The sequence below is a fragment of the Dendrobates tinctorius genome, unplaced genomic scaffold (assembly GCF_039654945.1).
Source record: "Dendrobates tinctorius isolate UK_male_01 unplaced genomic scaffold, ASM3965494v1 ptg000008l, whole genome shotgun sequence".
Taxonomy (NCBI): domain Eukaryota; kingdom Metazoa; phylum Chordata; class Amphibia; order Anura; family Dendrobatidae; genus Dendrobates; species Dendrobates tinctorius.
The window spans coordinates 42336519-42451330 of NW_027361676.1; the positions used below are offsets into that span (position 1 = coordinate 42336519).

The following is a 114812-nucleotide window of genomic DNA, read 5'->3' on the forward strand; positions in this document are numbered from 1 at the left end:
GGTCGGAGGGGGAGGGGGGCAGGGGTGTCAGGTCATACTTACCCATCCTGGCACGGTCTCTGCAGCCCCCAGCTTCTCCGCGATCTCCCTTCCTTCAGCGGTCACATGGTACCGCTCATTACACTCATGAATATGCGCATATTCATGAGTGTAATGAGCGGTACCACGTGACCGCTGAAGGCAGGAAGGGAGAACGCGGAGAAGCTGGGGGCTGCAGAGACCGTGCCAGGACAGGTAAGTATAGCGATACTCACCTGTCCAGGGTCCATTGCTGCTTGCTGCTGTCTGGCACGTCATCTGTCAGTGATGTTCAGACAGCAGAGGGCACGGTGACGTGGTTAGTGCGCGCCGCACCCCATGCAGTCTGAATGTCACTGACAGATGATGTGCCAGACAGCAGCAAGCAGCGATGGACCGGGGGACAGGTGAATATCTCAGGAGCCAGCAGTGACACCGGCACCTGGCTCCAGCGACGGAGAGGTGAGTATGTCATTTTTTTATTTTTAAATGCAGCAGCGGCAGCACATGGGGGTATAATCTATGGAGCATCTTATGGGGGCAGCATTTAGGGGCATAATCTATGGAGCATCTTATGGGGCACCATATAGGGGCATAATCTATGCAGCATTTTATAGGGGCAGCATAAGGGGGAATAAACTATGGAGCATCTTATGGGTGCAGCATTTGGGGGAATAATCTATGGAGCATCTTATAGGGGCAGTATATGGGGGCATAATCTATGGAGCATCTTATGGGGGCAGCATATAGGGGCATAATCTATGGAGCATCTTATGGGGCAACATATATTGGCATAATCTATGCATTTTATAGGGGCAGCATAAGGGGGAATAATCTATGGAGCACCTTATGGGGGCAGCATATGGGGGCATAATCTATGGAGCATCTTATGGGGGCAGCATATAGGGGCATAATCTATGGAGCATCTTATGGGGCAGCATAATGGGGAATAATCTATGGAGCATCTTATGGGGGCAGCATATGGGGGAATAATCTATGGAGCATCTTATGGGGGCAGCATATGGGGGAATAATCTATGGAGCATCTTATAGGGGCAGTATATGGGGGCATAATCTATGGAGCATCTTATGGGGGCAGCATATTGGGGCATAATCTATGGAGCATCTTATAAGGGCAGCATATGGGGGCATAATCTATGGAGCATCTTATGGGGCAGCATATGGGGGCATAATCTATGGAGCCTATTCTATGGAGCATCTTATGGGGCATAATCTACGGAACATCTTATGGGGCCATAACCTTTATGGAGCAGCATATGGGGCATATTATTCTATGGAGCATCTTATGGGGCCATTATTAACCTTTTTGCAGCATTATATAGGGTGTATTTTGTATGGGGCATCTTATGGGGCTATCATGAACTGTATGGAGCATTATGTGGGGCTCCTGATTCAATATGGATATTCAAAAACATTTAACCTACTGATGTCTCAATTAATTTTACTTTTCTTGGTATCTATTTTTGTTTTTTAAATTTACCAGCAGCTGCTGCATTTTCCACCCTAGGCTTATGCTCGAGTCAATAAGTTTTCCCAGTTTTTTGCAGCAAAATTAGGGGGGTCGGCTTATACTAGGGTCGGCTTATACTTGAGTATATACGGTATATATACTGTAAATATATATATATATATATATATATATATATATGCTGTGCTACACAATATTCACATCTATAATGTGTATTTAATCATTTTTTCTGATGATATACATTAATTCCTAAAAAAAAAAAATGAGCCTGAAAATATGCAGGCCAGCGATAACTGCTCCTGCGCAGATGCCGGCTACGCCATCTTGCTAGAGAAAAAAAAACTTCAAAAAACAGTTACATATACAGTGGGGAAAAAAAGTATTTAGTCAGTCAGCAATAGTGCAAGTTCCACCACTTAAAAAGATGAGAGGCGTCTGTAATTTATATCATAGGTAGACCTCAACTATGGGAGACAAACTGAGAAAAAAAAATCCAGAAAATCACATTGTCTGTTTTGTTTTCATTTTATTTGCATATTATGGTGGAAAATAAGTATTTGGTCAGAAACAAAATTTCATCTCAATACTTTGTGATATATCCTTTGTTGGCACTGACAGAGGTCAAACGTTTTCTGTAAGTCTTCACAAGGTTGCCACACACTGTTGTTGGTATGTTGGCCCATTCCTCCATGCAGATCTCCTCTAGAGCAGTGATGTTTTTGGCTTTTCGCTTGGCAACACGGACTTTCAACTCCCTCCAAAGGTTTTCTATAGGGTTGAGATCTGAAGACTGGCTAGGCCACTCCAGGACCTTGAAATGCTTCTTACGAAGCCACTCCTTCGTTGCCCTGGCGGTGTGCTTTGGATCATTGTCATGTTGAAAGACCCAGCCATGTTTCATCTTCAATGCCCTTGCTGATGGAAGGAGGTTTGCACTCAAAATCTCACGATACATGGCCCCATTCATTCTTTCATGTACCCGGATCAGTCGTCCTGGCCCCTTTGCAGAGAAACAGCCCCAAAGCATGATGTTTCCACCACCATGCTTTACAGTAGGTATGGTGTTTGATGGATGCAACTCAGTATTCTTTTTCCTCCAAACACGACAAGTTGTGTTTCTACCAAACAGTTCCAGTTTGGTTTCATCAGACCATAGGACATTCTCCCAAAACTCCTCTGGATCATCCAAATGCTCTCTAGCAAACTTGAGACGGGCCCGGACATGTACAGGCTTAAGCAGTGGGACACGTCTGGCACTGCAGGATCTGAGTCCATGGTGGCGTAGTGTGTTACTTATGGTAGGCCTTGTTACATTGGTCCCAGCTCTCTGCAGTTCATTCACTAGGTCCCCCCGCGTGGTTCTGGGATTTTTGCTCACCGTTTTTGTGATCATTCTGACCCCACGGGGTGGGATTTTGTGTGGAGCACCAGATCGAGGGAGATTATCAGTGGTCTTGTATGTCTTCCATTTTCTAATTATTGCTCCCACAGTTGATTTCTTCACTCCAAGCTGGTTGGCTATTGCAGATTCAGTCTTCCCAGCCTGGTGCAGGGCTACAATTTTGTTTCTGGTGTCCTTTGACAGCTCTTTGGTCTTCACCATAGTGGAGTTTGGAGTCAGACTGTTTGAGGGTGTGCACAGGTGTCTTTTTATACTGATAACAAGTTTAAACAGGTGCCATTACTACAGGTAATGAGTGGAGGAAAGAGGAGACTCTTAAAGAAGAAGTTACAGGTCTGTGAGAGCCAGAAATCTTGATTGCTTGTTTCTGACCAAATACTTATTTTCCACCATAATATGCAAATAAAATGAAAACAAAACAGACAATGTGATTTTCTTGATTTTTTTTTCTCAGTTTGTCTCCCATAGTTGAGGTCTACCTATGATGTAAATTACAGACGCCTCTCATCTTTTTAAGTGGTGGAACTTGCACTATTGCTGACTGACTAAATACTTTTTTTCCCCACTGTATACAGGTACAGGTTAACATTACTTTAACTTATTTATATGCGATATCTGATGGGTGGTATACCTTGTGTAGTACGGGTAGACCTGCGTAATACTGGTGTAGTGTGTAATGTACTGGATACACTACTGGTGGTTCTGCATGGCACAGGGATACTAGATTGTCTGTGGACTCTTCGACTCACCAGGGGCACAACAGGTTCACCACTGGCAGGGCGAGGGTTCTCTGGCTCCACTGCTGGTGTGGCGTCTGCTGCCTGATTTTCCTGATCTTCATGATTTTCTTGAGTCACTTCTTCCTGTGCTACTAGTTGGGGAAATGTCAACACTGGCACCACTATTGCATCATTTACTTTAGTCCAATTTGCAGGGAATTCTCCAAGTATGGTGCTGACCTTTTCTTCTTCTATGGGTGGGTTGTTATCTTGTTCTTCCATTCTTTCTCTTAACTGGTCAGGACATGATAATTTCAAATGATCCCTCGATACGGCCGCTGAGGTTTCGCCTCCATCTTTACTAATAAGGCACACCTTGGTATTGTCAAAGTTTGAGGGTAGAATGGTATAGGGCTCAGCTTCCCATTGATCATCCAATTTATGTAGTCTTCTTTTCCTCTTGAGGACTTGTTCTCTTGGTGACAAGGGAACTGCAGGTGCATGCTGATTGTAGTGCCTTTCTTGCTTTTGTCTTGCCTGAGCTAAACTCTTTTCCACACATTCTTGTACTCTTCTGTACTGTTGCTGCCTCTCTGTATCCCAGTCAGCATCTGGTGATGTTACTTCAGGTGTCAGGACTCCCATGTCCAAATCAATAGGCAGTTTCCCAGGCCTTGCTCTCATTAGGTAGGCTGGAGTACAGTTGGTGGAATTCACAGGAATGTGGTTGTAGAGGTCCACCAGATCTGGCAACTTTTCTGGCCACAGATTCCTCTCCTCCAAAGGCAAGGTCTTCAGTAGGTCAATCACTACCTGGTTCATCTTCTCACACATGCCATTGGTCTGTGGGTGATATGGTGTTGTCCGGATCTTCTTACAACCATACAAGTTACAGAATTCCTGGAACACTTCTGCCTCAAAGGCGGGACCTTGATCTGTAAGCACCTGCTCAGGATATCCATGTGGTCTACAGAAGTGCTGTTGGAATGCTCTGGCTGCTGTCATGGCTGTTTGATCTTTAACAGGCACAACTACCAGGAATCTTGAGTAGTGGTCCACAATGGTAAGAGCATAGATGTAGCCTGACCGGCTTGGAACCAGCTTCACATGGTCCAGGGCTACCAACTCAAGTGGCTGTTTGGTGATGATTGGCTGTAGAGGAGCTCTCTGGCTGTCTCGATCCTTTATGCGCAGGTTACATTGTCCACACTCCCGGCACCACCTCTCAATGGCTTTCCTCATACCAGCCCAGTATAACCTCTCCCGGAGCAATGCTTCCAACTTCTTCCATCCGAAGTGTCCCGCTCCATTGTGGTATGCTTCCAGGACCATTGATGCCTCTCTCTTTGGGACTATCACCTGCCAAACCAGCTCATGAGTGCGGGCATTGATACTCCTCCGACACAGCTTACCTTCATAAATGAACAGCCGACCTCTTTCCTTCCACAACTGCTGGGTTTCTTCAGGAGCATTCGACTCTGGGCGTGAGTCAGCTTGTGACAGTAGCTCCTTCACCAGGCGGACTGCGGGGTCATTATCCTGAGTTTCTGCCCAGTCATGATGGGGCAATGGATTTAGGGTGACCTCTTTCAGGCCAGACCGTCTGTTTCTCACTCTTTGAGCACGCTGGGCCGCAAGTCGCCGGTGGAAGGGAGGTAACTATTTCTTCAAGAGCCTCAGGGTCTTCTCCTGCATATGGCAGATTAAGCATCCTGGACAGCGCCTCAGCATTCTTGTACAAGGCACAGTACTTGATGGTAAAATCATAGTTAGACAGCTGAGCCATCCATCGCTACTCCAGTGCACCAAGTTTTGCAGAGTCCAAGTGAGTCAACGGATTGTGGTCCGTGAAGATGGTGAAGCTAGGTAATCCTTGAATCTTTCAGTCACAGCCCAGACCATGGCATGGCCAGTGTACAACACGAAGGGTTTGTCATAATCTGGGTAGGCCAGAACCTCATCTCCTGTGAGAGCCATTTTCAATCGAGTGAAGGACCTTTCCAACTCCTCAGTCCATTCAAATGTGGAATTCTTCTGTTTGGCTTTCTTGGACTGCCCCACCAGAAGATTTTGCATAGGAGTGGCTATTTCAGTGAAGCCTTTGATGAACCTTCGGTAGTAGCCTACCAACCCGAGGAATTGGCATACTTCATGGAGGTTGCTGGGCTTTGGCCAGTCCCGGATGACTGTGACTTTGTCAGGATATGGTGCCACACCTTCTGCACTCACTACATGACCGAGGTACTGTACCTTGGGCTTCAGGAGGTGACATTTGGAAGGCTTCACCTTCAGGCCAAAGTTGGACAAAGCTTCAAACACCTCAGTCAGGTGCTCCAGATGGTCTTCATAAGTCTTGGAGAAAACAATGACATCATCAAGGTACAACAGGACTGTCTCAAAGTTCATGTGTCCCAGGCAGCACTCCATCAGCCATTGAAATGTTCCTGGGGCAGTGTAAAGCCCGAATGGCATATAGTTGAACTCACAGAGACCCAGTGGAGTGATAAATGCTGTTTTCTCCTTGTCTGCCTCTGCCACGGGAACTTGCCAATACCCACTAGTGAGATCTAAGGTGGAAAAGTAGTTAGCAGTTTTAAGTGCAGCTAATGATTCCTCAATTCTAGGTAATGGGTAGGCATCTTTATGTGTAATGCTGTTAATTTTCCTGTAATCAACACACATTCTCATGGTACCATCCTTTTTCTTTGCAACAACTATTGGAGCTGCCCAGTGGCTACAACTGTCTCTGATAACCCCTGCTTCCTTCATCTCTCTCAACATACCTTTGGCACATTGGTATTGTGTTGGGGGTATAGGCCGGTACCTTTCTTTAATGGGTGGATGATCTCCAGTGGGGATATGATGTGGAACCCCTTTTGCCTGCCCAAAATCTAGTGGGTGCTTACTGAATACCCGCTCATATTCTTGTGTCACTCTGTAAGCCCCATTTTTCTGGTATGAAGGTGTAGAGTCAGTCCCCACCTGCAGTTGCTGGCACTACTCCTCCATCTGCTTTACAGAGCCATTGTCCTCCACCTGGCCGGATGAGACCAAGGGCCCTGCTGCCTGCAATGAGTTGTTATTAACAGTGAGCAGCTTAGCAACTGTGGCATACCGAGGTATGGTGGCCTCCTCCTCCCCACAATTCAAAAGGCGTACAGGTACTCTCCCTTTACGTACATCAACCACCCCTCTGGCTGTCAGGACAGTGGGCCTGCTATCAGAATATACCGGCTCTACCAATGCCTGGTAATCCTTCCCTCGGAGGCCTATGGCTGCTCGACACCAAATCAACATTTCACATCTGGGGGGTATTGCAATGGGGAAAGCATCACTCACTCTGACACTGCCAATTTCTCCGCCAGAGAGTTCTACCTGTTGTCTTTGCATCAGGGCCTTGATCTCCTTCTGCAGGACTCGTTGTTCACTGGAACCAGCAGTCTCAGCCACCTGTTGTAACAAGACAATAACCTCGGAAAGACAATTTTCAATTACATTGGTACCAAGAGTCATCATGGGATTACATTCACGTCGATCAATATCCACAACTATCAGACCTTGAGATTTTAGTTCTACCCGACACACTTTAACAGTAATCTCTTTTCATCCAATCTGTGGCAAAGACTGACCATTACTGGCAACTACTGTCAGTTCATCAGTTGGGCCACGGGTAAGTTCAGAATCAGCCCAATACCTCTTGTAAAGAATGTACGGTAGTGGTCACCTGGGAGCCAGTGTCCAGCAAAGCGTTCATGGGGATACCATCAATTACCACAGAAAGGATTGGCCTCCCTCCAACATACTTGGCTCTCCAGTTCCTTGGGCCTTGTAGTTCTACTCCTGGGGGTTGGCCCTCTGCCCCAGGGGTTGCTCGTTTAAAGGACAAAATCTTGCAAGATGACCTGCCTTGTAGCAGCGACGACAGATGGGACGTCCGTCCTGGTCATAGCGGTCATTGTTCCTCCCTCGGAGTGGCGGGGTCCTCCTCTTCCGGAGCCACGGGACTTCTTCTGGACTGGAAACAAGCTGGATCTTCTCCTAGGAGGACACCTGCAGGGACTGCACAGTTTTAGTGAGTGCAGCCATACCTTTGGTCAGCTCCTGGGCCTGAAGACGCAACTCCTCAGTTGGATCTTTATCAAGAGTCTGTGCATCAGCCTCCACAGGGATGGAAGGAAAAGATGTTGCTTCCTGATGGTAGGTGATCGCTGGGCGCCTAGGGGGCGCTGGACGGCTGTCAGTTGATTCCTGCAGGACCCGAATAGCCCTGTCCTTAAAATCAGCAAAGTCCAAATCAGGGTTTTGCAGGGTTATAATGCGCAACTGTCCTCTGTGGGTACTGGGGAGGAGTCCTTCAATGAACTGCTCCTTTAACAGTTTATCTTCCTCCTTCACACTGTCAGGATCAACTTGCTTAACTGCTCGCAGCGCCTCCTGCAGGTTAAGAGCATAGTCCCTTATACTGTCCTGCGTTCTCTGCTTACATCCAAAGAATCGCATCTTGATTTCAGCTGCAGTTCTGGTGTCAAAGGTACTTCTCAGCTTGGCTAGAATCTTTTTAACAGTCTCTTTGTCAGTGTCCTGCCAGGCTTTCTCCTCTCTCTGTGCTGCATCCGTTAGCTGTCTAATAAGGATGTTCACTTTCTGGCTTTCAGACAGAGGGTATACTTTAAACAAACTGCACAGTCTCTCTTTAAATTCACTCAGGGTAGTATGTGACTCACCCGAGTACTGCGGTAGCCAGGCTGCTCCCGGAAGGTAGGGCATAGACAGCGGCATTATGGGGACCACTGCGGCGGGCGCTACTCCTTGCGGCGCTGAGGGGTTGGCAGCGGCGTCCGCCGCTGCATTGCTGCTTGGCACGGACATTCTCTTCCCCCCCTAGTTAACGTTAGCCAGGGCCGGGGGTTGTGCGAGCTCACCGGCGGCCGCTTCGCAGGCCCGATGCTCCAGGCTGTAGGCCTCAGCTCCTCCCACTTCTCGCGCACGTTTTCCTCTTCCCGCGCGGGACTTCACTGTTTCACGCCCTTCGGCAGGCTCCTCCCACGAAGGCCTGCCCCTTTTCTTCCCGTGCGTGCGCCAACAAGCGGGGCAATGGCGCCAATTTTTCACACAGTCTTTTACACAAACACAGTCTATGGCGCACAGGACCCGGGGGTACCGGGCCCCGTAAATGTGTTCGTGACACCAAGTTGGCTCGCCCTCCCAGGGCTGTGGGGTACTCGGTACCGGGCCGGTGTCAGCGGGATGTGTCACAGCAGCGGTGACCCGGTCCGTGGCCCTGGGCGCGCAAGTATTAAGGGAGATTGAATGGTGATTTGTAGTTAATGGAATAGTTCGTGACGCCACCTGTGGTGTTCGGCAAGTGAGATGTTAAGTCGACGATGCATGCAGATCCACTGGGACTGATGGTATGGTGCAACAAAGATGTAAAAGCTCCCCACAGGTGAAACTGTAGTCCCAGGGCAGTGTAGATGTGGTTGGCACAGGGATGTAGTAGTGCCGGAAGGGTAGGAAGCAGACAAAGACACAGTGGGGTGCAATTTCTGTACCTTTACTTGATAAATGCAGTCCAGGGTCCTGATTACAGATGGTACCGGAGCAGGCTAGCCTGGAAGCAGTTCGGGGATGCTCTCTCAGCAGATGGGCTGTGCAGTCTCCTTCCTAGCGCTTATTAGAATGAAGTACTCCCAGTACTGAGTTACGCTGGAGTTCTTCCTGGCAGATGTTCTCAAGAACCTTACTTGCACGGCAGACAGCTGTAGCCTATCTCGGGGACTCCTCTCTCCTGAGTCCCGGCTCACTATCCAAGCTGCTGTTGTGCCCTCAAGTCTTAGATGGGAGTAGGGCATTTACAGCCTCCTACTCCTCTGGTGTCTGTTGCAGGACCGTTAGTATCCGTACAACCGTGGAGATCAGGCTCCAGTTCATGCGCTCTCACTGGAGATGAGCATTTCCTCTCTGCTCAATCTCCACGCTTCTTCACACGTCTGCACAAGTGTCCCTCCTCACACTAACTGACCACTCCTTCCTCTTGGCCCTCAGAGAGCACTTCAATTCCGGTTCAGAGTCCCCCCTCCTGGCCTGGAGTGGAACTGTGTTGCATGTATAGGTTAACTGCGAGAGAGACCCTTCACTGCTTCCAAGCCTGGCATTACCCTCCCTGGAGGAAGGCAAAGCCACTGTGGCGGCCATACTCCTGGGGGCGCCACATTACCATGAGAATGTGTGTTGATTACCGAAAAATTAACAGAATTACACATAAGGATGCCTACCCATTACCCAGAATTGAGGAGTCATTAGCCGCACTTAAAACTGCTAACTATTTTTCCACCTTAGATCTCACTAGTGGGTATTGGCAGGTTTCCGTGGCAGAGGCAGACAAGGAGAAAACAGCGTTTACTACACCAATGGGTCTCTGCGAGTTGAACTATATGCCGTTCGGGCTCTGCACCGCCCCAGGGACATTTCAATGGCTAATGGAGTGCTGTCTTGGACACAAGAACTTTGAGACAGTCCTGTTGTACCTTGATGATGTCATTGTTTTCTCCAAGACTTATGAAGACCATCTCAAGCACCTGGCTGAGGTGTTTGAAGCCTTGTCCAACTTTGGCCTGAAATTGAAGCCATCCAACTACCACCTCCTGAAGCCCAAGGTACAGTACCTCGGTCATGTAGTGAGTGCCGAAGGTGTGGCACCGGATCCTGACAAAGCCACAGTCATCCGGGACTGGCAGAAGCCCAGCAACCTCCATGAGGTACGTCAATTGCTTGGGTTGGTAGGCTACTACCGAAGGTTCATCAAAGGCTTCACTGAGATAGCCACGCCGATGCAAAATCTTCTGGTGGGCCAGCCCAAGAAAGCCAGGAAGAAGAGTCCTACATTTGAATGGAATGAGGAACTGTGGAGAGGACCTTCACGCGATTGAAAATGGCTCTCACATGAGATGAAGTTTTGGCCTACCCAGATTATGACCAACCATTTGTTCTGTATACTGATGCCAGCAATGTGGGACTGGGAGCAGTACTGTCACAGGTACAGAATGGCAAAGAAAGAGTGATCTCCTACGCCAGCAGGAAGCTTCGTCCCACTGAAAGGAACCCTGACAACTACAGTTCCTTCAAACTGGAATTCCTCGCCATAGTCTGGGCTGTGACTGAACGATTCAAGCATTACCTATCTTCAGCCAAGTTTACCATCTTCACGGACAACAACCCGTTGACTCACTTGGAAACTGCCAAACTAGGTGCACTGGAGCAGCGATGGATAGCCCGGCTATCTAACTATGAATTCACCATCAAGTACCGAGCGGGGCACAAGAATGCCAATGCTGATGCGCTGTCCAGAATGCCCAATCTGCCAGATGCAGGAGAAGACCCTGAGGCACTGGAAGAAATAGAGTTACCTGCCTTCCACTGGCCAATTGCGGCCCAACGTGCCCAAGGAGTGAGAAACAGACGGTCTATCGTGAAAGAGGCCACCCAAAATCCATTGCCTCATCATGACTGGGCAGAAACACAGGATAGCGACCCCACAGTCCGCCTGGTAAGGGAGCTACTGTCACAAGCTGACTCACGCCCAGGCCCAGATGCTCCTGAAGAAACCCAGCAGTTGTGGAAGGAAAGAGGCAGGCTGTTCATTTATGAAGGAAAGCTGTGTCGGAGGAGTATCAATGCCCGCACTCATGAGTTGGTCTGGCAGGTGGTAGTCCCAAAGAGGGAGGCATCGATGGTCTTGGAGGCGTACCACAATGGAGCGGGACACTTCGGATGGAAGAAGTTGGAGGCCTTGCTCCAAGATAGATTCTACTGGGCTGGTATGAGGAAAGCCATTGAAAATTGGTGCCGGGAGTGTGGACAATGTAGCCTGCGCAGGAAGGACCGTGACAGCCAGCCAGCGAGCTCCTTTGCAGCCAATAATAACCAAACGACCCTTTGAGATGGTCGCCCTGGACCATGTGAAACTGGTCCCAAGCCGTTCAGGCTACGTTTATGCTCTTACCATCGTTGACCACTACTCGAGATTCCTGGTAGTCGTGCCTGTCAAGGATCAAACAGCCAGGACAGCAGCCAGAGCATTCCAGCAGCACTTTTGTCGACCACACGGCTATCCCGAGCGAGTGCTTACAGATCACGGTCCAGCTTTTGAGGCAGAAGTGTTCCAGGAATTCTGTAACTTGTATGGTTGCAAGAAGATCAGGACAACACCGTACCATCCACAGACCAATGGCATGTGTGAAAAGATGAATCAAGTGGTGATCGATCTACTGAAGACCTTGCCTTTGGAAGAGAGGAATTTGTGGCCAGAAAAGTTGCCAGATCTGGTAGACCTCTACAATCACATTCCTGTGAATTCCACCAACTACACTCCAGCCTACCTAATGAGAGCGAGGCCTGGCAAGCTGCCTATTGATTTGGATATGGGAGTCCTTACACCTGAGGTGACATCACCAGATGCTGACTGGGATACAGAGCGGCAGCAGCAATATCGAAGAGTACAAGAGTGCGTAGAAAAGTGTCTAGCTCAGGCGAGATAAAAACAGGAAAAGAACTACAATCAACATGCACCTGCAGCTCCCTTGTCCTCCAGGAGAACAAGTCCTAAAGAGGAAAAGAAGGATGCATAAATTGGATGACCAATGGGAAGCTGAATCCTACACCGTCCTACCATCAAACTTTGACAACACCAAAGTGTGCGTTATCAGTAAGGATGGAGGAGAAACCTCATCAGCGGTATCGAGGGATCATCTGAAACTGTGCCCTGACCAACTAAAGGACAGAATGGAAGAGCAAAACAACCTTCAGCCCATAGAGGAAGAAGAAGAAAAGGTCAACACTGTACTCGGAGAATTCCCTGCAAATTGGACTAGAGCGAATCAAGCCATAGTGGTGCCAGTTTTGACCTTTCTCCAACTGGTAGTGCAAGAAGAAGTGACTCAAGACCACCCTGAAAACCAGCAAGGACAGGCAGCGGATGCCACACCAGCAGTGGAACAAGAGAATTCTCACCCTGCCAGTGGTGAATCTGTCATGCCCACAGTGAGTAGAAGTGGTCCTAGGAAATCTAGTATCCCTGTGCTATGCAGAACCACCAGTAGTGTAGCCAGTACAACACACCCTACACCAGTAGTAGTTAACACAAGGCATCCAGAAAGGTCCCCAACAACACCAGTGCTACGTAGGTCTGTCTGTAGTACCCAAGGTATACCACCCCTAAGGTTTCGTATATAAATAACTAATGTAAATGGTAAAATGTAAATATGCAACTTTCCAAGTTTATGTGCCTACAGAGACTCTGTAAGAATCTTTTTGAACAATCTCAGGTTTGTTTTTGATGGACAATTGGGCCACAGGACTATATGTGGTCAAAACTCTACTTGTACATAGTTTACCAACTGCTCAGGAAATGGACCATGGACATTGACGCATGGACTAATCGTCATCAGGACTATTTTTGAGCTTTGGTTTTTGTAATTGTTCATTTTTTTGAAATCTTGTAACAGTTACGATTGTTCATCTGTTAATATGTTTTGCATGTTTTCTTCAGTCCGGGAGTACTGAATTGCACTAGGGGGGACTGTGGTGCCCCCAGGAGTGCGGTCGCCACAGTGGTATTACCTTCCTCCTAGGGAGTGTGATGTCATGCTTGGAAGCAATAAAGGGTCTCTCTGTCAGTTAAACACAACACACAGCACAGTTCCCACTCCAGGCCAGCAGAGGGAGCTCTGAACCAAAACTGGGGGAGAAGCTGCTCTCTGGGGGCCAGGAAGGGGAAATTAGTTAGTTCGTGTGAGGAGGGAAACGTGTGTGGATGTGAGGAGACGAGCTGGAGGATTGAGCAGAGTTCAGGCTCACGTCTAGCTGTAGTGCATTGTCTGGAGTCCGGTCTCCAAGGTTGTACGCATACTGATGTTCCTGCAGCAGAAACCGGAGGAAGAGGAAGCTGTAAATGCTCTGTTCCCACATAAGACTCGGAGGCACAACAGCAACGTTTGAGCCAGAAGAAGGAGGCTACAGCTGTCTGCCATACGAGGGAGTTGTAAAAGAGAACAAGCAAGTGGAACTTCAGTGTAACACAGTATTGCAAGTACCTCAGAAAGCGCTAGAAAGGAGACTACACAACCCATCTGCATAGAGAGATTCCTAAGTTGCTTCCAAGCTGGCCAGCCTCTGTTCCATCTGTAATCTGGACCTTGGACTGCACTTACAAAGCACAGTAAAGGTAACGGAAACTGCACCCTGTTGTGTCATCATTGCATTCTTCCTGCAAACCCTCCAGCACTGCTACATCTCTGTGCCAGACACTACACCCTCTTTCTCAACACCTATTACCACTGCCCTGGGACCACAGCTCCACCTGTGGGGAGCAATTACATCTTGCTGTCTTATACCATCTGTCCCAGAGGATCTGCCTGCAGTGTCGGCTTAACCCCTTCATTGCCGATCACCACAGGTGGCGTCACGTATCATCCACTTATAAACTTTAACCAGCCACTCTTAACCCCTTTTACATGGACGCCCAGGGCCACGGACCGGGTCACCACTACTGTGACACTTCCCTCTGAAATTCAGGCCCGGTACCGAGTACCCCACTGCCCTAACGGGCGACCCAAGTCTGTTTCAAGCAGTATTCGGTGTAGCCTTTCCTTTCCCTTTGATGTCTATGTGCTGCTTGTTTGTCTCACTGGCATTTTGCTACTCCATGTTTATGCCTGTGAGAATTCTGTGTGATTGTGCTTCTGTTTTTTTTCTATTTCGCTTGTATTTTTGCATGCCCTACCTCCCTAGGAAGGGGGAGAAACAAATAGATTAACGTTATTTAGGAGCATGGTAATGAACGAGATCCAGGCATCCCTACCATCAGGGGTAATCCTGGGCACAGTGACTGTGCTTCTGTTTTTCCTGGCTGTTATGACAACCCTCATCAGCACCATGTGATCTTGTCACGTGTTAAATGAAGTTGTCAGAGATTGACAGCAGGATTTAATAGTTAACAGCTGCGGGTGGACCACTTCTCCACCTGTGGTTGTTACAGGCAAATGATGACTGATTTAAAAATGATACGGGCCTCACAAGCTGGGTAAGGGAGGCAGCATATGATGCACCAGTACATCATATGTCGGTAAGGGATTAAGGACCCGGCAAGTCCGATTTCGGGCTGGCAATCCTTTTGATCTCCCTGAGAGAAGTCACCAGCAAAAGATTTTTGACAGTGATACTCTCATCGAGAACAGAAGAGCGCTTGCCCGAGGAAGCAATTCTGTTCATAGTGAGTAGTCGTAATGTGTATGGAACTAACACGTTCCACTTCATCACTGATTGAAATTATACAGTACTATACAGGATGTGACTGGCGGTGTTCTCAGCTTTCTAGTTAGACTGTTCACTGTCTAGTCATCTATAAAACACCGTCAGTTCTCTTTTGTAATTCTTCTTTATCCACAGATGAGTAAAGTGCACAAACTCAACAAGTAAAAAACCCAAGACACATCTTAGGAGGCATTTGACTTAGCTTTGATTGCATTCTTATCCTTTAACTCATCTCTCACAGCAGTACTAGAAACGTCATGGTATTCTGCGTGTAACTGGCAGAAGAAAGTCACTGAGCATTATAGGATCTTTAATGATTTATATAGAAAATCTAAAGGGAAAGGCTCAGATATGGCAGCCCTATTTGTGCATTCAGACTGTTATTTTCTCTTCATGGGTGGTTCTTACACCTATATAATTTTACCTTTAATCTAAGGAGAGCAAAATTCATTATTTATTGTGTATGTATAATATAATACACAAAGTGCAGTATATAAAACAGCTGAGGAAATTGTGTCAAAATCTGCCCATACGCTCGGCCTGTTTCACACTTCCGCTTTTTCAAATCCGTCAAAATCCGTTGTTTTCCGCAAAAAAACGGATCCGCCATTTTTTGCAGGATCCGTTTTTTTTGTCCCATAGACTTCCATTACGGTTACCGCGGATCCGTCAAAAAAACGGATCCGTTTTTTAAAAAACGGATCCGTTGGCATCCGTTTCCGTCAAAAAAACGGAAACGGATCCGTTTGGCGGACACAAAAACGGAAGTGTGAAACGGGAATGCTGACTTCTCCATACCCAAGCACGTTGGGTTCTGCAAAGTGTGTGTAACGCCGGTGTGTTTGTACTTTGCTTCCCCGGCGTTACTTTGCATGTCTGCATTAACCCTTTGCTCCTCTCCTCCTAATTAGCAAGGATACTGTTGTCTGTTACCGTTATGGATGCTGCTCAGTTCCCTGCCCTGCAGCGTAGCCGTACATGCGTGCGTGGCTCCGCTGCTTTGCAAGACCACCCGCTGGTGCGGTCCCTGGCTGCTGCTGTGGAAAGCTATCCATGGGTAAAGGTCCTCTGCATTATGTATGGCTTACCACGTGTGTTCAGGCTTGCAGCTCTCGCCAGGTGTCCTCTGCAATGCTGATTTCTGTTTGGCCTTGCTTAGGGCGCGCGCGGCCACACCTCCCCTGTTTTTATGAGGAATGGTGTGTGCTACAATTGCTGCTCCAGCCTATCGCTGTGCGGCAGCTGCTATATAAAAGTTCCCTGCCCTGTGGGGCGTTGCCAGAGCTTCGCATTGAGTTCCTGAACCTAGCCATGTGAGTTTGTGTGTTCAGCTCCTGCTCTGATTGTGATCATTTCTGGGGGAGCTGTTGCTCCTCGTCCCTGTGTGAACTGTATCTTGATTGTCCGCCTGCTCTGGGGGCAGAAATACCCAGACCGCCCTTCCTGGAGGCTGCATATCTAGGCCCGTCCATGTTGTGTCTTGTTTCCTGAATCCCTGATCCTGGATCTGTTCCTGCACCTGACCCTGTCTGAATTGTGTCTTGTTTGTCCGCCTGCTCTGGGGGCAGAAATACCCTGACTGCCCTTCCTGGAGGCTGCATATCCAGGACTGTATGTTGTGTCTTGTTTCCTGGATTCTGGACCTGCTCCTTTACCTGACCCTGTCTGAACTATGTCCTCTGTGTGATGTTTCTGAGGTCCTTCCTTGTCCTGAACCCTGTGCCCAGTGACTGACTCTTTGCTACCTGACTTGCTGTGATTTAACCTGGGTTCATCTTGGAAGTAGGAGTTCAGTGTGTCCGCTGAGTTTCTGCCACTCTGTGCTCAGCTGGGGTTTCGGTGCAATTCCCTGCCAGTTCCAGTCCAACCCGGCAGGGTTTGCACCAGACCGCTTGGGTTCCTTTCTAGGTCGCTGCCTGATGTCTGGAGCCTCATGACCGTGGCCTCTCGTCCGGAGCCTGATGACCACGGCCTGATATCCGGTGTCTGACGACCTCTTCCAGATGTGCTGTGTCTTATGTCCTCTGCCAGATGTCCGGATCCTATGCTTCCCTGCCCGACGTCCGGAGCCTGCCGATCGCTGCCAGTGGTCCGGAGCTGATGTCAGCAGCCCGATGTCCGGAGCCTATCGATCGCTGCCAGATGTCCTGAGTCCGATGCCAGTGTGCTGGTGCTCTGGGATCCGTGTTCCTGGTGTCCGTGTTCCTGGTGTCCTGATGTCCAGTCTGTGTTTCTGATGCCCTGCCTGTGTCCCGATGTTCCACCAATTCCCTGAGGTCCACCCAGCGATGACGTCCTTCTGGGATCGGTGTCTGATGTTCTCCTGCTGAGCCAGTGCTACGCCTGAGGCCTGAGAGAGAGGCTGCCCTATTATGCCCGTGCCAGAGTATCCTGGACTGCATCAACCCGTGATAACTCCTGCCATCGTCTGACGTCTGTCCTAGGTATGTCTGATGTTCTCCTGCTGAGCCAGTGCTATGCCTGAGGCCTGAGAGATAGGCCATCCTGATATGACCGTGCCCAATGACCCTGGACTGCATCAACACGTGATGACCCCTGCCATCGTCTGTAGTCTGTATGAGGTCTGTGTCTGATGTTCTCCTGCTGAGCCTGTGCTACGCCTGAGGAAGAGGCCGCCCTAGTATGCCGGTTACAGACAATCCTGGACTGCATCAACCCGTGATGTCCTCCTGCCTTCGTCTGTTATCCTGAGACGTGTACCCTTCCCTGATGTGCGGAATCGGGAGCCTGGCATTATATTCTGTTTATGTACTTTGTTTTGACGTAGAGTAAACTTTATGTCTATACCTGAAGTTGTGCTGTGTCGTGCTGCCACAGACCCTGGTCGCTACTCTTCCCCAGTCCGGGTAGGCCCGGGTCCCCCCCTGTGGTCCAGTGGGTCCACATTCCATCCCCACCTGGGACGCTCTCCCTACGTCGGCGTGGTCGTCGACGTGGCGGCTCGAACGCGGGCACAGTCGTGACAGTGTGCATGCGTTCCGAGTGAGAAGAGGGGAGTAAGCTATTGGCAAACATCCCTGGTGGCCGCAGCTTATCTACCAGGAGAACAAGACGGACCTGATATTGAAATTCAACATGCATCCACACTGCTGTATAGAATAATGCACCTCTCCCAGTGAATCCCATGAAATGTTACATTACATTTTTAGTTCTCATATAACTGGTGAATATCGTAGTAAAGAATTGTAGCTTTTCGCAGGACAGGCAGGCTTGGTCAGCCAAATATTGTCCCTGTTAGTATCAGAAAGTCAGATCCAGTGACTCTTGTCCATGGATAGAAAATTAAGTGAAAATATTGTTTGCATTTTCTTCTGGAAACTTATATATAATTTACACTTATAGGATAATACAAGACTTTGCACTTTGTGTTTGAAATTACTAAAAAGTAATGGACAGTATTTTAGCCCACAAAACACATCAATTACTGATTTACTGCAAATCCACAACTGATTCGGCTATGTGATTCTTTTTTTTTCTTTTGACACAATTTGTATAGCTGAGAGTCTGCGGAGCATGGATACTGCAGTAATGCCAATTGTATGAGAGCACAAGGGAAGTATTGACTGGATCCCCATGAGGGTTCTTAAAATTCAAGCATTTGCCCTGGAAACTGATTGTTATTCAGTACTTGATTCTGCAGTGGTTGTGCCAAGCCTACTTGTGGCAGCTATGCAAAGAATACGCTGTCAGCATGTCTTGTTGGCACTAAATAACAATAGTCACAGAATACAGCGCTTTTGAACATTAGTGTGAAATAAATATTTATATCAGCTAAATGGCGGCAGGACCAATAAGAGGAGAAATCATTGGCTTTGCTCTAGTGTAATACTCTATACAGAAAGATGTATTGGGACCACTACAGGAGCTTCTGTGACTTCCCATTCTAAATCCATAAGCATTAAAGGGACCCTGTCCCCAGCAAAAACACTGCTAACCCGCAAATATGGGGTTAATCTGCAGGTTAATAGCAGGCCCGATGTCTGCACATAGTCAAACGCTGCAGGAACAAAATTAACTTTTTCTCCCCATCAGCATTTGGTTTCAGTCACAGGAGCAGCAACGGCATAGCTTCAGTCACCACCGTAACTGCGACCCCCTGCACGGATTGACCCTGGCTCTGCATTAGGGCTGGCTGTGAGTCAGGGCAAGGGGCACAGTAATTACAGATGCAGCTCCGTATTCTTAGAGCGTTGACTGCCCATGTGACTGAAATCAAATGCTGCCGGGGAGAATAAAGATGATTTTCTCCCCGCAGCGTTTGGCTTAGTGTGGGTACCGGGAAGGTTAGTAACGCTCCTAACCTGCAGATTAATTCCATATCTGCAGGTTAATAGCATTTTTCATGGTGACAGGTTTCCTTTAATTTAGAGCTGGCGGTCTCTTTGCAACTGTAACAGATTGAACTTTTCTGGGAAGGCTTTTACAAGATATTTGCCCATTCTTCCAGAAGAGCACTTGCTGGTCAGACACTGATGTTGGATGGGAAAGCCTGGCTCACTATATGCCTTCTAGTTCATACTAAAAGTTCTTGATGGGCAGTGGCGTAACTAGAGTCTGATGGGCCCCCTCCCATCCTGAATAACTGTGTGTGTGTATATATATATTTATGCCCCCTACATCCTGGTATATATGTTTCTCATCCTGCCCCCATCGTGGTATGTATATCGCCCATTCTAGTATATGTCCCTTGTCCTGGGCCCCATTCTGTTATCTATAATCACCCATCCTGGTATATGTAGCCCATTCTGCCACTGTTCTTTAACGTATAGAAAAAAATAAACCATTACACTCACCAGGGGCGTACATAAAAGTCGTGGGGCCCCATAGCAGAAGTATAATGCACTCCCCATAGTCCTCCATATAATATAACGCACAGAACCACCAACGGACATGACAGGTTTGATAATTTAAGACAGTTTAGTAAATAATGCCCAGTCCAAAGTCATCCATGTAGTATCCTCTTATAAAGCCAGCAACTAAATTCAGCATGCATCGGGAGCACATGACGTCACTGCCATGTACCCTCTGCTCACGTGCACACAGACGTCAGCTGCTGGCCTCCGATTGGCCGGCAGCGTGTATGCTGTGCACAGTCCCGATGGGTCTGAGGTGCAATGCACTTCATCTGGATGTAATTATCATTGTGCTTGGTGATCTAAGGTTGCATGGAAACCCATGACATGATGCTCTCAGAGGTCAGTAATGGCATAGGTTTGTGCTGGGGACTTTTATACACTACTCACCTCAGCACTGGATGTGCCCCCACCAGGGCCGGACTGGGACTAAAATTCAGCCCTGGCATTTGAAGTTACACAGGCCCACTAGTCACATGGTGACTATATAATATCTTTGTACACTTGTAGTTTACAAGAAGTGAGAGGAGATTAACACGACTATATAACATGTAGTCAGAGCTGTGACCAGTATTTCAGCTCAGTCCTATTTATTGCTTTTAGGTACAGTACTCCTCCCAAATCTCTGTCCCCTTTTGTATGCACGGTGACAGAATTCCTGGCAGAACTGCTATCCATTGGGCAACCAGACCCCCTGGTCACAGCCTCCCCTATCAAACCTGCCAACTTTTGAAGAAGGGAAAGATGGACAAAGACTGCGCGCGCCGCTACAAATTTTGGCCACGCCCAGCCACACCCATTTTGCAACTAGTCACACCCATGTCCACACCTAATCGCACCCATTTAGCACTGCTGATCACACTGACTGGTACTGAGGGCACAGTGGCTGGCATTATGGGCACACTGACTGGCACTAAGGAAGAGAGAAAACAGAGAGAGAGAAAAAAGAAAACAGAGAGAAAGAAAGAACAGAAAGAGAAAGAAGAAAGAACAGAGAGAGAAAGAAAGGGAAAAGAAAGAAAGAACAGTGAGAGACAGAGAAAGAACAGTGAGAGACAGAGAAAGAACAGAGAGAGAAAGAGGGGAAAGAAAGAAAAAAGAACAGAGAGAGACAGAGAAAGAACAGAAAGAGAAAGAAACAAGAAAAGAAAGAAAGAACAGAGAGTAAGGCTGTGTGCCAACGATACGTTTCCGCAGCGTTTGTGCCGGATCAGACGCTGCAGAAATGCTTAAAAGATGCATCAAATTAATTAGCATGCGTTTTTGGCTTTTTGTGCGTTTTTAACCGCTCAGGAATCGCTTAGCGGCTAAAAACGCAGCATGCTCATTAATTAATTCCCGCATTGCTCAGTGTTTTTAGCCATCCCCAATGTTCCCAGAAATCGCGTGTCAAAAAACGCGTCAAAAACCGCGCAAGAAACGCGCGGAAAAAGACGCGCGTTTTCTGGGAAAGGGGATCATTTTCCTGAGCATTTAAAAGCACTAGCATGGGCACATAGCCTTAGAGAGGAAAGAAAAAGAAATAGGGGAAAGAAAGAACAGAGAGAAAGAAAAAAGAAAGAACAGTGAGAGAAAGAAAGAACAGTGAGAGAAAGAAAGAACAGAGAGAGAAAGAAAGAACAGAGAGAGAAAGAAAGAACAGAGAGAGAAAGAAAGAACAGAGGGAGAAAGAAAGAACAGAGAGAGAAAGAAAGAACAGAGAGAGAAAGAAAATGAGGGAAAGGCAGAACAGAGAATGAGAAAGAAAGAACAGAGAAAGAAAGAAAAAGAGAGAAAGAAATAAAGAAAGATTATATAAAGTTACTATAGCAGCCCGGTTCCCATTGTAGTGCCCACCTGAGCCTCCCGGTGCAGGACATATCATGATCCGCTCACATGGCCGGCATCCCCGATTCCAAGGTGATCCTGCTGTCTGCGCTGTCGGAGGAGGACACGGTGATGGATCTGAAGCATTCCTGGTTCCGTCACAATCTCCTCAAGAAATTATCTCATTTCCGGTCAGCTTCCAGCACATCACTTCAGGTGGAACGTCATGTGTGTTTTAAAATGCTCCTCGGGGCTCCGCCGTGTACTCCTGTGTCCATGGGAAAAACCCGCTTTGTACACACTTGGCTCCGCTCTGTACATCCTGTACACATATGGCTCCACTCCGTCCACCTCGTACACGCGCGGCTCCGCTCCTCCACCTCGTACACGTGCGGCTCCGCTCCGTCCACCTCGTACACGCGCGGCTCCGCTCCGTCCACACTGTAAACCCCTCCCGACCCCACACGTACTTACCTCAAGCAGCACCATGACAACAGCAAAGCAGAGTCTTGCAGACACCAATAGGCAAGGCTGAGCGCACAGGACCTGTGATGAGGTCACAGGAGGGGCGGAGTCAGGGGGTCACATGATCAGGGGTCTGTACAAAGGCTCCTGATCATGTGACCCCTGACTCCTCCCCTCCTGTGACCTCATCAGAGGTCCTGCGAACAGAGAGAGCAAGCAAGCGATACTGTGAGGGGGGCATGGCGGCTTATCTCCCTGCAGTGCAGGAGGAACTTGGAAACTATCACCGCCGTGCCCGCAGAGGGCCGGTGGCAGGAGCAAGAGTGGCTGCAGCAGCTGGCAAGCGGCCAGATGATCGGCCCTCGTGACAGCGGCCCAGCGGGAAAATGCCCGGTTGGTTATATTACCAATCCGGGCCTGGCCCCCACCCCTCTTAGGTTTATGTGGCCTGCTACGGTGGCTGAGTTGCTGCTGTTCCCAAATACTTCCACTTTTCAATAATACCACTCATAGATGATTTGAGAATACTTAGGTGGTAAGAAACAACAAATGACTTGTTAGGCTACATTTCCACAATGAGTATTTTTGACGTGTTTTTGATGTTTCTGATTTTCTGCAGCTTTTCTGCATCCATTAGGTAAATTGGGTTATTTGCGTCTTTTTTTCATTGCATTTTGAGTGTTTTCTTTTACATCCAGTTTTGATGTTGTAGTTTGTCTCTTTTTGGTATGTCATGTTTTAAATAAAAATGCTTTGTATTTGATACCGCCTGGTAGTTGGCTTTGACAAACTTAATTGATAAAATGAATGTAATCCGCATATCACTGTAAGTGCAATTCCGCAGTAAAAAAATAACTTTTTTACCTACATATTTTGTCTCTAATTCATTTCTTTGTGGAAAATTCAGTCTTAAACTCAGTGTACCTGCAAGAGAAATTGAAATGTTGTGGATTTCAAAAGGCACCGAGGGTCAGTATACGCGAAGTTAAAAAAATAAAACATCAGATTTCTATAAATCCCATTCACTTTGCTGGAACTAACACGCTGCATTATTCTTCCCCGGTGAAAATAAGCAGTGTCAAAAACTCACACAAAAACTCACGGTGGGAATTTATCCTTACAACATTAATCAGCAGCGTACATAGAAATCATGGTGACCCATAGCAGAAGTTCTAATTGGGCTCCACCCACCCCCCCAAAAAAAAATTTGGTGGGGGTCACAGAAGAGTGCATCTCACAACTTTGCAGCCTTTACAAAGTAATTTTCCTCCTACTGAAACCCTAGAATCTCCTTTCATTGCACCCATAAAGTATGATTCCAACAAAAATGCCCCCCAAACACTGTATGATACCCCCACAGTGATTCCCCCCACAGCATCATTCACACGCCAGTATGATGACCCTATAGTACCTCACCCTAACACCCCTGGCAAAGAATGGTGACCCCAATACAGTATGATCCCCCATCTGTAACCTCCACACAGTTGTCCATGCAGTACTGTCATGGCCTTATATACAGTATAATGGCCACCACTAGCCCTCCAATTAGTATGATGGACCCCAGACAAAACCTTCAGATTGTACAATTGCTTGCATACAGTATAATGCCCCCCCGTAACCCTGCATAAGCTATAATGGCCCCTCATAGTGCTCCAAATATAATAAACCAAATAAGCTTCCAAATATTATAATGGCTCCCACATAGCCCTCCTTATAGCATAGCGGGACCCATAGTCCTCAGTATAGTATACTGTACCCCATAATCCTCCATATAGTATACTGTATCCCATATTCCTCCATATAGTACAATAAATTCAACATAGTCCCCATACAGTATAATGCACTACCCATAGTCCTCCATATAGGATAATGCACCCCATAGTCCTCCATACAGTATACTGCACTCCCCATAGTCCTTCATACAATAAAATGCACCCCAACGTTGTCCAAATGACATAATGCACCCCATAGTCCTCCATGCAGTATAATGCACTCACCATAGTCTCAATACAGTATACTGCACTCCTCATAGTCCTCCATTCAGAATAATGCGCTCCCCATAGTCCTTCATAGAGTATAATGTAATGCCCTCCCAAAGTCATCCAGTCAGTATAATGCACTCCCTATAGTCATCCAGAGGTGGTGACTGGAAAAAAAAAAGTGTTACATTTCCATAATGATTCAATATTACTATATTAAATTGGTGTATAGATGATTATAGAATATTTTGATATAGATTTATATATGAAATAATTAATTGTGTTTTGTGTACTCCGATTAGTTGATAATGGTATTAAATAGATTCTGACACGACACTATGATACTGCTATGACTAAGGGTGGAACTTTATGCTGGAAACGTGTCTGAGATGTGTCTGTGATCCCACCAGAAATCTTTTAATGGATGCTCAAAGAATTTTTCTATTTCATAAGTGGTTGAACCCACTTTTCCTTCCCATATTTCTCAGTAGTGACGTCATCACGTCTGCTGCACTGAGACGTCAGACGCAGAGGAAGAACGATAGGAGAGGAAGCATCACCTCTTGTACTTGAAATGAAAGGTGGAGCGGCCCCCTGGCTCACGGGTCCCATAGCAGCAGCATGACCTGCCGCTATTGGTGGTACACCACTGGCATTAACATTTTACAGCACCACTCTCGAATTCCATCAACCTTTAGAAAGAGCTATTCCTGTACAAGTGGTGATAGAGGCACACTGCATGGCTAGGGGCTGGATTTTATAGATTTGTGGTAGTACTAGTGAAGCTTGAATTCAATGGTTAAGACATGTGTACAAATACTATTTCGGTATAGGGACAATGAGGAAAAGATAGGAAGCAGCAAGCTGAAATGGGTGAACAAAATCTCTTGAAACCTTTGCCAAATTATCTAAAATTATCAGCTAGTCTAGGACTTTTAGTTCCCCTAAAATACGATCCTACGCTCATGGTGTGAATATGCAATCGCAATACTGTTATATGTTATTAAACTTACTTGTGCTCCCACACATCCTTTATTTACATCACAGTTAACGTAGGAAAACTTTAAATTGGGTGTATGCCCTGTGGCAAAAACATAAAATGGCGCATACTGTATAGCAACTTGTGTTACAGTTTTTATGAAGGAGAGAGACAATAATTGTCAGGAGCTACTTACTACTCACATTTCTAATCATGCATCTTTCCCAATCCATATAAAACAGTCCAGCTCACCGATCAGGACATCACGAGGCTCGGAGCACGGTACCGGCGTGTCTTGGCGTATAGAATTCCAATGAAGAGAAAATCCAGCTCAACGAAGTGAAAAAACAATTCTTTATTCACTCAGATTTTTGCAAAAATAGTGGATAAAATTCAGCATAGTACAGACAAAAAGTTGCTTTATCAACGCGTTTCAGGTGTCACAGCACCCTTAGTCATGACTAAAGGTGCTGTGACACCTGAAACGCGTTAACGCATCTTTTTGTCCGTACTATGCTGAATTTTATCCTGTATTTTTGCAAAAATCTGAGTGAAGAATTGTTTTTTTTTTCACTTCATCGTTGAGCTGGATTTTCTCTTCATTGATCTTCCCCAACTCCCAGAATTGTTTGCACACTCTCAAAATGCCACACATCAATCTTGACAGAAGAGATGAAACAAAGAGGTATTGCTCCAGTGCTTAGCACAGAATGCAGATAGATTAAGCAATGGTTACATTTTTTCTGAGCTAAGAACTTACCAGCATGTATTTACTAACTGTTGGCAGTGGATTAATCTCTATACTGTCCACAAGTGTATATCTATTACATATAACAACGATAACACAGCTTACAACTGGTATTTCTTATAGCTTAGGATCTTAACATCTTGTCTGTCAGCTTACAAAGTGAAAATAAAATGTGCTTTAGCTATTTACACAGTGAACAGGAACTTCCTATTTTTTTTTTACAGTGCTTTAAAGGCAATATAATACTATTGCTGGAGACAGACACTCATGGGCTATTAAACAGTAGTAACTAGTAGTTATTGCAATATAGAGAATGATAAGCATTATTCCAACCCTACCTGACTGATCTGCACTGCAACAATCTCTCCCAGCTTAGATCGGTCACAGACAGCTCCTGTTGATGATTGTCAGAGCGGCTGGTCAGTTGTTAATCAGCATCGAGACAGCAGTAACGGCCCACTGACAGAGAAGGTGGGAAGAAAGAACTGCTCTGTTGACATGAGGTGATAGAAAGCAGAAGAATCGCAGCCTGAGCCATGAGAAATCATTGCAGGGCAGAACAGGCAGATAGTTAGCAACTACCTACAGGCAAGTTCTTAGTCCCACAGTTTTTGACCACATCACAACCGCATCATCTGGCTTTACACATATAGAGGCTACCATTTTATAGGTAAATCTATGAAACTGGCACATGTGTAAAAGCAATTTTGTGCAAATGTTATTCTTGTGAGAGACCTTAGTGGCACACTGGTAACTCATATGGTTAAAAGGCACCACCCTATCACTGTGTTCACCACTCTGCACCTCCAAGTTTTGAGCAGTCTCACCGAGTTGCCTCTTGCAGCATTCACAGTACTGCTGCATCCTCCTGTTGTGGGACAGTCTGCACCTGGCTATAGGGAGTTGTGGCCAGACTGTAGGAATTTAACCCACTGTGTCCTGCAGTTTTGCTTCCCTAGCCTATCCCGTGCCAGCAGGGGATATATTAGGCAGCTCCAGTCTCCACACCTTGCCTGAAACTTAGGTTCATGGCTGCAGTTCCTTCCGCGTACCCAGTCAAAGTGCATTACTGTTTTTTTCTCTCCCGCTTCTGACCCGGCTTCTTTATTTTATTTGACCTCTTTGTTCCTGACCCCTGCTTCGTATTTTGATCCTGTTCTGTCCTGACCTCGGACTGCCTGACCACGTCTCTGCATGCCGTGCCTCTGAACCTTCAGTCAGCTATTTGAAATCCGGGGATTGTCCAGATAAGGCCAGACCAGGACCCAGACCTGACTGTTCAGGCACTTGCCCGTAGAAAACTATAGAAACAAAATTCCCAGCCGAAAAAGGGGGAGTCACACCCCTGTTTGTGCAAAGTGAGAAAAACTAAAGCAAAACCAAAGAAATGAGCTAGAATATATGTTGGTAGAAGCACTGTGTAGGTGTACATTCACTCTGCGGCCATTTAACAGACAGAACCTAAGATAAGAACAATATGAGCCAATACTGCAGTAAGTAAATAAATAAATGGTAATAGTAACTGTAAATAACATAGGGTACGCTTTGATCAAAAAAGTATGTACAATACAAAATAATATTGTGGTACCATGTTAGCCAGAAAAATAGATGTAAATACTTATGTCCCCAAAAAAAATTTTGAGAAAAGTATTCAAGGAGTGATAGCCAATAAAGGATACTCCTTGAATACTTTTCTCAAAAAATTTTTTGGGGACATAAGTATTTACATCAAAAAAGCCATACTAGCGCGACCAGGTGTACCCAATCAGGACAACTTATGTTCACCTTCTCTAGAACATCTATAACTCCTTTGTCTAGACCTCTGCTAGGCCCTGTGTAAGCCTGCAAAAATAGACTTTTTTTCCCTAATGTGTTGTGGATGTTGTGGGATCTACAGCAAAATCTTCAAATGGAATTTGTACATCTTGATTCTAGCACTGCCAAGTTGGTCACTGCTACAGTCAATAATGAACCATCGCAGTCAGAAGCCAATCTGACCAGAAGAGGGAAAACGGAGACTGGTAAGAAATCCTGGCAGCACAGGAAGAGATAAAAAAAAGAAAGAAAAAAGAAGGATCATGATGAGCAGCTTTAGAAAACAAATTAGGCATGTACAATTCCATTAAAAGTTCAAAAGATATTTTTAGAAAAAAAAATAAAAATCCATGACATGGGTTGTAAGCTTGTGTCAAAAAAAAGAAAAGCAAAAGAAGACAAATACCCCTTCCTCCAGCCTTTATTATGAAAGGACAATAAAAAAAATTAAAAAGTACTCATGTACTATCACCACAATCACATAGACTCTTAAGATACATTTAACATGTAATATTGTATATTGTGAATGCCAGGAATGTTGTTTTTTTTATCATCACCTTGCAAAAATTGGATTAAAAATTAAAAAAAGTGTTATGAAGAAAAATAAGTAAAAATCCTGCACAGATGGAGCAATACATGTAAAATAATGAACTAAAGTGTGCTCCCTCTTCTAACAACTGGCTGTTCTAGCACCATGTCCCTGTTGATGTCACAACCTGTGAACGTCATTTGATATCTGCAGTCAATCACTAGCTTCAGCTCATAAAAGGTGTACCCACCCTGTATAGACACTTAAAAGAACTGTTCCCAGTTTTGAGGTAGAATGACTTATCTTATATTACATAGATTTTCTTTCTAGAAATGTTTATGTCATTTTTATTCATTCTGATCTGGAATACTGCAACTTGCCACTTTGTTTCCCTCTGACTAAACTCTTTCTCCAAACTATATTGAATGCAGTAGACAGCCTCAAACTTATGTCCAGCTGCTACAACGAAGACTCCAATCTGTGCCATTTATTGCACTGGTTGCCCATCCGTTAGACTACAGTATAAACTGATCGCTCTCACCTACAACACTTTCCACATCCCTCTCATCTCTGTCCACCACCATACCATACTCTCAGTTCTTCTAATGATCAAAGATTTAAGTCATCCATAATCCGAATTTTCCACTTCTGTCTCCAAGACTACTCTTGTGCTGCACCAATTCTGTCGAATGCTCTACCCAAGACAATAAGATTAATTTCGAGTAGCCACAGTTATAAGTGTACCCTTAAAACACACCTTTTTAGACAAGCCTATCACCTTATCTCACTAATCTAACTGTCAGTTTTCCCTTCCTAAATTTTGCTTAGAATCTGATCCCTCCTTTCATCTGTTCCCACACCCTCCAAGCAGTTTTTTACCTTTTGTGTCTCCCCTATTTTCTTATAGCTCATATGAAGGGCCCTCACTCCTTTATAATTGTGTGTTACTCTAATGTCTGATATTTGTACGAGTACCTTCTGAATTGTAAAGTTCTGCGGAAAATGTTAGAATATTATTAGCACTATAATAATAATTCTAAGAGTCTAAAGTCTTTGTCTACTTCCTAAATGGGTCTGAAGGACTTGAGGACAGGTTTAGTGAGTGCATCAGCTGGACCGGGGAGGGACATCTAATAATATTCATCATTCAAATATATTTTAATAAATATATTTCTATATTTTGCTCAATACACAACACAAAATATATTTTTTATACCATTCCTCAATGATTTGTGCGAAACCAGTTTTAGAAGCCAGACTAACTGAAAGCACTTCATCACTATCGTCAATCCACTTTTCTTCCAGAACTTGCAAGTAAAGGCTTGTAATCTCAGCTGTTGCAGAATGCCGCTATTGTTCAGATAGAGATTGAACTCCATTATAAAGATTGCCACCAGTGTACCCGAGAAGACATTGCAGAGACGGGCTCGGAGAACAGGAGCTGACAAATGATGCTTGCTCCCTTCCGGTGCTAATTATAGCTCTATATTTTGAGCAGACAGCTGCTGTATAGTCCGTGGAGTATGAAGGTGAAATGCATCCCATCACTGCAATAGATGGTAGAGATACAAGTTCCTGCAGGAAGCTAGAAAGACTCAACTGATGCAGTGTAAAATCAGCTCATCATGTACACAACAAATATGGTGCTTGTGAAACACTCTTTTATGGGAACTACCTAGAGGAAAAAAGTGTATATATAGGATCTTCTTCATTTGTCATAGTGAAGCTATTCTGGAATAGGGTGTCTGATATTCGAGGGGAGCCCTATTCGAGTCAGATGAAGGCAGCGAACCCTCTTCTCGATCATTTTGACAGCTTTAGTACATTAATGAAACCTACCAACAATTCGGTTTGTTCTAACAAATATTTTATTCTCAATAAAATATCAAATCTGGAACTTTGATGTTTTGTGTATTGTATTGTGCTGTTCATCTGCTATTCCTGTTGGATATTTTAGGTATTTAATTCAAAATTGTCTATTACCGGTTAGGGGTGTATCACATCAAAGTCTGACACTGTTCAATCAGTGCAAGACTGTATGGAAACAACCCTTTAATAAATGGAATGGTTAGGCCTCATGCAGACATCCGTGGATCACAGTCCGATCACAGGACTGACACGGGGCTCCTGACTCAAGCATGACAGCTTTATAGGAGACCCGCAGCCATTCCATTCATTGTGGTCCTTGACTGGACAGAAATCTATGGAAGTCTGAATGAGCCCAAAAGCCCAGTTATCAATTTATTCATAAGGCATTCTTTATGTTAACTCGCAGAGTATCAACAGTTAGTTTGCTTTAATCAATATCTACATTTATTCTGGTACAAATAATTTTTAAATGAAAAAGGTTTAATATTTCCTTATATAATGAGTAGCGCTGAGCAAAAGGATGTGCGGAATCCTGCACCAGAGGCCACGTCGGTTGTCTGTGTCCGCCCAACCACAGCACTTCAAACCTTGTACTTGTTGGCATCCTCTTCTGTTTATTAAGACCATGGCAGTGTTTCCATCGTGGACAGGAGACACATGCATGGCGTCAAGGTTAACCTACCAATCAGAAGAGGCCATGGGAATACTGGCAGATGAGGTTTGCAGCACTCTAGTCTGGCAGCCACAGAATAACTAGTGTCCATTGAACCAGGGTCCTGCAAACATTTTTTTGCTTAACTCCGTTGCAGAACTCCCCCCCCCACAAAAGTTACATTACTTCTAACTTGAACCGATTAATCTCAAGCAGTTTTGGAATAAAAGAAACAAGAGACGTTATTACAGCTGCTTTAATGTGGGCTGATTTGTAGACCGTTTTACAGCTTTTATACGTTGTTTTGTGACAATGAAAAGAACAAAAGGTTCCACAAATACATAATACCACATCTGCTACTGCACAGATGTCGTGGCAATCTGGTCAGTCAAAATACAAGGTGTCTGCAGGCACAGAAGAATAATGGCAGCGCCATTCTGTCAGTTACAAAAGCAGTTGTGCGCGAGAGTGAGCCATTGGTACATATCGAGATGACCAACATCCCGGGACAAGGGTCTGTTTATGAAAATAGATATATAAGCATGGCCTGCCATGAGATTGTTAATTTTAGAATTTCGTTTGAAACTTTTGTACAGTTACATGTTAACATTGGCTTAAAAGCTTTGCATCTGCCTTCCACAAAAAAAAATCATTTAGTGCACCATCTTTATGGGCAAACCTATTTATGGAGAATAATTCCCCATAGGGACTTTCGATTGAGCCACCTGTAACTTAATCTCTATTAACTACTAGGAGACTTTCTGCCTTCTTGGACAGCTGAGCCGAGATACAAGTGTGGAGACAATCACACGAATAGAACAATATTCTTATATAGTAGAAACTTCTGGTCTGGGCAATTTTCCTAGGTCTCATCATCTGGTGGTCTAAGATTACATACCCTCCAGCTCTACTGATTCTAGAGCTAAAGTACAGCATTGACTCAACTGTATTAAAGATCTGTCCAAAAAGAAAGAAATAGGAGCCTCTCCGATCAGAAAGACAGGACTTTTGTTAAAAAGAGGAATTCTGCTTGGTTAGGCTGCATTCACAGGTCAATTTTTCATGATCTGTGTAAGGACCATGATTTCTAGACCAGCGGTGGGTTTCCTGGCATGAACTCAGAGCCTTTTATTTGCCTGGGAGGCTGTTGAGATCAGGTCAGGAGACCCACGACTTTTCTGTGCATCGTGGTCTGAGACATGGAAGTCTGAAATTGGCCACAGCTGCAATTCCCAGGGTAATATAGAACAGATTTAGTGATTTAAGAGTCTCAGTCATAAAAGCCATCATTTATATCCGAGCATCAAAATTTTAAAACAAAACCAGAGTTTTGTATTCTAAGCCCAAGTGCCTAGATAATGGTGCCACCATTGCTGTGCCAATACTAGAGCCATCACAGTAAAAAACAAATCAACATATTATCCAAAATATCGTGCCATATCACTGTCATTTCAATACACTTAAGCTCCTCTAATGGCAAATTCAATAACTAATAAGAACACAAAAGTAATGTTTTCAACCTGAAAAATTCCTCCAAAATACCAACTTCTCATATTTCTAACTTGAAGTCCACTGCCTTCAGGTGCAGTGACGCTAAAACAAAGTAGGGGCAGGTCTTTGTCACTCTACTTCTGTTCTCGTTTATAAAAAAGGTATAAGAGGCATAACAGAGGGGGCTCTCAGGTCAGTGCACACGGGCATTGGACAATGGTGGTTGCAATGCATCTGGATAAGTCAGAAAAATAAAGTTCCTGCACCTATATTCCAGGCAGAAAGATGATGAAAGCAGGAAAAGCAACTTTAAATTGTTTTGTGAGATGTGAGCAGCAAAATTCATTATTATTTGCTAAAATGTTTAGTGTAGCATTGGTAGCTTTAAAAAAAAAGCCCCAAGTTAGTTTTCAAAGGCTCCGATATAAAGCCTAATGTCTAGGCTAGGTTCACACCATTGTTTTGATATATAGTTGAAGCATTCTTACAGAAAAAAAAAAAAAAGTTACTGCTACAACAGGATTCTAATCTCATTGCATTTTATTACCATTGACACCTACTGTAAAAAAGGTATGGTTCTGGATACGGTTTTTTTATAAAACCACAAAGTGTACTGTACTGGAGTGGTACTTTTTGTGCCATAAAAAAAAAAAAAAAAAAACACATATGCTTCAATTGTATGGCAAAAAGCAAAGAGAAATTTATGTAAAGAAAAAACAAAGCTGTGTCCCCAGAAAATAAGACGTTCCCATATATAAAGAGCTTCTGGCCGATGAACAAATTGCTCTCTATAAATAAAGATGGCAGATCCTGTCTGACAGCAAACTGGTCTGTAGCTGGCCAGCTGTGTACACTTCCCAGGGTGTGTCGAGGAATATATCCACCAACGCTCACAGTATTGTAGATTAAATTAGGAAGGAACTATGTAATCCCTGGTCTTTGGTATTTTCTACCTCTTTCATGAGCTCAGCTCACAGTGTTTCCTTATTACAGGTTTCAGCCAATAGAGAAAAGAGCTCACTTGGTTTTTGGCAAAAATACGATCACTTAACCTGACCCTTTTAAGCCACTAATCTGTTTCGAAGGACACAGTATATTAATCTTACACTTTAAGACACAGCAGCAGGATTGTCTAGTGACAAGGCCCATGGGCTTTCTAGTGTCCCAGAAACACATCCATGGCTAGTTCCGTTATTAGTCCAAAGGTGAGATACCATTAAGCACACTTATGTTGCCTCGTTTTCTACCTTCTGCCTTAGTAAAGTGATTCCAATCTGAAACAATATTCACAAATGTACCATGACAGTTCAATTGGCAGAGAGATGTCGAGAATTAAACATATAAATGACCAGCAAGACAATAAATACATATTCTATATATTCGATTCTACTGTAAAAGTTTCGGCTATGTTGTAGATAAGGATATGCTATAAATGTGAGCGTGAAAATCCAGTGGTATCAACAGAACAGACTCAAATGCCATACAGCTCTACTCAGTGAGCAAAATGGGCAAATTTCACCCGAAATGGATTCTGGATAATGGGATGAAATGGTGGTCTCTTCTAGTAAGGCAATAATTCTTTACATCTGGTCTATAAGGTGCTCTGTGTGTCCGTTAGTGATATGCATAGAATTCCTAGCTAGACATGGCTTTCGTATATTACGCATGCAGTAGTGTGATCAGCTGGAGGGGCACTTGGTTCGGAAGTGTCTGTACAGCTTTTCGATGTAGTGTCTTCTTTCACACATGACTGTATGCTGTCCTGAGAGTCTGTATCGAGACACGGTCTCTTTGCCAGCGGATGCACAGAGACAGTAATAGCAATTTGCTGAGGATTTTCATGGAGAGAGGAGGCATCTGACTCCAATGTAGGAGAATCGCTCCGTTGTAAAGCATTAGGAATGGTAAACACCTCGTCCACATCACAAAGTTCTTGGCCAACAGCTGCGTGTCTTACGAATGCGTGTCCTTGTTCCTCCAAACCGACTACTTCCATGATCTCTTCCATTATAGTCCTGCAATTCATGATAAGTGGTGGCAAGGGCACGCTTCTGGCCAGTTCCTCAATATATCGGGCAAATTCCATGGTTTTAAACTGCGTAACTTTGGCGAGCTCGAGGGTCTTCGCTGAAGTGATAATAGGTATTCTCTTTGCAATCTCAAAAGCTTTTTGCAATTTTTCTGGCCCTTCTGTCCTAAAGAAATCATTAATGGCTTTCTCAGTCTTCTTCAGGTGGCTGCTCATCATGCACAGTCGTGTTATGTTCAACACCATCACAATAGTAAAAGCAACCAGACAGACTATCATGTAGTAGATGCCCATGTCCCCAGAGGTAAAAATCACCCGCAGCGTTACTGTATTATTCACAGTGCCATGGGAGTTGGTGGCGACACATGTGTACTTTCCTCGATCTTCAAATGACACACTAGTGATGTTTAGTAGTCCGCTATCAAGAATCCACAATTTTCCTTCTGAAATAAAGAGAAACACATGATGAGTGAAACCAAATAAGTGTTTTCTTCTCTCAGAGAAATCAATCAATGGCTTTATACAGGATTTGTACGAAAATTGTGAAGGTCTGTGCAGCATTAGAATTTATTCACCTTCTTGCCAAGAGACAAAAAAAAAAAAAAAAAGCTGTTCTCTTTCACCAGATACAGGCTGTTGAGAATAGATGAAGCACTGACCATCTGTGATCACCGAGTGGGCACCAAGCAATCCCCATGACTACAAGCACCGGTTATGTCTGTTCTGCTATTATATAGAATGATAAAGGAACCTTTTATTAAAAGGAGATGCTGGGGAGTCCAAGAATTGGATGAAAATTCAGAGGAAAACTAGCGGAGCAGCACTCATCACTGGCAATTTCAGTGAAATGCACTTTATTTTGGTTACAGGTTTGCAGACGGAGACATCGCTGAAATAAGCTCATTGCTGAGCACCACAAGACATGGCCATTATCTGGATATATCTTGTTTGATCTGTTTTTCCTTGTAACTGGGTGTGGAGGTAGTGCCACCTTTTTTTTTTGCTTTGCTCCTAGTCAAAGTCATGGGTAGAGATGGGAGAAATATACAGAATCCAACTCATCAAAATAAAAAAAAAAAAAAGATTGAAGATTGCATAATTTATTAAATGCTCTGAGGTTAAATGAATTCGGAGATTCTGGTGAATTCCATGTACACAAGGGACAAGGCCAATGATCAATATTGGATGCTTCTACGGGCCCTCAGGCGGCACTCACAGGCAGGATTCAGGAATACTTCCAGAAATCATTGTCTCTACACAAAGTTTGCTTGCAATCCACAGATGCAGGTTAAAGCTCTATCACGCAAAAAAGAAGCCATACATCAACACAATCCAAAAACTTTTCTCTGAGCCAAAGCTCATTTCAAATGGACTGAAGCTAAATGGAAAAATGTTCCTTGCCTATGGCATGGGCAGCTTGCACATCTTGAAATACCCCTTCAGACAATGTACGTTTCAGGGAAGGCCCTGTATATTTCAGCAAGATAATGCTAAAAAACACACTGCTTCCATCACAAGATCAGGATTTCACAGGAGAAGAGTTCGGGTGATGAATTGTCCACCTGCAGCCCAGACCTTTCACCAATAGAAAACACTTGGCGCCTTACGGCAGCGAGAATCCAACTTTACACAATAATGAGACAACATCTCCCAAAACTCCAGCAATTGGTCTCTTTACTATTGTAAAAAGAAGAGGAGAGGCTACTCAATGGCAGACTTGGCCACGTCTCAACTTTTTGAGATGTATTGCTGCAGTCAATTTCTAAATGGTTGATTTTTATTTAAATGTAACGAAAAAATGTGTAACGTTCCCTTTCTTAACTTTGTTCTATGTTCTGAATAAAATAAGGCTACAAGAGATTTCCAATTCAATGAAAGTTATCTTCGTTAGCGTTACGTTTTAAACAACGTTCAACTTTTTTTTTTTAGAATTGGGATTGCAGATCTTATTGTGGTTTATTGAGGCAAAAAACCTGACATTACATTATATTAAACATCTAGTAGGCTACGTTCACATGCTGCATTTTCTTTCACGAAAAACAGTATTTTACTGTCCCATCACAGTGAATGAGATTTCTGAAGTCCTATGTATATGCTACTTATTTTGTTCCTTGCAGATTTGAAGCAGTGTTGTGAAGGATATGGGGGATTTTAACCCCTTTACCCCCCAAGGGTGGTTTGCATGTTAATGACCAGGCCAATTTTTACAATTCTGACCACTGTCCCTTTATGAGGTAATAACTCTGGAACGCTTCAATGAATCCCAGTGATTGAGAATATTTTCTCGTGACATATTGTACTTCATGTTAGTGGTAAAACTTATTTGATATGACTTGCGTTTCTTTGTGAAAAAAATGGAAATTTGGCAAAAATGCCGCAATTTTCTAATTTTGAGTTTGCACGCCTTTAAATCACAGAGATATGTCACACAAAATACTTACTAAGTAACATTTCCCACATGTCTACTTTACATCAGCACAATTTTGGAACCAAAATTTTTGTTTGTTAGGAAGCTAGAAGGGTTAGAAGTTGACCAGCGATTTCTCATTATTACAATCACCATTTTTTTTTTTTCAGGGACCACATCACATTTAAAGTCACTTTGAGGGGTCTATATGATAGAAAATACCCAAAAGTGACACCATTCTAAAAACTGCACCCCTCAAGGTGCTCAAAACCATATTCAAGAAGTTTATTAACCCTTCAGGTGCTTCATATGAAGTTTTGGAATGTGGGGAAAAAAAAAAAAATGAACATTTAACTTTAACACAAAATATTATTTCAGAGCCAATTTTTTTATTTTCCCAAGGATAACAAGAGAAATTGTAGTCCTAAAGTTGTGTGTGCAATTTGTCCTGAGTATGCCGATACTGCATATGTGAGTGTAAACTACTGTTTGGGAGCATGGCAGAGCTTGGAAGGGAAGGAGCGCAGTTTGACTTTTCTATGCAAAATTGGCTGTAATTGAGATCGGACACCATGTCGTGTTTGGAGAGCCCCTGATGTGCCTAAACAGTGGAAACTCTACCCACAAGTGACCCCATTTTGGAAACTAGACCCCCCCCCAAGGAAATTATCTAGATATGTGAACCCCAAGGTGCTTCACAGAAATTTATAAGGTTGAGCCGTAAAAATAAAATCACATTTTCCGCACAAAAAAATAATGTTATTTAAGCTCCAAATTTTGCATTTTCATAAGGGTATCAAGAGAAACTGCACCATAAAATTTGTTGTGCAATTTCTCTTGAGTATGCGGATACCTCATATATAGGGAAATGCTACTTTTGAGGCACAGTGCACAGCTCAGAAGGGAAGAGACGCCATGTTGGAGTTCACATGTTGCTGGAATGGTTTGAGGGTGCCATGTCACATTGGCAGAGCCCCTGAGGTGCCAGAACAGAAACCCCCATATGTGAACTAATTTTACAAACTATACTCCAATGAATTCATCTAAGGGTGCAGTGATCATATTGAAACCACATGTGCATCACAGAATTTTATACCACTGAGCAGTGAAGAAAGAATAAATTACATTCTTGCATTTTTTATATGCTGCTTTAGCCCCAATTTTTTAATTTTTCAAAGGGCTAACAGGACTTTTTTTTTTATTTTTTATTTTTTTACAACAAAATGAGGTCCATTTTTCCTGAGTGCGCCAATACCCTACATGTAATTGGGAAATATTTTTCGGGCACAGTGCAAAGCTCAGAAGGCAAGGCATGCCAGATTTTACTGTTATGTTTTGCAGGTGCTATTACTCACTGGGAAAGCCCATGAAGTGCCATAACAGCAGAACCCTCCATAAGTAACCGCATTTTACGAACTACACTCCCCAATGAATTCATCTAGGCGTGCAGTTATCATATTGACACCATGGGTGTGTCACAGAATTGTATACCATTGGGCAGTGAAGACAAAAGAACTACATTTTTACCATCAAAATTTTGTTTTAGCCAAAGATTTTACATATTCACACAAGAAGTGGGTAAAAATGGCCCCAAAATTTGTCCCACAATTCTACTGAACGTGGCAATACCCCATATGTGGATGTACAGTACTACTTAGCCATACGGAGAGACTCGGGAGGAAAGGAGCACTATTTGCCTCCTGGAGTGCAGATTTTCCTAGAACAGTTTGAGGACTCCATACACAGAGTCATTAATTGCTAGAAGAGTAGAATCCCCCCTCAAGTGATTTCATTTGGGAAACTATACCCCTTGGGAAATTTATCTACAGGTGTAGTGACTATTTTGACTTCATGTGTATTTTCCATAAACAAGCAGCAATGAATGTTGTCGAGTGAAAAATGCAAACTGCCGTTGTAGTGAGCAGCACGCTCAAGTGACCAGTACGTTGTAGTAACCAATATGTTATGCCCAACCCGTGCTTCCAGAGCCATGCACCCGTAAGTTAGGTGGGCTCTCATCTCATCAGAAATGCCAAACGTGGACGCAATGTGTGGTTTCGGTATACTGTGGGGCTCAGAAGGGTGGAGGGCATTTGGATTTTAGAGTGGAGAATTTGCTAAATTTCTTTTGGCGGATGAGGAGCCATTTCGTTTCTCCAGAGCCTTTGTGCTACTAGTAACATGGAAGCCCCCTATATTTCCGTAAACAGATGGCAGACCTAAGTGAGGGCTTGCTTTTTTCATAGACTGAGTTGAAGCTTTTATTGGGAACATTATGCATAATGTTTGGGATCAGATTTATACAGCGCTCTACACTAAGCACTTACTTTGAGGTTTCCATCTAAATCTTTGAGTGACGTGATTCAGATGAACTGCTCACTGTGCTAGCGGGGATCTCACCGAGGTCACGGCAGTTCAGTCCTGCTGGAAACACAGGAGTTCATTCCCCAGTGGTTCTCAGCCTGGAAAGTCACATCTTGGCACTGTCCAGGTTGAAAACTATTTCTCCCCCAGACACGGCGTGGGACAGAACGACGGAGAGGTGAGGGCTATTGCTTTCTTTTAGGTTTGGTTTATTACAGGAGAACGAGGGCTTTCTGTGGAATAGGCGTTAGGCGAATATAACTTTTATTTTTAAATAAAAATGGAAAACTTTTGTTTTATTTCTAATAAAAAGACTTTATTCTGGCTCTGCCTTTATTTACCATACAATATACAGTATATTATTAGTAATGGATAGGTGTCTTATAGACGCCTCTCCATTACTAAGCCATGGGCTTGATGTTACCTGAAAATACAAAGGTGACAAACCGCACAAATATGAACCCCACTTGCCACCGCTACAGGGTAAGTGGGAAGAGCCGGGCAAAGCACCAGCATTGGCACATCTAATAGATGTGCCTTTTCTGGGTGGCTGCAGACTGCTATTTTTAGGCTGGGGGAGGTCAATATCCATGCCCCCTTACCAGCCTGAGTATACCAGCCCCCAGCTGTGAGCTTTAGCAAGGCTGGTTAACAAAAATGGAGGGACTCCTCTCTACTTGATAACCAATCTTGCTGAAGCTGACAGCTGAGGGTTGCAGCCCCCAGCTGTGAGTTTTGCCTGGCTGGTTACAGAAAATACAGGGGAACCCACACTGTTTTTTCATTCATTTATTTATAGTGTAGGCAACACCTGATGAATACCCCCCATCAGCTGCTCCTGCTGTCACTTATTAGCAGCAGCACAGGTAGGCTGATTGGAGTAATAGTCCCATCAGCCGCCGCTGCTCTTATCAATTAAATCTAATTCTAATCATTCTGCCCTGCTAGCGCCGATCGCAGGCAGAGCAGGGGAGCATGATGAGAGCAGTGTTCAGCAACCAGTACCGGGGAACAGCGCTTACTGTAACGTTGCTTGATTGCCACCCGTCTGTGTGGTACTGATGCGGCATACGGGCGACAGACAGATGGCACTTGTGTGCCGCAAGTACTACACACGGACACTGACATCTCCGGTACAGTTTTTTTTTTTCGGTACTGGAAATATCAGGATATGTGAAAGAGGCCTTATAGCGAGTTTTTATGTTTTGCTGCTGTCACACACTAATAGACTCCTTTTAATGCAAAAAATAGTTTTTGCAACCCCATATTTTGAGAGCTATCATTTTTCATACTTTGGCCCACAGAGTCACGTGAGGGCTTGTCTTTTGCGGGATGAGTTGACTTTTTTTATTGGTACCATTTTCGGGAACATGACTTTTTTCATCGCTTTCTAGTCCGATTTTTTGGAGCTATAACTTTATTTTTCCGCTAATGGAGCTGTATGGAGGCTTGTTTTTTTGTGGGACAAGATGACGTTTTCAGTGGTACCATTTTTTTTTTATATATCTGTCTTTTTGATCGCATTTTATTCCACTTTTTGTTCGACGGTATGATGATAAAACATTGCTTTTTGCCTCGTTTTTTATGGTGTTTACTGAAGGGGTAAACTAGTGGGACAGTTTTATAGGTCGGGTCTTGTGGACGCCGCAATACCAAATGTACTTTTATGGTTTACATATTTTTTTAAAATATTTAATTTTGAGATACAATATCTTGATTTTATTTTTTTATTTTTACAATTATTTAAAAAAAATTTTTAAACATTTTTACTTTGTCCCAATATGGGGCTATCATTTTTTTCAGGTTAGTCACTTCTATAGCATGGAGATGAAGCAGCTTCCCCATGCTATAGAAACTGTCAGCTCTGCACTGACAAAGACTTGCTGATCATGCACTGCGAATGATCAGCAAATTTCCTAGCTCTAATGATTCAGATGTCATCATGCCGCGTCACGCCTTGGAGTCTCCGATCCAAAGGCAAAGGGTCTGTCAGCCCTCTACCGGCTTCCTGAATACTGTGATTGTGTTCGATGGCAGCATTTCGGGGATTAAAGTTCTGGGAGCGGTCTATGCCCACTCCTGGCACCTAGTGCCGGGTGTCAGCTGTCAGAATCAGTTGATACCCATCGGCAATCGCCCACACAAACCCCGTGTGCATGGCCAACCGCTCAAACTTAATATTCCATCCATGGTCAAATAGGCCTATGTCACATGGATGGAATATTACATCCGATGTCAGAAAGAGCAGATTACAATCCTCCTTCAGCATGTGTAGCTATACAAGGACACCTGGCTCAGCAGGTAGTCCAGCCACACCAGCTGGTATCCAAGCTCTTACAAGATGATCTCCTGTGTAGCCCTTGCAGTATAACTGCCTTGTCCAGTCAGATAGGATTTTATTAGGAGATTTAAGAAGAATAAGGAATTAACGTATATCCTATCCACATACCAGTTATATTTTCGAGATTTCAGAAACTGGCCGAACAACTTCCAGGGGCTTGATCCGTTCTAGCACTCCAGTGTGGGGAGATATTCAGAACAACTAGTGGAACAACTAGTGGAAGCTAGGCAGCAATGCCATGTTTGGTCTCCATGCATAAAGGGGCCAGATCCGCCACCCTATGACCTTCCATTGGGAAATTATGATCCTTCATAGGTTTTGGGAGTTTTAGCTTCTAAACACCCAGGGGAGAGCGACACAGCCCCTCCTGGGGGCAGAGAAGGGTGTGAACCACCAAAGGGATAAATGTACTTGCACTGTCTGTCATGCTTGCTGATCACTTCGAAAGGGGAGGGTATCACATCGAGTAACGTGCTGGGAGAAACTGGAACTAGCTGGCAGCCCACGCCCCCACGTGGCCCAGCACACATGGTCAAACATCAAACCGATAATTGACACGAATCATATGCTTATATCTTTTGTATTTCACCTGCATTTGCATATCTGACAATTGTATATGTATAGCCATTGTGTATATAGTGTATTGACTATATTGACTAGTGCACCGTTAAGGTGATTATATAATATAACCTTGGGCTGCTCTTTTATCTAGATCCGCGAATCCACACGTTTGTGTTCCTGGTTTTTAACTTTACATGCTACAGGGGATGGCTTCTGGCCAGATATAATCCAGTTAACAGACTGGTCTTATATCTAATGAGGAACAGGTGGTAGTTCTACCGACCTGAACAGGTGCTGTTTCACTGGTGCTAGTGAAAGGGGCCTCCAAGCGACTGCGTGGGCCACATCCTCTCACTCTGAGGACCCGCTTGGACAGTGGTGTGTGTAAAACTGTGCCAAGCTGACCTTACATGTCCCCAGGAGGTGTGGAACATTGATGCAAGCAAGGAGACCGTTCCAAGTGATCACTCCGACATAATAGTGATGTCAGGCGGGGTAGGTTCGTCACAAGTGTCATATCTGCAGTATGTCAATTCTTTCAGCAATTTTCACCCATTCTAATGACTGCAAAAAGTGCACACACAAAAAAATAAATAAATATGGAAAAAAGCGCATATTTCATGTAGTGTTTTTCCTGCCAGCACATTAGAATTTGCTGCAGATTTTCTGCTGCAAAGCCTAAATGTGTGCACATACCCGTAGCGGAATACAATGCCTTTTTAATGTGATTTTATTTTTATAATCATTAAACCTTCTCATTTTCTTAGATGGCGCCTCACTAATACAGGGTCACGTGTACACACTGACAACATGCTGGTAGACTGCATCTGATGTACTTGGATCTGAAAACAGGACCAGTACTCCAATTTCCTGAGCTAGAATAGGATCTGAATAACAGGAAATCACCCAGCGGTGGACGAACAGGTTGTGCTAAAGTTTAGTCTAGGTAACAGTGGGGTACTGTGGAGGCTACAGACCCGATTTTAGCTTGTGCTGATGACATACTATGGAAATAAAAACGCTTTTATGGGCATAGAAATGTAAGTGACTAAGTGCATTAACGGCAACTTCCGACCATTTCAGGTAACAGATATTGTTGAAGAACAGTTCGCACTTAATTTTCCCAGACTTTTTAACCCCTTCACGACATGCACCATACATACTGTGCATGTTGTGTCTATCCCCTTGGTGTGGGCTCCAGCGCTGAGCCCACATCTCTCCTGGGACTGGAGAGATTATTTAATCTGTCCAATTACTTTTGGTCCCTTTAAAAACAGGGTGGCACATGTTAAGGAGCTGAAACTCCTAAACCCTTCATCCAATTTTAATGTGGATACCCTCAAATGAAAGCTGAAAGCCTGAACTTCAACTGCATCTGAATTGTTTTGTTTAAAATTCATTGTGGTAATGTCTAGAACCAAAATTAGAAAAATGTTGTCTGTCCAAATATATATGGACCCAACTGTATTAGCGTTGCAGACCCCTGTTGTTGTCATTGCCGGATTGCTATGAGTGCCGCTCAGCATTACTGCTACACACAGATGATCTTATCATGGAGTTTCTAGTCTTCCATGGAGACTATTGAAGCAAGTGAAAAGTAAAAAAAAAAAAAAGTTTTTAAAAATATTAAAAAATAGTTCAAATCACTCCTGATTCACCCCATTCAAAATAAAACAATTAAAACAAAATTCATATATTTATAATCGCTGTGTTCAGAATCACCCAATCAAGATATAACAAGAATTAATCCGATCAGTAAACGGTGTAGCGAAAAAAAAAAAAAAAGAATTACTTTTTTTGGTTGCTGCAACATTGCATTAAAATGCAATAACGGGTGATCAAAAGATTGAATCTGCACCAAAATGGTATCACTAAAACGTCAGCCCAGCACGCAAAAAATAAGCCCTCACCCAACCCAGGATCACGAAAAATGGAGATGCTACGGGTATCGGAAAATGGCGCAATTTTTTCTTCAACAAACTTTTGACTTTTTTTCACCATTTAAAGAACCTAGACATGTTTGAGGTTTCTGAACTCGTAATGACCTGGAGAATCATAATGGCACGTCACTTTTAGCATTTGGTGAACATGGTTAAAAAAAGAAGAAAAGAAAAAAAAACAACAAACAGTTGTGGGATTGCACGTTTTTGCAATTTCACCGCACTTGGATTTTGTCCTCCCATCTTCCGGTAAACGTTATGGTAAAACCAACGGTGTCGTTCAAAAATACAACTCGTCCTGCAAAAAACAAGCCCTCACGTAGCCAAATTGACAAAAAAATAAAAAGTTATGGTTTGGGAAGGAGGGGAGCTAAAGGGCCTGTCACACTAAGCGATATCGCTAGCAATATCGCTGTAACATCAATGGTTTTTGTGACATTATAGCAATATTGCTAGCGATATCGCTGTGTGTGATACTTACCTCCGACCGCTCCCCCGCTGGTTATCGCTGATCGCGCGAGAACGTCCTGGATTGTTTCTAGTCGTCAGCTTCCTGCTGCGCTTCCTGCTTTGACGACGAGCGACGCATGGACGCGGGCGGGAGGCCGTCAGGATCGCCTCGTCTGACAGCTAAGTAACGACCCCCGTCCCCAGCGATGTCGCTGGTGAGATCTGCCTGTGTGGCAGCTCACTAGCGACCACTTAGCGATGCACCAGCGATCCTGACCGCGTCATATCGCTGGTACATCGATAAGTGTGACAGTACCTTAAAGACAAAGCAAAAACAAAAATAGGCTGCGGCGTGAAGGGGTTAAAACAGCATTTCCATCATGTAGGATCTTGCAGCCAAAATAAAGATCCATGTTTTAGTTTTACACTTCTGTGAGAGAAAAAACGGCATTTTTCCTGATACTACGCAATTTTTTATATTTGCTCTTGTTTATTTTCAACCATAACCACGTCAAGAAAGCAATTGTAACCGAAATCTTCAGGTATGCGGATGTGAGGAAAAAAACCCAAAAAGGACAGCTTGGTACTACAGTAGGTTAGCTGGCTGAAAAGTTTTATTGCTCTCAGTACACAGCTTCACATGCCCGTCATTCATGGTCTAATTATGGACCGCGATGTATGGACTTGCCACGTGTCTTCTGACCTGAACTCAGCAGCCTTCCAGGCATATATTAAGTTGTTGGAGTTTGGGTCAGGAGACGAACGGCCCGTACTTGGACCATGAACGATGGACATTTCAAATCATCCTTAGGGCTCATACTCACATGCAAGAAACTCGGACGAGTCTTGCACGTCAATACTCGGCACTGCCGCGGCACTCTGGAGCGGAGTGTGGCTCCATGTATTTCTAAGCAGCTGATCGCTCCGCTCTCGAGTGTCGGCGGCAGTGCCGGGTATTGACGTGTAACACCCGTCCAAGTTTCTCGCATGTGAGTATGAGCCCTGAGAGAAACTTAAGTATAGATGGGGGTGGCTGTTAGCAAGTTGTAGCAGCTGTGTGTACCTGGGGGTGAGCGCTCAAGTATATTTGCATATACATTATATAGTTTCTATCATGACTGGTAGAAATTGGCCAATCATGTGACATCTTGTACAAGCCAGCTTTTCTTTTGTTTTTTTAAACCCAACTCCCCAATTAATATTAATATATATATATATATATATATATATATATATATATATATATATATATATAAATGAATAGAACACATGGAAATATTTCCATATCAGAGAAAACTGTTTCTTTCTCCTCCTGGACTCATCTTTTATCTCAAATAATGGGAAACTCTTTATTCACTAAAGACAGATTTTCATATTACTAATATAATACCACATGGGGGGGGGGGGTTAAAATTATTAAGATTATTTGTATGAAAATCCTGCAATGCATTGATCGAAGGAGCCTTCTTCTGGCTGATCATCATCATCATTTTATGTCTAGTCCGGCCTTGGCCATCAGATGGTCGTGAGAGTTCATGCGGTAATCAACCAAAACAGCTGAAGCCAACCAATGGCCAGGAGTTGCAAAGTAAAGTTTCAGATGAGCCTAGTAAACAGCATATGGACACCACACAGACCAATATGTTAGTTCATATGAGCATTTGCATGTGGTTTGCATGAAAAAAATAAAATTAAAAAAAATAAAAAATATATATATTAAAAATCACAGTTTGCACTTTTTGAAATTTGTTTTTTGGATCAGATCTATTATAAGTCAGTGGGTGCGCATTTTTCACAGATCCACTGCAAATCTTACAATATTGAACTGTATTTGGCCTATTATATTTTATAATTTTTAAAGTAAACTAAAAAAACGGACATAAGAATGACAGGAAGGATAAAAAATACTCTTTCTGGATGAAAAACAGGATTTTTTTTTTTAGTTAAACCTGGCCTAAGGTTGCTAATATTCCATGTAACATGAATATACTCAAGTAAGATAATTGCCTGGAGACACCAGACAGAAATGTAAGAATGATAATTACACATAAGTGGGTTCTTTGATATCAGATTCAGCTTTTGTGTAATGGAAGGGACTATTTTGACTCCAGAATAGAACACGCAAGATCTATCTAATGATCCCTCTGTAGGAGGAAAAGCTTTGAAGGGACTCCCATTTAGGCCGGGATCACACATGCGAGAAACACGGCCGAGTCTCGCATGTTAATACCGGGCACTGCCGCCGGCACTCAGGAGCAGAGCGTGCGGCTCCATGGATTGCTATGCGGCAGCACGCTCCAATCCGAGTGCCGAGGATCGCATGTGTGATCCTGGCCTTAGGCATAGAGGGGACCTAATAAAGGAACTCCTAAACGGAAATTAAAAATTTGCTTAAGCGGATATAGGCACAAATGTAGATTGGTTACAGAAACCTATATGATGGTCCCTCCATGGTTTTGGCCACTTTTTGAAGTTATTCATTTAAAAAAAAAAAAAAAAAAAATCGTTTAGCAAAATCTCAAATATTTTTAATTTGAGCGCTGACTGTAGAAAAACAGCACTTGGACCATTGTTACTTAGTGGGGTTGTTCACATGAGGTTTTTTTTTTTTTTTTTTTCAACGAACTGAATGTTTGTGCGAAACAAAAAAAAAAAAAAAATAAAAAAAATAAATTGCAGCATGTACTAGTTTCTTCTGTGTTTTGGAGGAGACTCTCGCCTGTTCAAGTCTACAGTTGTGTAAAAAAAATAAAATAAAATTTGGCCTCATATGGCATCAACGTAGAGTATAACATTTTTATAGATACATTGCAGTTTTTTTAAACATGGGAAAGAAGGCTGCCTTACAAACACTGGAATCTGCCAGAAAACGCTACAAGAAGGTCTTCACTTTTAATACATACCAAATATGAAATAAATTAACATTTTGGATCACAAACCCATTAATCCATCATATTTTTACATTTTGCACATTCTACACAATTTCAATTTACCATTCTTCTCTTGTAGTAGGTGTCCATTAGAATGATACCACTGGAAGTGGGGATCTGGGTGGCCTTCAATATTGCAGTGGATGACCACACTGTTGCCCTCTTTCACAATGATGTGATCAACCGTAGATGTGATCACAGGTAACGACTCCAGCACTGCTTCAGAACCATTGGCAGTGAGATTATAGGTTCCCATTGAGTGTAGTGCTGAAGTAAGGGAAAACAGGAAGAACACAAGTAATGATGGCCGCCAGGAAAAGTTGGAGATGCTCATAGTTTCTGTGAATGAGCGTTTGAGGCCAGAACATAGAGGCCCCATCAGGATGTGAAGCCTGCAAAACAAAAAAAATGAAGCATTATAGGATAAAAATGTAATAAAATTATACTGATAAATACGGTAACTCCAGCTATACATGACAAAATCCAGAGACGAATAAAAGAAGCACCCTGGAATGAAGACATACAGCTATCCCCAGCACAGGGATCGGGGGCATAACTTGGACTCTGCCCACTTATGAAATAACATTTTTTTCCTTGTCACACAGCCTACATAGCCCATACAGGTCAAGCAATATCAGAAGAATATGGTAGGTCATGGTTTTTAGAAGGTTAAAAAGAACTTTTATTCCTATACAGAATATCATTTCATGGGGATTTAATAATTAGGTCTCAGGGATGCAAACATTTATAATGTGAGGATCAAGTATCTCTGCAACCTTTCATTTATAATACTGGAGGTATATGGTACTGTATGGCTAATAATTATTAAATATGGAATAACCGGTAGCAGATGAATACGGTAATTACATGCACAATATTGAGGTGTTACCTCCAACTGCAAGAACCACTATAATTTACAAGAAAAAAAAAAAAAAGCTGATAACCAATTACCATATATACTCAAATATAAGCCATTGTTGATCCCGGGGCCCTTGCCGCATCTCGCTGGTGCTGGCTTCCGGCAGCACTTCCTGTGCTGAGCGATCATGTGGCACCGCTCATTAAGGTAGTGAATATTCCCTCCACTCCTATGGGAGTGGAGACACGTGCATATTCATTATCTTAATGAGCTGTGCCACGTGATCGCTCAGCACAGGAAGTGCTGCCGGAAGCCGGAACCAATAAGATGCCGCAAGGGCCCCGGGATCAACGAGATGCAGGGCACGCTGGAGGGCGAGTATGATGTCTTTTGGAAGCCAGCGGCTGTGGCTGCAGCTGTCACTGTGCGCACTCTAAGAGAAATTAATATTCATTTCTCTTTAGCAGTGACAAAGGCTCCTGTTCTGTCACCCGCTGCTCCACCTCTCCTCCTCCCCCGCTGGGACAATTGACTCGTGTATAAGCAGAGTGGGGCGTTTTCAGCACAAAAAAAGTGCTGAAAAACTCTGCTTATACACGAGTATATACGGTATGTATCAAAATATAGAATTAAACTGAGATAAAGAAGCACTCCTCCCATCAATGTTTTTATCCTCCAAATATATTGCAGTCATCATATTATATAGTACTGTGTACTTACAATTACTCCTTTTGCCCTTCTACCCAGACAAGCTGAATCTTTCTAAGCGCCATGTAGAAACAGGAAGTCTACTTTCCCTGCATGTGTCATCATTGGAACTGCAATACTACTGACTGCAATCTTCCTGGTAATCCTTCTCAACACCCTCTTCAAGTCTTGAGCCAGCTGCTCCGCTCCTCCCCCTTCAAGGACTTCGCAATTATGTAGAATTGTAGTTCTAATGATGACTCATGCAGCAAAAAAGATACTTCCTATTTCTGGAGCGCCCGCCAGGGCAGTGGGGATACTCGGTACTGGGCTGCTTCTTAAAGGGATGTCACGAAACAATCACTGACCTCAGTGAGACCAGTCAAAGAAAACACTGCGGCAGCAGGCAAAGGCGCTCAGTGAAATCCTAGGTGCATTGCTCCCTGGGAAATACGAATATGCAGATAAAGTCCGTGGAGCCTCATTTAAGAGTCTCAAACACGGGACTAGCCAGATCTTCCTCCAGGGAAGGACCCAGCCAAGGAGTGGCTCCTTTCCGAAAGGAGCCACTCCTTGGCTGGGTCCTTCCCTGAAGGAAGATTTGGCTAGTCCGGTGTTTGAGACTCTTAAATGAGGCTCCACAGACTTTATTTGCATATTCTTAAAGGGATGTGTCACAGCGGCAATGACCCGGTCCGTGGCCCTGGGCGTCCAATAAAAGGGGATATTTACAGGGGAAAAATAAAGAGTTTGTAAAGTGTTTGTGACGCCACCTGTGGTGTCTCAGAGGTGACCAGCGCTGCAGTGTAGATGCTCTGGGACTGATGGTGGGATGCAGCAGAGTTGGAATAGCTCTCCACAGCTACTGATATAGTTGAAACAGTTTGGGATTAGTCTTACTCTCCTTAGCAATATGCTTCTCCTTTCCTTTTAGGCAACTTTAATTAGTTTTTTTTAGATAAAGTATTTTTCTCCCTATAGTTTTTTTTTTTTTTAGAGCTTCAACGGTGCCAACCTGCTTTAGCAGTTTAAATGATTTCTTTTTACTATTAATTGCCCCTCTTCTTTGTTTAGCCACATTGGGTTTTTCCTATTTCTTGTCCTTTTATTCCCACAAGGTATAAACCGCTTACAGTGCCCATTTATTATCTGCATTCTTATTTGAGGACATTGTGCCAGTTAAGTCAGTATCAGTAAAGTCCTATCAGTTTAATTAAACACAGCTGGACTCCAATGAAGGAGTAGAACCATCTCAAGGAGGATCACAACGAAATGGATAGCATGTAACTTAACTATGAGTGTCTGAGCAAAGGGTCTGAATACTTATGACCATGTGATATTTCAGTTTTTCTTTTTAATTAAATTTACAAAAATTTCTACATTTCTGTTTTATTTTTCAGTCAAAATGGAGTGCAGAGTGTACAATAATGAGAAAATGAACTTTTGAATTTACCAAATGGCTGCAATGAAACAGAGTGTAAAATGTAAAGGGGTCTGAATACTTTCCATCCCCACTGTATTATTACTATTTACTTACTGCAGGGTATTTGCTAATTTTATTTTAGTCCCAGATTATGTCTGTTAAGTGTCCACCTATAACATTACACTTCTACCAACATGTGTTCTTGCTCATTTCTTTGGTCTTACTATTAGAAAACTGACATAACAGCGTTGTGACCAAAATCTCATCTACACCTATCGTCTGCACATAAATTGAGATGCAAGGAAATTTACAAATGTGCGGAATGTCAATTACTCTTTGCAGAATATAATGTTGGTAAAATCCGCGCCAAAAACTAACAAGTCACATAAAGTGGATTTTGGTAGAAATTTATTTTGCAGTGAAATATGTAGCAGCTTTGCCCCAAAAATATCAGCTGCCTAAATTGGCTGTGTACATTCACTATTTGAGGCCTTTTATGCATAAAAGCAAAGTTAACCAAATTGATCATTTTTTGTATGGGGGTCTCCCAGCTTTCCCCAACAGATGATGTTTGGGGTAAAAAAGATTGAATGAACTTAAACGCTTGAGCCGGTTTGCATTTATTTTGGAAAGGATATAACAGGCTGCCAGAGGCGTCTAGCTGCTGGTCACAACCCTCTCCAACTTCAAAACATTACATATCAGCATTAATACAGGTTTCAACTAATTTTTATATGTCTAATAATATGTCCAATGGCCCCAACCTATAATATATACACATTACCAAAACATAGTAACTATACAGCTACACACAAGACCATTGTTTTTTGCCATGTGTGTTCACAAACTCCCAACGGTACCAAGCAAAATATGAAAAGACTCAAAGGGCTTCAAATATTTATCATCTCTGTCAGTCTCTATAGAAAAACAGTGTGGGACAAAGACGCCCATAAATAATGAACAGTAACACTACTTTACACTAGATAAACCGGTAACCAGACTCTACCGAAGTGCAGGTCACACAAATCTGTCTCTCCATTGTGGTTATGAACAGAGCGCGTAAAACCACCAAGAAGAATTATTACCATTTACAGCAGAAAAGAATATTTTACATCTAAACTGGGGCCAAGTAATACTGTGGAAAAGTCTGCTGAGGAAGCAAAGCCAAAAATACATAAAAATAAACAGCATGATGATCCAAAATACCACTCTGACCATGGAGAGAGGAAAAAGAATGGAGACATGCCAGGAGAGATGTGCTGAATACCAACAGAGGGTGTTGGATACAGATCTACGATTTACTTTCCAGATTATATACGAAACCTCAAAAAATATTTTTATCCATCTGCTGCCTTTTAATTCTTTAAATCGGACCTGTTTTCTAGTAAATGTTCTGTTTCAGATGCAGTTTCTACTGCACACAACCGCTGTGTGTGATGTGGTAGATCAGCTCACTCGGCTACACATGGAGGTAGACACAGGAACGCTGAGTCTTTAAATTTCTCACTGGTTTATTACAGCACGGCATAAACCAATGTAAAGTTCATCAAAGCAAACACAGCCTTTCTGGCATAACTGGAAAACAAACGAAAATGTATAGCACAGTCTATATATCTGCGGGGGGTATGCCCGCTCAGGGTTAGCAAAACCACGGTTCAGTTTAGCACAAACACAGGCAACTCTCTGCAGATGGCCTCTCCAGATACACTGAACACCTAATGGCCCAAAAGGCTGGCTATTTATGTCCCAGACCACACCCTGGGGTGGAGATATGGTGAACAACCTCCTACCCACTCTATGGTTGTTCAAAAAAAACACAAAAACCTAGCCCTTAATATGGCCAATTAACCCCTCTCAAGACAACGTGCTGGAGCAAGTGTTTAGGTTTCAAATCACTGAAGCTAATAGCCTCAGTGAAACACATCTCCCCTCCAGTACTCTGCTAGTGACTGTCACAGTGAACATAGCCTTTTCACAAGGTAAAAGGTGTGTGAGGGCAACACCCAGTTATTAATTTATTGGTACAGTTGGGAAATACTGGTACAGATGTAGTATCTGTAAATATAACAGGCACGTTATATTGAAAGCGCTATGCACATTAACATTTAGCACATTTTATAGCTAGGTATGGATTTGATGTTTCTCTAGTGCTTGTTATACCTACATTTACTATACCAGACATGTGAGGAGCGATGACTGGTCCTCAGTAAAGGGGGTTTTACACATAGTGTTATCGCTAGCGATATCGCTATAACGTCACCGATTTTGTGACGTTATAGCGATATCGCTATGTGTGATACTTACCTCCGACCGGCTCCCCCGCTGTCCATCGCTGATTGTGCGAGAATGTGCGGCTCCATTTCTCGTCGTCCGCTTCCTGCTGGCGCCGACGAGTGATGCGTGGAGGCAGGAGTCAGGATCGCTGTGTGTGAAAGGTGAGTATCGTGCGCTGCGTCGCTGCTGCATCGCTGTGAAGTCTGCCTGTGTGACAGCTCACTAGCGATCATTTAGCGATGCACTAGCGATCCTGACCGGGTCGGATCGCTGGTGCATCGCTAAATGTAAAGGGGCCTTAAGTCTGGCAAGTCAAGTCAGAGACTTTTCACATGAGCAAAAAAAAAAAAAAAAAAAATGAATGTCATCAGTGCTTTGTATCAGATTTTACCATCAGAGTAATCAGCGCTTTTCATGTATCTTCTTTATTTTTTTTCTTTATTTTTTTTTTATATAGCGCTAACATATTCCGCAGCGCTTTACAGTTTGCACACATCATCACTGTCCCTGATGGGGCTCACAATCTAAGTTCCCTATCAGTATGTCTTTAGAATGTATGAAAAAACAAACAAACAAAAAAAAAAAAAAAAAAATAGCCTACTCCTGTCCATTACAACATTAATTATGGACAGCACATGGACTATACACTGATGCAATCTATGTCCTGTTGTGATTCTCACATGCTGAGCCTTGTATGGGCAATTTAAAGCTGTGACCCAGGCCAACAATGAATGAGTCTCCGTAACTTTTTGTGGACATGGTCAGAAAACAACTCACACATGCGAGTAGCAAAGCAATAACAATGGGCACGTGTTCTTTGACAAACAGGAAAAATGGATGCCTAAGTGGACAGATTATTTTTTCTCACTGCACTTGGCTCTCTAGCTCTCCTACTAGGACTCATACAGGGGTTTATTTTTTGCATACAAGAAAAAAAAAAAGGATATTCTCAATGTACTGGATAAGATTATCATCCATTTTTCGTGCATGGGTCAGCAATTCTTGTATTAAAACAACCCCAGACTAAAGATTTTTCTAAATATAAATTTCACGTTAAAAGTGTACAGAACACAAATGGCCCAACTATCCTAGCTAAAGTCGGGTCAGAACGTCTATGCTGCGAGATCTCAAAACCCTCTGCGGACTCCAGAGGTCAAAAACTTTGTGTGATTATTTCATTAAAAGAATTTTTAATGAGGGTGTGTGCACACGCTGCGGATTCTGCTGCGGTTCCGCAGCGGATTTGGCCGATGCGGGTCCGCAGCAGTTTTTGCTGCAGTGTACAGTACCATTATTCCCTATGGGAATAAACAAAACGCAGTGCAGACTTTTCCGCGGTTTTGAAACTGCAGAAAGAATTGACATGTTAATTCTTTCTGCGGATTCCGCTGCGGTTTGCCATCTCCTCCATTGTGGAGATGAAAAACCGCAGAGCAATCCGCAGGTAAAACCGCAGGTCTTTTGACCTGCAGATTTACCTGCGGATTTTACAAAATCTGCGCGGCCATATCCGCACTGCAATCCACAGCGTGTGCACGTACCCTTAGTGTGTGTGTGTGTGTGTGTGTGTTTTAACCCTTTACTACTATAGGATTAATAATGGATAGGTGTCTTATTCACACCTGTCCATTATTAACCCAGCTTAATGTCACCACCAGTAGCAAGGTGACATTAACCCATTATTAACCGATGAGCCACCGCTAAAGGCAATGGGAATAGAGAGGCTAAGTGCCAGAAAAGGCGCATCTTATAGATGTGCCTTTTCTGGGGAGGCAGATGTTTGTAGCCTGGGGGGGGGGGCAATAACCATGGTCTCTCTAGGCTATTATCTACCCTCACTCACTGGCTTTCCCTCTCTGGTGGAGAAAATACCGTGGGGAGGCCATGCAATTTTTTTCAATGAACTTACCCGTTAAATTAATACCTACATGTCCCAAATTTAACACACATGCACTAATCTATTAGTCAGGGACATATAAAAAACTAAATGAATAGGTTTACTGTATGCAAAAGCCAAATCATGTGTCACTTCATGTCGGGTTCTGTATTGATTTTACAAAAGCCGGCAATTGATTTAGTGGCTATTATGCTATGTAGAACTCCTTCAAGTAAATAAATATATATATATATATATATATATATATATATATATATATATATATTCGTCTTATTGTGTCTGTCTGTAACCGAAGTCCCGCGGTGCTGATTGTGCAGTGCGCAGGCCGGAATTTGAAGGACGGCACACCACCACTACCGTCGGGAGATCAGCGGCGCCAGCCGGGAGATGACCGGCGCTAGCCGGTACGCAGGGTCCGGAGGAGACTCCTCCGGACCCTGGGTACCATCAACCTCGCGCGAGAGTGACGTCAGCAGCAGTCTTTTACTGGGAACGGAAAATGCTGGGAGCGTGGAGAGGAGGGACAGAGTCCAGGGGCCGTCGGAAGGTGAGCATATTTGAAAAAAAAAAAAAAAAAAAGGAATTAAAATAAAAAAAGAGTGGTATACTCACCATCTGACAGCCCCCAGACTCTTTCCCTCCTCTTACCACATGCCCGGCACCTTCCGGTCCCAGTAATGCTTTGCGCGAAACACAGCTGATGACGTCACGCTCTTGCGAGAGTGACGTCATCTCCGGTCCTTCGCGCTAAGCATTACTGGGACTGGAAGATGACAGGAGAGTGGTGAGAGAAGGGAAAGAGTCCGGGGGCCGTCGGAAGGGGAGTATATCACTTTTTTTTTTAATTTTAATCTCCCGCTGGCCATATTCTAGAGTACCTGATGCTTTAGAATCAGGGCAACATCTAGTATTTTTTTTTTTTTTCTTTCTATTCTTTATTAAACATGTCAGTGTGATTTTACTATATTGTTCACTGAATTGCCTGAATTTTGTTAAAGGACACCGGTGCGCATTTCTTGCAAGTCACACGCCTGGTCCGTGTGTAATCCGTATTTTTCTCGCTCCCATAGACTTGCATTGGCATATTACGGGTGTAATACGCTGACAATTGCAGTATGCTGCAAATTTCTCAGCCCGTATAATACGGGGGGGGGGAAAAAAAAAAAAAAAAAAAAAAATCGGCTAATGGGTGCTGCCCCATAGATTAACATTGGGACGAGTGCTATGCCTTTTTTGCGCATAGCACTCGTCTGTATTTCTCACTAGTGTGACGCCGGCCTAAAACCTGAGGGTATTCACAGTCAAGTTACCAAATCCAACTGGCAAACAAAACGTTAGCTTCAACTGAAGCCGTATTCAATTATCTTGGTCCTAGGAGATTATATATAACAATTTCAAAATGCCAGTGAGCAGATTGGAAAAAAACAACAGGCAGTTGGCAACTTGGATGAGATGGCCCTCTGTCTCCTTACCACCTGGGCACAGAGTTTCCACAGACAGAGCATATCACACTTGCCAAAGCCCAGGCTTGCATAAAGGAAGCAAAGCATTGATGAGACCCTAACCAGGCGGCAGAAATGAGTCAATTGCTGGCTGTGCTGTGCACGTTATGTAAGTACCAATTATGTACATATCCTCCCCAGCAGATATTATCTGTGCTGCAAGAACACAAAGAGGAGCGGGTCTTCCTGCAAGGCAACCCTGGCATGGAGTCATGAGATCATTACACCCACATTTTATAAAGAATGCAACATCGGTACATCTAATCTCAGATTTTCTAACCAGACTTTTCATTGATTTCTTTACGAGTTTATCATCGCACTGACGTTCCACGGTGTCTCAGTGCTATCATCTTTTGGCACAGCTCTGTGTCCTCCTTTGTACATAGAAGCCCCAATGCTGATAAGCACTGAGATTTATACAAAGAATAGACGTCAATTCATGGGACGCTGGTTCATGGGACATGTCAGTATTCTGTGACCACCAATTGTGAGACCTACCACCAACCGCCAATATTGCAGTGAGCCTTTTCTAATCAGGAGGCACCGCGGATATGGTAGGTAGAAGGCGGTTTTACTGGGCTCCCGTCCGGCGGGTATAAACTCCTCCTCCAACAAAGTTTTTATCCTCTTTTTATACTGCAGTCATCATATTATAGAGCACTGTGTACAATTGCTCATGTTTTCGTTGGTGGGATTTGAACCCAGGGATCCCAGCGCTGCAAGGTAAAGGAAGTCTCTTGTCCCTGCTTTTATGGTTTCCCTGTTCAACTCCTGACCCACCCCACCCACTGCCAGGAACTTTTGCAGTGACTTATGACTCATCTTGGTTCTACATAACGATTAGAAGGATTCAGCTACTCAGTTTTTAATCACCTGATGTCATAGACATAATGGAAAAGGGTAGAATTAACTTGGTAGAAAGGCAAAATGAGCAATTGTAAGTGCACAGTGCTATATAATATGATGACTGCAATATATTAAGAGCATAGAAATGTTGATGGGAGGAGGAGTGCTTCTTTAACTGGAAATTGCTGCACAGTGTATAACACTGGTATACAGTGATTTTTGTGCCAACGATCTCTGAACATTTTTATATTAAGTTTATGCTGCTGATTAAGAATAGGACTTCAGTTTTGCCACATAGGCTCTAGTTTCTTAGATATTTCATTACAGTAGAATTATGGCTTCAAAATTCACTTTTATAGCATCGTAAGCCTACAAATTTAAATACAAAATAATTATGTGGAATATTTCATTACCTTAGACACTGTTAAAGAGTCATAAGACCAAAAGATACTGCATTTATCATCACACACAAGGTCACATTGTGAGAGTTTTTTTTCATGGATGAATCTCAAACTAGAACCAATTCAGCAAAAGTAACGGGATTTATGAATTCTGCACCCTCAAAATATCCTAAATCCATTAAAAATAAAAATCCTTGGCATCTGTAAAAAAAAGAAAAAAAAAAAAAAAAAAAAAAAAAAAACTCTTTTGTAGACCTGCGTAATCTTTTCTGTGAAAGCTACGGCCTCCGATGTGGAAATGCGCACCGATGAGGCTGCATCGCTGCTTGTAATGTATCAACACCATTGAAATAATTCCCTACTTAACAATAGCACCGATTCTTATCTTTAATGTTCAAAAATAATAAGTTTCAACCATTTTTTAATAGTGTAGTTCCTTCTGGACCATTTTTTAGGTGTAACCCAAAGATCTTTAGCATAGTTGCACAGCAATGACAACAGATGTACGGGAGTTTCTTGTACTTCTGCTACGCAGTTGTGGCGCCCCTGAGGGTTCAGTCGCCACAGAGGTGTGGTACCCCACCATCCAGGTAAGGTGGAGACACGTGACCACACTCCAACACCTGCATCCCACACAACATAGTAGTGTAGCAAAGCACCCTTTGGTGGCTCCCTGCTTGGAACACGAAGCGTGCTGGGAGGGGGATGGAGTTTAGTCTGCACTAAAATAGCGGGAAGAGTTTAGGATTTAGTCAGTCAGTCAGTCAGTCAGTCAGTCAGAGGGAGTCAGAGAGAGGATCCCCAGACTCGGATGGAGGAAGGAAGTGCTGCAGCCGACCTCAGTGACCTGGGTCCGCTGGCAGAGGAAAGGAACATTGATAGAAAGCCTGACTCTCCATAAGAAGGAAAGGATTAGTATGGAACGTGAGGAGAAGAAGAGGAGAACTAAGGATTATTGTTAGAGGAGAACCCTTCCCAAGTTCTAAGCGCAAGGCCGGGGTTCTGTCCCCGAGGTTTTATGGATACTAATGGTCCTGCAGCAGACACCGGAGGAATAGAAGTGGTCACCACTTTATTCCCACACCAGACTTGGGGGCACAACAACAACGTGAGTGAGCCGGGACTAGGCAGTAAGGAGTCCCCGAAGCAGGCTACAGCTGTCTGCCGTACAAGTAGAGTTCATAGGAACATCTGACAGGAACTCCAGTGTAACTCAGTACTGTGAGTACTTCACTAAAGGCGCAATAAGGGAGACGTTCAGAAAAGGCACATGTGGGCGGAGTGTTAGAAAGGAGTACTTCATCTTGCCTGGAAGTTGGCTGAGCTCCTGACCCGGAGGACACGGCACGGATGCGGGCTCTTGTGCCACAACAGACTGAGTAAAGCTTTGGAACTACATGCCCTGGTGTCCCCTCCACTTATTCCTGCGTCAACCTGCTCGGCACGACTACATTCCCCCTGCGCCTGACACTACACCATCTACGTGTCACTTCACCTACTCTGCCCTGGGACTACAGCCCTGCCCGTGGAGGGATTATAACATCATTTCTGCACCACACCATCTGTCCCAGAGGATCTGTCTGCAGTGTCAGCTTAACATCTTCATTGCCGAACACCACAGGTGGCGTCATGATTCATTCAATCATAAGCACACTGAACATTCCCCTTTTACAATGGGCGCCCAGGGCTACGGGCCGGGTCCCAGCTGTCGTGACATCTCCCATTGAAGCTCATCGGGCACGGTACAGAGTACCCCACAGCCCTGGGAGGGTGACCCAACTTGGCGTCACGAACAGGATGACGAAGCCCGGCGCCACCGGGTTCTGTGTGCCTAGGATTTATTGGACTTAAAGATAGCTGACAATGTGCAGAATAACCAAATTGATAGACTGTAAAATGGCCTCCAAAAATGGCCACCGGCGTGGAGAAGAAGGGCGTGACAACATGGGTGATCTTAAGAAAAGTCCGCGAACTGTCCTGGGCCTCCCCTGTCTGAACTTCTATGCAACCGCAACATGGCCCACCCCCTGAAGGGTTCGTATACTGGCTTGGTATGGAGGAGTAGGAAGAAGACGCCGCCCTCAGAAGGAGGAGCGAGAGCCGGTGGCGGGAAGAGTCCAGACAGGAAGAAGAAGGAAGAGAGAACGCCATGATGGAAGGAGGGAGGCCCGAAGAGCGCAAGGAGGTTGATCTGAACCTCCCCGGCACATTGGCTGAAGGCTCCGATCCGACTTCCAAGATGGACCGCCAGCAGCTGGAGGCTGAGATCACCCAGCTGACAAACCGTCTACGGCTGAGGCAGGAGGCGCTCTGGATGGTGAACTGGCAGCACACCCGGGAGGGGCCTACGCCATCGGCACCTCCATTTCCGGTGCCCTTCCCATTGGTACCCACTGTCGCTGCTGCCATACTAGTACCTTCACCTGCGGTACCTGTCGCTGCTGCCATACTAGTGCATACTGTGCAGCTGCACAGGGATTCCCTCAGGCAGCACCCATGGAACCAACGGCTGCTGCAATGTTACCAGCAGCGCCTGTTTCCACCTCCACGCTGCAATTACCGCTGGTCGCGGCCAGCCAGGAGGAGTTCTCCGAGGGCTGGGGAGCTGAAGCGGAGGAAGTAGAGCCCCAACCTGGACCTGACGCGGCTGCACAGGTCCCACCGGAGACCCCTGCGGATCCGGAGCCGCCATCTGCTCCACAGCCGCCTCCGACAACTAACTGGACTATTCCAGTGGATGTTCCTGCCGTTGATTACCGTTCTAACCCTGCACCAGAGCATCGCCAGAAGGCCCCAGGTACGTCTACTGTCCCTACACCTGGGAAGGCCTCGGGGTGTGTAGCTGCTGCAGCGTCCGGACAGGGACTCTGAGCCCTGGGGGGAAACACCTGAACCCCTAGCGGTAGTACCCTTGTCCACTGTGGCTAAAAGCAGATCCCGGGAGGAGGAAGAGGAGACGGAGTCCTTTTGTCAGCAGACCCTCCGCCAGCTGACAGCCGAGCAGAGAACAGGAACAGTGGAGGCTGGCTGTGCTGGGCCCTGATCTGGACCGGAAGGAAAATTTCCGTGCCGGTCACTACATTCCCCGGGACTCAGCCGGATGGGGACAGGTCCTCAATGTGAATCATGAGCTGGGGTTTGGTTTCATCGCAGACCCCAAGCAGATCAGTGTCCTATTCTTTAGTAGGAGGGATGTGGAGTCACACCTCCGGAAGAGACATCCTGCAAGAGACTTGCAACTGGGGGAATACGTTACTTTGACCGGGCATGAGGGGTTGCGTGGCTGGTACGCCATGAACATACGCTGAATCCCCAAAGATTTCATTGCGGCCAATAAGAAAGAGAAGGCCTATGTCCCACCGGCAGGAATACCTCCCACTGTAGTGATCACACCTGCCAAGGTCACACAGGCTACATCCACCCCTGTTAGCCACCCTATGGTACAGGTAGTTGCACCCGCTGTACCTCAGGCAGCAATTGCACCAGCTGCCACCACCTCGTCCTATGTGGACCCACAAGCAGGAAGAGGATGTCCAGAAGTTCTTCCCTGGAAGCAGCCCAAGTCATCAGCTTCCAGCACCCCAGGAGGGGACCACCAACACTACAGATAACTAAACGCACTCTGTTACCCAGGAGGGTATTTGCACCATTGCATTCTATTTTTCCATTTTTGTTATCATGATGTTTCCCTGTTGATTCCAGTTTTGTTGCCAAGTTTTATTGGCAGCGTTTTTCTTACTGAACTGTGGAGATCATGGACACTGAATGATCCAGAACTGTAATGTAAATAGTTGCGCCTCTTTAGGTGCCCTTTCTTGGTTTTGCATAAGTCTTTTAAGAATAAAGACTACCTCATTAAGAATAAGGACATTTCGAGACATCTTGGCTGGATCAATGTCTATATTACACTTATTAATAATGTCTAGCATTTTTGATAGAAAAAGTAAATGGTGAATGCTTTATAGAATTTACACTGTGTTCCAAATTATTATGCAAATGATATTTTTCTATAATTTTCCTAAATAGTCAGTACAAATGACAGTCTAATAAAAGTCATCACCCATTAGAGTATACATCAAATTTTATTGAAGAAACCTCCCAATGATAACAGTATAATCTCCAAAATGAATAAAAACTCAAATTGCACTGTTCCAAATTATTAGGCACAGTAGAATTTCTAAACATTTGATCTGTTTTAAAGAACTGAAAATGTTCATTTGTGGAATTTGCAGCATTAGGCTAGTTTCACACTTGCTTTTTTTTGCAGCGCGTTTTTCCCGCAAAAAAACGCATTGAAAAAACGCATACATAAGCATACAACTGCTGCGTTTTTTTCAAGCATTTTTATGAGCATGCATGAAAAAAACGCAGCGTTTTTATGCGTTTGTATGCGTTTTTAGTGCGTTTTTACCGCGTTTGCGTTTTTTTCCAACATTTTTAGGTGGCCCCTCACACTACCCAAACCATGACTTTACTAACCCTAACCCTGACCCTAACCCTTAACCAAATCATACTTAACCCTAACCCAAACCCTAAACCCTAACTAACCCTAACCCTGACCCTAACCCTGACCCTGACCCTAACCCTTAACAAAACCATACTTAACCCTAACCCTGACCCTAACCCTTAACCAAACCATACTTAACCCTAATCCTGACCCTAACCCTGACCCTAACCCTTAACAAAACCATACTTAACCCTAATCCTGACCCTAACCCTAACCCTTAACCAAACCATACTTAACCCTAATCCTGACCCTAACCCTGACCCTAATCCTGACCCTAACCCTGACCCTAATTCTTAACAAAACCATACTTAACCCTAACCCTGACCCTAACCCTGACCCTAACCCTAACCCTGACCCTAACCCTTAACCAAACCATACTTAACCCTAATCCTGACCCTAACCCTGACCCTAATCCTGACCCTAACCCTGACCCTAATCCTTAACAAAACCATACTTAACCCTAACCCTGACCCTAACCCTAACCCTGACCCTAACCCTTAACAAAACCATACTTAACCCTAATCCTGACCCTAACCCTGACCCTAACCCTTAACAAAACCATACTTAACCCTAACCCTGACCCAAACCCCAACCCTAACCCTGACCCTAACCCTAAACCCCCTTAACTAACCCTAACTCTAACCCAAACCCCTAAATTCCATGGTTAAAAAAAAAAAAACGCATATGCAAAAAAACGCATACATGAGCATGCCAGTGCGCACATATGCGCATCCATAGGCTATAATGGCCATTTTTAGCGCAAAACGTGCGCATGCGCTTTTTTGCAGGGCCAAAAAATGCAACATGCTGCGTCTGGAAAATACAAACGCACACCCCAAAAAAACGCAGCGCATGAAAATCGCATACATGCGCTTACAAGCGCGCAGGTATGCGCACCCATGTTAAATATAGGGGAAAAAACGCATGCGCACATATGCGTTTTTTTCCAGCGCTAAAAAACGCAAATGTGAAACCAGCCTTAGGAGGTCACATTCACTGAACAAAAAAGCTATTTAACTCCAAAACATCCTAACAGGCCAAGTTACATGCTATCATAGGAACCCTTCTGTGACATCACCTTCACAATTCTTGCATCCATTGAACTTGGGAGTTTTTGGAGTTTCTGCTTGGATTTCTTTGCATGAAGTCGGAATAGCCTCCCAGAGTTGCTGTTTGATGTGAACTGCCTCCCTCATAGATCTTTTGCTTGATGATACTCCAAAGGTTCTCTACAGGGTTGAGGTCAGGGGAAGATGGTGGCCACACTATGAGTTTCTCCCCTTTTATGCCCATAGCAGTCAATGACTCAGAGGTATTCTTTGCAGCATGAGATGGTGCATTGTCATGCATGAAGAGGATTTTGCTCCTGAAGGCACACTTCTGCTTTTTATACCATGGAAGACAGCTGTCAGTCAGAAACTCTATATACAGTACTTTGCAGAGGTCATTTTCACACCTTCAGGAACCTTAAAGAGCCCTACCAGCTGTTTCCCCATGATTCTGGCCCAAAACATGACTCCTCCTCCTCCTTGCTGAAGTCGCAGCCTTGTTGGGACATAGTGGCCATCCACCAACCATCCATCTGGACCATCCAGGGTTGCTCGACACTCATCAGTAAACAAGACTGTATGAAAAATAGTCTTCATGTATGTCTGGACCCACTGCTACAATTTCTGCTTGTGAACACTTTTTAGGGGTGGCCGAATAGAAGGATTATGCACCACAGCAAGCCTTTGAAGGATCCTACACCATGAGGTTCGAGGGACTCCAGAGGCACCAGCAGCTTTAAATATCTGTTTGCTGGTTTGTAATGGCTTTTTAGCAGCCGCTCTCTTAATCCGATGAACTTGCCTGGCAGAAACCTTCCTCATTCTGCCTTTATCAGCACAAACATGTCTGTGCTCAGAATCAACCACAAATCTCTTAACAGTACAATGATCACGGTTAAATTTTTGGGAAATATCTAATGTTTTCATCTCTTGACCAAGGCATTGCACTATTTGATGCTTTTCAGCAGCAGAGAGGTCCTTTTTCTTTCTTAAATTCCTTGAAACCTGTGCCCTGCTTAATAATGTGGAACATCATTCTTAAGTAGTTTTCCTTTAATTGGGCTCACCTGGTAAACTAATTATCACAGGAATTTGAGATTGATTTCAGTGATCCAAAGAGCCCTGATACACAATACCATCTATGAGTTTATTTGAAAAACAAAAAATTACATCTTTATGACACTTAAATCCAATTTGCATAATAATTTGGAATGCAGTGTAGACTAATGCCTTAATATTTGAATAAAGATTTAAAATTTACAGGTGTCGAACCAGGCATCAGCGGTTGTCACTAAAGGTTAACAATAGGAACTACAAAATGTGAAAGAAGAGATGAAGAAATGTGTTGATGAAGAATACTTGAAGTGGTAGTGAGTTACTGCCAATAGCACTTTTGAATTAGGTACTGTATTAGAACATAGATAGTTAGTTAAAATTGTTTGCAACGTTCAAGAATGAGTGCCTCCCACACTGGGAAGTTTAGATAAGCACTGTTTATTTAGCATAACAAAAACATTTTGTATGTTCCTGTATTTGTCCATCTTTGCTTCTTTTTTCAGCCCGCGGACGTGCCATGTTTAACGGGGGGGTATGTGGCGCCCCTGAGGGTTCAGTCGCCACAGAGGTACTGCACCTCCTCCTGAGGTGTGGTACCCCACCATCCAGGTAAGGTGGAGACACGTGACCACACTCCAACACCTGCATCCCACACAACATAATAGTGTAGCAAAGCACCCTTTGGTGGCTCCCTGCTTGGAACACGAAGCATGCTGGGAGGTGGGTGGAGTTTAGTCTGCACTAAAAAGAGCAGGAAGAGTTTAAGATTTAGTCAGACAGAGGGAGTCAGAGAGAAGATCCCCGGAGTGGGATGGAGGAAGGAAGTGCTGCAGCCGACCTCAGTGACCTGGGTCCGCTGGCACAGGAAAGGAACACTGATAGAAAGCCTGACTCTCCATAAGAAGGAAAGGATTAGTATGGAACGTGAAGAGAACTAAGGATTAGGGTTAGAGGAGAACACTTCCCAAGCTCTAAGCGCAAGGCCGGGGTCCGGTCCCCGAGGTTGTATGGATCCTAATGGTCCTGCAGCAGACACCGGAGGAATAGAAGTTGTCACCACTTTATTCCCACACCAGACTTGGGGGCACAACAGCAACGTGAGTGAGCCGGGACTAGGTAGTAAGGGGACCCCGAAGCAGGCTACAGCTGTCTGCCGTACAAGTAGAGTTCATAGGAACATCTGACAGGAACTCCAGTGTAACTCAGTACTGTGAGTACTTCACTAAAGGCGCAATAAGGGAGACGTTCAGAAAAGGCACATGTGGGCGGAGTGTTGGAAAGGAGTACTTCATCTTGCCTGGAAGTTGGCTGAGCTCCTGACCCGGAGGACATGGCACGGATGCGGGGGCTCTTGTGCCACATCAGGCTGAGTAAAGCTTTGGAACTACATGCCTTGGTGTCCTCCACTTATTCCTGCGTCAACCTGCTTGGCACGGCTACATTCCCCCTGCGCCTGACACTACACCATCTACGTGTCACTTTACCTACTCTGCCCTGGGACTACAGCCCTGCCTGTGGAGGGCTATAACATCATTGCTGCACCACACCATCTATCCCAGAGGATCTGTCTGCAGTGTCAGCTTAACATCTTCATTGCCGAACACCACAGGTGGCGTCACGACTCATTCAATCATCATAAGCACACTGAACATTCCCTTTTACAATGGGCGCCCAGGGCTACGGGCCGGGTCCCAGCTGCCGTGACATCTCCCATTGAAGCTCATCGGGCCCGGTACAGAGTATCACACAGCCCTGGGAGGGCGACCCACAGTGGTATATGGCTACCTAAAACCATGCACCGATATAAAACGTTGAGCAATAAAACAAAAAGGTCAGCAGTAACATAAAAACTACAAAAAATACACCTAATGCTAAGTTCACATCATATTTCCCGTAAAAAAATTTTTTAAAAATTGTGCCATTTCTTCTCATAAAATGATGGACACAATGACTTAAATGCAGACCCCATTGGGTTTCGTTGGGCACCATTGACGTTTACTATACGACCGATACACTCTCTTTGGTTTTCTGCTCCCATGATGAAATAAAAAACAAGTGCAAATGTAAACCTGGACAATGGGCATGTTTCTAAGAAAATAAAGCCGTCAAAACCTTTGGAGTTTGTTTTTTTGCTCAGCAATAAGTCTAAACTGCATCATTATTTCCTTCAGACCTCTTCGATATAGATTATGATGGATCCCCATGAGATGTCTATGGCATCTGGTTGTCAATATAATGCATATAGAAAGGGGTGGCCTTCATGAGACATGCCACATTTATTCCAAGGTGCATAATATGGGTTCTGGCTAGTGTTGAGCGAGTATACTTGCTGCTTGGGTTTTCCCGGAGCATGCTCGGGTGTCCTCCGAGTATTTTGGCGTGCTCAGAAATTTAGTTTTTGTCGTCTCAGCTGCATGATTTGCGACTGCTAGACAGCTTGAATACATGTGTGGAATGCCTGTTTGTTAGGGAATTCCCACATGTATTCAGCCTGTCAAACAAGTCGCAGAGGACACCCGAGCATGCTCAGGAAAACCCGAGCAACGAGTATACTCGCTCATCACTAGTTCTGGCTCATTAATCTTTCAGATCAAGATAATGCCTCATCACATGTCCATACTTTTTTTGCATTCAAGAAAAATGGATGTTGATTGATTTTTTTATTCATCTACATTTGGTCCACATGTCCATGTTTACCACCAGTTTTTCCCGTTTACAAAGGGAAAAATAAAAAAAATTAAACTTCTCCAACCAATTATGTAAAAATCAGTCTGTACTCAAATGAACACAGATGGCATCCATGTGCTGTCCAACATTTTTTTTTCGCGCTGACTCATTGACTTCAATGGGCGATTTTAATTTGCAAATCAAATTGAAATAAATTATATCTCCGCATTTTTATATTTTAAACTTGCACATATACCCATTATATTCTATGTTCAATCCATAGATGGGATACAAAGTCTGGATGCAATAGCTTTAATCCTTTACGACAATCCAGGATTATGTGTCAGTATCCACAACAAGCAGCACATTTCTTGCAGATGCATAAGATTGCATAATTACCCGCCTGAAGGGATGGCCAACCTCCTATATCCTTGTGCTTTCTCCTCTATACACACTGGTCACACTGTCTTAGAAAACAAGAGTGTTCCCACAATCAAGAGGCTCGGTGAAACCCCGCTTTGTTCCAAGTTACGGAGAGGATATGAATGAGCATCTTTGTCCTACACTGGACATCGGCCAAGAGGAATTCTTCCAATCCAATGATCCACCATGTATAAATCACACTACACCCATGGAATACCTGAAATGGGGACATACAGTATCTAAAAAAAATTGTTGGGGGTCTATCTAGTATAGTTACAATTATTTAAGACGTTTATGCAATAAAGTATGATTAATCAGTTTGCGCACTGCATCGGGAAGGTATATCACAAACTGGACCATGTGAAAAGCAGCTGTGTGAATTCTCTACCATTTCCTATTTTACCCCATATATATTACTAGCTATTGAACCGGTCTACGCCCAGGTGGCGAGCATTTTTATTGGTTTATGGTCTCCCATCCTGGTATGTGCTGCCCCCTCTCTATCCTAGTATGCATGGCACCCCTCATCCCTATCCTGGTACGTATGGTACCCCTCATCCCTATCCTGCTATGCATGGCCCCCTCACCCATTCCTCATCCTGGTATGCATGGTCCCCTTACTCCCCCAATCCTGGTATGCATGGTCCCCCCTACTCCCTATCGTAGGATGTATGCTACTCCCTCACCCGCCAATCCTGGTATGCATGATCCCCTCATCCCCAATCCTGGTATACATGTCACCCCTTACCTCCCAATTCTGGTATGCAAGGTCCCCTCATCCACAATCTTGGTATGCATGGTACTCCCTCATCCCCCTATCCTGGTATGCATGGTACTCCCTCATCCCCCTATCCTGGTATGCATGGTACTCCCTCATCCCCCTATCCTGGTATGCATGGTACTCCCTCATCCCAATATCCTGGTATGCATTTTACTCCCTCATCCCCCTATCCTGGTATGCATGGTACTCCCTCATCCCCCTATCCTGGTATGCATGGTACTCCCTCATCCCCCTATCCTGGTATGCATGGTACTCCCTCATCCCCCTATCCTGGTATGCATGGTACTCCCTCATCCCCCTATCCTGGTATGCATGGTACTCCCTCATCCCCCTATCCTGGTATGCATGGTACTCCCTCATCCCCCTATCCTGGTATGCATGGTGCTCCCTCATCCCCCTATCCTGGTATGCATGGTGCTCCCTCATCCCCCTATCCTGGTATGCATGGTACTCCCTCATCCCCCTATCCTGGTATGCATGGTACTCCCTCATCCCCCTATCCTGGTATGCATGGTACTCCCTCATCCCCCTATCCTGGTATGCATGGTACTCCCTCATCCCCCTATCCTGGTATGCATGGTACTCCCTCATCCCAATATCCTGGTATGCATGGTACTCCCTCATCCCAATATCCTGGTATGCATGGTACTCCCTCATCCCCCTATCCTGGTATGCATGGTACTCCCTCATCCCCCTATCCTGGTATGCATGGTACTCCCTCATCCCCCTATCCTGGTATGCATGGTACTCCCTCATCCCCCTATCCTGGTATGCATGGTACTCCCTCATCCCCCTATCCTGGTATGCATGGTACTCAGTCATCCCTATCCTGGTATGCATGGTACCCCTCATACCCCAATCCTGGTATGCATGGACCCCCCTCACCCCCTATCCTGGTGTGCATGATCCCCTCACCCCCTATCCTGGTATGCATGATCCCCTCACCCCCTATCCTGGTATGCATGATCCCCTCACCCCCAGTCCTGGTATGCATGATCCCCTCACCCCCAGTCCTGGTATGCATGATCCCCTCACCCCCAGTCCTGGTATGCATGATCCCCTCACCCCCAGTCCTGGTATGCATGATCCCCTCACCCCCAGTCCTGATATGCATGGTACTTCCTCATCCCTATCCTGGTATGCATGGTACTCCCTCATCCCTATCCTGGTATGCATGTTCCCTTCACCCCCCCCCCCAATCCTGGTATGCATGGTCCCCTCATCCCCCCAATCCTGGTATACATGGCACCCCTTACGTCCCAATTCTGGTATGCATGGTACTCCTCACCTCCCTATCCTGGTATGCATGGTACCCCTCATCCCCCCAATCCTGGTATTGCCGCAGGGTCTCGCCGTGATGTCAGGAGAGGGTGGGATTGTTCCGGCGAAATCAGCGCCTGCGCAGTCATGCTTTCCGGTGCCATTTTCTTGAAGACACACTGCAGTGTGTATTCCACAAAATGGCGCCGGAAAGCGCGGACTGGGCATGCGCCGATGCTGGCGAAATTGGTGCCTGTGCAGTCCTCACTTTCCGGTGCCATTTTTTTGAAGACACACTGCTGTGTGTCTTCCACAATATGGCGCCGGAAAGCGCAGACTGGGCATGCGCCGATTCCGGCACCACAACCTGCCCTCTCCTGACATCCCAGCAAGACCCTGCGGCAACACCGGATCGATAAGGTGTTGTGGCAGAGATCGCGGTATGCGTTCAGTGCTTACGCATACCGCCATCTTCTGGGCCACCCTCCTCATCCCCGGGTGTGTTACTCTGTTCAGACTGCGCAGGCGCGTCACACTTGCGCAGTCTATAAAGACTTCGGACAGAGTGCCGCTTACAGCGTTATATTATAGATTAATTCTAATTGCAGAGTAAATAAAATGAGGAATTGATACGACGGTAAATTAATCATCAGTGGACTGATCTCGTGGAAACAGAGGAAGACCCTACCCAAGTCCTAAATATATACCGTACATTAAATAAAGTATTATCCGATAATGCATAATAATATAAGTGGATGAATTTAATCAGATGTAAAAAAAAACAAAAAAAACCCAAAAAACCCAAAAAGTATACAATTATAGTTCACACAAACTAAAGGCACGCTTACACTTTAGCTTAAAGGGGTTTTCCAGTCTTTTTCCAAAACTCCGCTGTCACTATGCAGTGACTAGACTTCTGAACCCATACAGTACGATTCTCTGGCTTTTCAGTCGAGAGGTCACTTGACCGCAAGCATACAATTTGCATACTTCCACAGCATTCAGACTACACATGCGTGGCCTTGCTCAATACACTTGTATTGAAAGTCGAGCAAGTCTAGCCGGAAAATGACTGCATGTTTGCAAATCACATGTCCTTCCACTCTCTCCAGCAATCCCGGTGAATCCTGACAGTGTGCAGTGCAAACACTGTAAGGATGCAGAAGTCTGCAGTTATATAGAGTGACTGAAGACTTAGCAGATGACCAGACAACCCCTTTACAGTCAACTGAAACCTCCATTTTGTCGGTGCCAGCCGAACATGTGTAATGGAGGGCTTTTGACTCTCCTATGACAGATGAGGTCAGTGAGAAAATCATTGGGTAGCTTAAATTTAAAGAGATTGTACAGTGTCAAATGTTATGTGAGCATAGGGTTGGAGAACTATAAAGATAAAAATCACTGTTCCTCTGAGAGGGCAGCAATGCCTCTTTATCGCCATCTCTGGTCTTGGTCGATAGTCTGCAGTGGTGGACTTCTCATCTATAGACCCGGTCATTGCCTGGGCTCAGTCTAGCAGCCGCTTACTCCCCACTCCCCATTGAAACACATAGCAAGAGCCATCCATGGTGTTGGGCTGCTTAAAGCAGGGTTTCCCAACTCCAATCCTCAAGGCCCACCAACAGATCATGTTTTCAGGATTTACTTTGTTTTGCACAGGTGATGCAATTATCACCTGAGCAATACTTAGGAAATCCTAAAAACATGGGCCTTGAGGATTGGAGTTGGGGAACCCTGGCTTAAAGCACCGAAAAGGGACTACACATTTCTCCTGCACAGTCAACCTACTTGGTGCTCCCCATTTGGCTCTGGCTGCCTCCCCTGCTCAGATCGGCGTTCCGTTTGTGTACTAATGTTTGGTTCATGTAAGTGAAAACGCTTTATAGATCTGGATGTAGAGCACAGTCCATACGATCTGCATCTTCAATTTCATGCACAGTTGAGACCACAAAACTAAGTACAAGTAGTGTCGGATCATACCAGGACAAGGAGGATAAACCTTTCCAGAACTAATTTAGATATTGACTGAGACATAACCAGGAAGGGCAGACAGCTTATACAGCAAATTAACTAGTTTCACGCATTTTGCCTCCGTTCAGGCGTGGCAAGCCCTGTCATTTGCCTGAGTGCTCACTTTCTCCCAGCAGACTGCAATGTTAAGCTCAGCAGCTGCAATGCCCTTTTATGTCAGAAAGCTGGCAAAGAATGGGGCAGCTCAATAGAAGAAACAAATATGTCTGTTATCTGGGAATAATAAACACACCAAGACGCTCCAACCAAAAGTGGACAGAAGATCATGGCTACGTTTGGCAAAACAAAAAAACCTTATACCATATTTTATACCGATAGTTTCACCATTAATGTCACTGCGATGAGCGCTGATTGACTACACACAAGATGCTCGGCCTTCGTGCTGTAGGGGACAGAACGATCTCTAACATTAGTGTTCTGCCTCCATACAGCGTCAGGCTGTCAGCACCACATATAACCTGATTGCAAGGAGCAATGTGCTGCCGATTATTTTTTGTGAGTATAAATGATCCGGTCACCCCAAACCAGGAATGAAGGTTTTTTTTTCTCCAACATTCACCATTATTTACCTCTTTCCTCTCTACTGCTGTTCAGTCTTTGGTGATGTGGCTGCAGTGGTGACATCATATGCCTGCTGCAGCCCATCGCATTTCCATTAAGTTCAACTGATGAATGGGAAAGGATAAAGGGAAGAGGTTTAAGTACATCAATAATGCATGACCCAGTCTACCTTAAAGTAAATCCGGCTACCGAACCATGCTGCTAGATACACGGGCGTCAGGGACCCATCTGTCTGACTAGTGTCCCGTGCGACTCAGTTCTCAGTGGCTGGCAATGTTTTTTCTGAAAAGTTGCAGCATTTAAGAGTTAAACATATATGGCTGAAATCACACAGCTGGTGCCTGATACATGCTTCCCGAGGATCAGTCACGATATATCAGCTATAAGGATCCCTTTAAAAGCTAATTTTTCCCTCCTGAACTTGACTGTAGATTAACATTCAGAAAATCAGAAAAAGACATTTATATTTTAACATATGCATTTGTTTTGTTTTTTTTAGAAGAAAAACTACAAAATCTATGCCTTTTTTAACCCATCAATGGTTTCCCCTGTGACAAGGTCCTCAGGTAGAATATTTTACAGATTAACAGTTCTAATGGTAAAGAAGCCTTTCTTTCTCCAATTGGATTGAGCGTCCCCTTGCCTTTTAAGCAGTGGCGTAACTAGAGCCCAATATCCCACCCCCATCCTGGTATATATATCCTTCATTCTTATAGCTAACCCTCACCCTGGCCCAATCCAGGTATATTAAAATATTATATATAATACCTCCCATCCTGGTATATATGTCCCCTATCCTGGGCCCCATCCTGGTATATATACCCTCATCCTAGTTTATATGTTCCTTATCCTGCCTGGGCCCCATCTGAGTACACACATCCAGTTGAAGTTTGTATTCACACTTGAAGGTCCCTCACCCGCACGGGCCCGGTCACGACTGCAATCATTACGCCCCTGCTTTCAAGGGTTTTTTTCCCCCCCCCCATAAAACGGCTTTAAACCATACTTTGTGTGGGCTATTTATGAACTTGTACATGGCAATCAGGTCACCCTTAAAATACTCTTCTCACGCTTAAATACATTTACCGTATTTTAATTTTTCCTCATGACCAACATCCTCCTATCAGTTTTGTGGCTCTTTGTACCATTTCTAGTTCCAGGGAATCCTTTCTTGTGCCGACCTCATCAGCAGGGCCACATTACAGTGGCCGGCAGTGGGCCAGAATAGCGTTACATCAGTAGAGCGTGATTGAAGGGGGGGGGGGGTGAAGTTTTTAAATATTTGTACAAGAACATTGTATTTATTGATCCAGAATAACTGGAAATCCAGCACCCATCAGGCCTTATTAATGTTGAACTGAGGTCATTTTTCTGGATCTGAAGGTCATCACACCATGGACATCATGCTCTCTGGGTATTTATATCACACTCTTACCAATTCGATCTCTGTATGATCGCCATGATGTGAAGCACGCAGGACTATAATTAATGGAGTACAGTTTATGATTCACATTCATTCCTAGAGCTTGTGAATGATGTTCTGCGCACTTGCACAGTACAAAACATTTACAGGTTGTAAAACATCAGAGAAATATATAAAAGCAGCACAGAAATTACTGGCATTAAGGAGACAGCTATAAATCCAGCAAAACCTGATGACACATTATGAGAGAGCCCTGCTCATAAAATGTGACGAGCGACAAGGCGTAGTAGACTGGGAAACAGAGGCGGCACAGACAGGGGCACCATTCATGTCACCTCACACTTGCCAAAAAGTGTTTTTAGGTGTCGGAAAACCCATTGAAAAGGGAAACTCCGTCCACTCGTATTCCTGTTCTTTTTTTTGCTTGGTTACTAGAGAGAATAATTATCAGCTTCACCTGCAATGTGATCATGGGCCAAGGCATCACCATAAGAACAGTAGTTTCTTGGTATTTTGTCGATAACAGATGTGTAAATTTTAGATTATGTGCATAAGACGTCTTGAAATTCAGGCGAACATGCCATATTTTTCCAAGCAGACAACGATTCAGGAAATTCTGGTCACATCTTGGCACCATCCAGGTTGAAAACTATTTATCCTCAGACATGGATTATGGCATTGAACAGAATGCTGGACAGGTGAGGGATATTGTGTTTTTTTGTTTTATTACAGTAGACGAGGGCTTCAATGAAATGCCCGTTAGGCGAGTATAACTGTGCTTGCTATTTTAAAACAAAAATGGAAAAATGTGTTTTGTTTTTATTTTAAATAAAGGACTTTATACTTGCTGTATGTTTATTTACCATACAACTGTAGGATTAGCAATGGATAGGTGTCTTATAGACGCCTCTCCATTATCAAGCCCACGGGTTAGTGTCACCGGACAATAAAAAGGTGACATCAACCCCACAAAATATGAACCCCATTTGATACCGCTACAGGGCAAGTGGGAAGAGCTGGGCAAAGTGCCATCTAATATATGTGTCTTTTCTGGGCGGCTGTGGCTTGCTATTTTTAGGCTGGGGGTGGGGAGGGGGCAATATCCATTGCCCCTTACCAGCCTGAGAATACCAACCCCCATCTGTCTGCTTTAGCAAGGCTGGTTGTAAAAAAGTTGTGGTGGACCCTACGCAGTTTTTTTTTTTTTATTTTAAATAAAAAAAATAAAAAAAACACACACACACACACACACACACACACACACGGAGACCCTACTATTCTTGATAAGCAACCTTGCTAATGCGGACAGCTGAAGGTTGCAGCCCGCAGCTGTCAGTTTTGCCAGGCTTGTTATCAAAAATACAGGGGAACCCACGCAGTTTATTTATAGCACAGGCTGATGAATACTCCCATCAGCAGCCCCCTACTCTTGCTGTTATTTGCGACAGGAGGTGCAGGTTGATGGGAGTAGTAGTCCCATCAGTTGCTGCTGTTATCAGATGAATACAACTCTCTATTCTCCCCTGCAAGAGCTGATCACAGCGCGAGCAGGGGAGAATGATGAAAGCTGTCTTTAGCACCCATTGCTGGGGAACAGCGCTAAGAGCACCACTGCTTGCCAGGTGCCGGTACGTGTTACACTGATGACACATGTATGTCAGTGTGCACATGTGCGAGACCTTTTGTTACCTGTGCTGCTGTTGGAAAAAAAAAAAAAAAAAAAAAAAAATGGAAATGTCAGCGTATTTTGCCCGTGGACACACGGTCCGTGAAAACACACTGACATGTGCACAGACCCATTCACTTGAATGGATCTGTGTGAGTGTCTCCGATACGTGTGAAAACTGTCACGGCACATACTGGACACACTAGCGTCTGAAAGAGCCCTTAAGATGTTCGCTGATACATGGTACTAAGCTTCATGAAGTCTGATCAGCATGGTAACCAAGAACCTGATATTCAGTTTTGTAAAATTTTGTCTAGTTGCAACAGATCATCTGACCCTACAATGGAGGCCCTGCACTCTCCCTGTGTGTCCCTTCAACTTGTATAGGAAGAGCCTAGGAGTTGTTCTACACATCTGCATTGATAGGAAATTGCCCATGTGTGCCATAGGTCCCCTGAAGAGACGAATTTTGATGAAGCGCATCTGGTTGCACAGGGAGAGAGCAGGGCCTCCACTGTAGGGTCAGATGTGGACTGCACTTGTCAGTGCGGGAGTTTTGGGGATAAGCCGGATTACTTACCGGTAATGCTTTTTTAATGAGTCCACGACAGCACCCACTTGGAGAGAGAGATCTGCCAATAGTAAAAGGAAACCTACAGAGATAAAAGAAGGCGGTCCACCTCTCCTCAGTTGGATTTCAGAGTACCCGGAGGACCGCCAATTATTAGGCCATTTCCATATTTTAGTTTATCAGTTTTATATCTAAGAAGGTGTATATACATTATGTTGTTAACTTCTAGGGAGGGTAGTGAGCGGGTGCTGTCGTGGACTCATTAAAAGAGCATTACAGGTAAGTAATTGGGCTTTGGAGAGACTTTCAGAGACCGTCACCTGGGAAGGACCACGTGCTGAGGACCGCTCTACCAAAGGCTAGGCCAGATGAGCATGATAAGTCAAGCCTATAGTGGTTATAAAAGGTAGAGGGCATTGACCAAGTTGCGGCCTGACATATAGACTCGATTGTGACGTCTCCTCTTTCTGCCCACAAGGATGCCATAGCTCTGGCGGAATGTGCCCTGATACCTTTCGGAGGATCTTCATTTCTCGCAGAGTAGGCCAAACAGATCGCATCCCTGATCCACCGAGACAGGGTACCCCTTGTGAACTCATATCCCTTCTTTTGGCCCTGGAAGGAAATAAAACAGAGCCCTACTCTTCCTCCAGCTGCTAGACCTTTCGATGTATTGTAATACTGCTCTAACGTCTAGTGTATGGAATTTTTCTTCTGGAGTAGAAGGGTTACTGAAAAATGAAGGGAGGTGGATCTCTTGTGAACTATGAAATTTCCGCGCTTCTTTTGGTAGGTATGAGGGGTCTGGTTTTAATATCAGCTGATCCTGGAATGTTAACAGGAATGGAGGTTCTATTGAGAGTGCCTGTATGTTGCTGACTCTTCTGGCTGAAGTTAGTGCCACTAGTAGTACTCTTAAGAGATAGGTGCTTAAGGGATACTGAGTCTAACGGTTCAAAAGGGGGAGCGTGTTAGGGCATCTAGTACCAAATTCAAGTCCCAAGGAGGTACTCTGGGTATGTGTACTGGTTCACTCCGCTCACAGGCCGAGATGAATCTGGCTATCCATCTATTGCCTGCTACGTTATAACTATAGAGGGCCCCTAGAGCAGACACTTGAACTTTTAGTGTGTTGACAGATAGTCCTAGATCTTTCCCTTTTTATAGAAATTCTAGAATTGGTGTTATCGGGATTTCTCTAGAGTCAGGAGCTGTGTGAAACTCTAGGAACTTTCTCCATACCCTGGTGTAAATCTTTGTAGTAGCCAATTTTCGACTCTGCAGGAGGGTATTGACTAACCCTTCCGTGAACCCTCTTGCTCTCAACATTTCCCTCTCAAGTTCCAAGCCGTCAAGTGGAGATTGTCCAATTGAGGATGGAAGAACGGCCCCTGAGAGAGGAGCTTGGGGGTTGAAGGAAACACCCAAGGGTCTGTCACTGACATTGCTTGTAGGCATGAAAACCATGGGCTCCTGGGCCAAAATGGCGCCATTAAGATTATCCGCGCCTTTTCTGCCCTGATCTTTCTGATAACCTGCGGCAGTAGTATGATTGGGGGAAATGCATATGCCAGTCTGAACTGCCACGGGGCTTGGAGGGCATCCAGAATTTCTGGACGGTCTGTTACGTCCAGAGAGGCAAACCTTCGCACCTGTCTGTTCTGTCTGGTGGCGAAAAAATCTATTTGGGGAAGACCCCATAGTGACACAATGTGTGTGAATATTTGCCGGCTCAGGCACCATTCTTCTTGCCGTAGCGTATGGCGGCTTAAAAAGTTTGCTTCCGAATTGTCTTTTCCTCTTATGTAGAGAGCCGAGAGAGACAAAAATTGCTTTTCGGCTAAGGATAAGATCTTTCTTGCGCAAGACATTAAGCTGACCAATCGAGTTCCGCCTTGCCTGTTCAGATATGTGACCACTGTGGTGTTGTCTGAAAGGATTCTCACGTGTTCCCCTTGTAACTGTGGAAGAAAGTGATATAACGCCTGACTAACCGCATTCAGTTCTTTTAAGTTTGAGGAATCCTGCCTCTCGCTTATATCCCACAGGCCTTGGGAGAAGGTCCCTCCCATATGAACCCCCCATCCTGTAGGGCTGGCATCAGTGGTAACTATACGGAAGGCATTATCACCCATGGTACTCCTCCCGATAGATTATCGTCATCTAACCACCACGCTAGGGAAGTTAGGACCGTCTGGGATAAGGTGATTTTTCTCGGCAAATTCCCCCGGACATGAGTTTCCTCTAAGAGAACTTGATGTTGTAATTCCCTGGTGTGGAACTGGGTCCACTGAACTGCAAGAGGTAAAGGACCCTAGGAGGGACATTGCTTCCCTCAAGGACATGCATGGTTTGTCCATTGCTAACGTGATCTTCGTTTTGATCATTGCAATTTTTACCTGTGGCAGTAGACATTTTTGGTTTGTGGAGTCTAGTTGGAGACCCAGGAAGGACTGGACGGATTGTGGCTCGACTCTGGACTTCTTGAAGTTTATTATCCATCCTAGAGCCTGTAGGGATAAGATTGCGTCAGCAACTCGTCTATTACATTGTCGAGTTGAGTTCCCTATTATTAAAAAGTCGTCCAGATAGGGTATTATCAAGGTGTCCTTCTGGCGTAAGAAGGCCATTACTTCCAGCACCACCTTTGTAAAAACGCGTGGTGCGATGGAAAGGCCGAATGGCATGGCTGTGAACTGGAGATGGTGTATGGAGCCTGCGAGGGAGACCGCCACGCTGAGGTATTTCTGATACCTGTAATGGATGGGAAGATGATAACAAGCATCCTTTAGATCAAAGCCCGCCATCATACAATTGGGGAAGAGGAGCTTAATTGTAGATCTAATAGACTTCATCTTAAATCTATGATTTTTAATAAATTAATTTAGCTTTTTCAGATTGATTATTGTCCTGAATGAGCCATCTGGCTTAGGTACCAGAAAAAGAGGGGAGTAAAGTCCTCTCCCTTCCTGTCCTTTGGGCACATGGATCAATACTTTTTTGTCCAGCAAGCTTAGAATCTCAACTTCCAGGGCCTGCTGTTGGATTGGCGAGTTGAGAGATGTTATAACTGAGTTACGGGGACGTGGTGGAACTCTATCTTTAGCCCTTCTCTAACAATGTCCAGAACCCAAGGGCTGGCTGTGATTTTTTCCCCATTCTCGAAGGAAAAATTTTAGTCTTCCTCCTACTGGAGGGACTGGCTCTTTAGCTCCTGTCTCTGCGGAAGGAGGATCCTTTGAACATGGCACCTTTGTTCTTGTCCTCCTTTGTGGCCCAACGATTCTGATTCTCAGCTGGCCTTCCTCTACCAAATGGTCGTCTCCTAAACACCCTCCTATAAAATGGGAGAGGGGGGATAGGGAAGCCCTTTTTTTTTTTCTATTGCTTGGTGAGGATGTCATCTAAGGTTTTCCCGAACAAAAACTCACCCTCACAAGGAATAGCACAGAGCTTTGCCTTGGATTGAGTATCGCCTCTCCAGCTTTTAAGCCACAGACTACGACTGGCGTCATTAAGTAAGCCTGCTGTCCTGGCTGCCAAACGTAATGAGTCAGCAGAAGCGTCCGCTATAAACGCAGCTGCGCCACAGATCAAGGGAATAGCGGCTCGTAGTTTGTCCCTGGAGATCTTTTGGTCTATTTGCTGGTCTAGTTGATCAATCCAGACAGACCAGCATAGAACGAGCCGTGCAAGTACTGGCTATTGCCGGCTTAAATGTGCCGGTAGCTGCCTCCCATGCCCTTTTCAGAGAGGCATCGGCTTTACGGTCAAGTGGATCTTTTAGTAAACCTGCTTCCTCTACCGGTAGGGCTGATAGTTTTGAGGTAGAGGCGACTGCCGCGTCCACTTTCGGGACCTTAGACCACGTTAACAAATCCTCGTCACTGTAGGGGTACCTTCTTTTTGAGGCCGAGGGGAGATAACCTCTCTGGTTCTGCTTCTCCCATTCTTTCTTAACCAGGGCTTTTATGGCTGGTATAAAAGGAAAGGCTCTTCTCTTCCTATCCGTTAGTCCTGCAAACATAATTTCTTGTGCTGTTTGCAGCTCCCTTGTCTCGGTGCACCCCATGGTGTTTCTCACAGACTTAACTAAGTAGTCCATGTTTTCTAAAGGCCCCGTCTCACTAAGCGATCTCGGTAGCGAGATCGCTGCCGAGTCACAACTTTTGTGACGTAACAGCGATCTCACCAGCGAGATCGCTGTGTGTGACAGCGATCAGCGAGCGGCCCCCCTGCCGGTATCGCTGGAAGAAACCTCTGGACATTTCTTTGGTCGCTGGTCTCCCGCTGGCCAGCACGCATCGCTGTGTGTGACAGGCGGGAGACCAGCGATCAGGTGTAAAAAAAAATAAAAAAAAATAAAAAATATAGTTATTCTCACCTTCCGACGTCCTGTTCAGCCATCCTGCCTCTCTCCACGCTCTGGTCCCAGTGATCCTTTGCACGAATGACCGCGAGACTTTGTTATCCCGCGAGACCGTGACATCTCGCGGTCATTCTCGCAAAGGATCACTGGGACCGGAGCGTGGAGAGAGGCAGGATGGCTGAACGGGACGTCGGAAGGTGAGAATAACTATATTTTTTATTTTGATTCTATTTGTTACAGCGATGGCCAGCGATGCTGGGCGCTCGGCATCGCTGTGCTGATCGCTGGTGAAGCTGTCTGTGTGACAGCTCAACAGCGATCACATAGCGACTTACTAGCGAGCCTGACACCTTGATATCGGTGTCGGGATCGCTGGTAAGTCGCTTAGTGTGACGAGGACTTAAGGGGAAACACAAACGCCCCTCCATATCTGAGGAGGATGACGATGAGGATGCGCTGGAACTATCAGAGATCACCGCTTCGTCCTCGTCAGAGTCTAAGCTGACCGCAGTCGGTTTCTTAGTCTTAGTATGTATGGGTGTACTACTAGACTGGGTTAGGGCCCGTAACTCTTCCCTTATTATGGCCCTTATGTCTGTGGCTGATGCCTGTTTTGAGGTTTCATTAATGCATTTTTTACATAGCCTTTTGGTGTAAGAGTCCGGTAGGGGACGTCTGCAAAGGGCACACTATTTTTTTATTTCTCTTTTTTTAGCCTGAGGGAGGAGACGTAGCGAAGGAGAGAGGGGAAGAAAGAGAGAAGTATTTATCAGCTTTATAGGCAGAGAGTCGTTCACTCACCCAAAGAAGCTGTAGGTACCGAATCAGGCGGTTTGTTGGCGTGGCTTCTGTCCGAGGAACCTCTGCCCGAGTGGTCCTTGGATGCCGCTGTATCACCTGCCGGGGGATGCGTGCTCTGTCCTGGGGAAGACATGCTTGCACGTGACACTCACCGCTGCAGGGTTTTTTATATGCCCCACCATCTTACCGGTACCTCCCCCCTCCAGGTGCGCCTCCTTGGGGTAGGCGCAGCTAATCAGCGCGCGCCCGGCCTGGTATACAGCCGCCGGGCCGCTCTGCAGAATAGTGCCATCTCCCTTTCCCCTCCCCTGCAGCTTCTGCCAGGAGGGGGGCGGGGAGCGCTTCGCATGCCTGTGCGCGGTCTTGCGATGCTTCTCAGGACCCGCACGTGCGCCCTGCCGCTGGGGAACCTCCGGTGATGCATCTTCCCTCTGGACGCTGAAGCCTTAGGAACGCCGGAGGCTGCATCAGTTTTCCTCCAGTTCCGCGCTCCCACACGGATCGGGATGGTCCTCTCCGGATCCTGGTGGCGTGCAATTATGCAGGGGAACCCCGGGCGGCCTCACCGGACCCAACGTTTCTGCCCGTGCTGCTGCGGTTTTTCAGTCGAGAAGGGAGCCGGATTACAGCACTCCCCCATTGCTGCTTCTGGACCGGAACCCCTGCCGTTCCCACAGAGACTGGGGGTTCCTTGGCCCAGGTATGTCTGTAGGAGAATCCTGCGGTTTCCCATAGGAACAGGAAACCAACTGAGGAGGAGAGGCGGACCGCCCTCTTATCTCTGTAGGTTTCCTGTTCCTATAGGCAGATCCCTCTCCCCCAAGTGGGTGCTGACATGGCGAAGGGTAAAAAGATATTAAGGAATTATTCTCGTTTTCGCTGGAGGCATCTATTGGATTGTGATGTACCTCCTAGACCTGACTGCTGACTACAAATGAATGGGTAAAAATCACTCCATTTTTTTTTTTTTTTTTTATCTGTGATATATGTGGGGTGGCTATTTCCTCATATTCATGTTTTTGTCCCTGTACTCGCACATGCATATTTCTGTGGCATATAGGTGATGAAATAGGGTCTTTGTAGTTCTGATTTCTCTCTGAACACTGATCTCTCTAATAATACTTATTTAAACAGCCGTTTTGGTTTATTTTGCATGCTGAGTGAGCACATAGATCCGGTAGTATCATTATTCCAGAACTGGAGAGATTTCTTATGCATACTGGGTATACGTAGATACCTGTTGTATATTATGCTGCTACTTTATAGGTGTCTCTATTTATATAGCGCCAATATATTCCGTAGCGCTTTACAGTTTTGCACACATTATCATCACTGTCCCCAATGGGGCTCACAATCTAAATTCTCTATCAGTAGGTCTATGGAGTGTGTGAGGAAACCGTAGAACCCGGAGGAAACCCATGCAAACACGGGGGAGAGCATACACTACTTGCAGATGGTGGGAATTGAACCCAGGACTCCAGCGCCTCAAGGCTGGAGTGCAAACCACTGAGCAACCATGCTGCCACTTTTCTGATTCTAAGAGAAGCTAGGTCCCCTATACATTCAGCCTGTATACATTCATACTGTACTTTGGAGCCCTATCTTCTCCTTTTAAGTAGCACTGAAATGTAAGTAGCATGAATTATAAAAGAACACATGAGTGAGATGATATATAAAAGGGTACACCCTGGACAGATACATTCTGAACTGTTTGGAAGGTGTTTTATAGAAAACATTTGGTTGGACCCAACTTTGCGTTGTATGTCTGCAGCACGCTGAGCATTGCACTTTGCCATAAAGCACTTTGATCCTGTTTGTTACAGCTCCGTCACATTCCTAAAGCAAGCGTGCCAGAGAATCGTCTAACTCCAAACTTGTGCAAACATGATGCTGTCTGGAAATCAGCTATTAAAGCAATCCAGCTGTTATAGAACCAGCAAGTAATGGCAAGCAGGTACAAGCGCACTGCCTTCAAGCTTTGCTGCCAAGTCAGCGTAAACATAGTTTTGAAGGCATACTGGATGGGAATCCTCTGCAGACAGCAAGGGAAGCTCAACGCTGGTGTCCCGGACATTTCCATCCACTTACTAGCTTACCGTCAGGCCTCAGATCATCACCTGCTGGACGAAGTCTTCTTTTTTCCTGTGCATGCTGTGTCCAAGTGGGTTCCTTGGATTTTGGACTTTGCGTCTTGGTACGGGAAGATGCCCTGATCTGCTCTTATTTCTTTTGAAGAGTGCGGAAAATAAACCCTATATGTTTGAGGCCTCATCTTCATGTACTTGTTCTATCCGTTTTTTTTGTTTAGTAGAAGAACATGAACCCATTAATGAGTAGAAGTATGGATTTTTTTATGTGTTCTGAGAAAAAATTAAATTCTACCCTGATAAAAAAAAAACAAAAAAAAAAAACACACACACAACAACAACCCCAAACACCTGGTACAAAAATGGACGAAAATCAGATTCAGCGCAGTAATGAAAAATGGTCTGGATTATTTCTTGCATGCAAAAATAATAAACAAATGGCCATGCATTCATGCAGAGATTAGACTGCATGAATGATTTTGCTGCGAATGTCAGACAGACACCTAATAGAGGAGGGGTGGCCATTTTAGTTACGGTAGTTTAGCTCCAAACACAACACTGTATATATAAAAAAGCAACAATGATGATGATTGCTGTACATACCATTCATGTGTTATCAGTGATCATTTTATGCCTTTTTACAGTTTTGTAAGCCTTTAAAGAGTCAGATGTTACTTCTCAACTATGCAACAATAAAATTAATTTTGTACTAAATGTATAAATGTGCAAAAGATGGAGTAGACTCAAACACCTGGATAAGTAATAACCAAGTAAATTTAAAAAATTAAATAATAAATAAAAAGCAAACATAAAAAGGTCACTTTTAGCACTTTTTCCCCCCCTGGAGTAAAAATGGTCCTAAGGCCCCCTTCATACATCAGTGTTTCTGGTACGTGTGGTGACAGTTTTCACATGTACCAGAGACACTGTACACATGTAGACCCATGGTTATACAAAGCTCAACTTAAGATCTAATAATAAAAGACTAGACAATCAGGTAATGGGTAAAAAGTGGCCGTGAGTTTTATTTTTGGGTTAAAATATAATAAATAACACCAAGTATTAAATAGATAAATCCATATAAATAACCATAAGTTACCATTCCTAGACACAATCCTCCCATAAAAATGGGAGATTTCCCCTCAGAATAATACATCACGACAAAAATAAAAAATTTGAGGGAGGGAGGGTGGGGGGGGGATCTTCTGTCTTCACAGGAAAACCGCTGCTGAGGTAAATAAACTAAACACAGGAGTTTATATACCCACTAGAATAATCGCCAAAAGAATTTAACCAATCCCAGCCCGTTAAAAACGGCAAAAAGAAAACCTGACATAACCAGATCAGATTACAAATAAAGTCAGCTGACCAACACACTTAGCCCTTAAATGACCGCTCCTGAGGGAAAATAATCAATGTTAATAAAAGAATTTTGGATTTAAAACGCGGACTATATAACCATGCGACACCCCCCCCCCCGTTATGGCTGATTCTGACTACCGGGGGGGGGGCTGTCATTATAATTTATGGGGCATATGTCCGTGTCTTCACACGGACCGTGTCCATGTGACCCTAGATATGTCCTTTTTTTTCCCCTGGCAGCACAGATGTCAATACGTCCCACACATGTACACATAGATGAGAAAGTGTGACATCCCTGTTCCACGTATCGTAATAGAATAGAAATGAATGGTGTTTAGGTGTGATAGATAGATATCCGTGATATATAATTAGTGCCAAGCATTTGTAGCTGAATGAACTTGTATTAACCTAATAAATGAAAAAAATTTGATAACCAGCAAAGGTAAAGTCGACAGCTGTGTGCTGATATTATCAGGCTGGGAAGGTCCATTGTTACTGGGCCCTTCCCAAACTAAAAATACCAACCCAAAGCTGCCCCGAATTGGCACATCATATTAGATGCAATAATTCTGAAGCGCCGCAAAGATCCTATCTGCCGTCCCACGTTCAGCGCGTAAGCCGCACTGACTTTCATGTAGTAGAACTTTCTTAAGGTGGTGAAAGATGTGGTTGCGCAAGAGGCGAGCCATAATATTCCCAGCAGTGGAAAGAAGGGAGATATCTAGATGGTTGTCGCAAGGTTGGCGGTTGCCTTTTTTCTTATAGATGTGGATTATGCTGGCATCCATCAGCTGTCGCAGAACCCGTTCCTTTTTCCACATGGACTTGAATAGTTTAGTTATCATTTGCATCAGGACAGGGCCGCCTGCTTTGTATACCTCTGCAGCTATAGCTTTGCTTCCTGGCATTTTTGTCACAGGAGACTTGTTTTACTGCTTTCATTTACACCGTCTGATAGATACCTCTCCATTATTAACCGCGGGGCTTGATGCCAGGTATGCTTTTTGACAAATCACAGCTAACATCAACGCCAATACTATGCCCTGGTGCATTCGCATTCGGGCTAAATCGAGAAGATCCAGGCAAAGTGTCAGAATTGATGCATCTAATGTGATATGCCACTTCTGGGGTGGCTGTGGTAATATCGGCTCACAGCTGTCTGCTTACCTTTACTGGTTATCAAAAATAGGGGGGCCCCCTTAAGATAGGTCATCAATGTCTAATTGGTCAGGGTCCCACACCCCTGCCGATCAGCAGTTATCGGTGTGAGCACAGGCTGGAAATATTCATTTGTGGAACAGTCTGTCTTCTGATAGCACCCTGCTGTGGCCACTACACATCAGGCGCCTATTGATTTGAATATGTGGTGGATATGTAGTACCAAGCCAGGGGCCACTATCAGAAGACGGCCAGCTCCGCAAGTAAGTACTTTCTGGCTGCCGACACTGGTAGCAGCTGATCAGTAGGGATGCCTGGCTCAAACCCTGACCGATCAGACATGGGTTATCAACGCTAAAGTAGTGGACAACCTCTTTAGTACATGTACACTAAACTACATACATGAAGTACTCCTTATATCTCGCATATCTATTTATCTGCCCATCTTTAACATCTAAGCATCGGTCATTTCTAAGCATTCTATTCCAGTACGTGCCACACAGATGACACAGGCGCACACATGGCTAACACCGGTCCTTTTTTTCAGTACCTTAAATATCAGGAGTCAGGACCTATGAAGAAGCTAGTGTACTGATATAGAGGCAGACCACATGGTGGCTTTGAGTTGGAAGAACCCAGTGATAAAATGGCACTGTGCCGCCCACAGTGTTTCAGAGTCAAACATACCTGGCTGAAAACACAAAGCCAATGCCTACAAGATGTCCGTGGATTGGGCAACAAAGTGCATATACCGAACGGCTGTGCCATTAGTATGGGAGACAAACGACCCCTGTACTCATAACCTATCACCTACCATGTGGATCTGCTCCTGAGCAGTGTTGGATATTATCGACAATGCCAAGTAAAAACATTGACGGCCTTCAGATAAGTGCAATTACTGTGAAGAGCCCTCCCATGAGTTTAAAAGGGCAGAGCAATAACCTGTACAGGTCACACTAATATTAGGGATGACCTTTGTGAAATTGCACATCTTCTCTGTAAGCTGATGTGCAGTCATAAACTAGGTATATACTGATTGTAATTACAGGTCTGCAGAAAGCGAGCGTTGCATGCTTCCGCACACAGGCGGCCAGGGATGCGTGCAGCAGGGTTGTGAGCATCCGCGCGCAGGCGGCCGCGTGCAGCAGGGTTGTGAGCATCCGCGCGCAGGCGGCCGCGTGCAGCAGGGTTGTGAGCATCCGCTCGCAGCAGGGTTGTGAGCATCCGTGCGCAGGCGGCCGCGTGCAGCAGGGTTGTGAGCATCCGCGCGCAGGCGGCCGCGCGCAGCAGGGTTGTGAGCATCCGCGCGCAGGCGGCCGCGCGCAGCAGGGTTGTGAGCATCCGCGCGCAGGCGGCCGCGCGCAGCAGGGTTGTGAGCATCCGCGCGCAGGCGGCCGCGCGCAGCAGGGTTGTGAGCATCCGCGCCCAGGCGGACAGGGTTGCGTGCAGCAGGGTTTTGTGCATCCGCGCGTAGGTAGCCGGGGTTGCATGCGTACATGCGCAGGTGGCCAGGGTTGCGTGCATCCGCGCGCAGGCAGCCAGGGTTGCGTGCATACATGGCAGGCGGCCAGGGTTGCGTGCATACATGGCAGGCGGCCAGGGTTGCGTGCATACATGGCAGGCGGCCAGGGTTGCGTGCATACATGGCAGGCGGCCAGGGTTGCGTGCATACATGGCAGGCGGCCAGGGTTGAGTGCATCCGCACGCAGGCAGCCAGGGTTGCGTACATCAGTGTTTTGTGCATCCGCGCGTAGGTAGCCGGGGTTGCATGCGTACATGCGCAGGTGGCCAGGGTTGCGTGCATCCGCGCGCAGGCAGCCAGGGTTGCGTACATCAGTGTTTTGTGCATCCGCGCGTAGGTAGCCGGGGTTGCATGCGTACATGCGCAGGTGGCCAGGGTTGCGTGCATCCGCGCGCAGGCGGCCAGGGTTGCGTGCATACATGGCAGGCGGCCAGGGTTGCGTGCATCCGCGCGCAGGCGGCCAGGGTTGCGTGCATCCGCGCGCAGGCGGCCAGGGTTGCGTGCATCCGCGCGCAGGCGGCCAGGGTTGCGTGCATCCGCGCGCAGGCGGCCAGGGTTGCGTGCATCCGCGCGCAGGCAGCCAGGGTTGCGTACATCAGTGTTTTGTGCATCCGCGCGTAGGTAGCCGGGGTTGCATGCGTACATGCGCAGGTGGCCAGGGTTGCGTGCATCCGCGCGCAGGCAGCCAGGGTTGCGTACATCAGTGTTTTGTGCATCCGCGCGTAGGTAGCCGGGGTTGCATGCGTACATGCGCAGGTGGCCAGGGTTGCGTGCATCCGCGCGCAGGCGGCCAGGGTTGCGTGCATACATGGCAGGCGGCCAGGGTTGCGTGCATCCGCGCGCAGGCGGCCAGGGTTGCGTGCATCCGCGCGCAGGCGGCCAGGGTTGCGTGCATCCGCGCGCAGGCGGCCAGGGTTGCGTGCATCCGCGCGCAGGCGGCCAGGGTTGCGTGCATCCGCGCGCAGGCAGCCAGGGTTGCGCGCAGGCAGCCAGGGTTGCGTGCATCCGCGCGCAGGCAGCGAGCGCTGCATACGATACGATACACTTTATTCATCCCGAGGGAAATTATGCATGTGTGCACAGAAAAGTGAGCGCTGTGTGCATCCATGTGCTCCAAAACCTGACACAGCCAGGGGAGATAAGGAGTCATATCACTGGGAGGACAGATAAGAACACCTAGAGGTGACACGATTAAAGGGACCGCACAGATAACAGAGCCATAGATGTCATAACTACAGATAAGGGCAGACAACTACAACTGCTGCTAGAAGTGAAGGAACCGTAGCACACACAGGACGTGATAACTCCGCGCTGACTATACACCCGCCCAGCGCCGGCGCACAGCAGCCCGCCTCCTCACCTGTATGCCGGGCTCTCCTCTCAGTACAGGTCCCGGCTCAGCACTGCGCTCCGGACACTGCGCCTCCGCCACAGCTGCTGACACTACCACCCGCCCACACCATCTTATAACCACACCCACCATTTTTATACCACGCCTTTACTCTACAGTGTAACCACCCTTTATTACTTTATAATAAACCCAGACGAAATGACCAATCATCACTCAGCTTCTTTCACGCCTACAGGGAATTCCACCTATCACAATGCCGTTTCTAGATAGCCCGCCCAATGAGACCTCTAAGAGAAGCCCCCATTTCAGTTGGCGTGATGCGTCCATGACTCCATGCCATATATTGGCATTGCCCAGATTTCGAAGGGGCGGGCTTTAGATTATTAACCCCGCCCTAACAGAATTTTCCGCCTACTCATTGAGCGCCGTCCACCTCGCCTGTAATTGCATACACTGCAGAGTGAGAGTGAAGGCGCATGCGCTGATGACTGATACCGGCGCTTTGCGAGTTCTCGAGCTGCGCTTGTCACTGTGGTAACACGTCCGGCGGTGCACGGCAGCGACCCGTTAGAAGGGTCGTCATTGTACGTCTGGTGCATGACAACACGTGTCCGTGAGCAGGCCTCAGGTCTGTCCTGTAAGACCCCTGTGAGGGCTAATAATGGGATTTATCAGCCATTGTAACCCTTATATCACCAGGCTTGTTTTTTGCAAGGTGAACTGACTTTTTTATTGGTACAATGTTCAATACATAAAGGGGATATAAAAAGAAAAAGCCCAAACACCCCTATTAAAATGTCAAGTTTTTGACATTCAAAAAAATCATAGTGAGAAAAACAATTTCAGAACATTTTCCACTTTTGTCACCAATAATTAGTGGTCGAACCAGAGCAGTGAAGTTCAGGGTCTGTACCAGACGCCTAGTGTCCATGCACGGACTCCAAACACGAACGTCTCGCGGAAGTCTGTGTTACTGTTCGGGTTTGGCAGCGCAGCCAATCAACAAGCTCTTCGGGTGTGGGCACTTCCCGCCCCAAGTGTTGGCATGGCTGTGATTGGCTGGCACAGCATGTTAATTAAGAAAAAAAAAAATGGGGTAACCCCCTATTTTTGATAACAAGTGCAGGTAAAGCACACAGCTGCAGGCTAAAGCTCTCAGCTGTATACCCAATAAAAAACTAGGAGTATAAACCAGATTATAGAAAAATATGTATGAAATTTTATTAACAATCATGAATACAGAACATGTATAAAGCATAAAAATACAATACAATGGCAAAGGCACATGGTGTCAGACAAGTGCCAGTAAATGCACATAGAAAAAGTATAGATAGGCTGGGACTAAGAGTAAGCCTATGTAACCACCAGTAACAGTAGGTGTGCTAAAACTAAGTGTGGGTACTGTCATGCCGGAAAGAGGTATACCCAAATAAAGGAAGCAAGGAGAACTCTACACAAAGCTGACTATGCACCACCATATGGCCTCAAATACTTTAAATGGATAGGCTAGCTTACCCATAGTCACCTCCATATGCAAATACAGGCAAACAGCAGCCCCAACGCGCGTTTCACGTGGGCCTCGGGGGGCTGTGACTAACTGTGTGAACAGGCTGCATTATATAGAGACTCTTGAACAATGGGGAAGCATGCCCAGCACTAATGAACGCCAGGAATCAGCTGTGTATAGGGCGGGTGATATCGCAATGCATGCGTGGTGATTGCAAATACTTAGTGACATACCAGGTATAAAGTAAAATTCCTCTCCGGAGTGGATACATAACGGCGCATGCGCAGTGTTCTCCGGCAACGTCACTGACCTTGTTTCTGATGCTCACAGTGGCGCAATGGATCAGGGGAAATCCCCTATGATGTCAATAGATCCACACGCCACAGTCGAGCGCCGTGGGCAAAACCAACGTATCACCAGTACAGCAGGCATGCGTCCCATTCGTACTCCATCTAAGTGAAGGGCAAAGATGCTGGCAAAAGCCAAATATATAAAGAAGAGGAAAAGAAGTAAGTATATATTATTCAAAACTACAGAAGACCAGTGATCTTAATAATTTGATAAAGATATAAATACAATCAATAAAGTGACAAGTGCTAAATCTACAGATTAAAGTGCAAAGACCAAATACAATCAATAAAGTGACAAGTGCTAAATCTACAGATTAAAGTGCAAAGACGGGGCGTGGCAAAATGCCAACTAGAGTGTTGATATATAATAAGCTAATAAAAAGCTAGTAAAAAAATGCATCCAATATTAAATACGTGAATATATATATATAATAAAATACAAAAACAACATCAACATATAAGTATGGATACATAAAGCAAAATAATTGGTGCTAAAGTGTTCATATGAAAAAATAATAAAAATATATAAGCATTTATAAACACTGGTGTCCATTTCAAAGATAGTATAGAAGGTAATCTCCAAAGAATATGCAGTCTAGAGTTACTTGAGTAAAGGAAGATAAAGGTTCCATAAAAATACGTCAATTCCAAAGTGTGGACAACCTAAATAAAATAAGACAAAAAGTGAAAATAATTAATTAAAAACACACAGATGAAAAAACAAGGACTAAGGGACTATGGAAAACAAGAGCACTCATAATAAGAAAATATAATAATATATTTAATTAAAATAATTTCAGAACATTTTCCGCTTTTGTCACTCATAATTAGTGATGATCGAACCAGAGCAGTAAAGTTTGGGGTCTGTACCAGACACCTAGTGTCCATGCACGGACTCTGAACACTGACTTCTCACGGAAGTCCGTGTTACTGTTCGGGTTTGGCAGCGCAGCCAATCATCAAGCTCTTCGGGTGTGGGCACTTCCGGCCCCATCACAGCAATGCCAAGTTTTTGTATGGCTGTGATTGGCTGGTGCAGCATTTTAATTGAAAAAAAAAAGAAATGGGGTAACCCCTATTTTATATCTACTCAGCTTTCCTCACGGACTTTTCTTACCTCTGCTACTAGCATTCACTCGGTATGTTTCAACTAACCTCTGCTTTACCCCAATGCTATTTATGACCTTGTTTACACTGACTTGATCATATACATCTGGCTCATTCTTAATTATCTGACCAAGATGAGCACAAACCACTCCTCTCTGTTTCACACCTGAATGCACTTTCTAGCAAATATGTTGCAGACCCTAAGTCTGCCAAGATTTCAGTCTGCAGTGTGTATCACATAAGTGTGTATCATAGAAGTGTGAATATTGAGAATTAATCCAGAATTGAACCAGAAGGGAACTGAAGGTAACTGGATACAGTCACTGTAAACAATGTTTCTGTTTGTTTTCACTGCTAACCCCCCTAATCCCTACACCTAGTAAGGAACTGTTCATCTCTTTTTCAATCCTCCCCATCCATCTCAGCTCCTCAGAACTGTTCCTCAGCATAAAATTCTCTTTCGCCAAACACAGACAGCCCCCTCATGCTCTTTCCTGCTCCCACCTGCTAACACTCTCTCTGCTTCTCCTCACTGCCGGTGATATTGCTCCAAATCCTGGTCCTCCTCACTGTCACGGCCGCCGCTGATACTCACCTGCCGTGTCCTGTGCGCACCTCCCGGCGCGCACCCGCTCCCCGGCGCGTCCCCACTGCTGACCTCCGGCCTCCCCGACGTCGCTCCCACGCTCCTCTGGCCGGAGCTCTGACGGCGTCATGTGACGCGGTGGCTCCGCCCCCAACATGGCGGCGCCGCGTCATGTGACACGGTGGCTCCACCCCCAACATGGCAGCGCCCATCAGCTATTTCTGGCAGGCGTCTCCCCAGGTAAGACGCCTGTGAATCGTTCTCGGACTGCTGTCCTTTTGGCCAGCGCCCTGCACGCTCTCAGGCCCTGCTACACTTCTCCTCCTACCCCCGCTCTGTTAGGTTTCCTTGACTGTTCTCTCTCGGTTCGCTCCTCTGGCTGTTCCGTTTCCCTGTCTCCTTCCCGGTGTGCTAGCGCCCTGTGGACTCCTTGTCCGTGCCCTCTCTCACCCGCTCTCTCCTTCTGTCTCCTACCACTGACCTCCCGTGCCGCTGCTCCGCTGACTCTCCACCCTAGTTCCTCTGGTGCTCACCCAGTCGCCCCTTTGGCTCCGGCTGTCACGGTTCCATCCCTTGTGGGCCTGCCCCTAACACTCCCTGTATAGGGGGTGGCTCCACCTGGTCTAGCTCGCCCGCAGGGGCTCTGGGGCCGTGACCCAGAGGGTCCACTCCGTGTTGCTCTCCTTGTTTTCTGCCACCCGTAACACTCCGTAACAGATTCACAGGCCATGGACCCCGCTGGAGTCATGGCTACGCAGAAGGAGTTACTTTTTTTACGCGAGAACCAATCGCGTATAATGTCCGTCATGAAATCGATGGACGCGCGTCTCTCCGCTCTCCAAACCTCCGATCCCAGTAATGCGGCCCAGCTGGCTGGCTTACAGCAAGAGTTAGCGCAGCAGCGGGACGCACAGAGTCACATCCTCAGTTACATGGCTTCAGTTGATGGCCCCTTACTCGCGCTCCAGGCAGCCGCGGCTGCTCCTCCTCCGGTTACTGGTCCTCACCCCCTTCCACGGTTGGCCAAACCCCCCCGTTATAACGGTGATGCAAAACTATGCCGAGGCTTCCTGAACCAGTGTCGCCTCCATTTCGAGTTGCAGCCTCAAGCATACCCCACAGATCGCTCTAGAGTGGCCTTCATAATCTCTCACCTCGAGGGGGACGCTTTGGCATGGGTAAACCCCCTCTGGGAGCGCGATGACCCCCTGGTTACTCATTTGTCAAATTTTTTGGACACTTTTCGTCGTGTATTCGACGAGCCAGGTCGTCTCGCTTCCACCACGGAATCTCTGTTCAGTTTAAGTCAGGGGTCCCTTACCGTGGGGCAGTATGCCATCCAATTCCGGACTCTGTCGTCCGATTTGGGTTGGAACAATGAGGCTTTGGTAGGAGCTTTTTGGAGGGGGATTTCGGGTCGGATAAAGGACGAGTTGGCAGGCCGCGACACTCCCACGGTTCTTGAGGATCTAATCTCGTTGGCAACCCGAATCGATCTGGTTCCAGGAACGAGCTCGTGAAAGAAGACTCGCGCGCCCGCTGCCGTCTCCTCGCAGACCACCCAGTCCTCGGTCTAGAGCCTTTCCCTCCGCGTCTGGACCCGAACCTATGCAAGTAGATCGCTTGAAACTCTCCGAACAACGGCGTAAGGAGAGAGGTTCTCACGGCTTATGTTTCTATTGCGGTAGCGGGTCTCATTTGCTCCGTGCCTGCCCGGATCGTCCGGAAAACTTCTCCGCCTAGGTCAGGTAAGAGAGGCCTCCCTAGGTGTGTATGATTCCTCTCAACCCCTTTCTATATCTGTCCTATTGCATGTGGGTGGCAAGCGGGTCTCCTTGGCAGCCTACGTGGACTCTGGCGCCGCTGGGAATTTTATTAGACTCGATGTAGTTTCCCAATTTTCGGTCCCTGTGAAGGCCCTCGAGAATCCCCAAGTCCTTGCATCTGTAGACGGCAATCCCTTGCAAGAGACCGTCAAGTTAGTTACGCACGAGGTCGAGCTTCAAATTGGCGCCTTGCACAAGGAGAAAATCTCGTTTTTTGTTTTAGCCGGTATCTCTCATCCTATTCTCCTCGGTCTTCCCTGGTTGCGACTCCATGAACCCACTTTGGATTGGCGTAATGGCAATGTTTTGTGCTGGGGGGACTCTTGTCGGTCCCGGTGTCTGCAGCCGGTGCATCCCGTAGGTGTTCCCCGTCTCCTCCCTGGTCCCTCTAGTTTGCCGCCCGCTTATCGGATCTACGCGGATGTCTTCGACAAGAAGGAGGCTGAAGTTCTTCCACCTCACCGACCGTATGACTGCCCTATTGAGCTCATTCCTGGTGCCACTCCTCCCCGCGGCAGAATTTTTCCTCTCTCTTTAGCCGAGACGCAGGCTATGTCGGAGTACATCCAAGAGAACCTAGCCAAAGGCTTCATTCGAAAGTCTTCCTCGCCGGCTGGTGCAGGCTTCTTTTTTGTGAAGAAGAAAGATGGGACTCTTCGTCTGTGTATTGATTATCGGGGCCTTAACCGCATCACGGTAAAAAACAAGTACCCGCTTCCATTAATTCCTGAACTCTTCGATCGCCTGAGAGGAGCACGAGTCTTCACCAAGCTGGATCTGCGAGGAGCCTACAACCTAGTTCGTATACGATCCGGGGATGAATGGAAGACGGCATTCAACACACGGGATGGGCATTACGAGTACTTGGTGATGCCATTTGGACTCTGCAACGCTCCTGCAGTTTTCCAAGAACTCGTCAACGACGTCTTTCGAGATCTCCTCTATGTCTGTGTATTGGTCTATCTGGATGACATCTTGATTTTCTCTCCCGACTTGTCTACCCACCGCCGAGATGTCCGTCAGGTTCTACATCGTCTCAGGGAGAATTACCTGTTCGCTAAGTTGGAGAAATGCCTCTTTGAGCAGTCCTCTCTACCGTTCCTTGGCTACATTGTTTCGAGCACCGGCTTGGAGATGGATCCTGAAAAGGTCTCTGCTGTTCTCAAGTGGCCGCGTCCCCAAGGAGTGAAGGCAATCCAGCGTTTTTTGGGCTTCGCCAATTTTTACAGGCAATTCATTCCGCATTTTTCCTCCCTAGTCAAGCCTATCTCTGCTCTCACTCGCAAAGGGTTTAATCCCCACTCCTGGCCGCGGGAGGCTGAAGCCGCTTTTAAAGATTTAAAGCAGGAATTCGCTAAAGCCCCAGTACTCCACCGTCCAGATGCCAGTAGGCCATTTTTTCTGGAGGTTGATGCCTCGTCTGTGGGTGCAGGAGCGGTTCTTCTACAAAAAACCTCCTCTGGATGCGTGGTCACATGTGGGTTCTTCTCCAAGGTTTTCTCCGCCCCAGAACGTAATTACGCTATCGGAGACAGAGAACTACTGGCTATTAAACTCGCCCTTGAAGAGTGGCGCCATCTTCTTGAAGGAGCTGTCCATCCGTTTACCATATTCACGGATCATAAGAATTTGGCTTATGTTCAGACTGCCCAAAGGCTCAACCCGCGTCAAGCTAGATGGTCCTTGTTCTTCGGGCGCTTTGATTTCCAGCTCCATTTCCGGCCAGGGAATAAGAACGTCAAGGCTGACGCCCTGTCTCGGTCCTTTTCGCCTGTGGACAGTGAAGATGACCCAGCACACATCATCAATCCAGCTAAGATTATCACTGTGGCTCCCCTAAACGTACTTTCTCCACCACCCGGTAAGACCTTCATTCCAAGCAGGGACAAGGCTAGGGTATTACACTGGGGACACTCATCTAAATTTTCTGGACACGCTGGAATAAGGAAGACTCTCTGTCTCGTCTCTCGCCATTATTGGTGGCCATCGCTTCGCCAAGACGTCCTGGACTTCATCGCTTCCTGTCCTTCGTGTGCCAGGAACAAGGTTCCTCGATCCCGACCTTATGGGCTCCTACACCCATTACCCATACCCACGACTCCTTGGACCCACATAGCTATGGACTTCATCACTGATCTGCCAGAGTCCTCTAAGTTTTCGGTTATCTTAGTGGTCGTGGATCGGTTTTCAAAAATGGCTCACTTCGTTCCCTTGTCTGGTCTGCCTTCTGCCCCCGAGTTGGCGAAGATTTTCTTGCTCCACGTCTTCCGTCTCCATGGCTTTCCACAGCACATTGTCTCGGACAGAGGAGTCCAATTCACCTCTCGATTCTGGCGAGCTCTCTGCGGGTTGATGAAGATAACTCTGGATTTTTCATCGGCCTATCATCCCCAGTCTAACGGACAGGTGGAACGGGTCAATCAAGTCCTGACTTCGTACCTTCGGCATTTTTCTAACGCGCACCAGGATGACTGGGTTTCTCTTCTTCCATGGGCTGAATTCGCGTACAATAATCACCCCAGTGAGGCCTCTACCAAGTCCCCTTTTTTTGTGGTTTTTGGTCTACATCCCGGCATTCCCCTTCCCGTTTCCCCCACCTTGGGTGTACCGGCGGCGGATGCTGTGTCGATAGATTTCTCCCAGATTTGGAGGGACACCAGGGAGGCCCTTGAGAGAGCCAGTTGCAAAATGAAGAATTATGCCGATAAGAGACGTTTAGATGCTCCTCCGTACTCCCCTGGGGAGAAGGTCTGGCTTTCCTCACGGCATATCAGACTTAAGGTTCCGTCCTATAAGTTGGGTCCACGTTTCATCGGTCCTTTTGAGATTCTAAGGCGCGTCAATGACGTGGCCTACAAATTAAAATTGCCTGCCTCGCTAAGAATTCCCAATGTTTTTCATGTTTCCCTCCTCAAGCCTGCGGTATTTAATCACTACCACTCAACCGCTTCGCAAAATTTCCAACCCAGCACTTCTGATAATACCTTTGAGGTTAAAGATATACTCGCCATTAAGACTGTTAGAGGTCGAACATTGTTTTTGATCGATTGGAAGGGTTTCGGCCCTGAGGAGAGGTCCTGGGAACCTCGAGAAAACATTAATGCTCCTCGGATCATGAAACGATTTCTCGACAACCTTAGGAGAGGAGGGAGTAGAGGGAGGGGTACTGTCACGGCCGCCGCTGATACTCACCTGCCGTGTCCTGTGCGCACCTCCCGGCGCGCACCCTGCTCCCCGATGCGTCCCCGCTGCTGACCTCTGGCCTCCCCGACGTCGCTCCCACGCTCCTCTGGCCGGAGCTCTGACGGCGTCATGTGACGTGGTGGCTCCGCCCCCAACATGGCGGCGCCGCGTCATGTGATGCGGTGGCTCCGCCCCCAACATGGCGGCGCCCATCAGCTATTTCTGGCAGGCGTCTCCCCAGGTAAGACGCCTGTGAATCGTTCTCGGACTGCTGTCCTTTTGGCCAGCGCCCTGCACGCTCTCAGGCCCTGCTACACTTCTCCTCCTACCCCCACTCTGTTAGGTTTCCTTGACTGTTCTCTCTCGGTTCGCTCCTCTGGCTGTTCCGTTTCCCTGTCTCCTTCCCGGTGTGCTAGCGCCCTGTGGACTCCTTGTCCGTGCCCTCTCTCACCCGCTCTCTCCTTCTGTCTCCTACCAGTGACCTCCCGTGCCGCTGCTCCGCTGACTCTCCACCCTAGTTCTCTGGTGCTCACCCAGTCGCCCCTTTGGCTCCGGCTGTCACGGTTCCATCCCTTGTGGGCCTGCCCCTAACACTCCCTGTATAGGGGGTGGCTCCACCTGGTCTAGCTCGCCCGCAGGGGCTCTGGGGCCGTGACCCAGAGGGTCCACTCCGTGTTGCTCTCCTTGTTTTCTGCCACCCGTAACACTCCGTAACACTCACCACATTCCCACAGTCATTTCTACCTCCCATCCACGCTCTATCACAACTTTCTGTAACCTCTCTAACCTTATAACCATTTGCCCGGCCCCCGCTTCCCCAGTCCCACTAACAGGAGCTCTATGGAACACTTGCTCTATCTGCAACAAACTTTCCTACATCCATAATCTCTTCATTACTAACAAACTTTCCTTCCTTGCCATCACCGAAACTTGACTCACCCCCTCTGACACAGCCTCTCCTGCTGCACTTTCGTATGGTGGATTCCACCTTTCCTACACCCCTTGCCCCAGTAGCAAGCATGGCGAAGGAGTTGTTTTTTTCCTTTCAGATAACTACTCCTTCACCCCAATCCCACTGCCACCCTCCGTTATCCTCCCTTCCTTTGAGGTGCACTCTGTGCGCATCTACTCGCTCCTCCAACCTCCAACTGTCTGTTATTTACCGCCCTCCAGGGCCAGCCACCACCTTCTTCGACCACTTTACCACCTGGCTTGTCATGTCCCACGACTTGGGAAATCATTTAATATTTGCATTGCTTGTGTTGTATCCTTGTTGCTAGGCAGAAGTTTGCCTTTCCCTGTATTTTGTCCCAACTCTCTCCCTGTAGTCCTGTGATGTATGTTTGTTCCCTCCCTTATTCTCCATTTTGTGATCGTCCCTCCATCTGTATGCATCTTCTTACATGTCCTCTGAAGAATATTCCTTTTTACCTGCTGCTTTCATCATAATACAAGAATTTCAGTTAAAGCATCCCTCTTTTCCTGGAGTCTTCTTACATGAGATCGTGGCTGAGTTAAGCTGTCTGATTAATCGGTATGAACGTGAGTACAGGTCGATATGGAAGGGGCCCAGAAAGAGAGGTCTATCCAGGCACCATACGTTCTACATATCCATGAGTCAGAATAGTAAAAAGGAATAACCTGCCTTCAGAGACAGTAACTCAAGGTCTGTGCTGAATCTCAGTGGAAAAGGACATTTTCCAGATAGACTGTAACCCAGTTCCAGCCAGACCCCAGCGTGCATAGAAGCTACACACTGCAGCTGAACAGAGAGGAATATAACTCCCATCATTACACAGGACCCTGCAGCTGCTCCAGCATTAGATACAAAGTATCAACTCTGTGCAGAGTCTCTGTGTATTTCCTTGAACAGTGAGAAGTATAACCCTCATCATCCACTCTTCCTGCCTGCAATCTAATCATGTCTGAAACAAGGAATACAATGTCCCTACCAGACTTACAAGCACAGGAAAGAGACGCAGACCCCCATCCACCATCTAGCGAAAGGGGAAAACGTACAGTCAAACCCACATGGAAAGTCATGGAGAATTTAGAGACTGCAAAATGTGAATTATATAGTGCACTGTACATGACATTAAAGCCAAGATAGAGGCTAGAATCGCACGAACACCAGATGCATCAACTCGCACATCCAAATCGTGTAAGCACTCAAAACGTTCATCTAGGTCAAGTTCATCAAAATATTCTACTCTTACTGAGCAGCTTATAAGAGCACGTGCTAAGGCTGAAACTACTAAGGTACAAGCTGCCTTTGCACAAAAAAGAGCAGTAATGGACGCAGCTGCTGCACAAAAGAGAGCAGAAATGGATGCAGCTGCTGCAGAAATGGATGCAGAAGTGGCACGCATGAAAGCGGAAAAGGAAGCTCTAGAGAAGGAATGTGAGCATGCAACAGCCATGGCAGAATTAAAGGTACTCGAGCAGGCTATCAGTGGGAGTCAAAGAGACAGCGTCAGTTTGTGTGAAATGGAGGCAGAAGACCCTATTGAACGCACAAGAGACTACGTGCTAAGCCAAGATGGCGAACCGCAGATCATCACTAACACACCTGATGGTGTTGACGCTTCTTCAGAGCACCAGGATGCCAATCCACTTACAGAATCCTGCATTCAAGGTCAGTACAATGCTCCCAAACTTGAACTTCCTTCATATTCCAGTATGCGCCAAAACCCTGCATCTCACCAAACTCCACAGGCTAATACCTACATGCAACCCAATATGCCGGCAGGTCATTATACCCTCGACAACCACACAGTGCCACCTCCGCAGGTAGCAGAAACTATACCCACCAAACCAGTTGCTGGACTAAATGCATGTGCCACTCCATACTTCCCCATGTTTCAAGGCCAAGACGTCTCCACCCCTATGTACAACACCGCTCAGCCTACAATTGTGCATCCTAAGTCAGAAAGAACAGACATGACCGACTTCGCAAGGTACATGATTCGCCGTGAACTTACTAAAACCGGTCTCACAAGGTTCAACGACCAACCTGAAAATTACAGAGGTTGGAAAAGTGCCTTTAGAACCGTAACTAGTGACCTCGGCATCACTGCTGCGGAAGAGCTGGACCTGCTGATCAGATGGTTAGGACCACAATCCACAGAGCGTGTCAAGAGACTCAGGTCTGTACATATCAGTAATTCAACGGCTGGTCTCATGGCTGCATGGGAAAGACTAGAGAGAAACTTTGGCAGTCCAGAAGCCATAGAGGATGCACTGTTCAAGCGACTACAGAGTTTTCCAAAGATATCAAGCAAGGTCAATTCAAAGTTCCTAGAGCTCAGTGACCTGCTGTTAGAGCTCCAGCTGGCCAAGGCAGACACCCACCTACCTGGCCTCAGCTACCTGGACAATGCTCGTGGAGTAAACCCCATTATCTCCAAGCTACCATACAATGTACAAGAGAAGTGGACTGCAATAGGGTCAAAATACAAGAAAGACCATCAAGTGTCATTTCCTCCGTTCTCCTACTTCTGTGAGTTTATAAAAGACATTGCAGAGCGTAAGAATGACCCAAGCTTTTCCTACGGAGAATCCAGTGGCCCAGCTTCACCTCCTTCTAAATACGTGAGCACACGCTCGAATGACAGAAACCGCAGGGGTCCAGTGTCAGTGAAGAAGACGGATATTCTTCCCTTACCAACATCAGCCCCAGGCAAGAGCAACAAGGGTGAAAAGATAGGGAACCGAAATCGTGAGTGTCCCATCCACAAGAAGCCACATCCCTTAAAAAAGTGCATCGGCTTCAGGAAGAAACCGCTCCAAGAACGCAAGGAACTTCTAAAGAAGTTCGGGGTATGCTACAGATGTTGTGCTTCTACTGAACACCTTGCTAAAGACTGTAAAACTACAATTAAGTGTATGGAGTGTGACAGTGAGGATCACGTACAAGCACTCCACCCATACCGTCCTGACTCTACACGTACTCCTTCCCCCACCACGAGCCATGGCGGGGAGGACGCAGCTCAAACTGCAAGTCATACCACAATATCTTCTTCATGCACAGAAGTCTGCGGAGAAGGTCTCTGGGACAAGTCCTGTGCGAAGATTTGCCTGGTGAACGTATATCCCAACGGTCACCCAGAGAAAGCCATGAAGGTGTACGTCCTCTTGGATGATCAGAGCAACCGATCACTTGCAAGGTCAGAACTCTTTGATATGTTTAACTTAAAGGGAAATGCTTACCCTTACACCTTAAGTACCTGCAGCGGTGTTACAGAGGTCTCTGGGAGAAGGGCCAGTGGTCTTATGGCGAAATCCCTCGACAACACCGTAGAGATACCCTTACCTACACTTGTCGAGTGCAACCAGATTCCATCCAATCGAGAAGAGATCCCAACGCCAGAGGCTGCTCTTCATCACCCACATCTCAAGGGGATAGCAAACAAGATACCAGCCCTCAACAACAGCGCAGATATCCTGATTCTGCTTGGCAGAGACATTCTCCGGCTGCAGAAGGTACGTCAGCAAATTAACGGACCACACGACGCACCATTTGCCCAACGCTTTGATCTAGGCTGGGTAATTATAGGCGATGTTTGCATACACAAGATGAAGAGACCTAGTAACATCTCCTCTTACAAAACACACATCTTGCCAAATGGTCGCAGCACTCATTTTCAGCCATGCCCACATCATTACTGGGTGAAAGAGAAAGTGAGCAATACCAAGAGGCAACAGGAATCCTTCAACAACATGAACACGCTCCAGCCCTGGGACGAAAACCTCGGGTCAACAGTGTTCGATTCCACAAGCGAAGACAACAAGTTAGCACCCACAAGGGAAGAAAAAGAATTCATAAAGGTTATGAACAAAGAATTTGTTCAAGATGACTCCAACAGTTGGGTAGCTCCTTTACCCTTTCGTTTCCCAAGAGCGAGGTTCCCAAACAACCTGCAGCAAGCAACTGCAAGGTTCTCATCCTTAAAACGTACCCTAAAGAGGAAACCAGAGATGGAGAAGCATTTCATTGACTTTATGCAGAACATCTTTGACAGAGATCATGCTGAACCTGCGCCACCACTGAAGGAAGGAGAAGAATGTTGGTACCTTCCATCCTTTGGTGTCTATCACCCTCACAAGCCTAACCAGGTCAGAGTGGTGTTTGACTCCAGTGCTCAGTATGAAGGCCTCTCTCTCAACAACCTGCTACTAACTGGACCCAACCTGAACAACAGCCTCCTTGGAGTATTGATCCGCTTCAGACAAGAACCTGTTGCTATAATGGCCGACATTCAGCAGATGTTTCATTGCTTCATCATGAAGGAAGACAGCAGAAACTATCTTAGGTTCCTATGGCACAAAGACAACAATGTCAACAATCAAGTCATAGACTACCGGATGAAGGTCCATGTCTTCGGCAACAGTCCTTCACCTGCTGTGGCGATCTACGGACTGAGACGGACAGCCCAGGAAGGTGAGAGAGAGTACGGATCTGATGCTCGTCAATTCGTAGAGAAGAACTTCTACGTAGACGACGGGCTCAAGTCCTTGCCCACAAGTGAAGAGGCAATTGACCTACTCTCCAGGACACAGGAAATGCTATCCACATCAAACCTCAGACTCCACAAGATCATCTCTAACAGTCAAGAAGTAATGAGCGCGTTTCCATCTGAGGACCATGCCACGAACCTAAAGGACCTCAACCTAGGTTCTGATGTTCCTCCCACGCAGCGCAGCCTTGGTCTACTGTGGGATATCAAACAGGACACCTTCACCTTCCAAGTGTCGCCCTGTGACAAACCCTTTACCAAACGAGGAGTCCTATCTATCATAAACAGCATCTACGATCCTCTCGGGTTTGTAGCATCCATCACTATTCAAGGCAAGATACTGTTAAGACAGCTCACTGCTGAGAACACTGATTGGGACACCCCGCTTCCGACTCAGAAACAGCAAAGGTGGGAGACATGGAAGAAGTCCTTGAAGTTCTTAGAGCAACTCCAAGTCCCACGCTGTTATTCTCCAATGATTCTTACCCCAGCTACACTTCTTACACAGAAGATTGGAGCTGCCACAGTTCCTCCCGGGAATTTCGATAACAAGGACATTTACAAACGTCAGTGGAAGCAAGTACAACACATAGCCAACGTGTTTTGGCACCGTTGGAAGACCAAATACTTGCACCTGCTTCAAAACCGTCACAAATGGCAGACACCCAGTCCCAATCTCCAAGAAGGAGACCTTGTCCTCTTAAAAGACAAAGAGGCACATCGTAACGACTGGCCAATGGGTCTTATCACCAAGGTCATGCCCAGCGAGGACGGAAAGACTCGTAAGACAGAAGTTAAGGTGACAAAAGGGGGCTCTACCCGAACCTTCTTCCGTCCGGTCACTGATCTCGTGCTGCTTATACCAAAGGAGGACGTCACATGAACTGAACATTGCTCCTGGACGTTGCTCACGGCGGGGAGCATACCTACTCATTCCCCAGTTTTATTGAACATTGACATTTTCCATTGGATTGAACTTTGAACATTGCCATTGGATTGCTGGGTTGGTGGGAGAGTTGGCATGTTTGCGGCTTCCCCAATCCGAAGATGGGTTTAATAGACTTGGACTTATCTTCCGGTGTGATCTACGGGTCAACAACAACGAGTTGGACTTTAAAAATGTTTATTATTGCATGCATGTTTTTCTTTTCTCTTGTTTTTCAGGTTCGAACGACTTCGAAGAGTTACGCACATCGTGAAATCCAAGGATTTCAGACGGGGAGTGTCATGTCCCACGACTTGGGAAATCATTTAATATTTGCATTGATTGTGGTGTATCCTTGTTGCTAGGCAGAAGTTTGCCTTTCCCTGTATTTTGTCCCAACTCTCTCCCTGTAGTCCTGTGATGTATGTTTGTTCCCTCCCTTATTCTCCATTTTGTGATCGTCCCTCCATCTGTATGCATCTTCTTACATGTCCTCTGAAGAATATTCCTTTTTACCTGCTGCTTTCATCATAATACAAGAATTTCAGTTAAAGCATCCCTCTTTTCCTGGAGTCTTCTTACATGAGATCGTGGCTGAGTTAAGCTGTCTGATTAATCGGTATGAACGTGAGTACAGGTCGATACGGAAGGGGCCCAGAAAGAGAGGTCTATCCAGGCACCATACGTTCTACATATCCATGAGTCAGAATATGGCTACTTAATTTCCTTTCCGCTGACATCCACATTATCATCTTGGGTGACTTCAACATCCCCATTGACACTTCCCTCTCAGCTGCCACTAAACTGCTATCTCTCACTTCCTCCTTTGGCCTCAATCAGTGGTCTTCTGCTGCCACAAAGATGGCCACACATTGGACCTCATCTTCACCTGCCTCTGTTCTCTAACTCGCCTCTTCCCCTTTCTGACCATAACCTACTTACATTCTCTTTCCTTTTCTCTCCAGGTCCACAATCCCCACCCCACAAACTTACACACCCTCGCAGAAATCTTAAACACTGTAATCTACACTCACTGTCTGAATCCCTCCTCCCTCTTACAGACATAAGTTCCCTGCACAATGTGGATGCCGCTGCCGCTCTATATAACACCACAATAGCTGCAGCTCTGGATTTGGTTGCCCCTCTCACACATAGTAAAGCTCGCATAATCAACAGACAGCCCTGGCACACTAGCCTGACCAAAGAACTGAGCCAGGCTTCCAGGGTTACTGAGCGGAGATGGAAAAGATCTCACTCCAAAGAGGGCTTCATCGCATGCAAACAGTCCCTCACTACTTTCAAGACCACACTCTCTGCAGCACAACAAACCTACTTCTCATCTCTCATATCCTCCCTGTCTCACAACCCTAAAAAGCTATTCAACTCCTTCAATTCTTTCCTCTGTCCCCCAGCACCTCCTCCTTCTCCACTCATCTCAGCTGAAGACTTTGCTTCATTTTTCAAACAGAAGATTGATAACATCAGAGACAGTTTTGGTCAACAACCCCCAGAGCCTTTCCTCCTAACTGCCCAGCCCTCCTCCTCCAAAATCAAGCTCTCCTCCATTACAGAAGATCGACTCTCCACTTTACTCTCAAGATCACATCTCACCACCTGTGCACTTGACCCGATCCCATCCCACTTCATCCCAAACCTCACCACAGTCTTCTGCCCAACCCTAACCCATCTCTTCAGCCTATCACTAACAATTGGTGTTTTCCCCTCAAGCTTTAAACATGCCTCAATGACACCTATCCTCAAAAAGCCCTCTCTTGACCCATCCTCTGTATCTAGCTATCGCCCTATATGACTTCTCTCCTCTGCCTCAAAACTACTGGGACAACACATCTTTCTTGAACTGTCTGCCCACCTCTCTTCTTGCTCCCTCTTCGACCACTTACAATCTGGCTTCCGGCCTCACCACTCCACTGAAACTGCCCTAACTAAGGTCACCAATGACCTATTAACCGCCAAGGCAAAGCGACACTCCTCCTCCTGGACCTACATCACGAAAAAATCACTGACCTCAGGGAGACCAGTCAAAGAAAACACTGCAGCAGCCGGCAAAGGCACTCAATCAGTGAAATCCTAGGTGCAATGATCCCTGGGAAATACGAATATGCAAATAAAGTCCATGGAGCCTCATTTAAGAGTCTCAAACACGGGACTAGCCAGATCTTCCTGCAGGGAAGGACCCAGCCAAGGGGTGGCTCCTTTCGGAAACCACCATTACCACCATATTAAGTGGCCCTTTAAGTCAATATCCAGCTCTTTTCGAGTTTACAGATATGACAAGGGAAATACCAAGCCAGGTATCCATCCACAGACAGCTGTTTCGGGGTGTTGCTCCTCATCAGTGTGGAGTAGGATTCTGGCTAGGTGGGAGCAATGCCTAGTAGACCAACATCACGAAACAATCACTGACCTCAGGGAGACCAGTCAAAGAAAACACTGCGGCAGCCGGCAAAGGCGCTCAATCAGTGAAATCCTAGGTGCAATGCTCCCTGGGAAATACGAATATGCAAATAAAGTCCGTGGAGCCTCATTTAAGAGTCTCAAACACGGGACCTGTCTTCTGCCTTTGACACCATGGACCATTCCCTATTACTACAGACCCTCTCATTTCTTTGCATCACAGACTTAGCCCTATCTTGGATCTTGTCATAACTAACAGACCGGACATTCAGGGTCTCCCACTCGCACACCACCTCCTCACCTCGTCCCTTATCTGTCAGAGTCCATCAAGGTTCAGTCCTAGGGCCCCTGCTCTTCTCCATTTACACCTTTGGCCTCGGACAGCTCATAGAATCTCACAGCTTTCAGTATCACCTCTATGCTGATGACACACAGATCTACATCTCTGGACCAGATATCACCTCTCTACTAACCAGAATCCCACAATGTCTGCTATGTCATCATTCTGCTCTGCTAGATTTCTAAAACTTAATATGGGCAAAATAGAATTCATCATCTTTCCCCCATCTCACTCGACCTCCCAACGGGCTTATCCATTAAAGTAAAGGCTGCCCACTCTCCCCAGTCCCACAAGCTTGCTGCCTCTTGGTAATCCTTGCCACTGATCTCTCTTTCAAGCCACATATCCAAGCCCTTTCCACTTCCTGCCGACTTCAACTCAAGAACATTTCACGGATCCGTACATTCCTTAACCAAGAATCTGCAAAAAGCCTAGTCCATGCCCTCATCTCCCGCCTTGACTACTGCAACCTCCTGCTCTGTGGCCTCACCTCTAACACTCTTGCACCCTTTCAATCTATTCTAAACTCTGCTGCTTGACTAATCCACCTATCCCCCCGCTATTTTCTGGCCTCTTCCCTCTGTCAATCCCTGCACTGGCTCTCCATTACCTAAAGACTCCAGTTCAAAACCCTAACCATGACATACAAAGCCATCCACAACCTGTATCCTCCATACATCTGTGACCTCGTCTCCTGGTACTTACCTACACGCAACCTCCGATCCTCACAAGATCTCCTTCTCTACTCCCCTCTTATCTCCTCTTCCCACAATTGCATACAATATTTCTCCCACGCATCACCCCTACTCTGGAACTCTCTACCACAACATATCAGACTCTCGCCTACCATTGAAACCTTCAAAAAGAACCTGAAGATCTACCTCTTCCGATAAGCCTACAACCTGCAGAAACCTCTGATCCACCAAGCCACTGCACGACCAGCTCTACCCTCGCCTACTGTATCCTCACCTATCCCTTGTAGATTGTGAGCCCTCGCGGGCAGGGTCCTCTCTCCTCCTGTACCAGTCATGACTTGTATTGTTTAAGATTACTGTACATGTATGTATTATGTATACCCCTCCTCACATGTAAAGCGCCATGGAATAAATGGTGCTATAATAATAAATAATAATAATAATTAAGTCTTATTCATGATCTAAAGTTCAGGCAAGTTATCCACAAATATATAGCAGTTTCATGACATCTCATTGGTAGACTATTTGCATGTAATTAATTCTGCCAATCAAAATAACATGGGCGTGTATATACCGTTATCAGATGTAAAGTAGGAAAAAACAATTAAAATACACAGATTTACATATTAAAAAACTATAAGAAAATAGTTTGACACCAGCAAATTTTCAATATTGGTAAGGATTAACATTGTGTGATTAAATCATGTCTGGCATTTAAACCATGTGGGGTACGAGTGTCTAAAATAAACATCCAATAGGATTCTCTATTCAGCAATTTCCTTTTATAATTTCCGCCTCTGTGTGGTTTGTAAACTCTTTTGTAAACTTTTTCTCTGCCATAGGATTTAAAAAAATTGTGTTTCCTTTATGTTCTGTGACAAAATGTCTAGATGCTGCTGAAATGCCTACAGCTGAGATATCTGTGGCATCAGGAAGATGGCGTCTTATACAAGTTTTTAAAGGGCCGGTTGTACAACCCATGTATTGACATATACTGTACAACATGAGAAGTGTTGCAATTGATGAAATCTCGCATTGGATGAATTGATGAATTATAAATAGGACAAAATTCCTTTGTTTAAGCGCATGTTCACATGCTTTACAGCGGTTTGCTCCGCATTTGAAAAATCCTTTCGTATCAAGCCACTTTTTTTCATTAGATGTTTTTTTTCTGGTTGACTGGAAAAGAAACTTGGGGATACGATGGTTCCTAAAGTGGGTGCTTGGTTGGTGACACAACGGATATTATTTTCAAAATTTCAAATCTTGATTCAACATCGGTGTATATTTTTTTTTATAATATTTCCAATCTCTTGGTATTGTATACTATAATTTGTAGAGAATGTAATAATATTATTATTTATGGATTTGTTTTTATTTTGTCAGCCAAAAGATTTTCCCTATTTATAGTAGAAACATTTTGTTGTGCTTTTTTAAGTAACCTTCTTGGGTAACCCCTTTTCATTAATCTAGAGTATGATTTTTTTCTGATTCTGCTATGTAGATTGCATGGTATGGTCGCTTCATCAATGACCTCCTCTTGGTGTGGGGTGGTACACAAGAGGAAGCCCTCGTATTTACCGATCATATCAATAATAAAGAATTTAATCTAAAATTTACCTGTACTCATCATTTTAACAATATTAATTTTCTGGATTTACAGCTAACCGGGGATATGAAAAATCAGGAAGTAATAATATCACCGTTCAGAAAAACGACAGCAAGTAACTCTCTTCTTACAGCCACATCATGTCATCCAACACATATAAATAACAATATATGGAGAATTAATTAGAACTGAATGTAATTGTTCCTTAGGCCGGAGTCACACTACAGCGAGATACGGCCGAGTCTCACAGGTTAAAACCAAGCTCTGGCACCGGCACTCCGGAGCGAAGCGTGCAGCTCCATGTATTGCTGTGCGGCTGCACGCTCCGCTCCGGAGTGTCGGCACCAGAGCTTGGTTTTAACCTGCGAGACTCGGCCGTATCTCGCTCTGTGTGATCCCAGCCTCAGAAGAAATCTACATAACAGAATCAGAAAAAAACATGCTCTAGATTAATGAAAAGGGGTTACCCAAGAAGGTTACTTAAAAAAGCACAACAAAATGTTTCTACTATAAATAGGGAAAATCTTTTGGCTGACAAAATAAAAACAAATCCATGAATAATAATATTATTACATTATCTACAAATTATAGCATACAATACCAGGAGATTGTAAGGCCTGTTTCACACATCCGTTTTTTGGCGTCCGCCAAAGTGTGAAAAACGGATCCGTTTCCGTTTTGCCACAAACGGATGCTACCGGATCCATTTTTTGGACGGATCTGCTTTAGCCACTAATGCAAGTCTCTGGGTAAAAAAACAGATCCGCCAAAAAAATGGCGGATCCGTTTTTTTTTTTGCAAAACGGCGGATTTTGACGGACGTCTAAAAACGGATGTGTGATCCACCTCTTAATATTATAAAAAAATTATACACCGATGTTGCATCAAGATTTGAAACTCAGGGAAATGTTAAAAAATAATATCCATTTTGTCGCCACCCACTTTAGGATCCATCCTATCCCCAAGTTTCTTTTCCAGTCAACCAGAAAAAAAACATCTAATGAAAAAAAGTGGCTTGCTACGAAAGGATTTTTCAAATGCGGAGCAAACCGCTGTAAAGCATGTGAACATGCGCTTAAACAAAGGAATTTTGTCCTATTTATAATTCATCAATTCATCCAATGCGAGATTTCATCAATTGCAACACTTCTCATGTTGCATATGTCAATACATGGGTTGTACAACCGGCCCTTTAAAAACTCGTATAAGACGCCATCTTCCTGATGCCACAGATATCTCAGCTGTAGGCATTTCAGCAGCATCTAGACATTTTGTCATAGAACATAAAGGAAACACAATTTTTTTTAGATCCTATGACAGAGAAAAAGTTTACAAACCACACAGAGGCGGAAATTATAAAAGGAAATTGCTGAATAGAGAAGCCTATTGGATGTGTATTTTAGACACTCGTACCCCACATGGTTTAAATGCCAGACATGATTTAATCACACGATTTTAATCCTTACCAATATTGAATATTTGCTGGAGTCAAACTATTTTCTAACAGTTTTTTGATATGGAAATCTGTGTATTTTAATTGCGTTTTTTCATACTTTACATCTGATAATGGTATATATACGCCCATGTTATTTTGATTGGCAGAATTAATTACATGCAAATAGTCTACCAATGAGATGTCATGAAACTGCTATATATTTGTGGATAACTTGTCTGAACTTTAGATCATGAATAAGACTTAATTATTATTATTATTTATTATTATAGCACCATTTATTCCATGGCGCTTTACATGTGAGGAGGGGTATACATAATACATACAAGTACAGTAATCTTAAACAATACAAGTCATGACTGGTACAGGAGGTATTCCGCATGCGTTTTACCCACGGCGGGGAGTTGCGGAAATGCTGTGGACGATTCTGCAGCATTTCTGCAACATGGGCATATAGCCAAAATGTACAATTCTTCCCATCCGGACATTACAATATTTGCTGGGGGGGGGGGGAAATTTAGCACCCATACTGACACAATTAAAAAAGCACAAAAAAAGTTTCTGCTATAAATAGGGAAAATCTTTTGGCTGACAAAAATAAAGCTTTGGTACATTTTCATACATTTCATTCAGTGGCTTACCAGAACCCAGAGCAAGGCAAGTATTTTGCACCCCCTAACCAGTGAACGGTTAGCACTCATTGAATTTTATTGAGTTTTTCAAAGTAGAATTTCGGAAACATGTTGTCACGTGCCCCGTCCTGAGTGACACGGCCAGCAGGCCGGTAACTGATACAACAGGACGCGGCACATGTAATTATCACCAACCTTACTTTTTTTTTCTGGTGAGCCTCAGGCCATGTTCAGACCTGTGAGTATTTGCTGCTGGGCCTCACTGAGGTGAGTGAGGAGCTGCATGGTGTATTGAAGCAGTTCAGCAGCAATTATCAGGGTCTGGTGCCTCCCGTTTGGCGCAACCAAGAAATAAAAAAGCGGCTGGCAATGAAGCCCCCTAGAGTCGCTGCTGGGGAGCGGGACTTGCTCTTACAGGCGGACGTACCCAGACTGGTCGGTGGAGTTGGTCCCCATGGTGCTGTCTGGGGTTCCCCGAGGTGAAGGGGTGCGTCCCTGTAGTGAGCAGACTGGTGTGATAGTCCGTGGGGTTTACGCCAAATCTTCCATACCACCGAAGAAGCCGCCCCCTCCTGGTCGTTCGGAGGAAGGCGACCAGGGAGTGTATTTTTCCTCCATATCCCAGTCCCCTCCCTCACTGGTGTGAGCAGCAGGTGTGATGCGGGGGAGTAGGGGCATGTCTCAGCCCTCGCCATTAGCCAACCCAGAGAGGCGCAAACCTCGTGGTGAAAAGGGTTGGAGGTTGGTGTTCCCATGGTGAATAGCGGGGGTGTGAGTGTGGTGACACAGGGGGACGCCTCTGTCGTCGATCCCAGAATGAGTTCACTGAATTATGACAAACGAATGTGTGGCAATAAACGTTCAGGTCCGGACCTGTGTGTGAACGAGTGTGTATGGGTGGCCCCTTAAAAACATCTTGTGGAAGTGTGTTGTGGAGTCTTACCAGCTCATACCGAACATACACATACATAACTCGTTCCCCAGGTCGACGCTTTGGAGATGAATGGTGCCTCCAGAACTTATTTTGCCAATACCAGCGGTGCGTTTGTCATAAACCTGAGGTGCAGGTAGTTGCAGGGGTGGTCTCTGGATCTAGGCATCTCCGTTGTAGCTGGTGCCTTGATGAGGAGTGGTCTTGAGGGTCCAGAGGCCCCTCATTAAGGGGAGGGTACTGTCATGATCCAGGTTGGATCTGACAGCGTAAATGCACAAAGTAACCTTTTTTTTTCCCTTGGCTGTGTGCCAAAGGTTGTTTTGCCCCCGGTGGCCATTTGGGTCATTGCACTGTGGTGATTTCAGTTGTAGTTTTCTCCCGGTGGCCGTTAGGGTCATTGCACTCTGGTTACCTTAGTTTGTGCACGTAATTATGTTACAGGTGTGAGTGCTCTATAAGTGAGTATTAGGTGTGTTAAACGTTTGGTGAAAAGGTCCTCATTTGCAAGCAAGCCTGGGTGAAGGATGGAGCTAAAGGAGAGTCACGGGCAGCTCAGTGAGAGTCCAGGAGTGTCAGCTATGGTGTCTGCAAGGAGGGCTGGCATTGCGTGGTGGAGTCGCAGTTATGGTGTCAACAAGGAGTTCGTGCATGGATTGGTGGATTGGCAGCTATGGTGTAGAGCTGCACTCAAAATGCTGGACGTTGTTGCTGAGAGCTGGACTCAAGCATGCTGGACTCTTTGGCAGAAAAGCTGGACTCATTGGCGGGACTCTGTTTCTGGACAGCTGCACGCAGGTGTGGACTGTTTTCTCCAAGGCTGCACTATGGTGCTGAGAAGATCCGTTTCTGGACAGTGCACCCAGATGATGGACACGGTGGAGGAAAAGATGCATGCAGGGAGCGTAAGCAACAGAGCAAAGCTAAGTGGTGTTCCCGTTATGTCACTTTTCCTTATGTGTGTTTAGTGCAGTGGTGGGATTAGTTTCCGCACCGACCAATTCCCTAGTGAGGGTTTAGGTGCAGGGCGAGTCAGGGTTTTGAGGTTTCTGATCGGCGCCCGATGCGGAACCGGCCTAGGGAATGCTAGGAGTGTAGAGACACTGACTCAGGGGAGTGCAGGAGGTCTCCACGTCCCCATTCCCTATCGCAGGGCCACCATTGTTATTGTTACCCAGGTTTTCCCTATTCCCTTTGTCTTATTGTATTAGTTACCGGCCTGCGGGCCGCGTCACATAGGGCAATTATACGCGCCACGTCCTGTTGTATCAGTTACCGGCCTGCTGGCCGTGTCACTCAGGACGGGGCACGTGACACATGTATTTTTATTTGAGGATAATTCTAGCTGAATTCAGAGTGGGAATAGAGAAGTCGAGTGCATTACTTTGGCTTACTGACTGCACTGCCCTAGCAGGAGGAAATCAGAGTAACCAGAGGAAAAGTATGCAAACACAAATCTGACAAATTTCATCTGGATGTTCTCCCTGGTCTGACTGAAGTCAGTAATAAGTGAGCAGTGGTAGCTAATGTCTTCATCCCAATGAAAACACTGTAGAAATGATTAGGGTAGGGCTGCAATTCATGAAAGCAGTGTTAATAGCAACCTCTATTTACAGCTGATCATGTACGTTTCCTGGAAACCTTCCTGGTATTGCTAGAAAGAAATCTCTAGCTGTGGCTAATACTGTACTTGTGCCCCATGGGATTTGGCAATATACCTTCCAGAGGAAATACACATGTTGCTGATGCTCAGTCCTATCCGATACTCAGGCCTGTGGCATTTTGCTCATATAGTTCACTGAATATGTGAAAAAGGAGCTAGCCAGGTTATGGTACTAAGCACAATATATATGTTCATTGGCTCCAATGAGACTATATCAATTGGAAAATAAATATACACAAGTGGTCAAAATTGTTGGTACCCCTCGTTCAATGACAGAAAAACCCACAATGGTGACAGAAAAGACTTGAATCTGACAAAAGTAATAATAAATCAAAAATCTTTGAAAATGAACAATAGAAAGTCAGACACTCTCTTTTCAACCATGCTTCCACAGAATTAAATAAACAAAAACTTATCATATAGGCCTGGACAGAAATGATGGTACCATTAACTATATTTTTGCACATCGTTTTGAGGCAATCACTGCCATCAGACAATTCCTGTAGGCGCTGGCTTATGCCAATCTGTTCGCGGTGCTGTGGGAAAGGAACCTCTTCCTGTCAGATCAACAGGAGTCAACGGAGCATGGCAGCACGGTGGCTCAGTGGATAGCACTGCAGCCTTGCAGCACTGGAGTCCTGAGTACGAATCCCACCAAGGACAACATCTGCAAAGTTTGTATGTTCTCCCTGTGTTTGTGTGGGTTTCCTCCAGTTTCCTCCCACATTCCAAAGACATACTGATAGGGAATTTAGATTGTGAGCCCCATTGGGGACAGTGATAATGTGCGCAAACTGTAAAGCGCTGCGGAATATGTTAGCGCTATATAAAAATAAAGATTATTATTATACACTTGACATTCAAATATGATCAAGACCAAATTGAATTTCTTGATGTTTTGAAGAGAGACCCGTTGGGAGTGGTACAGACAGACATTTCCAGGAAGCCAACAGCAACGAATATGTTGCTACATGCATCCTCCTCCCATCCAAATCTTATGGTGCGAGCTGTGGCGTCGGGCCAATTTTTCCGCCTCTGTCGCATTTGTTCGACGGAGAAGGATTTTGTAAAGCGAGCACAGGAAATTAAAAGTTGGCTCCATGAACATGGTTATAGTAATCGAGTCATTAAAAAGGCTTATCATAAGGCAAAGTACAGTCCTAGAAATTCTCTTTTCTATAATCACAAAACGACAAATAATTGTCCTGAACCTATCAGGTTTATTACTAATTTCCACTCCCAATCTGATAAGTTGTGTTCTGCTCTGTCTAAATCGTGGCCTATTCTGATGACTGACCCTATTCTGGCTAAGTTACTACCAGATAGACCCTTGATTACCTACCGTTGAGCTCGATATCTTCGTAACCATTTAGTTCGTAGCCACTATACCTCAGACCCTCCCCCCATTTTTTCCAATCAGATTACCCTTAGATGTGGGTGCATCCCTTGTGGCCATTGTGTGGCATGTGTCAATACTCACTGTAGCAACTCATTTATGGATTCTGCCTCTGTGGGACTATAAAATATGGAATTTGATCACATGCACCACAAAAAATGTGATCTATTATGGCACTTGTCCATGCTCCCTGATATATATTGGTTTGACTACACGCCAGCTTAAAGTCCGGGTCAGGGAGCATGTGCTTGGCATACAGGTCGCTGCTGGACATGAGGATGCATCCACACTGAAGATGCTACCGTGGCATTTTAAGATCCACCATCAGTGTGATAGTAGGGGTTTGAGGGTCAGGGGTATTGATGTTCATAATGTGGGTATTCGTGTGGGAAGGATCATGGTATACAGCCAGGCTGGCTGAGCCTGTTGGGGCTAGAGCCAAAACTAGTTTCCCCTACTCATTCTTTTCTGTCGTGCACTGCCATAAGAGATGACATCAGTTCTTTATACACAGACTAAAAAATTATCAATTCATGTATATAGTCAGGCAGCTCCAATCATCTGCTGCAACCTCTGAAACCTGAATAGCTAAACCACTGGATACAGCCAACCGAATATGTTCAGAACTATGATCACAAGAAGCAATCTATGAAAGGAGAGATTTGCTCTAAAAGGATATATCATATAGTAAGAGATGTCTTGACAGTCATTAATGATCTAAAAAGCTGCATAAATTAAAGAGTAATTGCTGTTAAGGTTCATGATTCCCTAAGGAATAAAAGCTATTAAGGTAAAGAGCTTAAAACATGTAACACGTAGATCTCTGAATATATTCAAGACACATTAGTGTGCAATATGGAGAAACAGCTCCTTAATGAGCGCTATATGTAAGAACAACACTTTTGTACAGTTCTCATAATGTAAAAACAGACCCTATGGATCTCACTGTGATCACATATTAGACCAGGGCTACAAAGA

General features: G+C 45.4%; 1 protein-coding gene across 2 annotated transcripts; it reads right to left on the reverse strand.

Moving 5' to 3' along the window:
* Positions 1–30891: 30891 nt before the first annotated feature.
* On the reverse strand, positions 30892–87864 carry MFAP3L (microfibril associated protein 3 like). 2 transcript variants are annotated; one of them, XM_073577304.1, is made up of 3 exons: positions 87710–87864; positions 47230–47558; positions 30892–34616 (listed from the first exon to the last, which is right to left on the reverse strand). In XM_073577304.1, the coding sequence occupies exons 2-3, from the start codon at positions 47543–47545 to the stop codon at positions 33784–33786; spliced, it is 1149 nt and encodes a 382-aa protein (XP_073433405.1). In that variant the 5' UTR covers positions 47546–47558; positions 87710–87864; the 3' UTR covers positions 30892–33783. The 2 variants fall into 2 exon arrangements, with proteins under 2 accessions (XP_073433405.1, XP_073433412.1); XM_073577311.1 differs by lacking the exon at positions 87710–87864 and adding an exon at positions 71399–71496.
* Between the last annotated feature and the right edge of the window lie 26948 nt (positions 87865–114812).

What these genes read in the sequence shown, in the direction of transcription:
- MFAP3L (XM_073577304.1), bottom strand. Translation starts at nt 47,545, where the DNA reads ATGGGGCCTCTATGTTCTGGCCTCAAACGCTCATTCACAGAAACTATG. An exon ending in CCTACTACAAGAGAAGAATG is followed by an intron (nt 34,617 to 47,229) that starts GTAAATTGAAAT and finishes TCTTTATTTCAG; the next exon opens with AAGGAAAATTGTGGATTCTT.